The sequence below is a fragment of the Lemur catta genome, chromosome 6 (genome assembly GCF_020740605.2).
Source record: "Lemur catta isolate mLemCat1 chromosome 6, mLemCat1.pri, whole genome shotgun sequence".
NCBI lineage: Eukaryota > Metazoa > Chordata > Mammalia > Primates > Lemuridae > Lemur > Lemur catta.
In genome coordinates, this window is record NC_059133.1 from 59,255,327 (window position 1) to 59,389,598 (window position 134,272).

Below are 134,272 nucleotides of genomic sequence, written 5' to 3' on the forward strand. Positions count from 1 at the left end.
GAACAATCATTTCCATACCCTTTAGTCAATCAACCAGCCAATATTTGTTAAATACCTACTTTTTGTGAGATTTAGTGGCTGCCTTCCATGGGTGAAAAAGTAAAAGACAGGTCTTTGCCTTCCAATTGATTACAATTTAGGTGGAGAAACAATATGTACATAACTATACTGTAAGCCAAATGTATTAATAGTAAATAACCTAAAGGTGGTGCTGATAATAAAAACCACAAAAATTGAAAGGAGGAAAAGGGTGTTTTGTGGCATCTTCAGCCTTTAAAAAAATCCCATTCCTTGCCCAGTCTTGTTTGTAAACCACACAGAGTTCCATGGGGTTCTTACTACCTTTTAGGGAAATCTTGTGCTAGACTAGGTCAGGGAGTAGAACAGAGGTTCTTAGGGTCAGCACATTTGCGTACAGGTTTACCCAGTTCTGTAAGGTACTATTATAATCTAGTTCCTTGTGATTATAAAAGGTGGTGTTCATTAATCACTGATCTCCTTGAAATCTGCTTTTTAGTATTGGGAAGGCCCCAGAGAAAGCTTAACCCTAAGGACAGGTGTGCTTAAGTGATACTGTGTAATGCCGAACACTTTTTTGTTTCAGGCAGTTTGGAGCATGTGAACACACTCTGAGCCTTGATGAGTTCCAGTATGTGGTATATTATGCAGAGCATTCAGAGCAAATACTCTCTCTCAGAGCGCTTAATCCGAACGATTGCTGCCATCCGTTCCTTCCCACATGATAACGTAGAGGACCTTATCAGAGGGGTGAGTGTGTTATTATCGACGCAAAAGTCCTTTGGGAGGGGAATAGGGGGACATCCTAATGGACTACAGATTTGCAGCTTTAACTTAGCACAGGATCACAAGGAGTTTTTACAATCTCGTTAAATGTGTTAACTTGATCCTTAAAATATATTTTCTCCTATGTTTTTCTTTGCTTCCCTTCTCCTTTTCACTTTGTATATCTGATATTTTTCTTCACAAAATATGTTCTAGATAACCCTAGTTTCATGTTCTTTGTAAAATTTCTGTCTGGACATGGTGCATATGGAATCCATCGAGCTCAAAGTGTTCTATACATGTTTTGCTAAGGGGGAAGGAGGTGAGCAAAGCAGAGGTGGTTTTCAAATCCTTGTGAGCCTTTCTTCATACCTGGGTTATAATAATTACATGGAGAGATTTTGTTTGCTTTCTATCTTAACAACAGCTACCATTTCCAGTTCTGTGGAGGATGTCAACCCCTAAACTGTATGGTAATTATAGTTTAGGCAAACACCCTATCTGATATCTAACCACTGCTCTTCAGTAACTGTGTTATATGATTAGTATCCCAGAAGGTCTTTGCTACCCTATTCTGTATATTATTCCTGTTGAAGAGAAATTACAGAATAATTTTTTGATCACTAGAAGTGCATCCAGGTGGTTACTTTTGTACATTCTTTTTGAAGACTTTCAGATTCCCATTTACAGCCTGGAGCTGCTTCAGAATTATGTGGCACACTGGAGAAGGAAAAGCCATACAGTGTTAGTTTGTTCTCAGCAAAAGTGGTGTCAGAAGACTCAGCAGTAGAAACTTTGTCATGTTCTAATTCTAGCTCTGCTGCTGAGTCATTCAGTGACTTTAGTGTGACTGGTATCTCCATCTCCTTTACCAGATTTTGAATAGGAGCATCAGCAGGCGCTGGGCATCAGAGAATACTGATACTAAGAGGCTACTTTGAAGATGTTATAAAAAAACAAAAATAACATTAAGATGACCCTATTATTAGTGATGGTCATTTGTTGAATGGCAAAAGGAGCATGCCAATTCTGGCCTCAGTCTGATAGACTTACTTTCCTACTCTTTCAGAGTGTGGGGACCATAGAAAGTGGACTGCTGGTCCAGCTTTCCTGCCTGAGGATAAGGTTCCCACTGCTTCTGCATATAAGGTTATGTCCTCAATGATGTCCAGATGACCATCTGGCAAGCTACCTCGTGCAGAAACTTAATAACTTGATCTAAGGAATTAACAGTTTCTTTCCTTCATCTTCAGTGTATTCCCTTGGTTTGGACATTGGCATCATAATATTATAGATTTAATTAATAGAAGCGGAAACTAGGAACCAGTAGTATATTTACGGTATAGTCAGGGTTAGAACTCTCTACCCCCAGACGCAGTTCTTGTCCTGCTAGGCAGGCTAGAGCTGAACACACTGACTAAAGTTTGCTTCTCCCCTCAGGGAGCAGATGTGAACTGCACCCATGGCACGCTGAAGCCCTTGCACTGTGCCTGTATGGTGTCAGATGCTGACTGTGTGGAGCTACTCCTGGAAAAAGGAGCTGAGGTAATGTTAACACTTTCACATTAATCATTCACTAAAACTTGAGCTTTACGTTTTCTTAGAATTTCTCCCTGTCTCTCCTCCATCTCTTCCCACCTCCAGTCTGGTCTTCCTAACTCGTGGTAACATTGGTATAGCCAATGTTAAAGAAAAATGTAATGATACATATATAAAATGATCCTAAGGATTTCATTCCTTTGCCTTTCTTTCTTCTCCTTAATTTAAACTGTCCTTCACTTCAGAAAGGAGTGGCTAGGATTAACATTTTGAGCTTCTCTGTATAGTTAAAGAACATAGCAAAGCTGTATGGGCAGAGCTTTGAGCTCATCATTTTTCAGTCTGGTTGTCATTAGCCACAGGATACAGAAAGAGTCAGGATAAGTAAAATAATCCCAAACTCTTACTCTAACTGTATATTCAAGTAGCTCTCCAGTAAATATCTTTCAGAGCAGTTACAAGCACTTAGACTTCATCTTTTTCTGCTTTACCCCTTATGCTACGGTAGAGATTCTAATAAATAGTGAACATGGCAGCAAAAACCTCAATGATGCAGGCCATCCAGTCAGTGCACATAATAGAGCGTTGATTGTTTTGGGACAGTTCTTTTCCTTTTTGCACCTAAGCTCCCATCATATCTTCATCTGTATCGCCAAGACTCCCTGAGAATTGCATGTTGACACTCTTGTTCAGAGCACTGCATAGCAAAGGTTGTGAGTAAATACATGAAGCTTCTTTGTTGTCTTATCTTCCTCCCAGTAGTCTGTCTACTGTGATATAGTTCCTCCCTTTCTTACAGGTGAATGCCCTGGATGGTTACAACCGAACAGCCCTCCACTATGCAGCAGAGAAAGATGAGGCTTGTGTGGAGGTCCTCCTGGAGTACGGTGCAAACCCCAATGCCCTGGATGGCAACAGAGATACCCCACTTCACTGGGCAGCCTTCAAGAACAATGCTGAGTGTGTGCGGGCTCTCCTAGAGAGTGGGGCCTCTGTCAATGCTCTGGATTACAACAATGATACACCACTCAGCTGGGCGGCCATGAAGGGAAATCTTGAGAGTGTCAGCATCCTTCTTGATTATGGTGCAGAGGTCAGGGTCATCAACCTAAAAGGCCAGACACCCATCTCCCGCCTGGTGGCTCTCTTAGTCAGGGGACTTGGAACAGAGAAAGAGGACTCTTGCTTTGAGCTCCTCCACAGAGCTGTCGGACACTTTGAATTGAGAAAAAATGGTACCATGCCACGAGAGGTGGCCAGAGACCAGCAGCTATGTGAAAAACTGACTGTTCTGTGCTCAGCCCCAGGAACTCTAAAAACACTGTCTCGCTATGCTGTGCGCCGTAGCCTGGGACTCCAGTATCTGCCAGATGCAGTGAAGGGCCTTCCATTGCCAGCTTCTTTGAAGGAATACCTGTTACTTGTAGAATAGCCTGGAGGAGACCATCGTGCACCATCATGCAGGCCACTATGGGTGAGGTTTTTCTCTGCAGTACTGTCTCTTTGTCATGGAAAACAGAAAAGCAGTTGTTCCTGTTGTATGGTTTATAGATTTCGAGGCAACATGTCACAACAGTAACCTCCACACCACCTCCCCACCCCAAACCAAGCAACCAAACAAGAAAAAAAATCCCTCACTTTTTTCTGTTTATTGCTTACTTGGCTTTTTACATTGCACCCTGCAAAAGAGGTCTCCCCCCACGCTTTGCTTAGAGAAGCAGTCAACAGTGCCTGCTAAATTTCTCTAGGAAGATGGAAAGTATTTAAAGAATGTGTGTGTGGTTTTCCTTTGGGAACGTGGTTAATGTTTCAGAAGAGTCCCTTCTAGAAAGCATTTTAATTGATCTGTGAAGAAGTTTAAGAAAAATCACAATTTCAGCTAATAACAATTACATCTCAAAAATGAAGATAATGCAACTTCAAATGGTGTGCAGATTCAGAATTGGGCTGGATGATATCCCTAGAGTGCCAGGTAGTGGGGCATTCAGAAGGGACTGGCCCCCTTTCCCCTCATCAAAGGAAACAGGAAAAAAAAGTCTGCTTCTTGTCCATGGGTGTGCCCAAGGGTTACAGTAGTTCAGCAGTGTTATTTTAGAAAGATTAACTTGCTGCTTTCCACATAGAAGACACAGCAGGTTCTAAGCAGTCCTAAGAACTCCTCAAAGTCCTGAGAACTTTTCTTCCTGAAAGCTCTTTCTCTTCCTGGAAGCCCGTTTGCTCTAATGGGCTTAATAGGCAGTTCCTGCACCTTTGACTAAGGTGTTCAGCGTAGCAGGGATGAGTTATTTTTCTTTCAGTTGTTTTGGAACTTTTGCTTTTCATTGATCTGTACAAGACATTGGTGGTGGGGTGGGGGTGTGGAGTTGGGAAGGGTGTGGGGAAAGAGCATATAAGAGCTTCTTTTGAGATGGCCCACCTACCCAAAAAAGATCTGTTTTAATGAACAATTCTTAGTCAACGATTCTCTTTTCATGTTTCTAAACTAGATCAAGTTGTTATTGATCTTAGATGACCTGGATGCAAATTTAAAAAACCCTTTTTTTAAAAGCTGATTGGGAACTAGAACCAGAATGAATGGGATCTGCTGACACCGCTCATTTGAAAAAGAATGTCTGCTTTGTCCTTTTGCTGTTGGTGTTTTTTGCCCATTTAAAAAAAGAAGAAGAAATAAATAGTTCTAAAAGCAAGTTTGGCAATTTCTACTGTTCCTACTTTTCTCTGCTTTGTGCCCCCCCTGCCATTTGGGAAAAATTCTTCCTTTATTGCCTGGCTCTTCAATGTATCTTTCCATCTCAGCCTTTCTCCCATTAGCAACAGTGATTCTGGACACTGGTGGAGTGAATGGGAGGGAGGGCTTGGGCAGAGTATTTGAAGATCTTCCCCTTCCTTCATTGCTTCCTTAACCCCAAATTTGGAATTACTGCTTTTATGTTCTCAAGCCCAGCTGCACATTAAATCACCAAGGAAGCTTTTTAAAAACACTGATGCCAAGATTTCACCCCATGCCAAATGTTTAGAATTTCCAGGGGTGGAGCTTGGGGCATCAGTAGGTTTTTAAGACTCTTCAAATGCTTCTAATGTATAGCCAGGAATGAAGATCCACTGCTTTCCCTAGGGGAATTTTTAAAAATGCTAAGGCCCAGGCTCCACCCCCAGAGTCTGATTTAATTGGTCCAAAGTGGGCCTGGGCATCAGTATTTTTAAAGGCAACCTCCTGCCCCATCCCCAGGTGATTATAATATTCAGGCTAGATTTATGAACCACTGCTTTAGATGTTACTTCATTTCTCATCATAGACAAAGTTAATATTCTGGAAAGGGAAAATATAATTTGTCCATGTAGAAAAAGATGTTACTCTTTTCCCAGTTACTTCATAATCATTCACGAAGTTGGTGGCTAATAAATTCTTCTTCCCCTCCATTTAGAGTTTAAACACAATTTCACTTATCGTTTTAGCTCTGGGGAAATGGCATGTACCTTCACAGGTTTTGTTTTTGTTTTTAAGTGGTCTTCACTATGCTTTTTTCCCCCTGATCATACTATGATCCTAAATGTTTTACTCTTTACAAAGTGATAGTTTTCCTCTGTGATTAGCTTCCCACCCAGCCATCCCTTTCCTCTTCACCATTTCCTCAAAGAAACAGCTCTAGGATTAACGATAGGAAAGAACCTATAAATTAATAGCAGTTAGCACTTAAAATGTTCTGAATGAATGCTTGGGCTTTCCCTTTCACTTCATTTTCATAGCACTTATGATTTGGAGGATTTGATGTAGCCTGGTAAGGAAGATAAGGCACAGGGAATGAGGACGGCCTTTGAAGTCAGAACTGAGCTTGAGTTCTGGTTGAATAATGTTGAAGGAGACATTATTTAATCCCCCTGAGCCCCAGTGTCCTCATCTCTGAAGTGGGGCTATCACCAGCCCCCTCAAAAAACTATTTTGAAAATTCAATGATAACCTGTAAAATGCCTACCACAGCACTTGGTATTTATTGTTAATTTCTCTTCTACTTAAAGGGCCATGCAGAGAGCATTTGGCTGCTTTAATTCCTGACTCTGACAACATGCTTTTTCAGATACTGTTTAGAACTGATTTACAGAGTTTGGCAGTAATGCTTTGGACAGCCAGCAAAAGTGGTATGCTAGAGATAATCCTCTCCTCCACCCCTTTTGACACCTTGAATGTCTTTTCTGCTTCATCAGGCAAGTGAGAAAACTTTGTGGGTTGGGAGGAATGTGTGTGCCTGTGCTGGGAGCCAGGAACTGGTTATTGGAGGCTAATGTTAAACCTGGCATTAAAAAACAGGGCACTATCCTGTCAGTTTGGGGCATAGTCGATAGTTCTAATCCCGAGGGCCAACAATATTACATGGGTGCTTAGGTAATGAGGAAGAAGAACCAGCTTTTGTGAAACAAGACAAATTGCATCTGAATAAGAACTGACATCTTTCCAAAGCAGTATTCCAACAAACCCACCAAACCAGGTCCAGGATTAGATGTCTCCATTTTCCAAACTTCCAAAATGTACATGTGTTCCCCATAAAGGTTCTGTCCAATGGAGTCTAGCTTTCATCCAGGAAGGAGTACAGGGGAAAAATTGAGAAGGAAGAACACTGGATTGTTAGTGGAGCAAAGATTGTGGGGTGGCTGTAGAAAAGCAACTCTGGGTAATGGGCTTATGATCAAGAGGTGAAACACAACTCCATGCCTAAGCGAGACAGGAGTGTGACTGTGGCTGTAGACGATGCAGGAGGGACTAGGACCAGCGTCAGTGTAGTCAGCGTACTGTGTCTGGGACCCTGTGTACAGAGCCAAGAATCCTGCAGAAGAATCATCCCAGGGCTAAAGAGAAGTTCACGGGATGATCACGTGGGCTGTTTTCCTGGGTGGTCTGCCTGGGCAGGTCTGGTACACGGGGCTGATAGTATTACATTCCACTTGTGAAGATGGTAACAGGAGAACTGAAAGTGCAGTGACCAGTTGGCATTTATTAGTGTAGTTACAATTTGTCACTGTAGGAAAAGTAGTAGAGGGACCTATACTCTTTGTTACCACAAAGAAATAAATAAAGCTTATTTTTAGGAAAATTCTACTGAGTAAGTGAAATTTAGCAGTAGCACTAGAGGAGCCCAGCCTTGTGTGACAGATGAAGCTGGGATAGAAGTTGTGATAAATTCTACCTAAATGGAGCTTGCATTCACCACCCTCTCCTCCAGCTCCTGGCCAGAGCTGATCATGGTACAGAATAAAAGGAAACCTAATGAAAAGAGAACTAAAACACTGAGAAAACGTGGACTTAGATCTATCAGGGGGAGAGCTGACCATGATCAGATAATCTGTTCCCCTCACTCCACAGAGGTTTAGACACCAGCTTCCCCAGACCGCTTCCGAGTGATGTGCTCCAGGTGGGCATGTTCTGAGGTGTCCAAGTCAATCTCGTACTTGGCCAGGATTTTGAGGATGGGCCTCAGCTTCAGCCACCACTGTTCCTTGGGGATTCGATGCCTACGGAGGAATGAGGTAGATGATGACATAATCTTTTAGCACCCCAATCAACTCCTACTAAAGGCTTATTGGAAGAAGTTGGGCAGAAGAGGCTGGCTTCGGAACATAGGCAACAGATCTGAAATGGGTAAGACTAAAAGAAAAGGAATGAAGACGTGAAGAGGTTGAAGAGAGAAGACCTTGAAACTACGAGGGAGCAAACCACCCCAGAAAAGAGATGTACTCACTCAAAATCGGTCTGGTCCTTCAGCTCAGTCACTGGCTGGAAGACCAGGGCCCTCTTACGCATCCCCAGAACACAGCCCGAGTCTGGACTATTGGCAAAGATCCGCCCTGCAATATAAGGCTTGTCAATCAGCTTCCGTACTGGGGAACCAGCCTCTAGAGGGGGGCTCCCCATCTCACCCCACCTACCATTACGGTAACTCTCTTTGATTTTCCCAGACATCCAGTTCATAGCTTTGGCACCCATCTTAGTGGCAAAATTCCTGTCAAATGGAGTTGGGCTCCCACCCTGGAAAAAGAATCATAAAAATTACGAGGGAAGGACTCTAATGAAGTGGCAGAGATATCCAGATACACAGAGAAAGAGGAAAGACAGGCCCCGGGCTTACAGCCAGAAACAGGAATCCAGAAGTCTAACTATGAAAGGATTCAGCCATTTATCAGATATAAGAGTAACTAATGAAAAGAGATGATTGGTCTCACAACTCCCTTTTTAGCTATGTAGCTGCCAGATCCAGTTTTAGTTTTATTGGCTACTGGGTCAATTCTCTACCGCTCCTCAGCCTAGCAGCTTTTGTCAGTCACCATCACCAATGACATGGTGTTCTTTGTGACCCAATCTGGCTGCCATTGGTGGCGCCTCAGAATAACAGAAAACATCATACAGATTTTCTTTGAACTAAAAGAAAGTAGGTGGGAAAGTGGGCATGTTTGGAGACTTCTGTTACAATTGGGGATGAGAGGGAGGTGCTACTGGTGTCTAGTGGGTAGAGACCAGGGATGCTGCTGCACTGCCCTTCAACGCATAGGACAGCCACCCACAACTAATGGTAAAGGTGCTGAGATTGAAGAACCCTGCCCGACATGAAGAGGATGGACCACATAATCTGTAAGGTCATTTCTAGGACAAAGATGTTTTGATTTTATGACTGTAGGAGATTGTAGGCTTATCCTCTATAGTGGCACCGACAACCTCTGCAGACTAGAGAGGGCCGGTGGGAGCCTCCGTGACTGCTGGGAGTCATGGCTGTCTGGCGAAGGGCATGACTGGGGTGTCTCCCCTACCTGCTGCATGTGACCGAGCACATTCTTCCTGCTGTCGAAGATGCCCTTCCCCTCTTCAGAGTACAGGTTGAAAATGAAGTCAGTGGTATAGTTCTCATTGCACTTTTCATTCCTGCCAGGTAGAGACCAAAAGCCTGTGACTCTGGTTGTCTCCCCATTCCCTCTTTCTGCCTTCATAGGCTTTGTTCTTGCCTTTTCTATCTCGTCCCAGGGTTCAGGGGATAGGTTGCCCCCCTCCCTTGTATCTACAGGTTCCTCAGGGTATCCCAACCATAGATCTATTTCTGTGGGTTAGGCTCAAAGCCTAGTTTTTTTCTTCACTTAGGAACAAACCATGGATGACGTACCTTAACACCAAGCCCCTTTTCACAGTTGTTTTCATCTTTTGCACCAGATGTTCAACATTTGCCTGAAAATGAAACAGTAAATCCTAAGCCCAGTTGGGAGTGGAGAAGGTTGGGCAGTGTATAAATCTCTTTTCCTCCACACCAGGCCTCTCCAAGAAGGAAGAGGGACACGGAAGAGAGTTGTTTACAATCCTGGGCCTGAACTGTGCCTAATTCCTTTAAACAGCTTAGTGTGGACTGAAATTTAAACAAAGACTCCAATGCGACTGGCAGAACTGGAAGAGGGAGCGTTAGAGACAGCTGCAGTAACTGTCCGTTTTCAGCCCCTCGCCCTCTCCACTCCCCCTTTCCAGGGGTTTCCTCAGAGGGCTGGCTCTGCTCGGTGTCAGTCTTTAGAGAGATGGCTTGTATGGAATCAGCGATTCATCTGCAAGGAGAATGTTCTTTCTTTTGCGGTTTGAGTTGGGTGTGAAGGAGCGGACTACTACCCTCCACTCCTGGTGGGGGTTGGCTGGGATCTCGGATCAGGGAGTTTCCTCCTCCTGCTGCTAAATGTCCACTTTGCGGCTCTTTTCTCCTCCACTGAACTAGGCTCTAGGAAAATAAGGATCATATGGTCCCTCTGTGAAACAGGAATCAGAGCCCTACCCTGGAGGTGAAAGAGTATCTCCCTCCAAAACAGAAAGCTAGCAAGGGAGATGCAGAAGGGGTGCTGTTGTGAAGATCACTGACTTTCTCAATTAGTTAAACCACCTACTCACTTATGAGTTTAGAAACTTTGTTTTAACCTCTCTAAACCTTTCTCATCTGTAATGCAAAGAAAATATCTTCCTTGCATGTCTATTGTGAAGATGAAATGCAAAAATGGACATAAAGGGTTTGGCAACATGCCACCTGACTCAAAATGAGTGTCCCAACACGGCAGCCACGGCCCTGTGTGTGAGTCTGCACTGGAGGACACCTGCATGGTGCTCCTTCCAGTCCTCACAGGATTCACAGAGCAATCCGCCCCGTCAGCGACCTGAGCTCTCACAGCTCAGGTCACTGTGGGGACAGTCAGGACAGACTGGGGCAGGGCAGAGCTACCTAGCAGGCTCTGGACGGCTGTGTACCTGCAGGTCTCGAATGGTGAACGGCTCCTCAAAAATGTAGGCAGCATCGGCCCCAGCTGCCAGTCCTGCCATGGTGGCCAGGTAGCCACAGTAGCCACCCATAGTCTCGATGATAAACACCCGACGCTTGGTGCCAGCTGCTGACTGCTTGATGCGGTCGCAGGTCTGCAAAGACAATGGGCCACAGTTAGAAAGATGTGGTCAGGGTCTGATTCCTGTCACTCTCTGGCCTTTGCCATTAACTCAGCTCTGGAACTGTATCCTCCCGGGGCTGGCAGGGCCCCTCCTAGACCTCATCAAGTTCCCCTGTTTAGGGATGACAAGCACATTCGCCAACCACACTGCGGAACTTCTATTCTGGGAAGGAAGCTGTATCTGTCCTTTCTGTTGCTCAGAATAGGAAAATTAGATGACCTCAGAAAGGAAAACAGCATTTGGTATGCAGAGTATTGATGTGCTTCTAGGTGAGGAGAATGAACACCATCCAAGTATGTAAATGCCTGGGCTTGGGGAAGCATTTTTCAAACGCAGCCCCTTGTTTGGTACAAAAACCGTCGCTCACTTTGCAGGCCCACACTCTGTCCAGAGATTGTAATCCTGGCCCAAAGGGATGGGACGTGGAGGTGGGCCCTCACCGTGCAGATAGTATTCAGTGCTGTGTCGGCCCCGACACTGAAGTCTGAGCCAGGGACGTTGTTGGAGACCGTGGCAGGAATGACCACAAACGGGATGCAGAGCTCATCAAACTGCTTCCTGCCCTCCATCAGTTCCAGGCCCCCTGTGTAAGCCTGAGGAGGAGAGAGCAGCAGGGGCAGGAATGGGGAGAGTGGAGAGGGAGGGCCAGGGGAGGGAGGGAGGAAGGAATGGTGGGGCACTCACTTCAAAGCCCCCGATGATGACAAGGCCTTGGATGTTAAACTTAGTTATGTTGGCACTGATCTGTTCAAAGCTCTTCTTGGGTAGAGTTCTAGTTTGGACCAGTGATGGAGGGCAAGCAGAATTGGAATTTGGGGAAGAGACAGCAAAATTGAAGAAGAGAAAAACTAGAATTAGAAGGCACTTTATTGAAAATTTCTTGAGTTATGCTGCCCTCCCTACTCCACCCTCTCACCCCTATCCAAGGACGCACGCTGTGGTTCTAAATGGCCCGAGCTGCTAAAAGATGCTTGGATGGACATGTCTGCCCTCACTGCAGCGACTGTGAGCTTGGGGCAGAGGGCCCAGACAACAGGGTGGTCGAAGCAGACCCTGTCTAATGAACTGATGCCAACATCCAAGGGACGCCATTAAGGGGTGACTGGGAGGAAGTGCTCCTACAGTGCCACTTACCTTTTAGTCCCAAGTTTGGAACCACCTTGGCCAGTCCAGCCCCCAACATAGCTCCAGCCAGCTTCCTCAATCTGCAGGGAAAGGCCACACAGTGCTGCTCGGCAGCTAGAGCACCGGGAGGCCTGTGTGGGACTGATGCCACTTCTTGAGTCCCAAACCCACCCCTCGGCTCTCCCTTGGCCGGAAGAGGAACACCGAGTATTCCCCACACACTGTACTTCTTCCACCCCGACTGCTCATTCACAAATACTAAGCACCTACTTAAGCTAGGCACTGCGCTGAGCTTTGGGACAGAGAATTAAATAAGATGCGTTGTTTGCAAAGGTTCATTCCAGTGGCTCCTACCTGTTCCTACTGCCCTCAAATTAAATGTCTACTTCTGCCTGAACCCTGAGAGGGGAGAAAGAGGTCGTGAGGGATGGGGGAAGCAAAGAGAATGGACAGGTCATCCCCTGCTACACTTATCTTCCCTGTGACTATTCCTGGGCCCCAGAACATGCACCCTCCTTCCTTTTAGTCCCCATACCTGACCCTTGGCCAGGCCCTCGAAGCCGTCATGTACAACCAGCACTCGGTTGCCCTGGATGAGGCCAATCCTCACAGTGGAGCGAACAGCGGCATTCATGCCTGCAGCCGGGGCCCCCACGTTCATCACGGCCACTGTGTGGGAGACAGTCTGTGCAGGAGCAAGCAGGGAAAGAGCAGGTCAGAAACCCCAGCAGGCAGAGGGGGCACAAGGTCAGTAAGGGAGGCAGAATGTGGAGCCCTTTTTGCCCTGGGATCAGGATGTCTGACTGTGACAACACATACCCCTCTCCCAGGGAATGCCAGGACAGCTTGTCACCTTATACTATGGAAGCAAAATCCTTTACCACAAATCAATAAATAAAGCTGCCATCCCTGGTCCGAGTCACTATTATGATATAATGAATAAGAGACCTCCCAGAGCAGCTTTTCTCAGTGATCCTTGGACCACCCGCATTAGCATCCACCTGTGGAACTTGTCAAACCCGCATATTCCTGGCCTCTACCTGAGACGTGAATCCCCTTTGAAGGGCCCAAGCATCCACATGCTTAATAAGCAACCCAGATAATTCTGATATACACTAAATATTGGGAACCACTATTCCAATGGAAGAGGTGGCTTAGATACACTTAGATGGAATCAATCCCAGAGGAAAAATACATAAGCCCTCTTTCCCATTCTTTGCATGCTATCTTGCTAATCCTGGATTGGGCACGGGTCTCATGTTAGAGATATCCAGAACACACTAAGAACAAGCAGCTGGTGTCTGGGGTGGTTAAGAGGAAATCACCATAGTAGGGCCAGGCACCCAGCACCGAACATTAGCGGTGGGCAGAGAAGTTGGCAAGACTTAGGTTGCACACACTGGGGATAGCAAGTCACCGAGAGACGAGGGGAGAGCGGTAAGGGGAGAGGGTAAGTTGCCAGTACCTTAGATACTGGGGGTCTGACATGAGCTAGAAGCTTGTACACCTCCCAGTTGTTCATGAAGCTCCTGTAAAGAGTACAGACAGCAGTGTCTTCAGGCCACTGCCCCTGGCCAGCAGCCATGGGGATCCTGCTCTGAAGTTTTGCTCCCAGAGGGAAGTTCCATAGGGCAAACCTCTGGGGACATCACCAGGGCAGAGCAGGGGTTGCACAGGGGCTGCACAGGGGCTACCACCTCATCAGAACTCCCTGAGCACTCTCCTCCCAGACACGGCTCAGCACCACAAGAAACGGTTCTTGCTAAGAGAAACTGCTAATCCAGCTGAGGTCCATGTACAGAAATAACAGGTTATAAAAGGCTGATCCCAGGAAGAGCATCCCTGAGGTGAACTGAACCTCCTGGTCACCTCACAACTAATTTCTTTGGGGAGGAAACTGTTGTAGAGACAAGAGGAAGAAGGAGAAGCAGACGCTCATATTTTGGGTCTGGACCCATACAGATTCTGACATCTGATTTCTGCAGCTAGTGAGCTTCCGGTCAGTCATGTCCTCACCGGCCTCTCAGCTTCATGGCTTCATCAAATTTCTTCTCCTCCATGGCCTTGGTCACGTCTTTGGTCTGAGGGAGGAGCACAGCAACAGTTACCCAGGGCAGGACCCTGCACAGCTGGGCTCCCATCCCACCGTCACACTGCCCTTCTCTGGCTCGTGACAGGTCCTGCCCGCCCCACCCCACAACTTCTCAATGCCCCCCACACTTTCGCAAAATGAGAAATATTTCTGCTTTTCCTTAATTTTCTGAGTAATGAGCAGCAAAAGAAAAGGGCTGACTTAATGCTCTATTTATTAGAAGTATGGGCAGAGTGGAAGAGTGCTCACACATAAATAGCATCTGCCTCCCTTCCACACCCAGGTCCCCAGCCTCGAGGTGGCCTCTAGACTAATGAGTAAATGAAGATCTTCTATGTAACCCAGGTAGGAAGAAAGACTGATCCCTGCCATGGGCTTCTCAACCACTGATTTCCACTCTGAGAGTCAGTGCTCTAGCTTTTGAGCTTTTCTAGTTCCAAGCACGGCTGCAAGTGTTCAGGACTCTGAAGTCTCAGAGAAAAGCAGGCCAGATGGGGAGCATTCAGACCAGCCCTGACACCAGACCAGACACCCTAGCTCCCAGCCAGTGTTCGCTTTGTGGTGTCAAAGGAGTGATTCCTCTACAGTAAAAGCCACCATGTTCTGAGCACTCAACATTTTCAAGGTATTGCATCAGATCACTTACATACGTTCTCTCCAGCCCTTACAATAACTCTCAATGTGAGTATTAATTAGTAACATCACGTTGATTCAGAGAAACATTTTCAAGGGTGAAATCATAGAGAGACAAAAGCTACCCAGCCATAACTTAACATTCTACTGCTTTTAATAAAGTTAGGTGGGATATTGCATTTCTCCTCCAATAAAGACATGAAAAGAAGCCTTGAGGTTGGATATTATGAGATGTTGGGTCTCATTGCTATCGAGGATGTAGAATCCCCCAACTTTCGTAGGAACATTTTATAGATAGGGAAACTGAGGCTTAGTTAGAGAGGTTCCAGCTCCTATGCAAAGCCCACTGTGCTCTTTCCCCTTGTCTCTTACTACACCATCCTGCCTTTCCATCTGTCCTGTACCAGTGGCCTTAGAAGTTGGTCTCATGCCCCATGAGCTCCAAGGCAGGGGCTTGGGATTGTTAAGGGGGGGTTTGGATCAGTACTTACCACCTGGACACACTCCATGAGGGGCAGGCGCACAGCCTGGTTGCCAGAGAGGCTCACCACACAGGCTGGGGTATCCGGGGTCCCCTCCAAAAGCGCCATCACTGCTTCCACACCCATCCTGCTGCCCTGCAGGAGCACAGGGAGTAAAGATAGTGTGGCTCAGGCCTCCCCATCTTGGCTCTGCCTAGAGAACCAGGGCACTCGAGGCCTTTCCAAATCACAGGGTTGAGTCCCACATCTAGGGACAGCAGCCAAGAACTTACTGGGCTTTACCTCCCTACCCAGAGTTCAGTGAAAGCTTGATGACTCTTTGCCACCAGAACCCCAAGGATTCTACCTGGTCCCAGAGAAACATGTCCACTCTAGTTATCAGTAGGGTTATGGGGGCTTAATATATTCGCTTTTTATTGATAAAATAAGGAAAGAGACTGCCACTGTCTTCCAGTGAAAGTAGGATAAGAGTGTTCAAAGGTTAGACTTCAGTAACTTCACTGATGCTCGGAGCTCTAAGACATTGGTCCTCACCATCAGGGAAGCATATCATCTCCCATCATTTTTGTAAAGAGAACTGTCGTGTGTAGGGGAATGAGTCAAAGGCCACTGTAGTCTAGAGACCGGTGGGGGGCGCATGACCAGTGATGTAAGCCCCTGCCTGGTGGAGCGTGGCCCTGCGGGGGCAGGACTGCAAGGCTGAGGGTTCTAAGGCCTGAGGGCCGCAGAGCCCATGACTTACCAGGATTCGGTCAAAGGCTGATGGTGTCCCACCCCGCTGCACATGCCCCAAGACAGTGACCCGGGTGTCATATCCCAGACGCTTTACCACCAGCTGAAAGGACCAAGAGAGGGACAGAGAGAGGGTTACACAGAGTCAAGGGGAGAAAACAAGCAGGGACTGGGGTGAGCCATGGATGGTTTGGCCTCCTGTCCTGCAGCGGTTGCTGGTGGCGGCAGAGCAGGGCCGGCACCTGGGGAGAGATGTGCGGGAGGACGCGGGGAGAGGGAGAAACCACTAGGGGATGCGCGATGGTGTCCAAGGCCTCTGTGGTTTCACCCACACGTACATTTTTGATGTTTTCTGAGGTGATTGGTTTCCCATGCTTGTCAATCGCACCCTCGGCCACAATGATGATGTTGAGACGAGAACCACGGGTCCTTGTCTGGTCAAGAATAAAGGGAACAACAGTCAGTGGAATAAAACTAACGGATGAAAAATGGATCATAAGTGGTATAGGGTGAGGGATATTTTCATGGCAAAATAAAGTGCCAGTACCTCACTGAGTCGGCGACAAAGGTGTTCCTCCCAGTCATCATCTGGTGGACATTCAGGAATAAAAACCCAGTCGGCCCCACAGGAGAGAGAGGTGACAAGGGCCAGGTACCTGAGGTGAGAGTCAAAAGCACCATGCCGGGAGCTGCACTCCATAACAGCCTCCCCACACCCAGCAAGTGCTCCCACCCCCCTCGGCGGGTGGAAGGTCTGGGATCCTCTGTCGCATTTTTGAGGCAAGGGTAAGAGCACCAGGGCCCCTCAGTGAGATTCTGTCCCTAAAGAACACCTGTTCATGTGCTCCTGCCATGGCAGCTTCCAATCTCAGAGCACTGCCCATGCTTTTATCCCAAGTGTGTGCCTCAGCATGTACACACACGCATACGCAGGGATGTGAGGGAGGTGGGGTGGAGGCAGGACAGGGGACCACGCCACAGGGAGCCCGCACACCTCCAGATCTGGAAGAGGGAAGAGCTACTGCTGGGTCCACGGAATAAATGGGTCAGGATGGGGATCTTACCCACAGTGGCGGCCCATCACTTCCAACACAAATGTCCTCTGGTGACTGCAAGAGAGAGACATAGGACTTACACAGTCTAAGTGTCCCTAAGGCCAGGATCAAGCCACCACCCGCACTGAGGCCAATTAACCTCTCTGGGAGATGAATTTATGCAGTTAGGCCTTCCCGCAGGTTTCCTGAGAGACCAGGAAGACCTACGGGAAATGCTTTAGCCACAAGGTGTCCTTCCTAGGCCTGAGAGAACACAGCAGTAAAAGCAGCAGTGCCCAGGCGCTGTTCCAGGGAGGGACAGGTTCAGGGAAAGGAAGGAGAGAAAGGGAAAAGAAGTGAAGAGAGGACTAGCCTGGAGTCCTTAGGATTACCCTGGGTAAAGTGTTCCCGTTCTCTCCTCCCATCCCCGCCATGGCCTCCCCAAGCCCCCCACTCTCTGAGCAGTGGTGGTCACGGCAGCTGCACTCTCTAGGATACAGTTGGAAGGGGGAGGTCAAGTTTAGGCTCCCGGATTTGTCTCAGTCTGGAGACTAACCATTTAGGGGACCCCACAGGTGTGAAAGACCTCAGAGCTGTAGGTGTGGACAGCATGCTGCACGGCGGCAAAAGGCAAATCTTAGAGCATTTAGGGAGCAGCGCCATTCCAGTGCTCTAGGAATCATTTTTAGTTAAAAATAGTGTTCCAGCCTCAGAAGACTGGTCATTATAGTCACCATAGTTGGAACACTGTCATTTTCACTAGCCTCTAGCCCTTTAGTGTGTCCCAGCTGCCACCCTCCTATACTGCTACCCCCCAAGCCCCCTTCCTTACCTCTGGGCAGTGGTGGTGATGGCATCTACAATTTCTATGATCCGGTGCAGTGCAGAGTCGGTGCCAATGGTCATATCAGTGCCGCAGAAGTCATTGTCAATTGAGCCGACCAGACCCACGATGTTCAGGAAGCTGGACTTTGTAGCCTCCTCTCCTGTGATCTTACCTGACAACGAGAAGCAAACCAGGAGCCACTGGGTGAGGTACCTGGCATGCCTGAAGAAGAGATTTCCAGGGAGAAGAATCTACAGCCAAAGGGAATTGTTAGCAATGGCAGAAAAAGGAGACCAAAGACTGCCTAGAAAAATGGGTAACATTTTTCTCCAATGGGAGGCAAGGGAAGTGTGTGTGTGCACTTGCACAGATAAGCAATACTGATGTGAACAAAGTCTTACCCACTTTCTTTCATCAGGATAGCCCACCACAAAACAAATCAACAAAAAAACAATGTTTTACCCGCTTTCTGGAGGTCACTCAGCAAGTCACTCCACTCAGAACGGAAGGTGTCAGCCCCAGTGAGGCTGCCATCACCCCCGATGACACACAGATTGGTGATCCCACGCTTCACCAGGTTGTAGGCAGCTCGGAGTCGTCCTTCTCGGTCCCGAAAGTCCTTACACCGGGCACTTCCAATCACCGTGCCTCCCTTGGGGAAGAGGTAGGCGTCAGCTCCCCAGATGACAAAGCCATATTTGGGCCCAATATGTTATGATTTCCCCTATTCCAACACTGTGATGGGCCAACATAACCATGTGACTCCCTAGGAAGTTCCCTGACACCCTTGAGAGTCATTTGGCCCTTCTAAAGGAAACGGAAATTATGCTAGCTGAGACATCATAGGGTCATTCCCATGATCTGCTGCATATCTTAGAACAGTGGTCCCCAACCTTTTTGGCACCAGGGACCAGTTTCGTGGAAGACAATTTTTCCATGGATGGATGGATGGGGTGGGAGGGAGCTTTGCAGCCCCGTCCCTAACAGAAGACTGCTAAGAACCCATTTCATTGAAGCCTTTATTATCAAAGTGACTATCCTCAAAGAGAACAAGTGAATACATTCGTGTCTGTTAACTTCTGGAATAATCATCTTTCACATCTTCTTAGAAGCATAACAAGAAGCAGTGACTTGAGTCTTTGGCAATTCTCCTTAGTGGCCTGGCATTATTGGACTGTGTCCAAACTGTTTTTTGGAGTTCACCCCAATGTGCTTTGTAGTATTTTTCTTCTCTAACACACTGAGACTTCTAACCATACCTAGGCACTGGCAATCCTCTCCCCTTGGCTCCTTGGGGGATCTATGGTGCTAGTGGCAAGAGCCACAATACCCAGCTATTCACAGGAGAAACAGCTCTGGGTACAGAAAGCCTTAAATTCCCAGGGATTTACAGATACCAAGAGAGGTAAGTACACTTGGTTTTCACACATCATATAAGCTCCTAGGCATCCATGACTTTGGGATACTGGTGGAGAATTCTGCCTCATTTAAGGCCACTTTATGGCAAGCACGATTGCCTATGTAAAGCTTTCACTAGGCACTGCACATTAAATTTCCTCCCATGAATTTTTAGGAGATTGAAGTAAAGAATGTGGACAGAAATGTCATTTGCAAACTTTTCAGTAAATCAGCAAAGGATTATATTTTTACCGGGCTAGCCCACGGTGGGTACATCTTAGAAGGAGCCTAGAATGACATAAGTAGCATCAAGGGCTATGGATATGATCAGGATATTCTTAAGAACTGTCTCAGTTTCTTCTTCCCTTAAATAGCCTGGTTGCAAGTCACTTCATCTCCATCACATGAGGACTGGCAGATTTCAGCTCTGCTTCTGGCTCTGGCTCCAATCTTCTGGTAAGCTTATTTTCAGGGCCAGACCTTCCCCGTGACCCCAGAGTGGGACCTGCTTACGTGCCAGTTCCCAAAGTCTTCCCTGTGACCTTTCCATAAAAAGCAAACCATCCTGTGATCACTCCCTCACCCCTGCCCCACCCTCCAGGAAACCAGGGTGATATTTTCAAATGCAAAGAGTAAAGGGCAAATACAGCCCCTCTCTTGTCACTGAATTCCTTCACATTAAACCACGTGGCAGGGATTTTGGGAGACCGTGAGCCCAAACCAGAGTGGGATGACACAAGGACAGGACAAATATGGGACAGGAGTTCTCTGGAACATACCAGCTGAAGCATCATCGAAACGCTCTCCCAGGTGGCTTCCCTGATGTGATCTCCACCATCCACCAGGCCTTGATAACCCTGTGGGACACAGTATGCCCTTCAGCCTCTGCTGGGCTTCCCCCTAAATCCCAGGATTAACCCCTAGGAAGAGGTTCTCTGAGCATCAGGTCACCTCATCCCATTAGTGATTCTTGGATGCTCATGGACTGTCATATTTAACACAGTCCAAAGAAGGAGATAGTAACTTTATCAATACGCTCTTCTAATTTCTCCCATTTTTGAAACATCAGGATGTTCTTCTTAATATTTAATCTTAATTCCTCTTATTTTGGGCTCATCCTATCTCCTCTAACCTGCTTCCCTGGGGACCACATAACAACAGATGGTTTTGACAACAATGGGGAAATGGAGAAGGGGATGTTGGAGGGAGGGAAGGAAAGGTAACTTGACAAGAGACTATAAAATTTGAGAGAAGAAAGGCAGACAGACCTTACAGAAAGAAGAGTGGGTGAAGCATGACAGGGAACTGAGAGAAGGGGGCCAAAGAGGGGTCAGAACCTCAGAAAGTTAAGCAAAATATAGAAATACAGCAAGACTCTTCCCTCCTGGGACTCTACCCCCAGATATACTAAATTTGCTGTAAATGCTACCCACTTTGGTGGAAGTGAAGGCAGATCAAGAGTTACTTCTTCCTTTAAACTGAACAGGCAAATGAAAACCCAGTTTGCAGATCCCTGGGTCCCAGCATCACCACTGGAGCCAAGAGTGGGAAGGAGTGACTCACGGGGACAGGAGAGCCAGGGAAAAGCAAACACAGCAATGGAACTGGGAGGTGAGGAAACAGAAAGTGGGAAGGGAGTGGGAGGCACACAAAGCAGAGAACAGAGAAAGAATGAGGAAGAACACAGTAAAGAACCAACCTCATGAACAAAGAAGACACGGGCACCAGTAAAGATACCAACTCGAACCACAGCCCGGACAGCAGCATTCATTCCTGCAAGGAGGGAGAAAGAGTCAGGGAGAGGCTACTCCTAAGAAAAGAAGTTATACCTGGCTAAAGATATGGGTCAGTCCTTTTCCTACCCTTTTCTCTGAATCGAGAATAATTCTCTCATCAAAGTCTTCTGGGCTCCCCACTCCCAATCACTACATTCAATGTTAATGGAGCCCCCATTCATTACCCCCCCCCACCCCAAAATATCCTGCCTTTCCCACGACCTTTCCTTGACAGGATAATCTTGGAAATAACGATGACAGGAACAAGCAAGCACTTTCCTGAAGTACTGTGCGTCAGACGCCTCTCAGACATCATCTCACTTAATCCTGTCCACAACCCTGGAGTTGCCTCCATTTTACAGATGTGGAAACTGCAGCTCAAAAAGGTCAAGGTCACAGAGCTAATACTCTAAGAAAGTTCAGATTTTAATTCAAGTTCTAAAATACCTAACTCAACACTATTGACCTCGATGCCTTGCCCTGCGAATCTCAATGGCTGTACTAGGTTTTTCCTTGCTTTCTGTACTGAATCTAGACATTAGCTTCGGTAGGCTTTTCAGGACAAAGACATGATCTCTGTGGTTCAGTGACCTGATGAGTCACAGTCTGTTCACGAGCATGCCTGTTGCTGGGTGGCTGATTCTCCCAGTCTATGCACATGCAAGCACACAACTTTTTTGTGTCATTTGTGTTGGTATATGTTCCAATGTGTGCCGCACAGTTGTGATTTGCTAGCTTCCACACTGCCAGGAGAGGTTGTGACCAAGTGTGCAGGAAGAATTTGTGGGGACTCTATTCTCTCACTGCCTTCTCCTGGAATTCACTCAATTAGTCAACACAATACTTACTGACCTCCTCCTGTGGCCCTGTATATAAGATGTGTATGGGGAACTTAAAAATTATGCTATAAATTATTCTCCCTCTGCTTCCACTGGGAGAAAAAAATTAGGACTAAAACAGAGAGGGGAGCCTTTCCCCTTTTTCACAGATGAGTATTATCCCTCTCCCAGTGGCTGCTCAATGACAAGTACTCTTGCAGGGGCACTTACGGAACACAGCAGGTGCTCCACAAGTGTGTTTCATATTAGGAACAATGCTACTAATACCGCGCTAAGTGTGGCTTTATGGTGACAGGCGGTAATGCAAAAGGAATAGCAGCCATGAGAGATCAACTTCTCACGCACCGTTTTGGCCACCTATATACCATGTGAACAAGTCTGGCTTTTATCCTGTAAGCTAGGGTTTAACTGGGGATCCATAGATGACAGGTTTCAGGGAATCCGTGTACCCCATAAAACTGTGTGAACAGTTTTGTGGGCAAGGACATTTCCTTTGGGAGAAGGTCCATAGCTTTCATTTGATTCTTAAAAGGGTCTGTGATTCCTGCCCCCAACTCCTCCAACAAAAAAAAGTTACAGAAAATGACGACTCCCTGAAGAGCAGAGGGACACGATGAGATCTACATATTAGAAAGGTAATTCTGGCAGCAGCATGGGAGATAGCTCGAGAGAGGTGACACTAGGATTAGGAGGCTACCTGGCATCCTAGACAAGAAATGTGGAGGGCCTGGACTGGAAGAGTAGCATTTGGGACAAAACAAATACTGGACAGAAGACATCTAGGAAAAAGAAGCAACAAGACTTATATCTAATCAGCAGTGTGACTACATTTCAAGGTTTTGGAGAAGAAGAAGGAAATACCCCATGATTGACTTATGCAAAGGGCAAAACTGTGGTGCCATTAACTGAGCAGGGCAAATTTTGGTTTGGGAAGGTTGGGGTGAGGATGCCACATTCATATTTGGATATGTGGAGTTTGCAGTTCTTGTGGGGCATCTATGTGGACTTGGAAGAGACTGTTTCAAGAGAACATATAGAATCAGAAGGGGAAAAGGGCAAGGAATGGAACCCTGAGGAAAACCAACGATGAAACAATGGGCAGGGGAAGGGGCTCCATGAAGGAAACCACTAAGGAGCAGCGAGAAAGACAAAAGAAGAAACAGGGATTAGCAATGTCTTGGTAGCCAAAAGGGGACAGTTTCAAGAAGTGGGAACAGTGCCAAAAGCTTCTGACAATTGATCTAAGATAAGGACTGGAAGGTTGGGCTTGTCAATAAGAGGGCATTGCTGAGCAGGGAGACAAAGCTTACTTAGGATGTTATTAAGACAAAGCCTCATGAAGTCTAGAAGTTCACACCCTTAAGTTGAAGGGATCAAAACCAAAAAGTCTGTGAAGGGAAGGGGCTTCTTAAGAAGCTTCAGGAAAAGCCTGTGTGTGTGAAAGGAACAAGATCAGAGTCAACACAAAGCCATCAATGCCATAGGAAAGATGAACAAAGTCAGCTCAATAAGATCAGAACAGACAGGAAACTGGAGTTTGTTTTCCAGTCTGTCACAAGGCCTAGGAGATTCTCTTCTGGATACCTGGAGTTTTGGAGTATGAATTTGTAATCTTAGAAAATAATGGAAAAAATTATTCTGAAATGTATAGGTTGGAACATTGTTTCCTGCTTCCAAGCTGAATAAGTTGGGTGGGGAGATTTAAGATAAACAAATGACTTAAAAGGTTTTCAGTGCAAAGCAAACAATAGGCAGTAGGCAGGGAATACACAAATCTGTTGGGCAAAAGAAAAATTCTACAATAAGGAAGATTCTTTCTCTTCTCCCTCTGGAAAGGATCTCAGCTATACACCCAGACTGGGGTATTTGGTTTATACTACAGAGTCCCAGTAATCCTTTGGGCTCTCCTATCCAAACTCGCTGGCCTACACTGGCCCCACGCCAGTCCTGGCCAGAGTCTCCTTGGCTGTTCCATGTTGCCCTAAATAACACTCGATGAGCAGCCACCTGACTTATTAGAAGCAAGACGAAGGATAAGATTACAGGCACCACCTGTATTCTGGGTGCTGTCAGAGGGTGGGGGTGTTCTGCAGAACATCATAAGCACATAGTTTAGAGTCTCCAATTATAGCCTATTGGGCTAATGGGAAGAGGCTTTGGGAAGAATAATGTGGCTGATGGGTCTCCATGAGACTAAACAGAAAAAAACTAATAAATGACTCAATCACAACTTTTTTGAAAGCTGATACTAAAAAGTTTCTTTCCACCTTATCTTGGAACAAGATACAAAAATTTATGATTTATGACCTAAACGTTTGTTAGGTGTGAATTATACTTTCTAGTGGATATATAACTAAAGATTATAAACCTGAGAATAGCTATCCACAGTGGTATAAGAATCCCTGTTCCTATCAACCTTTAAAAATAGAATAAACCAGGCACAGTGACATAAACCTGTACTCCCAGCTACTCAGGAGGCTCACTTGAGCCCAGGAGTTCAAGTCCAGCCTGGGCAATATAGCAAGACCCCATCTCTAAAAAAATAAAATAAAATAGGCTAAACGTGCATTTGCAATGACTGCCTGTTTGGAGACAGAGGGCTAGAGCAGATGACTGAGGTCCTTTCCAGAGGTAGAAGACAACAATTTCATAAGGCTAACTGTAGCACGGTTTTGGCAGGCTGAGGCCATTCCTGGGCTGGAAAGGGAATTAAGATTTGGTATTTAATCTGCTCAGCATCTCAGAGTCCTTGACTTTTGAGCTCAGGATGTCTGATTCCCGGCCATTTTTCCACCTCAAGAGATTATCACTTTGATGATAATCAGGAAGGGCAGAGCTGTAGCTCCTGTGGAGTTTACAGAGCTCGACCTCTTTCCCATGTGGCCCATATCCCCTAGGGAAAAAAACATTTCTGTGTTTTCTTCCTGGGAGAACCAGGGCCCATCAAACTTATCTCTGGGAAGCCCACTTCTGAATTTGAGCTACTCCTTCAGCTGGGACCTCTCAGCTCTATTTTGAGTTTTCTGTTTTGCCTCCCGAGAATTTCATTTTCTACCACTCTCAGTCCCTACCGACATGTGCCTGTGAGGTTACATGGATTCACAGGTGGGATATTTCCCAGGATACACTGTGCCCACAGACCTTGGCCTAGCTGGGCCCTTCAGAAGTTAGCTTATCTTTAGAGCTCCTGCCTCCATGAAAGATGATCCTTCTCTTATAGCAGGCAGGTTACAGTCATCCCTATAGCAAGAGGGTCTCACTGCTCAGGATCAGAAGCTGGAAGGGCTCTGCTCCTCTCAGACCCAAGTTAAATTCTAGGCATTTTTTTCCCCTCTGTCCCTCTCCCAAGGGCCCTTCTCCATTATTTCATAACTCTGTGTCTCACTTGGATATTTTAGTAGGCTCTCTCTTCCCCTAACTTGACAATCTAAGTCCACAGGACATTCTACCAAGGCTTCAGGATCAACACTCAAGAGCGTATGTTGAAGAACTCAGTGTCGGCAAGGGATTCCGCCAGGAGAGATGACAGAAGTCATAAAAGCCAGGTCCACAGTCTCTACAACCTCAGTTAGGGCACTGCATTCCTAACCTAGTCACTCTGCCCAAATTCTGACCTCTGTGCCCTCCTTCCTGAGTTTCTTCATTCTAGCACTTTCTGATTCATAACATATATCACAATTACAATTAAATAACATTATTTAAAAAGATAAAGTCTAGCTTTACTAATACACTAATAAGAAGTATCATAAGGGCAAAGATTGTGTCTGACTTCACTGATGAATCCTTAGCGACTATCATCCTACTTGACACAGGGTAGATGCTCATTAAGTTTTAATTAATTAATAATATGGCCATTATTTACTATGTGCCAGCTACTCTTCTAAGAACCTTACTTGAATAAAGAGTTCAGTTTCTTGAAATCTATATTCTCCATGAAGTCTTTCCTAATTAACCCAACCAGGGCCTACCATTTCATTATATAAGTGGATTCTACTTGGTTAATGCACACTTGGTTATTTTTATTTATGTGCCTCATGTAAAAATTCTAGTGATATATGATACTTTCTGCATTAAACTGTAAGTTCCCAAAGAAAATCAACTTCTTCACAGCACACAAGACAGGGCTCTACACAAAGTGAGTCCTTGGCACAAAGTCTAGGGAAGCCTAGGGACAGTGGTGCAGAGGTAGGCAGGCTAGCTGGGACAGCTTTCCTTCTCTCTTTTTTTCATCATAGTCTCCATGTCCTGGCCTCCCTTTCAGAGATTCTGCCCCTCTTCAATGTATTATAAACTAGAATGTACAAGAAGATAAAAACAGAAAAAAGTTTTAAAGAACCAAAATCACACATCCCCTCTCTCCCACTTCATTTTTCCTATATACCCAATTTTCATGACTCCCAGGTTTCTTAGACTCAACCCAGAGGGGGGTTCTCTCTGGCTCTGTTTTCTGCCCCTCCACCCTCAATGGATCTGCACTGATTAACTGCCGCTGTTCATATTTGTCCAGGGGTTACAAGAATGGAAGGGGAGAAAAGGCCAGAGAAAACAGAGAGTGCCTAGCTGACCCTGGTCAGTGCAGGAACTCTCCAGACATCAGAGGTAATACCTGAAGATCTAGTTGGGGTCTGCTAAATACCAATTCTGGGTCTCTTCCCTTTCCCACCATTTCCAAAGTATGTGGAGCGAATCTACCTACCATCTTCTCAACAATTTTATCTCTTTAGTCTCCTTCTAATGTTGCTTGAGAAAACATCACTCTTTTAGATACCAGAGGACCAAAATGGCCCCAAATCTTCGGAGAAACTTGGAAAGAAGTTTTATGATGATGGGGGTAAATAAAAGTAGAGTAAATAAAATCCAAGTGAACCTGGGGACTCAGACCTAACAAAGATTTTTTAGGAAAGTCCAGGATTCCAGTGAACCTGCAGAAGGATAGTCCTATTCTGTAGGCTAAAGGAGTCAGGAAACTCCAAGGGACATACCAACCATGTTTTTTGTCCCCTTCTCCTTACCTTGGGCATCTCCACCGGAGGTTAACACGGCGATGGCTTTGCCGATCCCCAGAGTTTTGGCTGCATGGTGCTCTTCATGAGTCATGATCCACTCTAGAATTTAAGACAACAGTCAGTTAAAATGCAGCCGGATCAATGTGCTACTAGCTCAAGAAATGGCTCTGTTAGACTGGCTAGAGCCACTTCAGTCAGGCTCTCCCACTACACTAAGTCTGGACTTCGCAGCCTGGGAGCTTTGGACTTCTTCCAGAGGAGAGCCACACCCTCGCAGACTGACAAGCTGAAATGTCACTGTAATCAAGCCCAAGACTGCAGAAGTCCTGGTTAATCCCTCCCACCCCAAGTGGAACCTATCTGAGGAATAAGCTAAGGTCAGGGAGAAGAGCAGTTGACTCAACAGCGGTGAGAAAGCAAGAAGAAAGTTAAGTTAACCTTGAAGATTCCTCCCTTTTAATGAAGGGAAGGGTTATTGCAGAGGGTAGGAATCAGATGAGGTTTAAGGCATTCACTGAGAACTAGCAAAGTATTAACAGAAGTAGAAAAACAAGGGTAGCTTGGGTTATGGTTAAGATTTAGGGTTGGGTGTTAGGGAATTGAGTAGGGTTAGGTGACACAGAGTTGAAACTAGAGGTTTCAGGTTATAAAGGCACATGAGAGCTTGGGCAAGTTAATGGTGTCCATCTCAGGGACAGTTAGGGACTTTCTTTGGCTCTTCCCATCCCTCTCAGGCTGTCAGCCTCCTGCACATCTCTTGATCCTTTGTCTTTGGGCCTTGTCCCTCACACTACATACTATCAAATGGGAAGGGTAACACAAAATCACTGCCATGTATACATAGATATGTACACATGACATGGGAACCCCTTCATATTTTTGTCTTTAGAGATTATCTCTCTCAAACGAACACATAAGACATACTTTTGTATCCATAAAATGCCAATGGAATCATCATTCTCCTAATTTTCCAGGCTAAAACCTGTTATTTTAAAATTTATCTCCTCCATTTCAGAATCAAAACAGTAACCAAATTCTATTATTCTCCCTCCTTATTATCTTCCTTCATCTATCCCCTCCTTTCTATCCTCATTGCCTCTTTCCGCCCGAATTGCTTACTACAATAGCTGGTCTCTCTCTGCTTGTGTTCCCTTCTTCACTCTATTAAACACACAAAATAAACCTTCATGGGAAGGTCAGAGGTCCCTGAGGCTTCAGTAGAGAAAGGATTCATTCACATGAACAGGAGTTTTAAGGGCAGCTCCTGTTTGTGCCCTGCATCTGGGGAAATCAGGGTATCTGCCTATAGAGACATAGGTCAGGCAAACACACAAATCACCCACGCCAATAAAATAAATGCAATGAAACACATATGAAGACATCCACATGAACATATAGTATTATTAAGAGACACAGATTAATAAACATACTACATATAATCAGTACTGACAGATAAAGTCCAAACTTCTTGGGTTGGAATTCAAAGCTTCCACAGTCTAACCCTTGCCTATGGCTTCAACCTTTGCTTCCATGAATTCTCTGTTGCATTGTCCCCTGAACTTTACTTTGCTGTCCCCAGGCACTTTTGTGCCCAGGCACACAACATCCCCTGTCCAGATGGCTACCCTGGCCCTTTCCACAGATCCATACCCTACTCCATTATTTAAGAACGGTCCGTGTCTACCATTATTAAACCTGTTAAACTTTCACTGATTACCACAGGTCAAGGAAGTCTTCTTTTTGGACCTCGTCTAATCATATATTGTCTGGAACTGGATCATTCATTTAGCACTTAAATACTACTTTATGTGGCATTTTAATTGCTTCTTATGCACTGAAAAAAGGGTTGGGCTAGATCAGGGGTCAGCAAACTACAGCCCACAGGCCAAATCCAGCCCTTCTCATGGTTTTGAATGGCAGCAAACTATGGAAGGTTTTTACATTTTTAAATGGTTGCAAAAAGTATTTCATGACATGTGGGAAATATTAATATTTGAAATTCCAATTACAGTGTCTATACTATCCTCATTCATTCACCTATTATCTATGGCTGCTTTTGTGCTCCAACAGTGGAGTAGATATTGTGACAGAGACCCACTAGCCTGCAAAGCCTAAAATATTTACTATCTGGTCTTTTATAGAAAAAGTGTGCAGGCCACTGGACTAGATGACCGCTAAAGTCACTTTTCCTAACTAGACTGAAAACTCCTCCAGAGCAGGGGTCATGTTCCTGTTTTGAAAACTCTCACACAGCCTGCCAAAGCGTGATGAGTCCATGCATGTAACAGGAACTCAATAAATACTTGGTGAAAGTATTAATGAACAATTGAACAACATGAAATACAAATATATGAGAATTTCAAGATAGGCTTGGATACAGATATGCCTCTATATTCTCTCTACTTCTAACAACATATTTAAGACTTAAGAAATCATATAGTGACAAACAGTGAAAGGGACATAAACACCTGAATAGAGGCATTCTCTTATTTAACTAGAATGTAATGTCCAAATTCCTGCTGTTTTCGAAAAAGAAAAAGTGGCTGGAACAAGTAGGAAAGCAAAAATTTGTAAAGGAAAGAACAAGACATCAGAGTATGCTGATCCCTTTTTCCCTGAATTTTTTCTTTTCATTCATTCTTGCAACTCATCACTGTGTAGAAAGAAGCCCATACAGGGATTGTCTACCCCTGGAGGCTTCGGTGAGGAAGAAAATTCACCCTAACCAGGGGAAGGTTAGGAGTGCTGACCTGTGAGGAAAAAAAAAAACCAAAAAAACCACCAGCTCATATTCTTCTCCTGAGTCTCTAAGGCAGTTACAGAGGCACAAGCCACAGAAATACATGCAGACTCATATACAGGCATCCTTTACAGACCCACCGCGACACGCACGCAGAGATAAGCAGACACAGATACTAAAACATATCTGTAAAATCACATGTGCGTGTATATAAGCACGCGGGAGGGAGAAATTCGGAGAGGCAGCATCATAGGCACACAGATTTGAACTGGATGAGCGCCAGGGTAGGGTCAGCCTGCCAAGGGCAACACTGTCCGCCACCGCCGCCCATCCCCGACTCCCAGGGAACGGAGCGAGCGCGCAGCGGAGGGAGGGGGGCCGAGGGGCTAGATTCCTCACCACTGCCCTGCCCATCCCCCCTCGGCTCCGGATTCTGGTGCCGCATAGCCTCTTCTTTTCCCTTCTGCTCCCTTCAGTTCTCCCCCAACCTCCTCCCAGTCCGCACACTCCCGCCTCCCTCCCAGCTTTCCCCTTGCTCTTCGCCCATAGCCCCTCTTGCCTTTTAGTCTCAGCTCTCCTCCGCCTCAGCTTTCTTGCAGATCGTCCTTGGGGAAGGGGGAGGGGAGCTTGGCGAACACGGGGAGGAGCCAGGTGGAGGCAACCAGGGAGGGGGGAGGAGGGAAGGGTTCCCAACCTCCACTAACAGATGCTGACAAAAAGGCTCCGCCTCCTCCTGCTCGCCTTTCTCCTCCTCTTCCTCCTCCCACCGAAGAAAGCTCAGATACGACTGCGGCTTAGTTTTCAGTCCCCGGAGGGTCCTGGGCCCTCATAACTATCTCGGGAGCCCTCAGCTCCGGAACGTTGTGGGAATCAGAAATTATTTAGTTGCTTCTCTTGCTTTCAACAGCAACTTTTTCCTAGTTTGAGCCTAGACATCCTGCATTCCAACATTTTCAGCAACTGATAATAAAACGTCACTCTTAACAAACATTTATTGGGAGTCTGTGTGCCAGATTTTGTATTAGATGCTGAGAGATGAAAAGATAAACGAAATAGAGTCCCTGATTTCGAGGAACACTGAACAGTGATGTTTAAACAATGAACATTTCTATAGAATATCTTCAAAGAACGCCTTTTACGTTACCTTTCTCAGAAAATACAGAAAAGCTACCTATTTGGAATGGAAGAACCCTGAGGCAAGACCGCGGCTGTGAAAGCCCCTTCTCAAGCCTGCAGCAGGAGGCAGGTGCAGGATTCTGGTGGTGAAGCAAGAGTATCACTTGGCCTTCACAACAAACAGGATGATCCACCTGGGAACATGGGTTAGCAGCCCCCAGAGCAAGAGGTGCATTCTTGCTTTCTCCTTCCCTTGCTTCACCTACACCTTTGCTCCATAGTCGTGTCTCTTCTTGTGGCTTTTCCTACTGCCCTTTCTCCTGCTTACTTTTGTTTCTGCCCGAGCACATTCTGGTCACAAACAATTAAGAAGTGTCTAGGTTTTATTTCTAAGTGACTAAGAGATAAAACCATTTGAATATACCAAAAACAAAACAAAACAAACAAAAAAAACTTGTAGTCCAAATGATATTGCAAGTCAGTAATAAAAAGACAATAACTCAATTAAAAGTGGGCAAAACATACGAACATACATCTCACCAAAGAGATATACAGGTGGCAAATAAACGTATGAAAAGACATTAACATCATATGTCATTAGGGAACTGAAAATTTAAAAAATGAGATACCATCACACACTTATTAGAATGACTAAAATTTTAAAAAACCTGATGATACCAAATGCTGATGAGAATGTGGAGCCACAGAAACTCTCACTCATTGTTGGTAGGAATGCACAATGGTACAGTCACTTTAAAAGGCAGTTTGATAGTTTCTTACAAAGCTATACATAGTCTTACCATATAATCCAGCAATATGAGTTGGAAATCACATCCACAGAAAAACCCGCACATGAATGTTTATGGCAGCTTTATTCACAATTGCCAAAAACTGGGAGCAACCAAGATGTCTCTCAAAAGGTGAATTGATAAACCATGGTACATCTAAACAATTGAATAATATTCAACAATAAAAAGAAATCTATCAAGCCATGAAAAGACATTGCTTAGCAAAACAAGCCAGTCTGAAAAGTCTACATACTGTATGATTCTAACTATATGACATTCTGGAGGAGGCAAAACTGTAGAGACAGTAAAAAGATCAGTGGTTAACTGGGGCTTGGGATAAAGAGGGAAAGATGAATAGGTGGATTTGGGGGGCACTGAAATTATTCTATAGGATGCTGTAGTGGTGGACACGTGACATTATGCATTTGTCAAAACTCAGAACCATAAAATACAAAGAATGAACCCTAATGTAAACTATGGCATTTAGTTAATAATAATGTATCAATATTTGTTCATCAGTTGTAACAAATGTACCATACCAATGCAAGATGTTAATAAATACAGGAAACTGAGCAGGGGAGAGATAGGGCATGTGAAAACTTTCTGCTCTATATGCTCAATTTTCTGTAAATCTAAACTGCTCTCAAAAATAAAGTTTATTAATTTAAAAATATATATTCTGTTCAATGAAATATCAAATAAAATTGTGCTATTAAAAAATTTAAAAAGGTTTGAATAGACATTTCTCTGAAGAAGATATACAATGACCAGTAAGCACAAGAAAAGATGCTCAACATCAATAGCCATCAGGGAAATGCAGACCAAAAACACTTCACTTCATTGGAAGTGAAAATATAATGTCATACATATTAGAATGGCTACTATCAAAAGGAAAAAAGAAAGAGAGAGAAAGGAGAAAGAGAGAAGAAGAAAAGGAAGGAAGGAAGGAAGAAGAAAGGAAGGAAAGATGGAAGGGCTGGGCACGGTGGCTCACGCCTGTAATCCTAGCACTCTGGGAGGCCGAGGCAGGTGGATTCTTTGAGCTCAGGAGTTCAAGACCAGCCTGAGCAAGAGCAAGACCCTGTCTCTACTAAAAATAGAAAGAAATTAGCTGGACAGCTAAAAATATATATAGAAAAAATTAGCCGGGCATGGTGGCACATGCCTGTAGTCCCAGCTACTTGGGAGGCTGAGGCAGAAGGAAGGATTGCTTGAGCCCAGGAGTTTGAGGTTGCTGTGAGCTAGGCTGATACCACGGCACTCTAGCCCAGGCAACAGAGTGAGACTCTGTCTTAAAAAAAAAAAAAGAAAGAAAAAAGAAAGAGAGAAAAATGTTAGTGATGATGTGAATAAATTAGAATCTTTGCGCATTGCTGGTAGGAATGTAAAATGGTGTAGCTGCTGTGGAAATTTGGCATTTCCTCAAAAAGTTAAACATAGAGTTATCATATGACCCAGTAATTCTACTCCTAGGTATATAACCAAGACAAATGAAAATATATGTACACACAAAACCTTATACTCCAATTGTTCATAGCAGCATTATTCATAATAGGCAGAACATGGAAACAGCCCAAACATTCATTAACTGATGAATGGATAAATAAAATGTGGCATATTCATACAATAAAATATTATTCAGCATTAAAAAGGAAATACTGATACATGCTGCAACATGGATGAAACTTGAAAACATTATGCTAATTAGATGCCATTTACAAAAGACCACATGTCATATGATTCCATTTATATGAAATGTCCAGAACAGGCAAATCTATAGAGACAGAAAGTAGATTAGCAGTTGTCTAGGAGTGGGGGGAAATGGGGAATGACTGCTAATGGGTACAGGACTTCTTTGGGGGATGATGAAAATGTAGTAAACTTGGAGTGGTTGCAAAACTCTGTGAATACACTAAAAACCACTGAACTGTACAATTTAAATGGGTGAATTTTATGATAATGAATCATATCTCAATAAAGACATTAAAATATTGGGTGAAAAAGCCTGAAAGCTCCTGTGGGAAACCAAAATACACCACCCCAAATTATATTCTTTGGCATATTTTGAGATGGCTATTCAGAGGGGCTGCAGACATGGGAATAGCTCTGAAAAGCCATTCTTTGTGGGGGAGATTTCCATCTGTAGAGGAAATCCACATTAGTGAAATAAAAAAGGCTTTCTCTGAGGCCCTGTTATCTGTCCCATCCAGATCTAGGAAAGATTAAGTCAGAGGAAAAAGAGACTAAAGTCTGATACTTTTAAAGATCAGAGAAACTTTTACTGCAGGCTCCTGTCTATTCTTTCCAAGGGTAGTTCTAAGATTACCTGGAGTTTTTATCTGCATAAGAAGACAGCCTTTGCTCACCATGCCTTTCCTCCCCTCACTCTCCCATGACCTATGTTGCCACCTCCCCTTGAGAAGCCACAAATTCCTATTCTTTTCTGTAGACTCAGGATGGTTAAAAACTTCAGTCATCTGGCTCTTTTGGAATCTCATATTTTGTGTGGTTGCCATACACACATGTGCACATGATAAATATGTATACCTTTTCTCCTATTAATCTACTGTTGGTTTGTTTTACAGACTCAAATTATCAAACCTTCAGAAGGGTAGAGGGAAAATTCCCTTCACCCCTACACTCCTTGCACATTCTGAGGTTTCTAATTCCAACTAAGGCTGAAGGCTGAAATTTGAGAGGCAATCCAGCCCTTCCTCCCTCTATCCACTACCAACTCCTATGTCTCCATTAAAAGTGCTCTTAATGAATTATTGCACTAATAAGTCTACCTTAATTAGATGAAGGCAAGGAAATGTCACTCAGTTACTAATACCCTTACCCCAAGACATGTGATCCCTTAGGTCACTTTTTCTGTCCAGAATGTTAAAGAAGAAAGTATTCAATGATACTTGTTAAATCAGTGAGGCAGGCTTTATTCAGGACCATTGTGATGGGCAAAGGGACCATGGCAATGGGATTCTGCAGTCAGGGAGAAGGACTGGGCTCAACTCCAAATGCAGCATGGACAAGTGGAAATTTATAGCCAAGAGCGGGGGTCAGTGAATGAAAATTCTAAGAGGAAACGTCAGGGATAAGGCAGATTCTGGCTAAACCAATCTAACAGGATTCTTGCTGAAGACAGACCAAGGTGATCAGACATCACCTGGGGGATAGTGGAGGAAGAAAAACTTGATCAGATATCGAGAATGATCATATACCAAGGATGGGTAGTTCTTGCTAAACTGACTTAGCAGGGTTCTTTGCTAAAACTGTATTTTACAAGGAAGTGCACAGATGGGCCTAGAAGAAGGTTCATGAGCCTGACTAAAGTTTGGCCAAGCAAAGAATCTTTGTCAAGGGGTCAATCATCCTCTGGGGTTCTTGGAAAACTCAATGAGTGCAAATTAAGGAAACATCATCTCATAGGATACTCAGGGAACATTCAGGTCAGTTGGCGTTGGGGTCCTACAAAAGGAGAATTTGCTCAGAAGTACTGAGGCCTTGCCTATGGTCATCTCAGTACAATCCCTAAACCTTAAGACATTACTTCCTGAGAGTTAAACTGGTAAAAACCAACATAAAATACAGTAGCCAATAGAAGAACTACTTCATATTAAGAAATGGTTGTAAATGTCTTCCTGATAAGAATGTTGAGAAGCCCCTATTCATTATTAATTCATTCATATTCATACATTCAACAAATACTTATTGAGGACTCATTATGTGCCAGCCACTGAGACAGATAATGAGCTATATAATAAGCCCCATAGAGTTTATAATCTAGAGGGACTATCAAGAGTTCATAGGAAGTTTACATTTCACTGGACCTAAAATATAATTGAAAAAAATCAATAACCTCATTAACATCTGTAATGTAATGTATTAATGTATTAGTTGAGCGTAAATGGAGTGAAAAAAATGGGACCTGGATAGTAAGGATTTGGCAGTGTTTATTCAGTACTGTTTAAGGGAAAGATACCAGTGGACACAAATATTTTAGCATCAGTGATGGAAGATATGATGAAACAAGGACAGCTCCTTGAAAATGGGTTTTCTTTCCTTTTAATCCTAAACTCCAGGATCATACATTTCCCCTTTTCTGAATTTTCTGTTCATCAGACAACTTTTAAATTTCAAATATAGTTTACCAGGAAGCTTAACAATTTGGAAGGGGCACTTTTGCTAGCTAATGTTGACTTATTAATCAAAATTTGGATCCATAATTTAATGACAGTAGACTGATGATGGGAGAGAATGTCGGAGATCTGGGCAGTTCTAGAAAATACGGTATATGTCCAATCCCCATTCCTCTACGGCAGAGGCTGAGAAACATTCCTCAGGGCAGAGTGTTGGTGCATGAAGCCTACAGGTGAATACAATGTGGTGACTAAGGAAGAGTGGGCTTAAGAAATGGTCTAAACGTTATCATAGAAGCTAGGGTGCCTAAGGAAAGTGTCAGGAGTAAAATGCAGAGCTCAGCAGAGTTAGAGGACCACAGATCACAAGAACAAAGCAACAAGTTACATAGTCAAACAAGAGATGATGCCAACAAGTTCTTGCAACTAAACTAAGCCAGTAGCTGGATTTGTACTCATTCCAAGATTTTCATTGCTGTTATGGTTTAAAGGGGTGGGAAAAGTACACCCTGGACCCTTCTTCCAGAGTAGAAAGATGAAACATCCTGGGTTTGTGCTAGAGAAGAACCTGGGGCCCTCTGATAGGCCTCTCAAGAGGGCTTATGTCTATTCCAATGATTGAAGTATAGGAATTAGCCATGATACTACTGGAAATCGAGAATGTTGTCCAAAATATACCCACCTTTCTTCAGTTGTTGAGGCTGGTAGCTAGAATTCAATCTTTGGGGTAGTTGGACATAGTAGCAATGGGGGAGTAGGGGAGTAGGATTGAATGCATAAGAAGAAGGTCAGTTGGAGCCAGAAGACTGTGAGATTAAAGTCCACAATTCCTTCTACCTTCAATTACCTGGTGGTGGTCTTCCTATTCTCAGCATACGAGGGAAAGCTAATGTGCTTAGAGGAAAGCCAAATGGTAATCTCAGCTTACATGTCATACCCTGGTATCCAGCAATGAAAGGCATATTCTTTATACCTATCCTCAGTGTACAGGAAAATATTTAGAAGATTGTCTTACACTTCCCAGAGTTCTCCAAGTATCAGCCAGCTAACTGGGGTACTGGCGTGAAGTCCAGGCAAACAGTAGGGGCAAAAAATATAATTATTATGAAAGAAGTCATTATGAGGGAGAGAAGTAGAAGATGTTTAAAGAGAATTCTCCAACAGCTATATAGCTAGAGCCCTTCTATCTGAGATATTCTAAAACAGCTGATTCATATACTCTGACCATTAACTCCGTATGTTGTGGATAGGTAAATGAATATACAGAGAGCTTTGGGCAAGGCCCCTGCAAACTAGGATAAAACTAAATATTACTTCCAGGTAGCTGAGTAGTTCATGTAGATAGAAGATCTCTTTGACAATAATTATCAGAGGCTGACACAGATGAGGGAGCAATAAAGATGATGTTGTATGCCATACCAATGAGTCCGTTTACCACCATTAGGATGGTATCATGACTACGGAATGGGTACAGATATTAAGGACACTCTGATGAGAAGATGAAGATGATGATGCCAGTGGTGTACCAGGACATTTAGAATGCAAAGTAGGTATGGCAGGCACCCAGGTGTGACTCTAAGCCAGGAGAAAAGCAAACAGCATATAACAGGTTTAATGTATCCATTCAACAAATACTGAGCACCTAGTACATGTTAGGCACTGTTCTAGGCTCAAGGGGATTCCATATTGGTAAAACAAAACAAAACAAAAACCACTGTCTGTCTTCATGGAGCTTATATGCTAGTTAGCAAAGCACATAATAAATTAGTCAAGTAGCAATAAGTGCTATGAAGAAAAATACAGCAGGGCAGAGAAGCAGGGTGACAAGGGTGCCATCTTGAGTAGGATAGACCAGAAAAACTTCACTGAGATGACATTTAAGAAAAGGTCTGGCCAGGTGTGGTGGCTCATGCCTGTAATCCCAGTGCTTTGGGAGGCGAAGGTGGGAGGATTGCTTGAGGCCAGGAGTTTGAGACCAGCCTGGGCTACACAGTGAGACCCCCATCTCTACAAAAAGTTTTTAAAAATTTAGCCAGGCATGATGGCACACACCTGTAGTCCTAGCTGCTCAGGAGGCTGAGGCAGGAGGGTTGCTTGAGCCTAAGACTTCAAGACTGCAGTAAGCTATGATCGCACTGCACTCTAGCCTGGGCGACAGAAAGAGACCCTGTCTCTTAAGAAAAAAAGGCAAGGTCTGAGTGAGACAGGGACAAGTTAGGATTGTCATATCAGAGGACCACCAAGACTTCCTCTGGACTGGAATCAGAACTGTAAATGGACTACAGTGACTCGGTGGGTTGATGTTGTGAAACACTTGCAGCCATTAGCTATGGGCCTCTCTCTGGGTTGAAACAAATATCTATCTGGCCTTCTCTCTTCTACACAAACTCTGGATCTTATCTAGTCATTACCTGACTAATATACGGGTCATTACCTGCTTTGCTTTCCCCCACTAGAATGTAAACTCCATGAGGACAGACCTAGGCACAGGCATGAAGCCACTGTCTGCACTGGAGAGTCATTTTTAGCTCTAGCTGGGTTAGGGTGACCCCTGGAGACAGAGTAGCCTCCAGCAGTCACTAATATTAAGGTTTATGACACTGGGTACCTGTCTTGCTATTCCACCCCACCTGGCATAGACAGGCTGAGTTTCTCCATGTACCCTAGTTGGCTTAAGACAATGGTTCTGGGTTCTAGTCTAACGGAATAAGCATCATCTGGAAACTGGTTAGAAATGCAAATTCTTGGGTCCCACCTGGGACCAAATGAATCAGAAACTGTGGGGGTGGAGCACGGCAATGTGTTGTAACAAGCTATCCAGGTGATTCTGACACAAGCTAAAGTTCTAAGCTGTGGAGATCCAAGAAGATCATCACTTCAAGAATGAATCTGTAAGCCTCAAAGGCCTGGACGACTCCTAGGAGGTCACTTACACCAACTAGGATCAACCTCCTGAGAAAGATGGCTTAGGGAAGAGGTCACAGGTGACAAGATGACTCCCATTGTAGGCTGAAGGCACTACTTTCAAGTCTTGATTATGGCAGAGGTGAACAAACTCTTCAGCTGAGGTATGTAGTCTCAACCTTGGGCCAGATAAACTTTTTCTTTCCTTAAAGAAGTAAGCTTTTCAGGATAGCAGAGCAGAGAAGACAAACAATTATTGTACAGACAATCCTGGGAGCCTTCCTCTTCAGATTTGCTAACCTCTCATCAAATGTAATGTGGAAGCCTTAGCTATTTAGTAAGTACACAGTTGAAGGCATATACCTCCTAGGCCCTTAAATACATTTCCCTGGGTAACTTAGAGGTAGTTTGATATGGGAACACCCAGAATAGGGTGGCCCAAGAAAATATCTATCTATCTATCTATAATCTCTATTAATCAATGGAAGGTTAAAGAAGTATTACACAGGTCTACTAGTATCTTTGAATATTTGACTGAAAGAAGAGCATTTGTAAGGCTATTTTTCCCACTCAATGACCTCCCCAATTCAGTTGATGTTATAAGACCCCTGAGAGTTTTAGTTCCATGAAGACTCAAGTTCTGTGGAACTGATCCTGGAAGTCTGGGATCAGGAAGTCAATGTTGAATCGTGACTATGTTGAGATTAAGGCAATCTTGATAGAGGCAGAACTCCCACTGAGTTTTCTTCAGCAATAGTACAGGTTCTTAGATTGCTACAACATAGCATATATATGGAAAATCTGGTCTCTGATGCAGAAAGCAAGTATAACTGCTTGGGAGGAACTTAGGCCATAGACAGCAGTCATAATCTCTACCTATCAGTAGCACTCACAATGCTAGTTGGAGCAACTTTTCATCCTGGTCTGCATAACCCACCTGGGTTTGAGTGTACAGAACACCCAGGTGCAGAGAAACAGAAGGGCAGCAGGGGGCATGGGCAATGCTAGTAACAGATGGCCTAGGTGAAATGAAGACTATGGGTAATTGTCTCTCACTCTCACCTATCTTGGCATGCTAGCTACCTTTCTTTATAAAGCTTAGGGGCCCAGGAACATAGGGGTAAAGGGTGAGACCTAGGTGACTCACTCTTGCTGTGCCCTAGTGCAAAACCAAATGGCTTCCTTATGTTAGGAGTTGATCCTCCGTGGGCCAGAAACACACATACATAGACAGCCTGCCTCATCATTGTAAAGGCAGAGCTGTTTATACTGATGGGCAAGGAATTGGAAAAAACAACAGCTTCAATGGCTTCCCTACCAGGTGTGAAACAAGAAACAAATGTATTCCATTTTTCTCGAGGACTAGCACCGAGCATCTCTCTACAGAACTGCACTTAGAGGAAGGAGAACACCCTGGAGAGAAGGAGGGAAGCATGCAGGAATTTTCCAGGCTGGCAGAAGCAGTAGAGGAACATCAGGCTAGGGGGTTTGCATGTTTTGGCATCAGTAGTGCTGTGCCCACCTCTGCTATTTGACGACATGAGTTCCTCACTGGTGCCCTATAATGATATGTTACCTAGATGCAAGGAATGGAGCAAGACAGTGGCATCTACCTTATCAGACCAGGTAACCACTGCTGTCCTCCTCCAATCCATCCTCTACCCAGGAGCCAGAAAGATATTTTTAAAATACAAATATGATCCTGTCACTTTTCAGTGATTTCTCACAGCTCAAAAGTATTAACAAGAACCTTGAAGGTACTGCATGATCCAGATCTCATACTGCCTTTATAGTTCACTCACCAGCTATGCTTCCCATCACTCAAGTCATACTGGCCCACTCCACTCTTCCAATGAGCCAAACTCCTTCCTGTTTCAGAGCCTTTTCCTGTCTCCCTTGGCCTGGCTAATGTATACTTATCCCTCAGGCCTTCCTGAGAAAGATTTATCTGACTTCTCAGGCTAGATTAGGTCCCTTGTTTTAGACTCTTATTATGTGGTGTTATTTTCTAATTATATAACCAGAATCTGTGTGATTCTGTGATTACTATCTTACTCCCACAAGACTACAAACTTCACGAGGGCAGGTAATGTACCTGTTTTGTTTACCACTTTATTCCTAGTGCCAAGTACAGTGCCTGACATAGTATGTGCTCAATAATTTTTCTTGGAAGGAGAAGAAGGTGGAAAAGGAAGGAGGGATGGAAGGAGGAATGAAGGAAAAAAGGGGGGAAGGAAGGAGGGAAGCAGCCAGGAAAGGAGGAATGGAGGCCCCACTGGAGCTGGGAAGATATTTTATTCCCCTTCTCTAGTTAGAAAGCTGGAAGAGTTAAGAGTGGCTCTTACCTGAGGTCCCAATGTTTAAAGGGAGAAGTTAAACATCAGAATTTTGTCCAGGGATAATGCTGAGTTCAAACCACAGAAGCAGGTCCAAATGGGTCATCAAAGCAAAGGGGGTCTGAGGTGAGTTTAGGTACGGAGCGAAATGAGAATGGGAAAAGGAGGAAAGATGAGGGAAAATAAAAAATAATCTGTACAAATTCAAGACACAGTAGGGCAAAGCCACCAACTGGGTTTATTTCTTGTTCCTAGATGCTTTCTATGCATAAATAAAACAAGTCTGATTAAAGGGACATAGACCACACATAGTTGCCATATATAGATAGATAGATAGATATTGCCCCAATATATGAATAAATTGGTACTCTTGTACATAAACCATTTTCTTGTGAGTGTGTTTAACTCTGGGAATACTAACAAGAGTGCATTAAGTTAGAATTTATGCAGAACCTTGGGACCTTCCTCCATGCTGGAGCTCAGTGAAGCTCTGCCTAAACACTTATTTGGTTCCTCCCTCTCCTACATCTCGATGGCATCATTTGTTAAAATTCAACATTTTGGACTAAAGTTATCAAGCTCTTAACTTACACATTATCTCTTAATTCCCCTCCTTGATCATCAGCTCCTGGGGAACAGGGAAGGTAGGTGTCTAGTTCATTTTCTCATTTTCTACTGAGTCCAGCACATTCACTTCAAATAGTAAGTGCTCAAAAAATTAGGAATAAATACTGCAATATATTTCACAGGTGGTAGGAGTGATTATTTAAATGAAATTGTTAACTTCTTGAGTAAATCTTTTTGGTCTTGAATTCCTGCTGAAAACATAAGGAATCTCTAAGGCATTTTCAAACTGTAAACTATAGGGACAATGACAAAACTATGTCCTATACATATGTTTTACAACATCTATATCATTTGTAGTATATTATTGGGCACATAGTGGGAACTCAATAAATGTTTGCAGTGAACTGACTCCAATATAGATGTATTGAGTTGAGAAGAAATGCATAGATGTGTTTCTGAAGGTTCATATAAATTGTTTGTGAATTGAACATTATTTAAAATATACAAGAGAAATTTGTTACTAAATGGATTCCTAAGGTGAATTTTTGACAACATTTAGAATCATTTTGTAATATAGTAACTCCTTATTTAGTTAATTTTTTAAAGTTCCACATTTTTATATACCAAGGATGCTGACAACAGGATAAGCCAGATTAGTAGCTTACAGTTATAAGAGTGCCAATTGATTTAATATTGACTAAATTATGTTATTGTTCATAGAGAGAAGTGTCCCTCTCTCTAGTTTTCCAGATGCTTGCTCGCTCTCTCTCTCTCACACACACACACACACACACACACACTCTTTTTCCCTTGTGTCTTAAAAACTCATATTTCAGCTTTGGTAAGTCTACCCTGATTTATAATACCATGCATACACTTTTCATGTTGCTACACTCCTTTCCACATTCCTCCCTCTTGTTTACCCACATGCCTCACCAGTTTTCATAATAGGTATGTCTCCCACGGTGTCTGGATTATCCATAGTATCTAGACTCTTCAGGTCATCTGTCTTTCTTGGTGGCTTTGGTATGAGCATGCTGGAAGTTGAAGCTTCCCCAGCTGAAAAGCAATAGCTCTAGGTTACCCTCAAGGTGGGATTCAGGGGAGTGCCCCTTATTCTCTTTCATTTTCCATATGACTCTTAGCTGTCCAGGGCTTTCTTTCCAAAAATCTGGTGAAAAATTACAGAAGAGGTAACTTCTCAACAACTATCTTACCTCAAAAAGATTCTATTCCTTTGACATAAATGGGGGAAAAGCAGAATATATAACTAGATATTTTGAGGCTGGGGTGGAAGAGAAGGCCATTTTTCTTTGGGGATTGATGTATTTTATGGGTTCTAGAGTGTCAATTACAATGGCAACAAGCACTCCCACAGATGAACCCAGATAGGTTGAAGTAATTCACAAAGGACATAGAAATCAAAGACCACCTCATGAGCTACAAATCTTATTCCCCCTCAACTCCCAAGTTCTCCTTGTCTGCCTGGGGCCTATCCCTACAAACTAGGCTAATATCTTACCTATACAAGAAAAAACACTATTCAATGACAAATATTTTACCATAGTGAGAATGGAATAAACAAGGTATGTTAACCCCTAAAGTACGTATTTTACACTACAAAGTCTCACATTCTATATTGAGACTCCCTGTGAGAGAACCCATTCTCTGTCACTAGAGTATGATTAGGAGACAGTGGTACCTGTTCTCTGAGGAGTCCTGACTAACTGGCGAGATTGAATCACACACATGAAAAATTTCAGACGAAATTCCTCTTTATGCATGGTTGTCTCCTAGAAATAGAGACAGAATTTAATTCAAATGAATAGGTCTACGGAATGATTAAGATGTCAATGACTGACATAGACCAGGTATATTCAATACTACTAGGCCTTGGCACTTGAAAATATAAAAATATCAGTATATGAGGTGATACAAATAATCTACTTTTAAACATTTGACAGGGCAGGATCCCCTCAACTCAGCAAGCTGCTGAGAGTATCAAAAAGGCTGGGGGGGGGTGTCTCCAGAAGCTTCATTTCTTTAAGTCTTGAGCTCAGACTGTGGCTGACATCTGGATCTAGAAGGCCTATTCAGAGCATTTCTCCAAGACTTCCAGACAGGGTCTGGGTTCAGAGGTCTGCCACGTTGAGGGGCTTGGTAAACAGTCTGAATGAGCAAAATATTTCTTCCCATTATTTTCTCTTAGAATGCATGGCACAGATTACAAGTTAATCAATGTGGTCCCAGGATCAAGATCAAGGCCCTTCAGAGATCAGACTCCTGGGTCCTTTCCTACCTCTACCCCCCAAAAATAGATCTCTGATGGGCCCACAATAGCTTTCCTCACATCTCTGCCCGTGTTTCAAACTTCTCCAGAGTGCTGGAAGATTCTACGTTGCCAGAGTCTAACTTAAGCCGTCCCCAAGTTGTCTTTTTTCCTTTTTGTTTTCGTTTTTTTTTTTTTTAGTTGCAGAATGGTCAAGCATGCTGTAGTGCAAACAGGATAGGAATGCAAGTTAAGAAACTTGTTTCCTAGTCCTAGATCTGCCATGCACTTTAAAATAGAAAATCACTTCGCTTTTCTGAACTTGTTCGACTAAAATAATCTCTACAAGCACTAACGTTCTGTGATCCTCAATAAAACACGATATAGCCTGAGATCGATTTAGATCTCAGGTCTCCATCTGTTGGGGAAGCCACAGGTTCCCGCAGATCTAGGGCCACAGCGAAAAGCTGCCATGGAAACCGAAGCATAAGCAAAAATCGCCGTGCGGAACCAGAAGGCGGTGGGTAAAGGAGGCGAGGGAACAGAGAAAAGCAAGGACGAAGGGCACACTAACAGTATTCCAAGTACGAGAAAGAGAAAAAACCCAGACTGAAAGGTTAACTGGCAAATTATGACTACAGTCTGCTCCCTTGGCTTCTCAGGCCTCGCCACACCGCGCAGGCGTTCCACTGGTCCTTTACTTTGCTCTTTGACCTCCTGCTCCACCCCCCCCTCCTCCGCAGCCACCGAGCGGCTCTTCCGGTGTTGTAAAGGCGGTTCCGGTTCGCGGCGGTTCCCGGGTTTTGCGTTCCGCGCCCGGCCGGAAACCCCTTCGCTTGGCAGCCGGTTCCGGTTCGGTGAGTGGCGGCGGGAAGCTGGGGGAGGGGTGAGGATGGAGGGAGCCTGTGCCGGGAGGCTGTGTCGGACTGGGCCAACTGGCCTGGACTGGGCTGAGCGGAAGCGGGGACTGCTGTGGGGCCGGTGCCTTTTCGTCTGCCCCGCCCCCTGGGACCACCTCCCCTTCCCCCTGCTGTCCGGCGGCCGCGGTCTGGCCAGTGGCCGTTAGTAAGGCTACCTGAGGCCGTTCTTTAAGGCCCCCTTTTATCCTTGGCCGCGGAAAGGCCGCCTCTCTGCCGTGACGGCAGGCCCCATCTCAGCGCCTAGCCCTGCTTGTGGGGAAAAGGCCGGTTGGGATTCCGGGGCTTTCCCGCCAGAGCAGTCTCCTCTCTAGGGAGAGCTGTTTTGACCTGGAAGCTCAGCTTTCTATCACCACCTGCTTCACCTCCCGCCTTCTTTGAGACCTGAATGATATTTCTCGACTACTTCTGCGTCTCACGTAAACATTTCTCCAACTCTTTTACTCTGTGGTATCTCCCTGAGATGCGATATCGCTAGTGCCACCACCAGAAAGAAACGTCTGGACCCTCCTGCCCAGGTTATGAAAATCCCCTTAACTGCCGCAGCTTGCTTACCTGGCTCATCACCTCCTGGTAATTCCTTTGAACAGTCTCTTTCTTGGTGCACCCTAACGCGATCTTTCTGGATCTATGGCCAGTTTCTCTTTTCTTGAGCTTGGTGATTTCTGTTTATCGGTGCGTCTGCAGTATTTCCACTATCTTGTTGGCAATAACTTGCACCTTTATCACTTTCAAGTCAGCCTTGTTAGTCATTTCACTTCATGTTTGGTACACTTACTATATTTGGGGTGGTGGTGATTCTTATAAAATTTACAGAAAGCCTATTATAGGCTACCAACTATTTGATTTAGGGTCTTTATTGTAATTGGTTATTCTGGATGGAGTAGGTCACATCATCTCCTAAATCTTTATTCTTCATAAAGATAATTTGTGTTAAGGACTTGTGTTGAAATTTAGATTACACTGACTTTGAAATTACAGTTACAGTGAAACCTTAAGCATATCCCTTAACTACCTTCCAATATAGAGATTCCCTTCTTTTTTTTCCTCTTTAGTCCCTTTTAGGATGCCTCATTTATTTTTGTCTTAAGAAGGCTCATTCACTTTTACCTGATTTCAATACTATCCCAATTACAAAGATGATTTTCATATCACCCATCTGATGAGTTAATTCTAGAAGGAGTGGATGGATACAAAAACAGGTTCTGCTACTTCTGGCTAAGGTGATGTAACTCTTAACTACTGCTTTGGAAGTCCTTCCTTTTCTTCCCCTTCTCCTTCCATTTGCACCAGCTTTACTCTCTTGCTGTATCTGTTTATGAATCTGGCTTTCCCCATTAGACCTTGAGCTTCTCAATGGGAGGGACCAGTTCTTACTCATTTTTGTATCCCCAGTACCCTGCACAAGTAGTTGTTGCACAGTAAATGTAGATGTATGAAAGAAGGTGAATACTGAAATGTTTAAGGCATTAGAGTGTTAAGGTGTTAGCGCCTAATTGGGAGACATTACATGTAAAAATAGAAGGGGGGAAAAAACCCCAAACACATGATGATGGCAGTACAAACTGTATCATATACATAATGAGCAGAGTTCAGGGTAGGGTGATTCACATGATCACTTCCGCACCCTTCTCATGTCATAAATTCTTCTAATCACACACTGGTCCTGGATAAAGCCAACTCAATATATATTTCATCATAGCCCTAAACATTGTCTTTTGTCATCACCTTTTTGCCTGTATGTAAGCTTATGTTTTACCAGACTTTGTACATTCTGTTACAGTCAAGACTATCTTTTTTTTCTTTCAGATTTCCTATTACTTTGTTTTCAGTTATTAAGCTGACTTCACTTGAATAACTGTAACTGCTTGTTTTTTCATTAAATTAAATGACCAGTGTGTACTGGGAAATGAATTATTAGAATGATTTTCTTAAAAGAAAAAAATTCTTACACTTGCAAGAATTTGGTGGCATCAAAGTTTCCAGGTCCAGCATTTCATGGAGAACCTCGGGGTAAAATATCCCTTCTCCCAATATGATTGGAAAGTGGCTAAAAGAAAATACCATAAACACAGCAAAGAAACCAGATGTATTTGTATTAAAATGTAAATGTAGGGCTTTATTTAACATTACAAGTTAGTGTGGATTCTCCAGGGTTAGCTAGAGATTACTTTTACATTGCCAGTGTGAATGAATCTTTGAATGAGGTTGTGTTAAAAGATTTGAAGTTGTATGATGTTGGAAATGAGCATTTGTCCTGAAGTCAGGATATCTGAATTCTTATATTCCCTTTGCCCCATCTGTGTGATTTCAGGCAAATCACTTAACCTCTCTGGACTTAATCTGGAATATTCTTTGACTTTCTAGCTTGCTTCACATCTGTCTTAGCAAAATGCAAAGGAAATTGACATGGGATTGTTCCACTGGGCGCCAGGCTTTTAAAAAGAGGCTAGGTAGGATGACAGTTATGAAATCACCTGAAAGAGTGAAATGTGAAAAAAGCACTTCTAATTATTGGTTGATAGGATTTTTTTCCCCTTAATCTGGAACCTAGAGAATTCTACTCTATTAAAGAAGAGAGAAGGGAAGCCTGGAGAATTTCCAGATTTTGTTAAGTTGAACATTTGGAAATATATTTGAAGCCTAAATTTAATGGTAAGACTATGTAATCAGATAATTACTCTGCTTAGTCTATAGCTGTGCCAAGAAAAACTCAAGCAGCCTTCATTTGTGTGCACCTCGTTATTGTGACCATAAAAAATGCCCATTATCATCCAATCTCCTGAATATATTTAAGCCCTAGTTATTGCTATGTAGTTGATGAAGTGCTCAATCTTTTTTTTTTTTTTTTTTGAGACAGAGTCTCGCTTTGTTGCCTGGGCTAGAGTGAGTGCCGTGGTGTCAGCCTAGCTCACAGCAACCTCAAACTCCTGGCTTAAGCGATCCTACTGCCTCAAGCCTCCCCAGTAGCTGGGACTACAGGCATGCGCCACCATGCCTGGCTAATTTTTATATATATATATTTTTAGTTGGCCAGATAATTTCTTTCTATTTTTAGTAGAGACGGGGTCTCGCTCTTGCTCAGGCACTCCTGACCTCGAGCAATCCACCTGCCTCGGCCTCCCAGAGTGCTAGGATTACAGGCGTGAGCCACCGCGCCCGGCCAAAGTGCTCAATCTTTTAAAAAAAATATGGTGATAAAATTGTAAATATATATAGGTTTGACTATTACCATTTCTAGTCTCCTCTTAGAAATCTGCCAATAGTGTCTGTGCCAAGGGTATGTTTATTAGCCTTGTTCTAAGCAGTTAGGCTTTTGACTTCCTTTTTTCCTGGGAAAAGTGGATACATTAAAGAAAGTAATTTTTATATAGACAAAGGTGGTTTGATTTGTAGCAGTTTAGTTGAAGATGTTGTGGGGGGGAGTACTTTGTACAACTGTGAAGTAGTCCTTGATTGTCCTCAGAATATTAGTAGCTTTATATTTGGTCACTGAGTAAGACATAGAAGAGAAGTCTTAATATGACGATCACAAGGTCTGTTATTTTTTTATAAAATAATTTAGCATGAGGAAATGGAGCAATGGATTAGGAAGAATTTCTAGATTGTGATTTTGGTATGGTCACTAACTTTATTACCTTATGCAAATCATTCAGTCTCCTAAGGGTTGGCTCTCCCAGTTTGCTTCTTGCTTTAATATTGTGTGATTCTGGGGATAGTCTCTAATTACTGTAGCACAGGTTGCAGAAAAGTTTGGAAGTACCTTGGGCTAGTTTTAGTTTCTACTCTTCCCATCAGGTCAACTCCTTATGACCTTAGATTTTTCTCCACTAAGAACACAAACAAATGTCACTTCTGAGTGGGTGCCTGTTCTATAATTATATGAAGTAGCTTTTTCATTATGTAATGTTTCTGTTTTGTGTTTTCTTTTATAGGACTTTGTATCTTTGCTAAAGTCAGTGATGTGAAAAGACTTGACATGGGTAAGACTAACCAGTTTAATCTTTTTAGCTACTCTGGTTGGAGTGAAAGCTAGAGTAAAAGAATAGATTTTCCTAACATTTTTAATAATTGTATCTTTGTGCTTAAGAATTTTAAGAGAGATTTTAATCCCAATTGTGTAATATTATATATGAAACATAATGTTCTTTTGGTTAGAACATTGTTTACAAAGTCATTTAGGAACATTTTCTCATTCATTGTATTGAAAAAGCCAAATATACACTAGCAAACATTTACTATGTGCCAGTCCCTGTTCTAAGTATCTAAAATGTATTAATCCATTTAATCCTTACAGTCACCTTACAAGGGTACCTAATAGTACCTACAAAGTAGGTACTGTCATTATCTCTACTATATTAACGCAGTTAATATAATAACTTCTGAGACACAGAAGTTAAGAAACTTGCCCAGGGTCGTATACTGTAACTGGCAGAGCCAGGATTTAAACCTAGGCACTCTGGTTCCAGGGTTCTTGTTCTCTTTTTTTTTTTGTAAGTATATTTTATTTACTTATTTACTTTTATTTCAGCATATTATGGGGGTACAAAAGTTTAGGTTACATATATTGCCCTTGTCCCCCCCATCCCCCTAATCAGAGCTTCAAGCATGTCCATCCCCTAGACGGTGTGCATTGCACTCATTGTGTATGTATTCACCTATCCCCTTCCCCCCCACATCTGCCCAAAACCCGATTAATGTTATTCCTAAACGTGCTCTTAGGTGATGATCAGTGAAACCAATTTGATGGTGACAGGGTTCTTGTTCTTTAGTACTGTGTTATATTGCCTTCTATATGATAAATAATTTGATTAAGGTAAATATTTTATTTCATTTAGCTAGTGAATTGAGAATTAATTGTGATTAATTGGAACACTTTCACTGTTTCATTCATAGTACTTTATGTCTGTAAAGAGGATCAATATAAAATCAGGACTAGTAGCCAATTTAGGAATAAGGTGAAAAATCCATGCAGTTAGGTCTTGTAATATCCCATATGCTCCTTTTAAATTTACATTAGCCTTCTTTCTACTTTCTGTTTTTTCCTCTTGCTTATTCTACCTTCTCCTTCCCTTGGTCATTTGTTTCCATTTTCTCTCATTGCAAATGTCAGTGTAAGTCATTGAGTTCCCTTATTCTCATTTGTTCCTATTCTATCTGTTTTATAGTAACAAAAGTCTCAAAAATGGTTCTAGAGTAAGATTATGTCACAATATTACAGAAATTGAGCTGATATCTGTTAAGAGCCATATGAATAAGGTATGCTTTTTCAAGAAAAAAATTTTCTGGTGGATTAATTTTTAAATCACCTTTTTAAGTTAAAATAGGAAACCAGTGTTAACAGTGTTTGTTTCTGAATGGTGAAATTTTCCCCCATTTTTTAATATTTAAATTTTTTTTACAGTTATAACATTTGAAAAATTTGGGAAAATTTTATTATGTTTAAAACTTTAAATTACATTGTTTTTATACATGTACAAATTTTGAACTATTTGATAGATGATCTCAGTCAGTTCCAAATGAGCCAATTTCTGCACAATCTTCTGACACTGATGTTTTGAGATTTCTTGCCAATGGTTAGCTATGAAGAAGGGATTTCATTTGGCTATAGAGTTGTTCTTTGGGAATCATTTTTATTAGGTGAGAAGATTGGTTCATAAGAAAAAAGTTATTGAAGAAGTATGTGACTTGAACTAATCCAGATTCTTTCTCCAGATGATATTGCTGATAGGATGAGGATGGATGCTGGAGAAGTAACTTTAGTGAACCACAACTCCATATTCAAAACTCACCTCCTGCCACAAACAGGTTTTCCAGAGGACCAGCTATCACTTTCTGACCAGCAGGTTAGGAATAATTTTCTTCCCTTAATTAATTATTTTGGATCATCATAAGTTTTTATCTGATGTAGTTTAAATGCCACACTCAAAAATACAAGTATATATATAAATTTCTTAGAATCAATAGTTTCAGCATTTAGAATTCTGTTTGATATATTAAGATGAGAAGGTTAAGACCAACCAGGCTATGTATTAGTTCCTTGAGAACAGTACCTTTTAGAAAACTCTTCATTGTTCCTCTGAATATTATAATTACCAATACATAGATCAGTGTTCTTTTAAACTAGTGTCTTAAAATTATTCAGCATTGAATGGTGAGTGGGAATGTGAAAATATACAGCAGCTCTGAGATTTGACTGTGCTATAAAACTTAGTTTCTCAAGGGCTGGTCTAGAACCAGCAGCATCAGCATCACTGGTGAGCTTGTTAGGAATGCGGAATCTCAGGCTTCACCACATACTATGGAATAAGAGTCTATATTTTAAAAACACTATTAATAAAGCAGTCTTTCTCAGTAGGAAAGCCATTGGTAATTTGGAAGAGAGAGTTCTTTTCTGTGTATACTAAGCATAAGAGGATGTTTAGCATCCTTTGCCCTTAGGAACTAAACACCTATACCATCTATCTCCTCATAATCATTTTGATAGTGACTATATATCCACACATTTCCAGATTTGTACTAGGGGTGCAGCACTACCCCTGACTAAGAACTGTCTCTGAAAAGTTATCAGAAGAATCAAAACCAGGTTGATTTTTCTCAGCCTTTTCCCCCTACGCCAGAGACAGGGTCTTGCTCTGTTGCCTGGGCTAGAGTGCAGTGGTGTTGTCATAGCTCACTGCAACCTCAACTCCTGGGCTCAAGTGATCCTCGTGCCTCAGCCTCCTGAGTAGCTGGGACTACAGGTATGCATCACCACGCCCAGTTAATTTTTTCTATTTTTAGTAGAGATGGGGGTCTCGCTTTTGCTCAGGCTGGTCTTGAACTGAGCTCAAGCAGTCCTCCTGCCTTGGTCTCCCAAAATGCTAGGATTACAGGCATGAGCCACCATGCCTGTTCTCAGCCTTTTTAATATATGTTATACAGGATATACTAAATATATATTTACTTTCTAATGAGCATTCTTTAAGTTGTATAACAGATATTTTGCCCATTTTTGCCCTTGAAGCCTGAATCATTTCATCAGATTGTCTATGTGTTTTTTCCTTATTAGTATGCAATATTAATATTTATAGTATATAAATGTAATTACTTACGAGTTCTAAATATGCCATAGTCTTGTTTAATGATACATTTTTGCTAGTATAAATTTTTACTGTATTGTATTGTCAAAAATGTGAATTAAGAAAAATCTTTTGCTTTGTTTAGATTTTACCTTCCAGGCAAGGAAATGTGGACCGATCTTTTACATGTTCCACAAGAAGTGCAGCTTATAATCCAAATTACTACTCAGGTATGACATATTACATGGAGTCAAAGCACTTAAACCTTTCAGATTTCTTCTTAGCAAATACTTTGCTTTTATCATCTCTAAAAGTAAAAACAAAATGGTATTTTCTCCATTTTTGTCATTTCTATCATTTTGATAGCTTTTTGTGTGTATGTATGTGGTTGCTACAATACTGATCTAGTCTCAAGTAAATATTAGTTTTTTAGTAGAAATGTGTATTTGGAATCAATTCTACTTGTCCATTTGCCATTGCAAATAGCAATATGCTTTTTTTTTGTTTTGTTTTTGTCTTTGACTTTTTTGGGAATATGTGTATGTGATGTAAAGGATATTTGTTTTGCATTAATTTAAACCACAGAGCAAGTTTATTTCTATTCTGCTTGAAACCATGAAACCTGAAAATTTATTTCTACCCAAGCTTGTCCCTCTCTCAGGGCAGGAAATGTTAACTACATGTTTCTGTTTAGCACCTGCCACAGCCATATGCTTGCATATTCAAGGGCTTGCCTATTCAGTTTGTGATCCATGACAGAAGTCAGCATTCTCTAGTCTAGGCTATTCCTGTCCCATGGCCTGCCCGACTTATCATCTGCCCCCTTTCTAAGGTTTGGACTTCCAGCCATCTTCTCCTTCTGCCTTGGGAAACTCAGAGTTTTGTTGGTTAGCCTTTTGGCAGTAGGACTCAGGAAAATTATAGTGGTCTTGCCAAGTCTTTTCACTCTTCATGCTTCAATCTCCTCACCTACCACAAATATGGGAAAACCTGTAATACCATTGAACCTGCCTCAATGAGATTTTTATAAGGATAAATTGGGATGATAAATATGAAATGCAAATAATAATTATTCTTATTTGGCTTCCTCAGGATTCTTTGTCAGCAAGATGAGATCTCCTCCCCTAAAAAGACGTTAGTATGATGCTCTTTTAGATTTATATTATATTTAAATGTGATTTAGGTGGGTGGTACTTTACCCTGGGCACTGGATTTCCTGTCTTGGAGTTGGCAGTGGTTTCCACATAGTATGTGCATAATTTGTATAGAAAAATGAATTAATTTTCTCAGAAAGTAACTCTACTATCATTATTATTGAAAAGGCCTTATTGATGAACAGAGAGCCTAAAATCTGGTTTGATAGCTCATTATTAATCCTGTAGGAAGAACAGCTGAGTGATTAATGAAATCAAATCATTAGTATTTCCATTAGAACTCAGGCTTGTAATTTCATATGATGATTTACCATTGTATAGAATCTTTGCTTTAAGTTTAAAATAATTACTTAATAGAAAACAATTATATGGAAGATTATACTCAAAGTCCCCTGATCATAACTCAACTCTTATCTAACTCACCTTTCTGGCCTCTTCTGATTATCTGTGTGTACATGGTACACATTGTATGATTCGACACATGTAACCTTTTTTTAACTTAATATTTTGAATTTTACTTTTTTATCTGTTTATATGTTCTCCATATTTATCATTTTCTCTTAATTTGTAATCTGTGAAATTGATGTGTACATCCTCAGTCCCTTTTTTTAAAATTTTTTTTTTATTTCAGTATATTACAGGGGTACAAATGTTTAGGTTACTTATATTGCCCTTGCCCCACCCAAGTCAGAGCTTCAAGCCACATCCACAATCCCTTATGTGCAATTTCAAAATCCACAAAGCTCTAAAAACCAAAAAAAATTTTATGAATCAGTTGGTATCAAAACCTGACCTGAATTCATTCCTTGGCAAAACCTACATGAACTGACATGAAACTGTTCATATTTTGTCTTTATTTACCCATGTAAATAGAAGTATACATTTTGCTGTAGATATATCAATATGTTTGGTTACAGGGTGCTGCCCCAGCTTATACTTGAAAGTATTACCTAGTATACCAGAATATCTTTCTAAAATTCCAAAAATTTTGAATTCAGACATATAACTGGACCCAAGGGTTTATGATTTGGAAAAATGGGCTTATGCCTTCATTTGCTTCATTATTTTCCCTATGGTTTAGGTGCACTTTCACCCGTACCATTTTCAGCTATTATTAATAACATGACTTAAAAGTGTTTGTATACATAGCTTTTTTTTCTTTTAAATTCCAGTAGACCCGTGATATTCACAAAGGGTATATCTGAGATCATCTCAAATTCTCATGTAATGTTGACCGGATTCCCAGCTTTCTACTCAGTTATGTGATTGTTGAGAGTTACATTTTTCCTGTTTTTATCCACATACCACAAGGTGGTTCCCATATCAAAAATCTTACTCTAAAGTTTTATCTCTCACTAGAATACCATTTTTTAGGAAAGGAAAAACAATGGTCTCCAAGATTGCTCCTTAACAATCAGAGTTTTAAATCTCTGAATGCCAAGGGTGTATATACTTTTTTCTTATAATAAAGTCTTTAATTAAAAGCTATTTTTAAACTATATACTTTTTAAAACTTCTTTCTTTTGCTATACCCATCCTAGTTCATTGTAAATCCTGCAGAATTTTGTCTCTGCTATGTGCTTTGGATATATTCCTTTCTAATAATCCCCGCATTGATTTCTCTGGTCAGTTATCTTGAGCCTTACCTCTTGATTGGGCTAGACATGGATCCCCAGTTTACCTGCCTTAGTCTTCTGATCCTGGCTGTACTGGTATTTGTCTTCTCTCTGAGCCTGCTATCTTCTCCTCCACCAGGATGGCAATGAGCAGGAAAGCCCAAACTTTAGAGTCTAGGTTCTGGAGCTTCTCATTTATTGCTTTATTGGGTTTACCTCTCTAGATCAAGTTTTTTAAAAAAAATTTGCTTCTCAGTCTACTCAAGATCAGATGGTTAAAAATATAGATTTTGAAAAAAAATCTTTAGAAATCAAAATGCTGTGCTATTTCACTTTTATAACTTAGTGATGATCAGGCTTTAAGGCCTCGCAGTTTTATTAACAGCACAATGAGAAGAAAATCACAACATTTTTTAACCCTAAACAAAGAAAAGTAGATTAAGATGAAAAGAAATGAATTTGCTCATGCTTGGAGTCTTTGGAAAATATGTTAAATTAGGTTGCCAAACTAGCATTTAGTAAGTAAGATGATTTAAAGCATTCTGCTATCATGTTAACTAAATAAATCCTAAAGTCAGCAGGAGCAACTTGATGGTTACTTTCATAGTAAGTGGTTACCTGACACATTCTTCTTTTTTTTTTTTTTTGAGACAGAGTCTTGCTCTGTTGCCCAGGCTAGAGTGAGTGCTGTGGCGTCAGCCTAGCTCACAGCAACCTCAAACTCCTGGGCTTAAGCGATCCTACTGCCTCAGCCTCCCGAGTAGCTGGGACTACAGGCATGCGCCACCATGCCTGGCTAATTTTTTTCTATATATATTTTTAGTTGGCCAGATAATTTCTATTTTTTTTAGTAGACATGGGGTCTCACTATTGCTCAGGCTGGTCTCGAACTCCTGACCTTGAGCGATCCACCCGCCTCGGCCTCCCAGAGTGCTAGGATTACAGATGTGAGCCACCGCGCCCGCCCTACATTCTTCTTTTTTAATATAAAGTTTATTACATTCATAGAATTATTGCCTGTCCCTGCAAAAAATTTGTAGGGAAAAGTAGAAAAATACCCATCATTCTATCATTAGAACATAACCACAATTAAAGTTTAGGTGTATTTTCTTCTAGTTTTGTATGATTGTGGATGTAATAAGTAATCTTATTTGTGGCATTTGCAACTCTGATTTCTTAGTGATGACCGACTATTGGGTTAAACCCTTACTATAAAAAAGAGCATCTCTAGCCCCCTGTTTGTCCCTCTAGCTTTGCATGATCTTCTCAGCAATAGAAGACTATTCAGTGATTTTATTGAGTGGGGATGGAACCACTTTGTTCTGGTCAAACAGATTGATTTTGTGCTTTTCCCTTGTATTTCAAATATGTAGTCTCTGTCAGATGCTATGCCATTGAGAAGGCTACTCTGGCTTATCCTTGGTCTCAAATTTCACACCTGTCACAATAATTTACATTTTTTTGACAGACTTATTCCTCAAATAGATATCTCTAGTTAGATCATTCCCTAATCAAATTTTAGCAAAAAAGTGTGAGAGACAAAAATTTCTACTATATTACTTTGCATTTAGAGATAATAATTTTCGGTTTTTTACTGAGACTCATTTCTATTAGCCTCATGTCTCTGTCCTTAAAGTAATGGTAGTAGATGCTAAGCATAACTACTGATTAAAAAGGAAAAAAATTATACATGTTGAAAATAAATTTAATTTATTTTAGTTATTAGACTAAGTTCATCCACTGGTGAATTAATTAGTCCTAACACTAGCCTGACTGCTTCTTTTTTCCTATCTTATTTACCCCAAATCCTGATACCATGATTATCTTAAGAAAACATAAAATTATATTTTTGAAGGCTGCCTTGCTTTTTGGATAGAGTATCAAAAGATACATTAAATATTTTTAATAGCATAAGTGTACAATATTGTAAAAAGTTCTGTGGTATTATGCTTTTAAAGAGGATCTTCAAAATGACATCAACATTAGAAAAAAATTCAGGAAATAGAGAATTATTGTCACTCTTTTTGCAGGAGCTCTTCGAAGTTCTATAGCCTAATGTCTGAGGTTATTTTGAAGGAGCTGTTTTAAGTTGTCCAATCCTGCTGATAGGGAGAGAAGGGTATAGAAATTATTCTACCACTCCTAGCTGAAACTTCGAGAGGTTTTTGTTGCCCCAGCTTGAAATCTACAAGGTAGAAAATTTGATTAATAAGTAATTCTCAATCTGATTATAGTAGCAAGCATTAGAGTATTAATATGTCTGATGATTATGGCGTTAAGTCACCGAAGATTATCATAGCAGAACCAGATGTATATGATGGGTCATTCGTGCCATAAGCTGGCCAGAATAAGCAGCAATTAGGTTATCTCTGCTCTTGGAGGGAGGCCCTGAGTCTTGACATGGTAACTAAAAAGAAGAAAGTGACACCAGCTGCTTATTAAGCAATAACTGTTGTTCATTTGAATTACAATTCTCCTTGGCCCTCCACATGCTTTCTTACTGGTCTGGCCTACCTTCTTTCAGGCCCAGGCCTGGGAGTGCTTGCAAGATATAGTTGGGGTAAAATGTTGACTTTTGGTGGACACCACGGAGTCACATTGATGCAGATAAGGCACATGGCTGTGGCAGGATTCAGCTCCTTCATCAATTTTCAGGTTAGTATGGCTGAATCAATTATAGTTTGTAGAAGTTCCCTTACTGCAGACTTTATTGGCAGTTGAGACTGGGATCTTTCTTCCATGAGAGACATGGTGATATGCCACATTACTTTGGAATACAATGTTGGTCATGGTTGCAGTCATAAGGAGAACCAGCTGTAGTTATTTTTTTTAATTTATTCAACCTTTTATTTTTTTAGACAACCCTTCCTCAGACAGTTTTCTCGGCTCAGGCGACTTAAGAACCTTTGGTGAGAGTGCAAATGGCCAGTGGAGAAATTCCACTCCAGCATCAAGCTCAACTTTACAAAAATCAAGAAACAGCCGAAGTCTTTACCTCGAAACCCGAAAGACCTCAAGGTTGGTATTTTGACTGCTTAGTTCTTAGGCCCTTCCTCAGATATAAGAGAAAATAGCTATAAGATAGTTATTACATTGGCATTTTAAAAGAGTAACACCATTTTTGGACTTTAACTCGTAGAGATATGAACATGTCTATTTTAAGTTTTCAAGTTTTAATTTACTTTGTACTAGGTTTTGGTGATAGCCAAATCTTATCACTGGAAGAGAGAGTTTTGAGGAGAATCTTGGTGACTATGAGAATATTGGGCTCCTTCAGGATCAGTATGGTTTATTATGAATCTTAAAGTGAAAAAGCAGTCAATCTTTGCAATTTGGGTAACAAAGCACATTTTGCAGACTCTCACATGAGACCTGACTTAAACCAGAGCAGCTCTCTCTACCTCATGGCATTAGTCAACTAGACCTAAACGATCAAGCTACTTCTATTTATTAGGAAATAGAGAGTCACAGAGAACTTTATCCTGGTTATTCCAGCTTCATCAGCCCTACCAAATTCCCTCACCAAATTTTTAATGGTTATGAAAGGCAGATGAAATTTGGCTTAGAAACTTTTCCCTCAGGTGCTTTATTTCTTTTTTAAAATAGTATTTATGACTTAAATTCTGCTCTGGTGATTTATTTTAGGAATGTGGGATCATTTTTCTATTTAGCTAAGCTTTCTGGTGTTGATGGCTTTTATTTTACCTTACTATTATTATTAGCACATAGACTCTGGGAACATACATATGTCAGTGCTCCCAGTGATCATCTTCCCCATTTTTAACGTTTTAAAAACTATACAAGAATTCATTAATATACTCACATTGTAAAAATCAAAACATTATCAATAAAGCTAAAGATCCCTTGACCACTACCCATAATCTCAGTTCCCTCTCCTTGGTGTGTTTCCTTCCAAACCTTTTCCTATGATTGTTTCTCTCACTGTTTTTCACTAATATATAGCATGTGTATGCTATGTATAAAATGAAATGTATGATATTATTTTGTCTTCATTAAAGATTTTCTGTGTGCATCATTTAGCAAGTTGCTTTTTTTACTCAATGCCATTTGTTATTTTTAAAAATAACATCGTTACAGGAACAGTACATGTGATTTATAAAAAATCAGAAAATACAAATCAGCAAAAATAAAAACATCCCATTCCCACCAGCTTGAGATCAATTCTGTAATATCTTAGTACATATCCTTCCAGATATTTTTCTTGCCTTTACACATATATATTTTTTCCCAAACTGAGTTCATAGTGTACATACTCTTTTGTAATCTGTGTTTTAGTCAATCACTTCTTCTTTTCCAATCAGTAAATTGTATCTCATACACTAAAGTATATTTAAATTTTCTCAGTTGACCCAAAGTGTCTTTTGTAACTAGTTTGTCCAAATCAGTATCCAATCTAGAATTGCATTGGGAGTTACTGTCCTTAAGTGTCTTGTAATCTATTATAGCTGCCCTTTATTTTTTAATTTAATGTAATTTTTTTTAGAGACAGGGTCTCACTCTGTTGCCTGAGCTGGAGTGCAGTGGTGCGATCATAGTTTACTGTAGCCTTGAACTCCTAGGCTGAAACGATTCTCCTACTCAGCCTCCCAAGTAATTGGGACTACAGGTGCATTACCACACCTGACTTTTTTTTTTTTACCTTAACCTTTTGTTTGTTTTTGTTTTTTTTTTTTTGAGACAGAGTCTCGCTCTGTTGCCCGGGCTAGAGTGCCGTGGCATCAGCCTAGTTCACAGCAACCTCAAACTCCTGGGCTCAAGCAATCCTTCTGCCTCAGCCTCCTGAGTAGCTGGGACTACAGGCATGCGCCATCATGCCTGGCTAATTTTTTCTATATATTTTTAGTTGTCCAGCTAATTTCTTTCTATTTTTTTAGTAGAGATGGGGTCTCGCTCTTGCTGAGGCTGGTTTTGAACTCCTGAGCTCAGAGGATCCTCCCGCCTCGGCCTCCCAGAGTGCTAGGATTACAGGCGTGAGCCACCGTGCCCGGTCCCGTAACCTTTTTTTTTTTTTTTTTTTTTAATGACATGACTTTTTTCTTCATAAAGTTCCACCTTTGTAATTGACAAGTTGCTTCCTCATGGTATCATTATTTTGTCAAAATTGCATGTACTAAATAAAAGATATGCTGTATTATATCACATTAGAAAACTATTTTGGTTTGGTTCTCCTATTAGTGGTGCTAGCTAGACCTCTGGATTGAGGAGATGACAGTCTGATCGTTAATTGTATAGTTAGGTTTTTCCCCTATAACTAGAATGTAATCCAGATGATGTTAGTTTGGCATTATATGAATGACTAATTTCACATCAGCCTTTCACCTAACCATTATTATTATCAATTGATAATATTTACCTGACAATTTTATTAGTGTTAATGAAATAATATTTTTCTAATTTTGTTGTTTCTCCTACACTTATTAATTGGTACTTGATTGCTTTTTTCATTAGCTGGGGCCATTTGGTTACCCTGAAATACATTTCCTATAGGAAAGGCCAGATAAATTATTAGATTTTTCTTTTTGTTGCCAGTTTTCAAAGTAAGGCTTTTTTAAAAAATAGCTACTTCACTTCATGTGGTTCAAATAATTTTTTTTCTGTTCTTTTTTGAGTGTCATTATGGATTCAATGTGTTTCAATCCACTACATTCATTCTTTTAATGCTCAGATTCTTAGAACTTTGGCCAGTGGGAGCCCCTTTATGCTTGCTTCTGTGTCTATCTGACCCAACCTCATTAGTTTTTGGTAACACCATTGCTTTCTGGCATTGCAAGATACCCTTGTACTATTTCTTTAGAAGAAGAGTTGTTTATATTAAAAACATGCACAAACACACTCTGGGAAGCACAAATACAAAAGACATTGTGGAGAATCCATTATATCTTTAACAAACAATTATACTGCCCTTGTCATCTTTTCCTAGCTGCATGCAGTCATCCCAAGAAAATAAGCCTATTCCTGAAATTCTGAGTCCTTGCTCCTTTCCCCATTTTAACACACATAGAAACCATTAGAATTTGAAGAGTTGAAAAAGTATGTGCTTTTTGATATTCTTTAGATCTATTCTGATTTTATTTGGATCCAGACCACATGTAATGATTTAGAGTCAATTTCATTAATTTCATTGAATTCAGCTTAGTCAGCTGTGTACTTCTAGTCTGGACCAAAAAAAAAAAAGGAAAATTTATCATGCTAAGATTAAGTACCTCAAACTTGCTGAGAGTGATAGACGAAAAACACATAGAAAAAACTTGAAATTATTAAGCCTTAGAGAGAGAAATGAGTTTTGAGTCCACAGTATTCTTCATGCCAACTTTTCCCATTAGATAGGGTACAAATAATATAAAGAAACAAAAAATTTTTCAGAGGGAGGAAATAAGCTAGAAGCAGAATTCACAGTGATGCAGCCTAATAGAAAGCCTTGTAGCTGTTCTTTATATAATGGTTGAGGGCCCTCTGTTGGTCTTTCAGGAAATTTTAAAATTCAGTTTAAAAGCTTAGTTGAGTGGCTTCAACTTTATTCATCTGTACATATTTAATCTTAAGGTAATTTCCTCCTGTGGGCTTGGGGTAAGGAGCTGCAGGGAGTAATTAGAAAATGTATGTGTTTGGTAGCATACCTGGAAGCCAGGTTTTCTGAAGAAGTCTAGTCTGATATGCTTTCTGTAATATTGCACAGCTATATGGTTCCTAACCAAAGGAAATTCTAGATTGTGGATCCAAGAAATATAATTTTAAGTGTTTGATAATTATGTAGTTTGACAATGTAAGACCTTTTAAGTGGCAGAACCTGATGCAGTAACCCCATATATCATTTCTTGTATATTTCCCTCAAATGGTGTATCTATGTCTATCATTATACTAGTTAAATTTTTGTTTGTTTTTGTTATTTCTGGAAAGCAAAAGTAATCACTAGATTAGATTTATCTTAACTGTTCTTTCTTATAAACTCTTTTTTTTAGTGGATTATCAAACACTTTCACGGGAAAGTCAAACCATCACTGCCATGCATCTGCATATGAAAAATCTTTTCCTATTAAGCCTATTCCAAGTCCATCTTGGAGTGGTTCATGTCGTCGAAGCCTTTTGAGCCCCAAGAAGACTCAGAGGCGACATGTTAGTACAGCAGAAGAGGTAAGGAAAACCTGCAAAAAAAGCTACTAAAAGTTAGCATCTTTTTCTGCATTGAGCCATTTGCTCCCTCTGATTGAGATGTTTATTAACCATTCTATTTAATACTTTCTGTGCCTTTTCTTTCTGAATTACTCTTTTTGAATGCTATCATCTGTTTTAAAGGGATTAAAGAAGTACTTTAACAGAACTTCAATATTTTTTTTTATTGTCTTCTATTCCTGTTGGATGGCTGACTTTACTTAATCTTCAGTGCTGCCTGAATAGATTCTCATACATCAAACTATGTCTCTTCTCTCTTTTTTAGACCCTTCTTAAAGTCTTGTTTCCTGTGGGAAAACTGTTAGCCTTGCTAAACAGTTTTTGTTTTGATAAAATTTGATTTGGTAAAATACCTGTTCTTCTCACTGGGAACAATTTTTGCTCAATATAAGAGAAAAATAAAGAAGCTAGTTAAACAGTTTACATCCTTGCATTATAAGTAAGAGCGTCTTTGAGGTCATAGACTTTCCTGAAAATAAAGAAGTTCTATTGGCACTTGGGTTGTTATATTTATTCAGTAAACCTAAAGGAAAAACTCAATTCCATGAATATAATATAGCATATAATTTGTGCAATAGGAAGTATGCTTACATCTGTTAAATTACATATTTATTATGCATCTAATCAGCTTTGGATTGGTTGCTGTGGAGATACAAATTAATAATAATTATGACCTTACATTTATATAGCATTAGAGTTTCCAGTGTACTTTCTACATGCATTGTGTTTAATCCTTCTAATCCAGTTAAATGGGTAGAGATGAGGTGATATCCATATATGTAAAGGTCATAGGTCACAACTAATAAATGGCAGGGCTAGAACCCAGATCTTCTAAGGAAGTTTAGTCTGGTATGCTTTCAGTTATACAACACAGCAACACAGGAACTCCTTTGGGTTCCTGCCCAAAGGAGCTTACTGAACATGGAGTCAAGAATATGGCATTATATGCTAAATAGTTTCATAATTTGATAAAGTTCTCTTAGGTGGCAAAACTTAATATTTGTGATGTGGTTAGTAAAAATGTGGTGCATATTTTTGGTTTTAAGTTTGTATTGAATTTAAAATTTTCAGTGGGAGGGTGGCAGAACTAGTGTATCATTTAGCAAGGCAAAAAGGTAGATAAGAAACTGGCAACATTTGCCCTTGGTAATAAGAGCTGGACAACAGGGATGAAAGGGAGATTTATTTTTCGTTATACGTTTTGTGCTATTAAATTTTGTATGATGTATATATGAGCTATTACATACATAAATGCTTTTTTTTATTATTGGAGTTGTGGGGTTTGTGATTATGTTGGAGTCTAGATAGCCTAAAGGGTACAGAAAGACTTTGTGGTGAAACAAACAGCAGCAGCGTGACAGCTGGGTACAGGGCTCCTAACCCTTCCCTGCTCCATGTGGCTACTGCTAGGATCACCAGGATCTTTTGATCTGTGTTCATTGTAAGCTTGCCATTCACCCACAAGCCCTTTGGATCACCCAGCCCCACTTCTTTTCACCTCCGCTTGGGTTGCTTAGGCAATTTTACCCTTCTAAACAACCCCTCAGGCCGCAGGCTGGGTCAGTGGAGAACGTGAAGTGGGAGTTCCCTTTCCTACTTTATTGCAAAAAAGATGTTGAGGATTGCATCTATTCTATGAAGCAAGAGATACAGGAAATTTTGCCCCAGTTTTTAGTTCTATATTCTCCTGGTATGAAAAGCAAGCCACCTGTACTACAGAATAACCCATTTAATATAAGACAAAATATTGGACCAAACTTTCAACAAAGTATTTAGATATTTAATTTTGGATATTTCAGGTAATCCATATATAATATTTTTTTTACTCTGAGACTAAATTTATTGATGAGAACTTACAAACTGGAGGAAAAGTTATTTTCCCTGGAAATGTTGGGATCCTCAAGAGAGGTACATTTGCTTATGTTAAAGAAAGAAGATTATGTATTAATCTTAATGCTGAATTTATACACCAACTTCAGGAATAGGAAGCCGTCTACAAAATTAACAATTAAGATGACGCCACCACTGCACTTTTCAGTCTTACGGTAGACATTTGATGACAACACATGGAGAAGAATTTGGAAATATACAAGTGGTGTCTGTGCAGAATTGCTGATTCAAAGGGCAGTATTAAAGAGCTGTGCTATCCAGTAGGGTAACCATTAGCCACAAGCACTGTTTAAATTAATTCAAATAAAATTAAATTGAAAGTTTAGTTTCCCAATCACACTAGCCACATTTATAGTACTCATTAGCCACATGTGGCTAGTGGCTACCATATTGGACAGCACAGATATAGAACATTTACATTATTACAGAGTTTCTGTTAGATACTGCTGTTATTTCTGCTTGGAAAAGAGAAAATACTACTGACAATAAAAATGTAAACTGTAAAAGCATAGGTAGTTTCTTTTCAGTTATATGTTGTTTCCAGACATACTTCTCTGCAGTTTACTGAGCAACATTTAAAGGTGTTGCACTTGGTAATAGATGACAGCGATGGTTTTATTTTTTTTTAAATGCTTTACAATTTTGTGATAAACCAAGCTTTTTGGACTTAACAGAAAATTATTGAATTTTGCACTTTTCATACTTAACAATTTATTTGTTATGGTATAAAGGTATTACTTTAAACAAAATGAAAATTAGGGGGATTGTGTATAATGTTACTTCTAAAAATTCATTTTGTGTTCTTTGTTAAATTTTTATAATTTGGCCGGGTGCGGTGGCTCATGCCTGTAATCCTAGCACTCTGGGAGGCCGAGGCGGGTGGATCATTTGAGCTCAGGAGTTCAAGACCAGCCTGAGCAAGAGCGAGACCCCATCTCTACTAAAAGTAGAAAGAAATTATATGGACAACTAAAAATATATATACAGAAAAAATTAGCCGGGCACAGTGGTGCATGCCTGTAGTCCCAGCTACTTGGGAGGCTGAGGCAGGAAGATTGCTTGAGCCTAGGAGTTTGAGGTTGCTGTGAGCTAGGCTGATGCCATGGCATTCTAGCCTGGGCAACAGAGTGAGACTCTGTCTCCAAAAAATAAAAAAAATAAATAGAAAATTTTTATAATTTTACAGTTGTTTTAGGGTGGAGCCTCTTACAAAAACTTCACCTAATTGCAGAAATCTGTCACTTTTTCTTAATAGAATTCAGCACTTTAATGACCCTTATACTTTCTAAAACTTTGCTTTGTCTTTTATTAGGTTTGAAAATGTAACAGTAGCCAACTTCTTTAACTTTAACGTATTATCCATTTACTTATTCCATTCCTCTTGATTTCCTAATTTTCTTACTCAGTAAAAAACTTAATAAGTAATGTATAGAGGAAGATGTTTTCTTTTATTTTATAGTACCATATACTCCAAAAAAAGATTATGTTTGAAGTTTCAAGTAACTTTCATTTTTGGTAAAGCCAAATGTTACATATGTTCTTCTGAGAAACAAAGAGGTGAAGTTGTCATTGTTTGCTAATGACATGATCTTATATATAGAAAACCCTACAGACTCTACCAAAGAACTATTAGAACTAATAAATGAATATAGTAAAGTTGAAAGATACAAAATCAGCACACAAAAATCAGTAGCATTTCTATGCACTAACAGTGAACTATCCGAAAAAGAAGTTAAGAGAATGATCCCATTTACAGTAGCTTACAAAAAGATAAAATACTTAGGAATAAATTTAACCAAGGAGATAAAAGACCTGTACACTGAAAACTATAAAACATTGATAAAAGAAATTGAAAAAGACACAAATGGAAAGCTATCCTGTGTTTATGGACTGGAGGAATTAATACTGTTAAAATTTCCATACTGGCCGGGCGCGGTGGGTCACGCCTGTAATCCTAGCACTCTGGGAGGCCGAGCCGGGTGGATCGCTTGACGTCAGGATTTCGCGACCAACCTGAGCAATAGTGAGACCCCGTCTCTACTAAAAATAGCAAGAAAATTATATGGACAACTAAAAATATATACAGAAAAAATTAGCTGGGCATGGTGGCGTATGCCTGTAGTCCCAGCTACTCGGGAGGCTGAGGCAATAGGATCGCTTAAGCCCAGGAGTTTGAGGTTGCTGTGAGCTAGGCTGACGCCATGGCTCTCACTCTAGCCCGGGCAACAGAGCGAGACTCTGTCTCAAAAAAAAAAAAAAATGTCCATACTACTCCATACTACCCTAAGCAATCTACAGATTCAGTGCAATCTGTATCAAAATTTCAGTGTCATTTTTTCATAAAAATAGAAAAAACAATCCTAAAATTCATGTAGAATCACAGAAAACCCTGACTAGTTAAGGTAATCATGAGCCAAAAGGACAAAGCTGGAAGTATCATGCTACCTTATTTCGAACTATACCGTAAAGCTGTAGTATTTAAAACAGCATAGTATTGGCAAAAAAATAAGACACATTGACCAATGGAACAAAATAGAGAACCCAGAAATGAACTTATGCATGTAGGGTCAACTGATTTTCTTTTTTTTTTTTTGAAGACAGAGTCTCACTCTGTTGCCCAGGCTAGAGTGCTGTTGCATCAGCCTAGCTCACAGCAACCTCAAACTCCTGGGCTCAAGCAATCCTACTGCCTCAGCCTCCCGAGTAGCTGGGACTACAGGCACATGCCGCCATTCCCAGCTAATTTTTTCTATATATTTTTAGTTGTCCAGCTAATTTCTTTTCTATTTTTAGTAGAGACAGGGTCTTGCTCTTGCTCAGGCTGGTCTTGAACTTCTGAACTCAAACGATCCTCCCACTTCGGCCTCCCAGAGTGCTAGGATTACAGGTGTGAACTACCGTGCCCAGCCAGTCAACTGAGTTTTGACAAAGGTCCTATGAATACTCAAAGGAAAAAGGGCAATCTCTTTAATAAATGGTGTTAGGAAAATTGGATTTCTGTATGCAGAGAGACATTGGATCCTTATCTCATACCATATACAAAAATCAACTCAATGGATTAAAAATACTTAAATGTAAGACTAGAAACTCTAAAACTACTAGAAGAAAACAGGAAAAAGTATACAACATTGGTCTGGACATTGATTTTTTTGGATTTGAACCTAAAAGCACAGGCAAAAAAACCCAAAAATAAGCAGAGTGTGGTGGCGTGTACCTATAGTCCCAGCCACTTGGGAGGCTGAAGCAAGAGGATTGCTTGAGCCCAGGAGTTTGAGCTATGATGATGCCACTGCTCTCCAGCCTGGGTGACAGCAAGACCCTGTTAAAAAAAAAAACAAAGAAAAACAAAAATAGACAAATGGGATTACTAAAAACTTCTGTACAGCAAAGGAAACTGTACAGAGACAACCTATGGTTTGGGAGAAAATATTCGCAAGCCATACATTCTATGAGGGATTAAGATCCAATATTGTAAGGAGCTCAAGCAACTCAATAGCAAGAGAACAAAAACCCAGTTGAAAATGGGCAAGGGACCTGAATAGACATTTCTCAAAAGAAGACATACAAATGGCTAACACATATATGAAAAAATACTCATTGCTAATCATTAGAAATGCAAATTAAACCACCATGAGATATCGTGTCATACCTGTTAGAATGGCTTTTATCAAAAAGATGAAAGATAACTAGTGTTGGTGAGGATGTGGAGAAAAGGGAACTATTGAGTCTACTGGTGGGAATGTAAATTAGTACAGCCATTATGGAAAACAGTATGGAAGTTCCTCAAAAAATTAAAAATAGAATTACCACACAATTCAGTAATTCCACTTCTGGATATTTACCTAAAAGATTTGTAATCAGTTTGTCAAAGAGATGTCTGTACCCCCATGTTCATTGAAGCACTATTCACAATAGCCAAGTTAGGACATCAACTTAAGTGTCCATCAACAGATGAATGTATAAAGGAAATGTGGAATAGCTTCACAATGGAATTCTATTCAGCCTTTAAAAAGAAGGAAATTCTGTTATTTGCAACAACATGGATGGAATTGAAGAGCATTATGCTAAGTGAAATAAGTCGGCACAGAAAGACAAATATTGCATGTTCTCACTTATATATGGAATCTAAAATAATTGAACTCATAGAAGCAGAGAGTAGAATGGTGGTTACAAAGTCTGGAGTGCAGTAATGGGAAGATGATGATTAAAAAGTACAAAATCTCAAGCAGATAGAGTATGCGGTTTTTTAGTTCTCTCTCACAGGGTGGTAAATATAGTTAGTAGAGTATTGTACATTTTTAAGTTGCTAAGACAATAAATTTCAAATGTTATCGTATAAAATGTTAAATATTTGACATAAGGGGTGTATTAACTAGCTTGATTTCATTATTCCACATTGTATTCATAAATTATAACATTGCTTTATATCCCATAAATTTATATAATTATAAATTGTGAATTTATAATTTTCAAAGAGTTAAACCATTTTTTGTCTGAAGTGGTTTTAAATGGAATAGAACATACCCAATGTTTTTTTTGTTTTTAATGAAACACAAAAAAGAAAAGTACTGTCCATTATTAAAAAAAAAAAACCTTGTGATCTCCAACTTAGCCTGTATATCAGTGAAAAGTTCTTAACTGTACCTTCTAAAACCATAAATTAGTTTAAACTGAAAACATGAGGCTTAAAAAGACCTCAGAAAATTATCTGGAATGTGGATAACTTATTCCTGTTCATTTTATGTTGTCTAATGACTACGTGAGGTTGTTTGGGCTCAGAAGCTTTTCTTTGAAAATATGTTTATTGGGGAAAATTATTCGTGGGGGACTTTTGTGTGTTAAATTAGCTTTTAAGTTCTTTGCATTGCATTAATCTAGATTTTTCATAATTTGCATTAGCGAAGTCATTTTATGGCTTCTTGGTTCTTGTCTTATTTGTAAGTATAAAAGTTTATTTAAGAAAACATTTTGCTGTGTGATGTGAGGGAGGAGAGAAGTGTTTTTAATGTGTTGTGGTTGATATCTTTAGTAAAGCACAAAGACTCTTACTATCTCACTTTTCTCAGCATTCTCTTGAGGTCTTTATGTGATGGGAATGCTTTTTTTTTTTTTTTTCTCAACATTCCCTTAGTACAAAGAGGTACTATGCAAAGTAACCTCTCATACCAGTTTATCTGCTTTACTTTGCTCTCTATGATGTAAAAATATAGTCAAAGCTTTTTTTTAAAATCCAGTTTGGTGGGACAATAAAAATGAAGTAAAATGCTTTTTAATTAAGAGTTAATTTCCATGACCCAGGTGGTCTGATTTCTCTTTCCTTCTGTCATCTTTCCACCCTGAAAATCACCCATTAATTCTATTGTATTGTGATTAGGTTATTTGGTGTAGTAGAAAAATGGAGTCAAGATTTGCATTGGAAGGTATGCAAAAATTCTGGTCAGTAAAGTGCCAGATAACACATGGATTTTTTGTGTGTAGATCACTATGAAGTTGGTTGACAAATCTCTTACAATCCAATAATCTGTAATGATACTTCATTCTGCTGTCTACTTAATCTTTGTAATGGCAATTTTAGATTTTAATAAGGAGGCATTTATTTTAATTTTGGTTTTTAAATTTATTTCTCAAGTACTCATATCCTCTCCAGTAGGATAGCCAATAATACTATCAATACCGATTTGGTTATTGATAGTAATTTATACCTGGTAATTGTCTTTTTCTAACCATTATTTTTGTACTGTCACTGAGGTGCCTTCCCAATACTGTGGATAGTCTCTTTCACAAGTACTAGAAAAGGAGCCCACCATAATCTTGAGTACAATATTAATGTCTGAGGGAGAAAATAATGGGGGTTATTTTTTTTTCACACAGTCCATTGCAAGTTTGTTTTTCTTTTGAGTCCATTCTTCTACCAAATGCTCAACTAGTTCTTCCTTGTCTTATCACTGAATTTATTTAAGTTTAAGGATCGCTCTTTCTCATGGAGAATTGTCATTCCTCACAGTTCAGGTGTATTCCAGTAGATCAGTAACATACTGACGATATAATTATAGTTTACTATGTAGCAAAAAAAAAAAAAGGTTCAAGAAGAAAAAACTTAGTGTCTGTTTACCTTTGTATAGTTAATTGCTTAATTCATTCTGCTTTTAACAAACATTTGTAGTTGAATAAATTGCTTATGCACATATTGAAATGCAGCAAGATGCTGCTATCCCTGATACAATGTTTAAAATTATTTTGTGAAGATTGGTGGTTTAAACAATATATAAGATTTAAAAAAATTACTGGGGCATATTACTTAGTGAACACAGCCCATTGCATCAGGGGATCTATATAGAGTAGATGTTTTGCCAGGGTTTCAAGTTCTTATGTTATCTGGTTCTCTACTAAGTGACCTCATTTCTTCCTATTCTCATTCATGTAGACCTTACTATTTTTTGAAAACATTAAGCATATTCTTGTCTCAGGGTTTTGCATTTGTTGTTCCTCTATCTGGAATACTCTTTTATATATTTCTATCACTTACTTCCTCCTTTGGTTTAAGTTCCTGCTGAAATAGTACCTTTTTAGAGAAATATTACCTGTTCCCGCTATTCCCCCTCCATCACTTTCTATTTCCTTACTCTTTAATTTTGTTCCGGACTTCCAAATTTTTTGTCTGTTCCTTTAACTGTAATGTAAACTCCACAAGTACAGGAACTGTATTTTATTCAGTGCAATATCTTTAGTGATTGGAGCATAGCAGGTGTTCAAGGCAAGGAATGAATGTTAGGGAGTATGTGGTTTTCCCTAAATTTAGAATTGGGACTTACAGGGGAAAAAGTTGGAGATGAAAACCATCTCTGGAAAATACTCGTACTTAGCCAGAATAGGAAACTGTTGGCAAGATATTTCTCTCTAACTGATCTTGACTGTTCTGGTTACTCCTTTGTGATTTTTCTAACAGGTATCAGGAATCAGGGGATTTGTTGGAATCCTAATTTAGAGGTCCTCAAATATTTTATTTCTAGGACTCTTTATCATTTCACTCAAAAGTGATTGCTTACTGGCCTTCTGGTTTCGTATCCTGTAGCTTCTCTGCACTATTATACACATATATTTTCCAAAATGTACTATCTGGTATTTACTCAGCTCCTCTTATGCACACTTGATAATTTTCTAGAATATCCTTAATGTACTGTAATTCTTAATTATCTTCAGGACTCTGCATGAGCTTTGGGCAGAGCTTCTGGAATCCCGTCTAGATGCTACTTTGAGAAATGCATGCCTTATTGGTTATGTTTAAATTTTTTTTTCCTCTTATAGACAGTTCAAGAAGAAGAGAGGGAGATTTACAGACAACTGCTACAGATGGTCACAGGGAAACAGTTTTCTGTAGCCAAACCTACCACACATTTTCCTTTACACCTGTAAGTCATAGACACATATTTCAGATGAATTTAATTCTACAATTTGTTATTTGATATTGAAACTATATTCTTCTCTTGCTAGGTCTCGATGTCTTAGTTCCAGTAAGAATACTTTGAACGACTCCTTGTTTAAAAATGGAAATTCTTGTGCATCTCAAATCATTGGCTCTGATACTTCGTCATCTGGATCTGCCAGCATTTTAACTGCCCAGGAACAGCTATCCCGCAGTGTATACTCCCTATCATCTTATGCCCCAGATGTTGCATTTGGATCCAAAGAGTCTGATCTTCTCCACCAACCCCACCATCACCACTCTCTTCCCCATCAGCCAGATAACTTATCAGCTTCAAATACACAATCCGAAGGTAAAAATGGTATCGTATAACTATATTTTTAATCCTAGTAGCTAGTTGTTTATTGGCTCCATTACAGGTAACATTATAATATACATGTAAATTAACATATATGAGTTGAACATCCAAATCCAAAATCTAAAATGTTCCAAAATGCAAAACTTTTTGAGTGCCAACATGATGTTCTGTGGAAATGCTCATTGGAGCATTTCAGATTTTGGATGTTCACATTTGGGATGCTCAACTGCTATAATGCAGATATTCCAAAATCTGAAAAAATTTGAAATTTTAAACACTTCTGGTCCCAGCCACTTCAGATGAGGCATACCCAATTGTAAGATACTTTACAAGTAATCAGTTAAGCATGCCATGAGTAAACTAAACCTACAAATAAGGTACTCTTTTTTCATCTATCAAGATGCAAATGATTTGATATAATATTTTATTTAAACGATTAACTTCCTGGGTAGAGTCTATTATTCAACCTAATTGCTTCATCTCTTTCTCGTTTCTATTACTTTACAGCGATAGTTAAGAACTCTGAAGTTCTAGGTGTTTTGAAATATCAAATAAATATTAAAGTATATAAACTTAATTACCATGTAATACTTACTAAACCTATATAGTAGGTTTATGCACTTTAGAATGGTTGTCAGCAAGTTTTGGAAACAAAAGGAATTTTCCACCTAACTTTCAGCTAAAATATTCAGTCTCTTAGCATTCCAGTTAATTAAGATTTTGCTATAATAGATTTCTTTGTTTCTTAGTCTATCCCTTCTTTAGGTGTATATTATATATATATTTATGCTATGTACTTAGGTATGTAACTTAAAGCAAGTTTTAGGTTAAGTGGTTAGACGTTAGGAAACATTTGATAGGTGGAGCATCAGCCTTTACGGCTCTCCCCTCCTTCCTCAAGTCATTTGATTTTTTTTTTTTTTTAAATCTACTCATCACTTTCTGAAAATTCTCACTTGGGGATTAAAATTTTTGGTGGCATCATTATATAGCTATATATATTCATGAACACATATTAATGTATTACATTTTTTAAGGTGATTTATTGAGAACTGTCATTTTTTTAAAAAAGTAAAAAGAGCCCTTTAACCTCAAAAAAATACATTGTGTGGTAGATATTAGATACAACTAAACAAGAAAATATGCTACGTTGCACTATTTAATTATTTGTGTCATTTAATAAATACTCTAATCATAACACTTCAGAAGTACATGATTCCTGCCATTCAGGAGTATTCAATAGAGAAAATAAATAATAGAATGAAAAAATTTAGAAAAAATTGAAAAAATTTAGAAAAAATTGAAAAAATTTACTTTTTAGACTCCTATAGTTCTTTTTCTCTCCCTGTCCCCCTCCTCTCCACCTTAACTGTTCCTTTCTCCTCTTCCCCTTTCTACCGTTCTTTTTCTCCTGCCCCTTCCCTTTCCTTCGCTCACTTAATTCAGTCTCATTGTAGATCATGAACTACCATAGTCTCCCCCGTATCCATGGTGGATGTATTCTGAGACTCCCAGTGGGTGCCTGAAACCATGGATAGTACACTATATACACTATGTTTTTCCTACACATGCATACCTATGATAAAGTTTAATTTATAAATTAGGCACAGTAAGAGATTAACAACAATAATAACTAATAAGAAAATAGAATAATTATAACAATATACTGTAAAAAAGGTTTTTTTCTCTTATTAAGTGGAGAACTTTCTCCTTTGCATTTAAAGGAAGTATGTTTTACAGCTTCTCTTTGGCATATCTCAGTTGCTAGCATCTACTTTTGCACTTCAAGGATATTATTAAGTAAAATAAGGTTTACTTGAACACAAGTATTCCTGTACTGAGACAGTTGATCTGGTAACCGAGATGGCTAATGGGCAGGTGTTACATACAGTGTGGATACGCTGTACAAAGGGATGATTCACGCCTGGGATAAAGCTGGACAGTGTGAGATTTTATCATACTACTCAGAATGGTGCACAGTTTAAAACTAATTGTTTCTTTTTGGAATTTTCCATGTAATATTTTTGGACCATAGTTGACCATGAGTAACTGAAAGCGCACAAAGCAAAACCCCACGGATAATGGGGGACTACTGTAAAGGCTTTTAAGAAATCCTGGCATGTCTTGTTCCCCTGAAACAGAAGCAGCACAGAAGTAGATGCTGAAGGGCAAATATGCTTGTGTTTCTGAGCAACTCTGTGAATCAAGCAATTCCCTAAGACCTATTTCTGGTCTTGATGAAAATGGACTTGCCTCTCTTTCTCTTCCATCTTACCTTTGTCCTTATGCTATGTTATTTTTGTGGAAATAGAATATAACAAAGTATAGGAACATAAGCTAAGACATCTAGAAAGTATAACTGTGTGGCATTTTATTAATAATGAAATGCTCTGTGTTTCTTCATTTAGGATCAGATTCTGTGATTTTACTGAAAGTGAAAGATTCCCAGACTCCAACTCCCAGGTAAACTTTGGAGAAAGGTCATTCTTAACATATTATTTTCCCTTTCTTTAATCACAATTTCTTCACTAAAAGTTATGTATTATAAAAGTAAAAGTGCCTCAATTCAGACATCTCTAATGTATTATTTGAATTATTTCAATGACTTTTGAGTTGTTCTTCTTTCCTTCAGCCTCCATTTTGTTCTTCATTCCATTTTCCACCATACCATGTTCTCTAATCCATTCTTCTGCTTTGTTCTTTAGTCTCTCTTCCATGCTGCAATCAGAGTGATCTTTCTAAAATTCATATCTGATCATTCTTTAAAGGAGTTTTATGATCATTTATTAAATTCCTTCAAGGGTGGCTTATCAGACATAGAATTAAGCTCAGGTTCCTTAATATGGTATACAAAGCACTTCCTTCATAAGCCTCACTTTTCTATTGTATATTCTTTCTCCTTTAGCAATCATTTATTGAGAGGCTAGTGTGTGCCAGGTACTAAGTATATACATTGGGGATAATAGCAGTGAACAGGATGAAGTCTCTATTCTCAAGGAGCTTGCATTGTAGTTGAGGGGAAAGGTGGAGGACAGATAGTGAACAATAAGCGAATAAACATATGCCTGGTGGTGATAAATACTGTGAAGAAAACTGAAGTAGGATGATATGTAGACTAGGGTTGAGGGGACACTATTTATCTAGGGTGTTCAGTGCAAGTCTCTGATAAAGTGACATTTAAGTATAGACATGATGGAGGTGAGAGACGGAGCCATATGGAAATATGGGACTCTTCTGTGTGTTTTTGTATGCTGGACTATTTTCAGTTTGTAAATGTGATATGCATTTTCTTGCCTTCAAGTTCATTGTTCCTTCTGCCTAGAATGTCCTCCCTACCTCAACTTGTCTGTCATTAGTCTCTTTCTTATCTTTTAAGTCTCAATTCAAACATGATCTTTTGGTCTCGAACTCATGGCTTCCAGTGATCCTCCCACCTCGGCCTCCCAGAGTGCTAGGACTACAGGTGTGAGCCACCGTGCTTGGTCAAATATGATCTTCTATGTGAAACTTCTCTGTGAGGCATCAAATAGTTCTTCCTCTAGAATCCAATAGGTTCCTAAAGGTTACTATGATGCTATGTCTTTGCCTTATATGGCCTTGGTAATTCACTTGCTAGGATGATGATAATATCAGTTTCCTTTGAGAAGATTAGGGATAATGAAATGTGCTTTCTTATCTCAGTTCCCCTACTTCTTTGCAGCTCTCCTATATGTTCCAAGCATTAGATTATTTCTTAAAATTCTCTATTTGTTAAGTCTGTCAGGGAGATGTCACAGTTTGGATTCTTTATTTCTTCTGTTTTCTTGGAGTCAAACCTGGCTTCTGATCTTGGCTTTTCCAGGAATCATGTAACTTTGGACTAGTTACTCCTCTGAATCTCAAGTTTCCTTATCAATAAAATGCCAGTATTAATATGTTACTTTTGAATTGTGAAGATTAACTTGCAGATTAAGCACTTATTTTTATAAGTGTTTCACCTGAAGCACTTAAAGTGGGTATTCTTTTTTGGGAAGAAGTTGATCTCAGGTTAAGAGGGGTCTCATTCTCTTAATGGTTCTTTCCTAAGTCTGCCTTTCCTTTACAGAGGATTTCTCATAAGTGATGACTGAAGAATGAGATGGAAGGAGAAATGGTGTGTTGGGTTAGGCTGTTTGAGTGATGCTGTTTGTTGATGTTGGCACCTACTCTGCCAAGGCTCGATTGATTGCCTCTCTATTCTTAATTTTCTACCACTGCCTCTCAGTTAAGTTCCAGTAATGAAGATCTGCCCTTATTTCCCAGAATATGCCATGCTGTTTCATACCTCTGTTCCTTCATGTATTCTGATCCCTCTTCTGCCTAGAATTCCGTTTCTCTCCTTGTCCACTTAGTAAACTCTTTGTTTTGCTTTTCAAAATTTAATGAGGTGTTATTTTTTTTCTCAGAAGGTTTCTCTGACTTCTCCAGATAATATTAGCTTTTCCCTGCATACCTCTACCTTTTTGTTACTAATACCTTTGCACTTATTACCCAGTGCTGATCAAAGTGCCTGGCATCCGATGAGTGCTTAATAAATGAATCTGTACTAAATAAATGAATTTCCTACAGAAATTCTCTTTTGAGTAGCCCAAGTACTCATTTTTTCCCTTTTTGTTTAATGCTTTGGTCTGTTGAAAGGCATTTTAACACTAGTAAAAAGAATATAGTCTTTGGAATTGGACAGATAAGATTTCTAATGCTGGCTCTTCCAAGAGAAATTATCCTTCTGAAACTCATTTTCCTTTTCTGTACAGTATGAGTAGTAATTCCTTGTTAGATACTATGTTGAGGTTTAAATAATATGGGGATTATCATGAGGCTTAACTAATGTAAAACACTGAGTAGAGTTTTACATGTAGAACACTAGGTGCTCAAAAAATAGTTGCAGTGATTATTACTGTATGCCTCAATTATATGAGAAATAACACATAATCTCTTTGGAAAAGCACACTTCTGTTTTGCTTTCCTGAGCCAGTGGATACCTGAGTCCATTGAAGAAAAGTGCTTGCCCCTACATTATGTGTTTATTCAACAAATACTGAGTGCCCACCATGTGCCAGGCATTATTCTAGTTGCAGAGGATAGAGTAGTATACAAAAAACCCCAAATATTCCTGTCCTCGTTAAGTTTATATTTTAATAAGAGAAACAGATTTGAGTAGCATGATCCATTACTATGGAATTCTAGGTGATTCTTGTCCCATCTTTATATTGTGTAATAAGTATGTTCTCATGTTTATTTTCAGTATCACAAACTAAATAGCCTTTCACAGTGCTACCACTGTTTCTATGGCTTTCTATCTTGATATATCCATTGTTCACTGTACCAAGGAGATAGGCCTTCATTGACCTCAATGACAACGGGGAGGCAATAGAACAGCATTTTCATTGCTAAATCCCAAACTAAGGATGATTGGGAATACTAATCTCAAAAATTAGGCTAAGGAGCAAGGGATACCTTCTGAGCCTTTGTTCATGGCCTCACTAGGACATATTGTAGAGATTTAAGAACTGAAAAGAACTCTACCCACTATATTTTACAAATCCAAAAGCCAGGGCCCGTAGAAGTGAAGTGACTTGCTCAAAGTCATAAAGCTAATCAGGGACACCTCCAGGAGATTTAGGTCTCTTAAATCCCAATTTGATGCTCTGTGTACCTGTTCTGTATATTTAAAAGTTTTCTTTGGAAAAGTGTTCATTCTTATTCCATTTGTTTCTGTGATAGATCCCTTAGTTAGGGGTTTACAAGGACATGAGGAAGTTTGAGAAAAATGAGAGGCCCTAGAACAATTAATGACCTGTGACTCTGCTAAGCATTATTCACTTGGATTGTGTCAGCAAGAGCCACATGGACTAGAATTGGCCCCTCATCTTTGGCGTAGAGTTGTGTTGCTAATTCTTTGCTTTGGCTTATTGACTTGTTAGCCATTTGATGTGTATTATTTTGTGGGTAGGGATTTCTAGTAAATCTGTCTGTCTGAACCATTTGGGAGGAGTAATGTTCCAGGTTAATATACTATCTTGAGAAATGATGTACTCTTTCACATAATGTTGGTTTCATGCAAGTAAGGAGCCATACTAAACTTAATTTTTCTTCTGAACTTTGGGTCTTTTAAAGTAATAGATATGCAATTGACTCATATTTGTGTTCCTTTAATTCCCAGTTACAATTATTTTATGTCATTTAGGTAGCTTTTACTTATTCTATACTTACAGAGCGCTCTTATAAACTATTTAAATGATTGCTTTTGTTGGTGAAAATATTTGAATTTTCTTATAAGCCTTCTTGCTCATTTGTCATATTTTTCTTTTCCTACATACAGTCCTACTTTCTTCCAGGCAGAGCTATGGATCAAAGAATTGTAAGTTATTTATTTTTGGTACCATTTTTCCTTCTCAATCACTTTATTTTCAATTAGAAGAAATCAAACAATTAGCTGATCACCTTGCTTATTTTTAGTCAATAAGAATTACCTATTTATACTCTTCTAAGTTGTTGGGCTTTTAAAATTTTGTTGGAGTTGGAACATTTCTGTACTTGTGTTTATTAACTCTATAACAATTATTGAAGCCAAATTGAATTGGCAAAATATTTCAAGGTTAGTTATTATATAGAAAGGAAAATAAATGCCCTTATTTTGACATTAGTAAAACTAATTTGTGGAATAATTCATATTTCTGGAGCTTGCAAAATCACTGGAAGCATTTAGTCTCCAGTTTTAGGAACTCATTTTAAGTTATCCAAATGCCCTGGTCTTGATAATTTTTTTAAAAAAATAAACCATCAAAAATACAATATTTGAATTAAACCTCAGTTATATCTTGTATGATTTACTTCTTTGGAGTTCAATCCCATTTTTGGATTTCAACAATAATCTTAGAAGCATGTTATGAGAACTACATATTTATAAAAATTCACAAAAGTTATCTGTTCACATTTAGCAGCACCAATATTTTTAATCATTTCAGTAGAAATGGTAGAATAATTTGAGTCACACCATGTGGTTTCGCTCTATGTCTTAAAATGTAAGTGTGGTAATAAGTTAGTGTAAGGATTTTAGACCCTCTTTGTGAGGGTTCTGTATTTAATACTCGCTGTGCATCAACAATGTGTTTGATGCTAAGAGGGTGGTCCACGGTTGTGTCACTTTCCTTTTCATTTCCTAGAACTAGTGTTTATGATTCTCGAGCACGGGAAAGATGGCGCCAGATTGAAGAGCAGAAAGCACTGGCATTACAGCTTCAAAACCAGGTAAAAAAATTGGGATAATATTATAAATAAATAGCACATCTGAGTTGAAATTATTTTGGAAGATTATCCAGATTTGAATAATTGCTGTTGTAATTGCAAGATTGTATAGTAGAATAGCATTTTATGATAAGTGGTATATGCTCTTGGTCTGTCCAGTCAGTACTACTCAGTATACAGAAGACAAATACAGATGGTCCCTGACGTCATAATAGTTCGACTTATACTTTTCTACTTTACGATGGTGTGAAAGCTATAAGCATTTCAGTATACTCCTTGACTTAGAATGGGTTCATCAGGATGTAGCCCCATCATAAGTTGAGGAGCATCTGTAATATTTTTGTGATTTTTTTTTTTAATCACAGCTATTTATTCCATTTATTCTACTTATTCTGAAGTTCTGTCTTTCAAAGATTACAAGAACAGAAACATAAAGTACATGATTCACTTATTCTGAAGTTCTGTCTTTCAGAGATTGCAAGAACAGGAACATTCAGTACGTGATTCAGTAGAACTGCATCTTCGTGTACCTCTTGAAAAGGAGATCCCTGTTACGATTGCCCAAGAAACAGAAAAAAAAGATCATAAATTAACTGATAGTGAAGATGAATTTCCTGAAATTACAGAGGTAAATTGCATACTATAAATTTCTGCGCTAGTAAGGATTATATTTAGAAAGAATGCTTTGACAAATTTCGAACATAAAAGCAATAGGACACTTGGTATTTAAGTTTTATTGCATACTTCTGCTTTTATTTGCATTGCATATCAATCTTCGCTTTATTTTTTAAGTATTATTTTTTTTTTTTTTTTTTGAGACAGAGTCTTGCTCTGTTGCCCGGGCTAGAGTGAGTGCCGTGGCATCAGCCTAGCTCACGGCAACCTCAAACTCCTGGGCTTAAGCGATCCTACTGCCTCAGCCTCCCCAGTAGCTGGGACTACAGGCATGTACCACCATGCCCGGCTAATTTTTTTCTATATATATATTTTAGTTGGCCAGATAATTTCTTTCTATTTTTAGTAGAGACGGGGTCTCACTCTTGCTCAGGCTGGTCTTGAACTCCTGACCTCGAGCGATCCACCCGCCTCGGCCTCCCAGAGTGCTAGGATTACAGGCGTGAGCCACCGCGCCCGGCCTTAAGTATTATTGAAAATTGTTAAAAGAATGTTGAGTGACTTATAGCAACTTGAGTGAAAACATTTAATAAATTTTTATTTAATGCACATGTACAGTAATTTGACATTAAATTGTAAGCTGAGATTTACTATTTTTTAATTAACAAAACCCATTACAGAAAATTTTGAAAATACATAGAAGTTTATGTACATTTTTTTTTTTTTTTTTTGCACTCTGTTGCCCAGGCTAGAGTGAGTGCCGTGGCGTCAGCCTAGCTCACAGCAACCTCAAACTCCTGGGCTTAAGCGATCCTACTGCCTCAGCCTCCCGAGTAGCTGGGACTACAGGCATGCGCCACCATGCCCGGCTAATTTTTTTTCTATATGTATATTTTTAGTTGGCCAGATAATTTCTTTCTATTTTTAGTAGAGACGGGGTCTCGCTCTTGCTCAGGCTGGTCTTGAACTCCTGACCTTGAGCGATCCACCCGCCTCGGCCTCCCAGAGTGCTAGAATTACAGGCGTGAGCCACCGCGCCCGGCCTTATGTACATTTTTAAATAATCTATTCCTTTATTCATACTTGTCTTTGAAAAACTACCACACAGTTTGCTGGTGAGCATAACACAGTTATTATAGTTGTACTAGATTTCACATTTTACATCTAAAAAATTTTTTTCTGGGAAAATAGTATCTAAAAGACACCACATTTACTCCCTTACTACCTTTTATGAAAAATTCTGTTTGTCAGGAAATCATTTGGATCAGTGATATAAAATGTAGTTAGGTCTTCTGATGGGCTTAGCAAATTTGTTAGCCCAAGGTTATTCTAGACTTTAGAAATTTATATGAAACAAGGGTCTAACTAAATGTGCAGAAACAGAGAAGGGAGAACTAGATGAAATGGAAAGAAGTAATCAGGGAGATTACCGGGAAGGAAGAGAAACCAAAACGTTAGATAGAAGTGAATTGATTAATAGTAAATTGATAAATAGTTGATTAGAGTCTAGGGCTTAAATGGGGCTTGGTGAGAAATCTGATTTGAGTCGTGTGTATTTGATCTCTAACACCTTTTGGTTCCCTAGGAAATGGAGAAAGAAATAAAGAATGTATTTCGTAATGGGAACCAGGATGAAGTTCTTAGTGAAGCATTCCGTTTGACCATTACGCGCAAAGATATTCAAACTCTAAACCATCTGAATTGGCTCAATGATGAGGTAATCTTGCACCTATTTTTATATACAAATAGTAAGTGAACGTTAAATGGAAATTAAATCAAGGCATTATCTCACTATTTCTCAAAGTGTGGTCCTTGGATGACCTGCATTAGAATCACCTTTCACAGGCCTCTGCATTCTCCTGACTAAGTATGAGGGAGTGTGGTGAAGATACGCATTTTTAACAAGCATTTCAGGTGGTTTTTATGTATTTTAAAATAAAGTCTGAGAACTGCCGAATTTACCTTTTTTTGTATTGAAGAGTTGAACACTGAAGAAAAGGACATTCATTCACTGGTATTCTCACACCCCACACTGCAGTTCACATCTTCTGAGCGAGTATTTAATAGCTGACCATGTTGCAGCATGAAGGAATACTTTGAGATTTCTATATAGGAATCCAGTTCTACTTCCCTTTCTACCTCTCTACCTCTAAAATAGCCTCCAATTACGTATGATATTTTTTAAAATGACATTGAAAAGTTATATTATTATTAAATATTTGATATATTGGGCAAAAACAAAGTTATGGCCTTCACCTCCCAATTATAATTATTTTATGTATATTAATTACACTACAATCTTTAAACTGATCTATCCTATTTCTAAGCCTGTAGGTGCCTTTTTTATCTTAGAAGGATATTTTCACAGCAAAAGGAGAGAACTGGGTTGGGTGACTTTTCCTAAGTACCTCCTTTTCTTGGCCCACTAGGAGCATCCATCCCTGCCTCATCCTCAGGGTGCACTCAAGCTTTACAGCTGTGGAGGATTTTTAGATTCTCAGTATAGTAAGGACTAAATATTCTAGATACCCATATCCTGTTTTGTATGCTTAGGACTTTCCAAATAATAATGGCTAACATCTATTGAGCATTCACCTCATGTTAGGCACTATTCTAAGTGTCTTGTGTGTTCTGCTCATGTAATAGTCATCATGTCCTTGGAGGTAGACATTATAGCTTTATCATCTCTATTTATAGATTAAGAAACAAGGCATAGAAAGATTAAGAAATTTTCAGGTTGTGTAGATAATAAATAGTAGAGCCAAGATTCAGATCCAAGCATTGGGTCTTAACTACTATATCATCCTGCTTCAGAATCTTAAATTAGATTCTGTTTTAGGATCAGGCATATAGAACTTAGGAACCATATGTCATGCCCAGGATGTTGATTTTCTTTCGGGTCAGCTGGACTAGCATCATTCTTTTTGCTACTGGTCAGTTTACAAGATAAAAGTTTCATCCCTGAAAATTATCTGTGACCCAGAAGAGTAAGGAAGGTATGGTTTTATACTGTCTTTCTTTCAGGGAAACTCCCTTTGCTGGCTCTGGCTCAGATATTGGAACATTGGATCAAATAATAGAAAAAAAGAGCTCACCAAATCAAAGAGGGAAATGAAAATCAAGGATAGTCAAAAGTATCCACTAATAAGTTGTTTTAGATATGTGGTCTTTTGCCATTTTTTGCCTGCTATTGCTGGAGAGGAGGATTCAGTTATTCTAGCCTGTTGTAAATTATGCAAAACCTTCTAGGGGGCAGCAGTGAGTAGGATATGAACTGAGTTCTTGCTGTTTACTGTGGTAGTTACCTCAGTGAGATCCCTTACAGAGACAGCATTCATCAGGACATATTTTCCATTCCCTAGGCCCATCAGAGGCTGGATTTTTAGCAAGCAAAGTTAATGGAAATTATATTATTTAGAGGAGATGAGGGGAAGGAATGATTCCTTGTCTACTTTATCCCTACCACACCTACTCATAACTTTTGTAGGGAGTACTTCTGAGTTCAGAGTAATGTTAACCTTGAAAGTAGGTGCCAATTCACATGTCCATAATGATTAGAACTATTTTTAAAGGCACTGTTTTCAAAGTACCATAGTTCTTGGGCTTTCAAAGTTATTGCCCTTGAAAAGCTAACATTCTGATGGAGTATTACTAGATATCCTTAAGTATTGATACTCACATAAGAATACTTGTTTCTCAGTCATAAACTATTAGTCTTCTTTTGGAAGTAATTTACCCTCTCATCAATCCTGTTCTCCTTCCCTCAAATATTTTCATTAATAACCATATTTCTTCTTTTTGTATTTCTTATCAGTTTCATAGGATGTATACTTTTCTTCAAAATACTTTTCTTCAAAATAAAGTGACTGATACATTAGTCTTACCATTTTATAGACAAGAAATATAAGAGCCAGGAAGTGAAAGGAATCAGATTCAGTTTATAAGAAAAATAAAATCCAGAAATCCTATATTTGGGATATGAACAGAAAGCCATTAGGCTACCTTTCCCTGTCTCTTTCCTAAAAGAAGACTAGAGTGCCTGTACATGGAATAAGCTTTCAAAAGTTTTTTCATGAATGGATTTATATAGGTGAATTTGGTTAAATTCTGTATAGCTGCAAAGGACTAATGATTGATGGATTCACATTTTACCTCAATATAAAAAATTGAAACCTCTCAAAAATGTAATATGGGAACTGGCTACCTGTAAAGAATACAAAAGGAGGCAGGAAGACTGATAAAATCCCAGACATTGTAGATGAGGATTTCTATACTGGATGAGATTGGTTATTAATAGAAATAGGGGAGGAGGCTAGGGTTTAAAGAGGGGAGAAATTAGTTGCAAAAGTAGGTTGGCAGTCACAATTAAGAAACAGAAGGAAATATTTTCAAATGAGTGTCAATGCTAGAAATTATTTATTAATTCCTGAGGATTGAATTGGATGACTTTTGGAATCCCTTCCAACTTTAAGATTCTAAGTTAATGATCCTGAGAAGAGGACTGCTTTGGGGTTTGTGTTTCTCTTGATAGCTAAATGGTTTTGCTTCTGTAAGGAACTACGGATTGTTTTATAGAGGTACATGGAAATGATTTAGTTATACAAGTAAATAGAACTGACTTTTGCTTCTGGTCATGATAGAGTAAAAGGAACAAGATTTACCATTTCAACTTAACTAGAAAACTAGACAAAACATATGAAACAATAAGTTTTAAACATTGGATAACAGTACAGGACAGTGATCCGTCGGAGAAGGACAATAAAAGCTCTAATTTCTCCACTTATTGGGTGATGTATGTGTGTTGTGGGGAGGGGCTGGCAGAGCCTATGTAGAGGGGCTCCCCTCAAGTCTTTGGCTGAGTACTAATCTGTGCATGTATGAGAAGAAGCTACCAGAGGCTAGGGAAAGAGCCACCAGAAAGAAGGCATCAGCACAATCTTAGAGTCAACACAGGAGCCAATAGTTTGTGTTGCAGCCAGTTAGAGTGGAAAAGCCTAAGTCACAAGGCATGGAGTAAAATCATCGGAATGGTATTGCCTCAGGAGTGGAACCAAACTGACTGTAGCATAAAGGCTGCTTTAGATCCACTGTAACAAAGCTTAAAAACAAGTCTCAAAACTTGAAACTGATCCAAGTAAGTTAATTATGTCACAGAAAAAATCCCAACAATATTTAAAGTAGTACAACAAACCTCAGCAATAACAAAACCCAACAACATAAAATTTACAATGTCCAACATCCGGTCAAAAATTACCAGGAATACAAAGAAGAAGGAAAATGTAATTTATGATGAGGTAGAAAACCATTCACTAAAAACATCCAGGAATGACTAAAATGATAAAATTAGCAGGCAAGGGTATTAAAACAAGTATTTATAAATATATTCCATATATTCAGGAGGGTAGAGGAAAATGGACATTGTGGGGAGAAAAATGGAAGATATTTTTTAAAAGACCCAAATTGAACTTCTAGAGATAAAAAAATATATCTGAAATAAAAAACACATAAGGTGGTATTAATAGTAGATTAGAAACTTCAGAAGAAAAAAGTTGTGAACTTAAAGATATAGCAATAGAAGCTGTCTAAAATGAGATCCAGAAAAGAGGCCAAGAAAGATGGCAAGACCATCAGTGAGCTATGGGAAAATATCAAGCATTCTAAGCATGTAATTAGAATCCCAGAGGAAAGGTGGGGGCATAGGTGGTATTAGAAAAAGTATTTGAAGAAATAATGGTAGATGATTTTTCCAAACTTGAAAACTAAACTGACAAATTCAAGAAATTCATCCTACCCAAGTAGAAGAAACTCCATCCTAAAATGTATAATAGTCAAATAGATGAAAACAGATGGAAATTTCAGTCTATACAAAGGAATGAAGAGCAATAGAAATGCTCTCATTTTTTAATAACTCTAAAAGTTGATTAAAGTAGAACTAAAACAACATACTGTGGAATTTACAACATGTAGAAATAAAATGTATGACAATCATGGCACAAAGAAGGGGACAAAAATGGAAGTACATACTATTATAAGACTCTTATGCTGTGCATGAAGTGGTATGATGTTATATGAAGATAGACTTTGATAAGTTAAAGACACAATGTAAATCCTAGAGCAACTACTAAAAAAACAAAAAAAAAGGGTATATTTAATAAGCCAATAAGATACAATGGAATTTTAAAAATCCAAAGAGGCGGGAAAAGAAGAAAAAGATACAAAGAACAAATGGGACAAATTTAAAAAAAGAACAAGATGATAGATTTAAGCCCAACCATATCAATAATAAATGTAAATGATCTAGACCAACACTGTCCAATAGAAATATAATGTGAGCCATGTATTTTAAATCGTCTAGTAGTCACATTAAAAAAGTAAAAAGAAATAGGTGAAATTAATTTTAATAATATTTTTATATAACCCAGTATGTCCAAAATATGTCATTTCAGCATGTAATCAATATTAAAATTTTATTAATGAGATATTTTACTTTCTCTTTGAAATGCGGCATGCAATTTATACTTACAGCACATCTCAGTTTGGATTAGTCATATTTCAAGTGCTCAATAGTCACATTTGGCTAGTGGCTACCATAGTAGACAATATAAGTTAAACATCCAATTAACAGGCAGAGATTGTCAGATTGGATAAAAAGATGTGTACAAGCAATCATTTTAAATGTAAAGACACAGATTTACAAACGTAAAAGGATGGAAAAAATATACAATGCAAACACTAATCAAAAAAAAGTCAAGTGGCAGTATTACACAAAGTAAATTTTAGAACAAGAATATTACCGGTGATAGAGGTATTTCATAAAGGGGTCAGTTCATCAAGAAGGTTTAACCACCTAAATATGTACACACCTAACAACAGAACTTCAAAATATGTGAAGCATAAACTGATAGAACTGAAAGGAGTAATAGACAAATCTATAATTACTGTTGGAGATTTCAGTGCCTCTCAGTAATTGATAGAATAACTAGACAGAAAATCAGTAAGAATGTGGAGGACTGGAACAGGTAGATGGATCCCATGCACCCAAATGTTTGCTTGCCAGAAACACTTTTTTCTTTACTCAGCCCTGTATGCCCTGTCCCACGTGGAGAAGTGAGATGGCTGCAGCATTTCCTGTCTCGTTATTTTCCCTCCAGGACCCTGTTCTCCCTGTCATTCCTTACTACTAATTTACGTGGATGAATTGGAAAAATAGCAAGCAGATATGTCTCTTTTTTTTGGTTCTACTCTGCAAGCCCATACTAATTATTACCAGTTGTTTGCAACTGGAAAACAACTGTAGGAATACTGTATTTTGTATTTCTAAGCTCATCAGTGGCTAGTGAAAGGCCACGAGGAAGAAACTCATAGTAAATATGGGGGACAGGAGGATGGTGAAGGAGGAATAAGATAGAATCTACATAGCCGACTGTAACTACACTGAAGCCACAGTTAACCAAACAGACTAATGACCTGTTTTGTAAGCCTAGTCTTTGAAAGGAAAGAGATGTCTTTCTATTTAGTGTCACAGTATCCTGGTGTATAGAGAAAGTATTCTTGATTAGTAGTGGGAAAATAAGAAGTAAGACTTCACAAGGAAGTACTAAGGTCACCTGATTTTTATTGCAGAATCAGGATCCAGAACCGGAGCACATACTTTTTTGTCTAGCATTCTAACTTTCTAACGCAAATCTTTGATGGAAATGGGGAATTGGTAGTGGTCATAGCTTGATAATTATTTCCAAGGAGTAGTTAAATCTGAGTTATGCTCAGTAAGAGAGGAAACAGCTTGCAAAACAGTAAGTTCTATTAGACAAACCTAGCACTGGGAATAGATTTTCCTTAGGGAGTAAAAGCTGACTGCATAGGAAGGGAAAAAACTAGGCAAAATGAAATAGTTAAGTGAATATGATAGATCTACCATGTGCTATATACTCTTATGTGTGGAATGAAATCATCGGAATTAAAGTTTTGGTGTTTCTAACATGACTCATTGGCTTCCACATTGTTATAGTTTACCTCTTTGAAGTATTTCTTAATGGAACTAGCCCTGATAAACCAAAGATTGTTGTGGGGTCACACAGACAGTAGTAATAATTCTCCATGAATAACTCCATAAACATAGGTGTTGCTTGCTTGTCTTTCTCTAAAACTTTAGCAGTAATTCTAATAACTTGTTACTTGAATATTTGCATGTGAGAAAAATCCCATGTGCATGTTCACAGTGAGGGAAGACTGCCTTCTTGGTTTCTGACCTAATGTTATTAGGTCAGATGCTATGAATGAATGACCTTCTGAACCATAATATTCAGTGCTGCCATTTGGTTAGTCTTTGAGGCTTTGTGGTTAACAAGGGTAAATTTAATTTAAAAATCAGAATGGGAAGGCCAAGATGAAACTCTAGAGAGGTAAAATTGGAAAAATGGCTTTTGTCCCTTTAAAAGTTGTCTTGGTCTCTGCTCAGGAGCATTGTCATGCCCAGGACTTTTAGAACATTTTTTCCCAAGCCAATTAGAAGGGTTCAAAGTGTAAACACGGGAAAGGTTAAAAATCAAGACTTTACTGTTAGTGAAATGTTTTATTCCTAAATGCATGAGAAAACAATAGTTTGGCTTGTTTGATGTGTAAGAAGGAAGATACAAATAGCAATGGTCATTTATGTCATTGTGGTAACATACAGGAAAAGGATTGAATCCTTAGTTTGAAAACATTGTAGGCTTTTCTTTTAAAGGGAAGCTTTTTTCAGCTTCAGCCTGGCAGCTCTTCAAATAAAATCACAAAGGAATAAGACACTATAAACAACTCTCCCATCCCTAAACAGGACTGCATAGACAAGCAGACGCTCATGGCCAAGGCTGTGAAGGCAGCAGGAAGGGCAGCTCCTTAGGCACCAAGAGCCACAGCGGGCAAACAGAGGCAAGTGTGGGCCGCAGAAAGGGTGACAAGTGGACCACATTGGCAGTATTCCTTAGATGGTAGTATACTGGCAAGACAAACAGTAGGCAGGGGGCTGATCTACTTTTAGCCCCCAATTTCAAAGGGAATTTAGGATCTGCTAGAGCTAAGAGAGTCTTATGTGCAGAAAAGGCTCTTGCTAGGGGGCGGGGAGACCCTTGTCTTCATAAAATATAAGCAAATGCTGTGACCATCACTGTTTCTCTTTCATCTTGAACACTGTGATCCCTTCTCTCATTTCTTTTTCCTTCATCTTCAGCCCTCCTCTGTGAGATGATATGTAGAATTCTTTTTGTTCTCTAACTCCTAGCTTTTTGGGGGATATGATTATGTCTTGGCTGAACTATGGCAATTTTCTTCATTTGGATAGAATAATAGCTAAAAGACTGAGGGGAGAGACTTGGGTCCAGATTCTGCCTCAGATGTCAGATTACACATTCTCAGCTAATGGGAGGGAACATTGAGGCCACCAGATTCCTTCCTACTGGGATACAGGGGAAATGAAAAAGAACCCAGATCACTCCTTAGAGCTAGTTAACTAGTTGACTTTGGAGGAGGCCATTTCTCAGTGGAAAAACCTTGGTTGGAGGTAGTAATGGAAGAGCGATTCTCGAAGGAAACAGATACTATGGTATCTGATCTCTAGTTCTCTGTTCTTGTTAAGCTGTGTTGGTGTTTAGCTTTCTAGTGCACCCTCTCAAGGCAGAAAAAAACAAAAACAAACCAAAAGAAAACTCAGGCTAAGTCCAGCTAAACTTCCTTGGTTTCTGGAACTCTTTCCTCCTGAATGAGAGAATAGTCATGTGTATCATTACACTCGTTTATGTCACCCTTTTTTTTACTTCAGGCTAATGATTCCAGAGGTAATACCTCTGTGATAGGCCCCTAGGGGAGATATATCTCCATGGTTTTCATGTGCTTCACTGTCCTTATCTCTCTGCCTGATCGCTTTTGCTTCCCCCTGTAGTCCTTATTGCCTGTTATGATATATAAGCTGTCTGCCCCTGTGGAAGGTTTGGCTTGCAACAACTGGCAGGTCATCTGCCTATTCACTTTACCCCTTGGATTGAAGGGTTTAACCTTATAACATGGCTAACATGGGATGGGTAGAAGGCCAGAGGAATCAATCAATCCATTCTTCCTGATTTTCTCTCATTAGAGAACATAGTTTGCAGCCTAAAAATCCGTGCTTGGTGGGCAGATCCTACTGCATTTGTGGCTCCCTTCAAACCTAGAGGCATCCTCTAGCACTATTATCCTCAGGTGCAAAGTTAGACTGAAAACCTAGATTTGAGAAATATACGATTCTAATTGTCTTATCATCATTATTTAAAACAACTCTGAACTCTGAGCTCCAGTTATCTGTTGGGCAGCACACTAGGCAGAGAATTAGCCACAAACCTACATCTCCTGGGCCTGCTGTTCAGTCATAGGAACTGCAGGCAGAACAGTGTCTTTCTTCAGTCCTGGCCTCCTCTGCCTCAGAGCTCTGCCTCATGGCGAGTGCGGTTTCCCAGCCACTGCCTAGGCATCCTCATCTATAGGCCCTTTCTCTGGTCTAGACCATGCTCCGGTGTGTTCCTGGCAGTGCTCCCTGTTGCCTATCCAGTATGTAGTTGCCTACTTTTGGACAGTAGCTCACTGCTCTGGCATGCTGATGTGTAAATATTTGTCAAAGAATGGGGGCATTTTCCCATTCCCCAAAAAGCATTCTGAAAAATGTGCCTGTTTTTTTAGTCATATTTCCAAGCTGTGAATCAGTTAGCCCATTCATTCCTTGCAGTTGACAGACACTGGCCTGGCCTCAGCTGGCCACATAAAGTAAGTATGCAGTAACTTCCGGCACAATAACTTTCAAGTTTTAGTACCAAGGAGTCCTGGACCTAATGGAACCTTAGACAACATAGTCACTATTAGAGAAGACATTGTTTCATTAACAGAAATAATCACACATCTCCCCTCCCAGGCATTTTAATTTCTTTTGCTCATGCTTGATATTGAAGACATAAATGAAATCAAGAAAGATGAGAAAGCTAACCATATAGATTGTGAGGGAGAACTTTACTCTTCATGTTTGTGACTTTAATTTTAGGTCTCATACAAAGTAGGTAGATGTTTATACTACATTCATGTCTGCCTCTGTAAAGGTGACATTGCTGAGCTACTATCGGTTTATAGGTATTTTTCTAGTACAAATGGTCGTTTGTCCTATCATTTAGTTCTACTTGAGACCAAAACAGTTTGCCTCTGCAAGATGGCTTGTTAGACTGAAAAGGCAATCTTTAACCACGGAGCAGAGTTTTCTATCTTTGTGAAAAACCAGGTGACCGTCACATAAGGTTTGAACTCTTGATCTTAGCTTGGTTAACACTGGGCTCTAACTGAGCTCAGGATCTATTTAAATTGCTCATACAGCTCCAATAGATTAAAATAACTAATGTGCCTTATTAAACCACTTGCACACCTTCCTTTCCTTTTCTGTAAGCCTCACCTTCTAACACTACTTTCTCCTCAGTCTTCTACGAGCCTGGCCAGCATCTGCCCATTTGTATCCCTGACCCCAGAATACATATACACCAGCTTTCTCTTTTCACTGTTTACAACCACCTCAACCTTCTCCCTTCTAGTCAGAATTTGATATAGGGACATGAGGCTGTTGGACGTTAAAATCTTAATTGAACTGATTAGGAAACAGTAACATATGCTATTCAATACAGCAACTGCTTTTTCCTTATATAACACAACTGTTTTGAAAGGCCTCAGTGTCTATTCTAATATGTAAAATTTCTTCCCACAGATCATCAATTTCTACATGAATATGCTGATGGAGCGAAGTAAGGAGAAGGGATTACCAAGCGTACACGCATTTAATACCTTTTTCTTCACTAAGTTAAAAACGGCTGGTTATCAGGCAGTGAAACGTTGGACAAAGAAAGTGGATGTATTTTCTGTTGACATTCTTTTGGTACCCATTCACCTGGGAGTGCACTGGTGTCTAGCTGTGAGTACCTCTTTTATTTTTGACACAATTTAAAAGAAATATATGTATTATAGAACACACAGAGGGTGATGAGTAGTAGTTCTACACCTTCACTTGATTAATGAGAAAGAGTAGTGTTTGAGTAATAGGTTCACTAAAAATCAGATGGATCGATGAACTTTCTATCAAGAGTGGGAGATACTTAGAGTTTGAAGAAAGCTATGGAATTTCCTTTTCTGGAAATATTTAAAAGGGAGTTATAGGGTATCTAAGCAGCCTCAAGGCAAGGCATGGGGAGAAAAAGTGACTGCTTAATGGTGCTGCCAACACAGATTCTGTGACTATTATTTTTAGTCTAATCATGGCTTGCCTTGCATTCTTGGTAATTTAATATTTTTTATGGCTCTCTGAGAGCATGGATGCATTAGCTTAATGTGTTAATAAAAGTTTAAAAGTTATTTCACAAGTCTGTTTTGAATTACATTTGAAAAGCATAAAGCCAACAGGAAATTCTGAAAGTACAGAAACAAAACCTAGGATCTTTTCACCATCTCTCTGAAACCGTATGGAAATAACCTCGAGCCACTCGACTTACATTCTCTGAAGAGCATGTTGTTTCTTCACCGTTGCCCACCTTGCAGAGGGAGAACCTAAACATTAGAAAAAGGTTTTAGGGCAATAATGGAGCCTCCAATTGATTAGCCCCCATCATAGTTCTATGTAAATAACCCCTCATTCTTCTTTCCTGTACAGATTAAGCATAATGTAATGCAAAGTATCAGTCAGACTTGTGACAGTTTCGCAGGAAGTCTGGAAAAGGTTCCAAGGGCCAGGGGAGGGGAAAGCTAAGAAACCAATTTTCTTCACTTTATAAACACAGACTTTTTTCTTATTCCCAGGTTGTGGACTTTAGAAAGAAGAATATTATCTATTATGACTCTATGGGTGGGATAAACAATGAAGCCTGCAGGATCCTCTTGTAAGTATGGAGTTGAGGACAGAAGAGTTTGGTGTTGGGTATACACTGTGTTTTTCCAGCAACTGAATTCAGTTGTTTGATACCTTCAATGGAGTGATTAATAAAGAAAATCTTTATATTAAATAGGAGTGGATATTTTACATCTAAGTAAGTAAAGTTTAAAAATATTTAGTATAATAATATCAAAATATGTCCTAATGGAGGCAGTTACTGTCCTAGTGCACTAAAACATAGAGTGGCTATATAGAGATAAACTACTTAGAAATCATTTAATACAGCCTCCTGATTTTTCAGATGAAGAAACCAAGGCCCACAGAGGTGACTTTGATTTGCCCAGGTCCTACTATTTAGTGGCTTAGCTGGGAACTAGAATGCAAATCTCTTTATATCCCACCTGTTTCTCTTTCCAAAACACCTATTCTGTACCACTCTTATGGCCAGGGTGAGGTAGGTTCTGGAATGGTGAACAGTGTGCACTTAAAGAGTGCTCTATAGGAGTATGCATTCAATAAATTGTTGATTTGGATTGAATTTTCACACAGGAGAACCAAGCCTAACAATAGTAAATAAATACCTTGATACTGCTACAGAAACTTTTTTCATCCATTAGATTGAGTTCTAAAGGACCATGTAAACCAAGGAAACGAATTAAAAATTGTTCCTCAGGAGGAACAGCAGGTAGAAGGAGCTTGAGTATTAGGGGCAGAGGTCATGTTCCTCTTGGGTTGACAGAGTGGGCATTAATTGTGGGAGCTGGGAGAGGCAAGCGCAGCTCTGGAGGAAGCGTAGCAGTCCAAGGATTCCCCGCCCAGTATTATATAGTGTTTTTCTCAGAGGAGAAGAGCAGACAAAACTCTTCCTAAGGATTGTCAGCCCCATTCTTAGGGAGGGCAGCTGTCTTCAGTGTTCCCCACCACTCATCTCATTCTCTCCTACTACCTTTAGGCAATACCTAAAGCAAGAAAGCATTGACAAGAAAAGGAAAGAGTTTGACATCAATGGCTGGCAGCTCTTCAGCAAGAAAAGCCAGGTACATTTCATCTTGATGAGATGGAAATCCCAAGAGTGGGGTTTTGGGGAGGAAAGGATTTGCTTGTTTCCTAGGGACCTTCTTCTTAGTATCTAGCCTAACTTCAGCTTGGTTGTTTGATTCCGCAAGGAAGATAGATTAAGCTACTTGTGAGAAAACAGTAATGTGTTTCTTATGCAAAACTAGGTTTTCTAAATGCCCAGATATTTTGCTAAGCTTTTTACTCCTGTGGGAAACATTCAGTGATTATTTGGCCCATGGGGAAGGGACCAGTTGTACACCCTAAGGTGCCATGGAAGTCTAAGAGATTCTCCTGTGTGATCAATATGAAGTACACAGGCCTGACTGAAATGCTATATTATTTTTCTTTGAGCCTCTGTTGTCCTGAGTGGACCAAGGTCATCTGTTCAAAATTCAGGGAAACCTGTGAAAATTTATATTGTTTGGTTTTTATTTTTAATCTAAGAAGGAAAGAAGCTTAGAAAGATATTGCCTTTTTGTTGCTGTTGTTGCTTTTTCAGGAAATTCCACAACAAATGAATGGAAGTGACTGTGGGATGTTTGCCTGCAAATATGCTGACTGTATAACCAAAGACAGACCAATCAACTTCACACAGGTGAGCTGAGCTTTCAGGAGGGAGCTCTAAGATCACCTTGTTGCGAAGTTGCCCCTATAAATGTTTTTCTCTCCATTTACTCTCCTTAGGGGCTTCTGCCCTGACCTGTAGTATGTATCAGCCTATGACTCATAACACTGGTGGTTACTGCTTGAGCCACATCACAAAGGAAAGAAAGATAATGATAGGCCCCATCCTGGGATACAGTACATCACTTATTGTAGCAAAGGAATCCTGGTCAAGAGCAGAACCTTCTCTACTCATGTCCCCCACCTACCTCAAATCCTAGAAGAAACAGAAAACTGGGATCAGAGCAAGTTTTTTTCCGGTTCCTTGCATTTAGTTAGCAGTCAGGTTTTGGGGCAGGCCATACCTTGATCTCCTAGTGTAGTTGTTATGCTGCCCCCTCCCCTGCCCTGTCACTTGATACAGCTGGTCAGTCTTCTCTTAGTGTATGATTGGACATTTCTGGCAATGTGGTCCTTCAGGGACTGAGGTGGATTGAGACTGAGTAGATAGCTAGATGATGGCTTATTCTGATATGTTCGCCACTTAACTCCTTTTTTTTTGTTTTTTTAAGAGATAGGGTCTCGCTCTGTTGCCCAGGCTAGAGTGCAGTGGTGTGATTGTAGCTCACTGTAACCTCCCGAGCTCAAGTCATCTTCCCACCTCAGCCTCCTGAGTAGCTAGGACCATAAGCATATGCCATCCTGCCTGGCTAATTTTTTACGGAGATGGAGTCTTGCTATGTTATCCAGGCTGATCTTGAACTCCTGGCCTCAAGTGATCCTCCTGCCTCTGCCTCCCAAAGCACTGGAATTACAGGCATGAGCCACTATACCCGGCCTCCATTTAACTCTTTACTTCTGTTTGAATCAATGGCTTTACCAGATTTTTCCATCATAGCCTTTTTTCTAGACCAGACTGAGCTGACTCTTGAAGTTCCCTTAACTATTCCCTAAAAAGTGAGTTTTTATTTTTAGGCCTCAGTTTCATATCCTCCTAAAAGTTCAACATAAGAGGACTTGATAGACACCATTCTCAAAACTCTTGGAGACATTTGAGCATAGCCTTGGGACTCCTGGAGATGGCCAATATACATTCTAAGGCTACAGCAATGGAAAATAGCAATAGAAATAGCAGTAGAAAAAGCAATGGAAGGAAAAGTACCACATGTAATCAAGAATGAACAATTTGAAAGACCAGGAATGCAACTGAGACTGTTAGTTGAAGACCTTGAGAAGGAAAGGAGTATGGAGAAAGGAATATGGAAAAAGAAGTATTAGGTCTAGATAAAAGAGATGAAAATTAAGGGTGTCTCTGTCCCTACAGCAACACATGCCATACTTCCGGAAGCGGATGGTCTGGGAGATCCTCCACCGAAAGCTCTTGTGAAGACTGTCTCAGTTAGCAGACCCTGACTTTGTGGGGGACCAGCTCTTTGTTGTCTACAGCCAGAGACCTTGGAAACAGCTGCTCCCAACCCTCTGTTGTTGTAAAGCCCTTGATCCTGGACCAGGCCCTGGCGAGATGCATTCACAAGCACATCTGCCTTTCCTTTTGTATGTCAGATACTATTTTTGCAAAGAAACTTTGGTGCTGTGAAAGGGGTGAGGGACATCCCTAAGCTGAAGAGAGAGACTGCTTTTCACTTCTTCAGTTCTGCCATCTTGTTTTCAAAGGGCTCCAGCCTCACTCAGTCCCTAATTAGGGGACTGAGAAAAGCTTGGAAAGAGTCTTGGTTTCATGTAAACTCTTGTTAGGCCTTACTAAGAAGTAGGAAAGGGCGTGGGCAAAAGGTAGGGATAAAAACCACCAGCATATATGTGCACATTTACATACACACACGATTTTCAAGATGTGTAGTCAGGAATGTGACTGTAAACTGGACTTTGGGGCACATGCATAAGTCCTGCCTCTAGGACTTTTCCTATTTATATGTCCCTATATGAAATCCATCTGCTTCTGTACAAGGCTGTTTATCATCTGTAGCTTCATCTCATCCTGAGGCACAGCACATGAGCCCTGGATGGACCCCAAAGTCCCAAGCAGTCCTTTCTTAAGAGCAGGGGTTTGCAAGTGCTAACAGCACATGTCATGGGACAGACCCACCCAGGGAGCGGTCCAGTGGAGCGGTCCAGTCTAGCGACAGAGCACCACTTTTACTGCCACCTACTTCTGACCAAGAAGAAGGACCTCAGTCTTTAGCATAGAATTCCAGCGTTGGAGGAATGCAGGTCTAGTTTGGTCTGTGGCTAGTTAGTTTAAATATGTTTCTAACCACAGAAAACTTCATACACACACACACACACACACACACACACACACACACACACACACACACACACACACACATATTTCACAGGGATATGCTTTTTTTTAAAAAGACTGAATGTGTTCACCATTTAGCCTGTAGATTTATTTCCATTTTCCAGATTCCAGCACACACAGATCCCAGCCCCTGTGTGTAGGGTGTTTGTGGACTTCCTAATGGAATATTTTGAGGCCTGGATGAACTTTGGCTTAGGGATAGAGGTTACAGAGGGAGGTGAGATTTTCAGCTGAAAAACGGGTGGAGTTTGGACTGATCAACTTGAGATTTAAAAACTGCTATTCCTTTTGTTCTTTCTAGCATCTCCCCCCACCCTCTGAGGGCTCCTCAGGCTTAGATAGTGAAACGATCCAATGCCAGTGTCATTTTGTACTTAAGTTCCAGAATAGGAACATTTTATACTTTTTTCTGTATTGTTATAGGTAGTTTTGTATGAAATCTTTTTCTCCTCTCCCCTTGTACCCCATTCTTTCCAGCATTGTGCTTTTCCTTGGGCTTATTTGAAAATTTTACTCTGTTTTATACCAACCTTGTTTAGTACATTTTTCTATGTTTTACCACAGTTACAATTTGAAAAGAAAACTATTTTTTTTAAATATTCCATTGTTAACTGAATGTTACTGTTTCCACTCCAGCAACTAGATGTCCTGCCTTTTTCATAACTGCCTGCCTTTTGGGGGAAGACAACCTTTTGTGTGTTTTTCTTCCTTTCCCTCCCTCCCTCCCTCCCTCCCTCTCTCCCTCCCTTCCTTCCTCTCTCTCTCTCTCTTTCTTTTCTTCTTTCTTTCCTTCTTTCTTTCTTTCTTTTTCTTTCTTTCTTTCTTTCTCTCTTTTTCTTTTTCTTTCTCTTTCTCTCTTTCTCTATTTTTTTGATATTTTCTGTAGGAAATAAATAGATTTCTATATATGGGTTGCTGGGGACTTTCACATTCTCTGTTAGAAAGCTATAGCATGCAGACTCATTGCAGGACTCCTGGAGTATTGTCTAATTCTTGGTACTGTCTGTATTTAAGTGACAACTTGAGAGGTGGCAATATGGTGTATATTTGGACTATGAATCAGAGGACCTGAGTTTTTCAGGTTCTTTCACCATTGTCTGGGGGACTCAGAACAAGACAGTTCTCTGTATTTATTGTTTTTCCATTTAGATAACACCTGTCTTTCCTTCCTCATAGACTTTTTGTACAGACCAAAGCAACAAATATTTATTGCCATGTATAGCAGAAAATGAAACATGCAACAAAAGCACTTTGAAAAATATATAAGGAATTGTTGAGCCTGTCTGAACTTGGCCCCCCTTTCTGACCAGTGCAGAAGGTAGAAGTTAGTGATCCTGAGACCACCCTACCACCCCAGACCTGGTAGGAGTGGGCCAAGCTGAGACATAGGTTGTGTCCCAGGGTGGGGCTTGATGGGAACCACATATAGACTTATTTAGTGGGCCATTATTTCCGGAGAGCTAGCCGACAAGAACAGGACTAGTATCTAGAAACTTTTATCTTCATTTAGGGGTAGGCTTTGATGACCAGGAAAGAAAAAAGATGTTTCTGCATTTCATGGCCCAAGAGCATGTTACCAATATCTTATTTAACCTGCTTAAAACTGAATAAGTCGATTGCTTTCCTTTTCTCCCATCTTCCCCTTTCCCCTTTGTTCAGTGCTCATAATAACCTACCTCCCCTAAAAAAGGAATACTTGAGGGATTATAAACACCAGATGCCAGATATAGAAACTAGAACAGAAACCACAGTACCAACAATCACTCCTGGACCCTGTAAGAGATGTCAGATGGATTGTGCCCATTTGAGAACGTGGTCTGAGGCACAGAGGCTGATTACATCCCATTTATCCCCTGGGATCCACTGTTGTTCCCAGGAGTCCTTTTCAGGGTTGAATGTACGAGGACTTTCTCCTCATCCAGCCCAGAGACTGTAAATGGACTCCTTTCCATTTGGGGTGCTTCATACTTCGACTTCTCTCGTTTTTAGCCACTATACTCATACTAGCATCTTCTGCACACTGCCCCCAGCAGTGTTAACCCACATGTTAGTGGTCTTGGGGTAGAAACAGATAACTTGGAAAATCACTTCCACCAGTTCCATCCTATAGCCTGTCCGTTGCTGCCAGGTTTTACATGGCCCATAAAAGGCTCTAGTGAGTAGAGAGGGGGAGTGTTCATTTACAAGCCCCAATGTTTCTAATGTTTTAGTCTCTGATCCTCCTGTGCCATCCCCCTAGCTCTTAAATTTGTCTTGCCATAGTAAGAGAGACTGACACTTGTGGTTTGTCTTTTCCTTTGTTCCACCTGGATGGGCAACAGGAGGTGGAATATGATGCTTTTATCCTGAAAGTTCACATACCCAAGAGAGTCAGAAAAAGAGGCTGTTAGACCCTGTGGTTAAACAGGCTACATGCTGAGCTCCTGAGAAAGGTGCCGTACTTCCCTGCCCAGGAGCAGTGTATCCACAGCTGCACACTCATCCTGACATCTGGGAGGAGACAAGTAAGGCTCAGCCCAGCATCCTTCCTTATAGTCTAGGGCCTCATTTCACCTGTGCTGAATCCTGAGCTCTGTCTATTAAGAACACATAACTACCATTCCCAGCTTTGGAGGTGGAGAGGGAGATAGGGGTAGACGGTCATGCTGGTCACCCATTAAAATAAGGGAGAACTTACACGTGTCCCTTGTGGGAGAGAAAAGAGTAACTAGGAGACTTTGAGCTGAAAGATAAACCTTGAGGAAATGTTAGTGCATGCTGTCTCTCTGTCCTGTTGGGGAGTTGGTAGGGATAATTCCAATTGTGTGAATGATTGGACTGGATGTCTGGGGTCTTGTTAAACTCTAAGATTCTGGGATGTTATCAAAGGCCATATGCTGCTGGGATTAGGAATCAGTCAAGGCAGTGATTCACAGTTAAAGTTTAAGGCCAGTGTTAACACTGGCTTGGTTTTAGAGTTAAGGCCTACGTCAGAGTTTTGTCCAAATGCAACACACCCTTGCTGCAGACTTTTCTCCATTCTAAACTGAGGAGTAGCCATCAGTTAACTTCTGGAGATTGTCCCAGCCTGCGCAGAACACAAGTGCTAGCAAGGAAAGGAAAGAGCGTGAGAGTGGCTTACCAGGAGTCCAGAGTCCAATCTGCTGGGTACTCCTCATTCAGTTTACTGTAATTTTGTTCCTCTCACAAATATCTACTGAGCATGCACACCCAAATCCCATGTCTTTGAAGCCGTCTCTGATCACATTATCTTAAAATCTCTTATCTGGACATCTGTAGCCCTTATAGTCAGAAAATAATATCATTCCAGATGGCATCTGTATTGTAATCTGCCTCTTACATCAGGAATGGACTGAGACATGTAGCCACTGAAGGCAGGTGAACGATTTAGTGCTTTTTTTCAAACCAGGAGCACAAGCTGTTTCTTTCTGGCCTGCCAAGGATGAGGTAGGGGTAAGAACTCTATTAAACATTTATTTAGAAAGACAACATGCAGAGGTAGGAGGAAGGAAGACTGCTTGTGGCAGCCTGCAATCACCTTTGTGGTCCCAAACAGTTCACCTCTGGCCCCAAACCTAATGCCCCACCCTGCCCTTAACAAAAACACCTTCCTCAGCAGTTCAGCGTGCCCTTTGGGGAATGTCGGTCTCTGTCTCACGGGGCTTGTCAAAGTATTTAACCACACATCTTTCTATTAAATACAGTTACCTCCATCCTTTTTCTTTCCAGTGATACTTACATCCCTCACAGCTTGAGGCTCTGGGTCTCTTACTTCTAGGGAGCCCCTTATGCTGGGTATTTAATAAGCATGTGTTTAAGCACTGGGCGTGGGGGCCCTGAAGGGTGGAGTGAAGAGATGGTTTGACCAAGGAAATAAAAGCCACCTTGTCCTCAGGGTCTTATAGTCCTTAGACATTATAGTTAACTAATTTGGGAGGCTAAGCAGACACCAAGCGGTGTAGCTTATCAAGAAGGCAGACTCGTAGGGCACGTGGTTCCAAATGAAGCTGCAAGTGGAGGATGGAGGGGCAGAGGTGGAGATAAGTCAGGGATAATGTTGCCTTTATCTGCCTATCTATGTGTGACTCTCCCTCCCTAGTTTTTTAAAAGTTGATTTATTTAAAATAAACTCTGGATTTTGCTTCCTTGCTTTGATTGGAAACTCCCTGGTAAAAAGGACTTGATGGTGTTTGTCTCTCTAAGACTGTCTCCCTGTCTCTGTAACTGTTTGTTCTGTCTCTGTCTGTGTCTGTGTCTCCTGATCCAAGCTGGACCAGTGATTGGATCCTCAGTGTGGTCTGGATTTCTGAATCCACCTCTAACCCAGGAGTCTGAATACTGTTCATTCATTTATTTCATTCCACATACCTGGAAGTGAAGCCTGGAACGCAAATAACATGCAAATCTGTGGCTCTCTGGCACTTCTAAAAACCAAACCTGTCTGTGAAGCCTGCCAGAGGACCCTCCTGAGGCCAAACACGCCAGTCAGGACTCCAGCCTACCCTGCTAACTACAGCCCTTGTCTCCCTGCCCCTCTCCTGCAGCCCTCTCTCCTCCAGCAGAACCTCAAAGTGGTGCTTCCCATGGCTCTGCCTGTAAAACTCACTCTGCAGGGTGAAAGATGAGAAAGTACCAACTTCTCAAAAATCTGCTATTTTGGAGAAATGCTTTTATCTATGTTGGGTTAGGAGACCCCTGTAGTCCCCAGGATGTTCTCGAGTTATAAGGGTTTTTTGGGCATGGTTAAGATTTTTAGCCATTTGAAAATGGTTGGAGTGAGGAAGGAAGCCTTCAAGTCACCGTCTTTTTTCTGATTCCTGAATGTGGTTAAAGATAGCTGATAACTGCCTGGATCTGCACCATCTATCACCAAATGGAAAAGAGTGTCCCTCAAAGTGGGGACCTGGACCCAACCGTGAGTCACAGCCCACCTCTATCCCCAGTCACTCCCTGGTCTTGGGCTCTGCAGAAAGTTACAGAGGGAAGGGGGTGAGGTGCTTGTTCCTTTAGAAATGCTCTCCAGATCCTCTTTTTTCCCCCCTTAATAAATCCTTCATTGGAGAGACACTCTTCTTGAACCTGCCAGTGCTCCATCTCCCACCAGCCCGTCATCTCTGCCTGGAATGGCCTACGAGGCCTCGCACAGCCCACCTACCATTCTCTAGCAGCACCCTGACCACTCTCCTGCTCCCTCTGCCTCGGCCACACTGGCCTCTGGTTTGTCCAAGTTTGCTCTCACCTTGAGCCATCCTACTCACTGCTTGTCCCTGGGCTCTGGTGGAATGTCCTCCCACACCCCAGTGCTCATACTCTGTAGCTTTCTTACCATCATTTTTTTTTTTGAGACAGAGTCTTGCTCTGTTGCCCGGACTAGAGTGAGTGCCGTGGCGTCAGCCTCGCTCACAGCAACCTCAAACTCCTGGGCACAAGCGATCCTACTGCCTCAGCCTCCCGAGTAGCTGGGACTACAGGCATGCGCCACCACGCCCAGCTAATTTTTTCTATATATTTTTAGTTGGCCAGATAATTTGTTTCTATTTTTTAGTAGAGACGGGGTCTCGCTCTTGCTCAGGCCGGTCTCGAACTCCTGACCTCGAGCGATCCACCCGCCTTGGCCTCCCAGAGTGCTAGGATTACAGGCGTGAGCCACCACGCCCGGCCCTTACCATCATTTTTTCTCCGTAGTACTTAGTAACAGCTGACTCTATCACAAGTTGAGTATCCCTTATCTGAAATGCTTGGGACCAGAAGTGTTTTGGATTTGGGATTTTTTTCAGATTTTGGAATATTTGCGTTATACTTAGTGGTTGAGCATCCAAAATCTGAAACCCGAAACCCAAAATGCTTCAGAGAGCATTTGCTTTGAGCCTAATGTCAGCACACAAAGAGTTTCAGATTTTGAAGCATTTTGGATTTCGTGTTTGGGATGCTTAACCTGTATTTACATATTTGTTCTATCCATCTCACTAAAATGTCTGTTCTGTTCATTTTGTATCCTAGAGGCCTAGAACAGTTGAAGGAGAAGATAGTTGAAGGAATGAATTGCTGTCATTTAGCATCTTTGAGCTGTGCCTCACTTCTATCATGATAGCCTCCATCCTCTTCCAAGTTCTCACCTCCTTATGTCTGGTTCACAGTGCCTCCTACCGAGGACCTCTGGCTTTCAGTTCATTGTCTATGTAGCAGTTAGTGCTGTCTTCTTCCAATAGTATTAATAATATTAGTTACCACACTGGGCCCTGACTTAGGTGCCAAACACTTTACATGCAGTACTTCATCTAATCCTCCTGAGTCTGTGATGTAGGTCCCATTATTATCCCCCTTTCTCAGATGAGAAAATGAGGACATGGAGATTGAATAACTTGCCTCAAGTCTCACAGATTGTCAGTGATGGAAACAGGGACTCCAAGCCAAGAGCATATGACTCCATAGCCCTTAAAAGCACGAGGATCCGCTGCTTCCACGTGGCCAACACCGTTTCATCTCAACAGGGAAAACTAAAGTGAGACCAAAGAAGAGAAGCTTCATTTAGGTCCCCAAAGTCATCCTGCCTCTTTTCTCTCATGAGCAGGATTGAGGTCCTTATTTGTCTTTTCACCTGAGTTTGGAGGGTTAAGGGGAATGATAGGGTCCCTCTGCCTTTGGGTTCATTTTCTCTTGGCTTCTCCAGACAGCGAGTGACAAAGAATTTCCATCCCCCTCCCATGACAACTCTTTCCCTATCTATCCTTTTTCTTTCCACCTCCCACTTTCATCCTCTCTTGGCTGCCCACATTACCAAAACTCTTTTCTCAGGAGGTCTCTGGTCTTAACCTAAGGAGAAACCTAAGGATTGAGGGTGGTGGGATAGGGAGACACCAAGATCCAGCTCTTCCCCACAGAGGGTCTCAGGAGTCAAGTGGGCAAGTGGGTGACCTTCTGTAGGGATTCATCTTGTCACCTCTGTCTATGTTTCACACCCTGTGTCCTCAGTATGGAGTTTCCTCTGCTATTGCGACTGGTTTGAGAATCTCAGGAATGCAGAGCCCTGTGCCCACCCTCTCCTCCACCTCCCACCCCCATGTACTGAGCCCCTTGGGCCTGTGGAAGCAGAACTTAGTTCAGCTACAGGCTGGTGGGGGGAGGGGTCCTGCACTCTTACTGGAGAAGAAAGACAGCACACACTCTCAACCCTTCCTCCCACCCTCTCCCCTCGTTTTTCCCCAAAATCAGTCTGCCACTTTCATCTTCCTTCTAAAGGGATGGCCTTTCCCACCCTCACCCCTCACTGGAGGCCTCTTTTGATGGTAATTACTCCTAATTGTTTTCCCTTGGCTCAGGAAGCCTTTCCTTGCCTGCCCTGAGCCAACAGCTCTCCTGTGTCTGCTCAGAAAATGGCTGGACTCATGCTGAAAGAGAGGCAGGCCTCTTAGGGCCTCAAAACCCTGGCTCTCTAGATCTTATTCAGAGGGAAGTCTCCCAGTTGGACTCTCCGAAGGCACATTGCAACAGACAATAGTGATCAAACCCCAGCAGCAAGGGCCCCTGAGGAGCTCTGAGCATTTCCCCCAAGATCTGAGGCTCCAGAGAAGATCTTTTGGGCCTGACTGGGGGAGGGAACGGCATGGCTCCTGAATGGGGGTCTCCACACCCCACAGGTGTGGCCTTGGTGGTGTGGAGATGCCTGTCTCTCATCAGCCAAACCCCTCTCCCCAGCAGAGAACCAACCTCCATCCCCCACATCCAACAGTCCCATGTAGCATCCTACACCCCAGCCAGTAAGGTGAGGAGGCCTTTTCCTAGAGCTTGAGACCATCACACACTCACTCATGTACACACAGGGTAGCTGTGGGTGGCTCCCTCCCAGTGCCCCCAGCTTCTGGGTCAACACAACAGTCAGTCAGTCAGTCTAGTGGTAGGCAGGGGAGGGAGGGGCAGGGGGAGGGAGGGGACTCTGGGTGGCAGGGCAGTGAGGAGAGCTTGGGATGGCGTACACATTGTCCCTTCCTCCTTCAGCGGGGCTACTGACCTTGATTCATTCTACCCCTGGAGGAGGGTCCCTAGTGATCCAGAGCTCCCTAGAAAAGGATTTTGGGGTGTCAGCCAGAGAGAAGAGGACATAGAAATGTTTTATTCATTCATGCATTCAGTAAATAATGAGTGCCTCCTATATGCCAGGCCCCTGTGTTAGGTGCTGGACACTTTCTCCATCCCCTGGTCCAAGCACGTAACTCTTTAGCCCCAGCCTAAAATATCTTATTCCAGAGCCCAGTTCTGTGGCACCTGGCACCCCTGGCAGCTGGAAGCACATCTCCTCCCACCCACCGCCACCGGGACTCATGGCTGCCTTGCCCAGCGCAGGGCGCATATTCTAGTGGGCAAGACAGCCTCTGCGAGAAGAAGCCTGAGAGGTAGACATGAGAATGGAGGAAAAGGCAGTATCACCGAAGCCCAGACCTCCAAGGAGTCTCAAAGACATCCCATAAAGGGCCTAGGCTGAGAGAGTTCCTTTAGATTCAGGGATAGGATGGTTGTACCTTCTAGAGGTGGGTCTCTTCTTCCTTCTTGCCCACATTTAGGCCAAGGAAATTAGACTTTTATCAGAATGCCCGCACGAATCTTTAAGAGTCTTCACTTATTTATTTACTCATCTAGCCATCCATGCATCCATCTCAACCATTTACTCATTCTTCTAGGACCTGCCCTGCACCAGGCGCTGGGGCTAGAGGGAGGAATATGCTATGGTTGCTGCTCTCTGTGGGCCAATCTTTGGTCCCCAGGGATCTCTCTCAGCCTTGGTTACTTCTTCAGTACCCAGATCTCCCTTCTCCCCTTATGTAAAGGACCAGACTCCAACCCAGGAGGCCTCCCAGTGGGTAACTAGAAGTCCTGAACCAGAGACCATCGGTAGCCGGGGCCAGCCAGGGGAATGGAGGCCGGGCTAGTGGTGGGAGTAATGAGGGAGGAGCCCAGCCAGGCCACTGACCCCATCACTGTGGTTTGGCTCCTCTGGTGAAAAAAATAACAAGCTTGGACAACTGTCTCCCTGTGTCCTGAGCTCTGGGTTGCCCCAGACAGGAGTCACTCTATTAAACCCCAGCCAAGGGCAACAGGGGCCAAGCCCAGAGAACCGGGAGTGGGAACGGAGGGGCCAGGGCAGGACTTGAGCCAAGGCTGTCCATCATAGGCTGGTGGCCCATGCCCGGCCGGCCATGTCTGGATGGAGGCAGGAGCCGCAGGTGAGGTGGTGGGGGGGGTGGGCAGCCACACCCAGCCTCTGACTCGTACAAGGCAGGCACTCCCACTGCAAGACTGAGACAGCCACAAAGCAAATAGGGTCAGCTTTCTAGAATCTGTTTTAGGACACTGGCTGAAGATTCTTCCCCCAAAAGTGCCCAGCTGGGTAACAGGAGGTTGACAATAGGATTGAGAAGAGAAGGTTATGACAGGGCACTAGAGGGGTGTGTGTGCATGTGCTGACTATGCTATGTGTGAGTTTGGGTCTGTGTCATTTCTTTCTTCTGTGTCTGCTACTTCAGTCTAAAACCAGAAGGACTCTGAGTGGTTTGGGCTCCTCCAGGCCTCCTCCTCCCTTTTCCACATGTGGCTAAGGGTGAGTTAATGAGACCTGCACACACAGGCTCACACAGCCTTGGACACAGAGGCCCATTCATACCAGGGGTGTGCGGCCCCTCTCTCCCAGGCTGGCCCGCACAAGCGAGGGACGTGCACCCTTGCACATGCTGCCCTGCTCGCAGGCACACACACAGCCACACACATGCTTCCCAACCACGTCAGGTGGCTCTCGGCTCTTAGCTTGGATTTTGGCTTTGCCTTTCAGTCCCTTTCACCCAACCCTGGACCCACCTGAGTTAACTCTTCAACAACCTCCTCAGGACCCCAGGCGGCCCACCTTGGTGGCACTTGGCGAGTTTCCCAGTGCCTGGGAAGGGAAGTAAACACAACCTCAGCTGAAGCATAGCATGGAGACATTACCTTCCAGTGAAGGAAAGGAGAGGATGATTAAAGTCTGGCTTCAAGTCACAGCTGTGCCACTAGCAAGCTGCAGAACCTCAGGCAAGTTATTAATATTTAACCCCTCTGGACTCGCTCTCTGAACTGTGAGATTAGGGAGAAGAGCTCAAGTTGGGGTAGACCTAAGAGCCACAGAGGAGCCCAATGAAATGATATGCAAAACATGTAGAAGTCTACATTTTGTGGGAAAGAAGTTCATGTTTCCTAAATTTAGTTCACTTCTTATAGGTCCCTTGAACCCCCTCAAAACTTAAAAACCAGTGAACTTCTTGAACATTCCAGGACTCTGCACGGGTCAAGTTCTTTGTAAGTGAGGCAAGCATGGCCATTATCGTTCACTCAGTCGTCCAAGGTCAGGGCCAGCCTCCCTGCCCCAGTCCCTAAAGTTCCCCAGATGACCTGTACTCCTGCCCCAGGCCATGAAACCAACCCCGTCACATCCAGGAAGAGCTCAGCTCAGGGCCAGACTGATGCTCTCTCATCTGGTAGACATTCTTGCTGGATTTGATCAAGTCCAGCAGGGGCCAGGGAGCAAGACGAAATGAAAGATGGGTGGATATTAGGAATAATAACCATGATACTGATGTCCCTTGTGTGCTTAATATGTGCCAGGCATTGTGTAACCAATGAAGTGAATATTCCAATTATTCCCATCTCACAGATGAGGAAACTGACGCTTGGGGAGATCGACAGTTGCTCAGGATCACTCTACCAGTAAGTGGTAGAACTAGCACTGAAAGTAGGTCTGTCTGACCCCAAAGTCTTTACTCTGGCAAGAGAAGGAACGAGAGGACTTTGAGGGGAATGACCCCATCCCTGGTGAATTTCAGCTGAATTGGGCAACTGCAGCATTTGGGGCACAATGCTGCATGAGGAATCCCCTTTGGGGGAAGGAGGCCAGAGCCAGCAACCTGCCTGAGCCAGTCCCAGGGCTGTGAGGGCAGCCGAGAGGCCGAAGGCACTGGCTCTCCAGGGCTGTCGCCAAGGCCTGGTTCAAAGGCCTCTTTGTTCACTGCTCCAACTTCCACAAGGAACTCTCCATCCCTAGATCCTCAGGGACCTCAGGCTGCTCCACCAGCTTCCGGGGGTCTCCAGTCCTTCCCACCCTCATGCCACAGGATTTCTGAAAGGGCAGGGGCTTGGGGACAAGGGGCAGGACTGCCAGGGAGATGGGGTGGGCAGCAGGGACTGCGTAGGAAGAATCAGAGTATAGGGCCTGCAAGCCGGCTGCTCCCCAAACGCACACATTTTACTTCTTTCAGAGGCAGAGAATGAAAGACTTATTTATTAACTGTTTGTTTTTGTATTAGTTAAAAGAGTTTTGCAAATTCTTATGAATTTGCAATTATTAATTATTAAAGGACTCAGAATTCTCCCAACTACTTGCCGATACTGTTTCTGTATCCTGTTCTTCCTATGATTCTTCTGTGGTGTCAGAAAGAGCAGGGGAGACTGGAAATATGCCAGTTGAATTCCAACCCTCTTCACCCCCAGAGTGGAGTCTAGAAGGAACCAGAATATGCATGAAGGAGCCCCTGGCCCTAAGGAGTTCTGGTGGGTGTAGCTGACTCCACTAGGGAGCAGGGAACCAGGGAGTCTCCAACTCCTTCCCCAGTCCTCCTGCTGGACACTCCTAAGATGTCATTCTTCTCCCCCTTTTTGCCTGGGTCCTTCTGGGTTCGGAGTCTATCTCCTTCCCGAGGGTAAGGCTGGTCATCATCATTGCATTTTCCAAGCCTGGGAAGAGTATGATTCACAGCTCTGTGGGAGCCTCAATTTCTGTGGCCTCATTTCCTTGCCCGCCTTTGCAAGGGAGAACATTAGGCTGTTCCCAGCCAGGCTTGGTTCCTCCTGCTTCATGGCCCCACTCCTGGAACCCCTCTCTCAGGTGGCCCTGCTCTCCCCTCCGCGGTCACCTCCTGCTCCAGCCAGGCTGTCATCCTACCCTGGGGCCTGTACAGTGGGGAGTGCTCAGGCCTGGAAGGTCCAAAGGTGGACTAGAAGCTACTTAAGATGCCAGGAAGGCAGGGGCTCTATGTAAAACATTGTTTGATTTGTTTAAAGCATCAATGTCATCATCATGGTGAAAGTTAGAACTTCTTTGGGCTTCTTTATACTTAGTTTGTCATTAGATTTGCTTTTATTTTGAATACTCATCTTTTCAAAGCATGGCACTTGTAAAGGTATGAATCCAGCTCTGACAGCTCTGCATTGTCCCTAAACTAGAAGAAAAGCAGCCTGGAAAAGTCAGCCCTCTCTGGCCCCAAAGGTGGGGTGAAGGTATGGCAGCATGCTAGAGAGAAAGAGACCAGAACGTGGGGCCAATAGGCTCGTGGTCAAGCTTCAGAGCCATCGTTTGCTAACCAAGGGGCTTAGGCTTACCTCTCTCAATCTCCATTTTCTCCTCTTTAAGATGCGCATAACATTAGCCAGTTATGTTAGTGGATTGTAATGAAGGTCAACTGGAATTGAAGATGTGAAAGCACATTAAAATAGTCACTACATCAACATTAGTCATCATTAGAGCAAAAGGTGGAGGGAATGTCCCAGAGTGGCTATTAGAAGCTTCATAATGGGGCATCTTGTCCACCTCCCGGCCAACAATCCAACCCAAAGATATCCAGGGAGGAGACTCCAGTCCTTCTCACTCTAATTCTGGGCTCATAACTCTGTGAGTGTGGTCTTTATATTCCTGAAAACACCTTCGGTTGCACGAACAATGATGGTTTAAGTTTAATTCAAGGCAGATTTCTACTCTCTTTGGTTTACAAACACAACCCAACCAGGCCTGCAAGGGAAGTGGAACCATTTTAAGGAGCCCCCACCATGGAGGGCTGCTTGGTCCCCATGGTGTCAATGAGGATGTCACCCGCAAGATCCTCGTCTTCCCTCTGGCTGTGGCAGAATGAAGCGCAGTGCACCGCTCCTGTTACATGGGCACACTGTCGCAGCCTACGGGTTGAAAAGTGGCTCTCTTTGGACAGCCCTCAAGCACTGCATGTTTTTCAGTGGCTCTCACCAGACCCACAGACGAATTTATCTTCTCTGCGTGTGCCGTTTGGCTGTTTCTGTTTCAGAGAACCACAAGCTCAATAAGCTCCACTGTTCTACAAGCTGGCCAAACAGCCGTGTCTCTGTTCTTTCAGCCAGACCCTGGGACCTGGAGTCCTGCCTCCAGGAATTTCAGAATTCCAGAATGTGAGAGCTGAATGGGACTTCAGCCCTCACCTAGACCTGCTCCAACCACTGTACAGATCGGGAAACTGAGGTCTAGAAAGGAGAAGACTTAAGGAGGATAGGATGTCAGGCTTTCATTTATTAAGCTCAGTATCCACCTCCTACAGGCACCAGTGGTCTCTGCAGCCCTGGGCTGCTGGCCTCTCAGCCACAAAGAGCTCAGACTCGAAGGCAGCTCGCCCTACTGCTGGAATAACAGGAATGTTCTTCCTAATATTGGGCTAAAATCAGCCTCCCACGTCCCTTGAATGCTCACCTCTTGGCAAAGTCTCCGTGGAGAGATAGGACTGACCAGCATTGAACAACTGGAAATCAACTCATCCTCAAAGGGTGTGGAGCAGACTGTCCCAGGTCATTCTTGGGCAGCCTATGCCCATCAGATTGGAGAGAAGGCCCAGCATTCTGGGGCTTATATAGACTGAACATAGAGACCTGGATTCAAATCCTGCTCTACTGCCTAAGAGCTCTGTAATGACAAGCATGTTACTTTACCAGTTTAAGCCTCAGCTCCCTCATCTACAGAGATAATAGCAGTTTCTACCTCCAAAGGCTATTGTGAAGATACAGTAAGATAACATGAAAAATGATTAAGCATAGCGTATATGAGCAGTATGCAACCAATGCTGGTTTTGTTGATACTGTCATAAGAGCATGGGTTCTGGGGATTCATGTTGCCTTGATCTGAATCCCAGCTCCATCACTTACTATATACTTGACCTTAGACAAGTTATTTAACTTCCCTGGGCCTTGTATTCTGCATCAATTTGGGGACTTTCAATGGCAAGTTACCCAAAAAAGTCCAACTCACCTATCTTAAACAAAAATGGACTTTATTAATTCACAAAGCTGAACATCTGAAGGTCATGGGGGTTTCAGGAATGGTTTGATCAGGGCTTCAGCTTGTTCTCTGTGATTCTCTTGGCATTGCCTTCCTGATATGTTGGTTCATTCTCAGTATGGCTCACCTGTGATGCTAAGATGGCTATCATCAATTCCAGGCCTCACATCTGCACAGACTAGTCTAGCACAAGATGGAAAGAGGGGTCTTTTCTTCCATCATCATTAAACCAAGTTTTGCCCTCCACTTCGTTTGGACAAACCTGAGGGGATTTCTCTGGCAGGGGTGATGGGATTAGTATGATTGACCCAGATCAACCAGGGCCTACCCTTGGAGCTGGGATTAGAGTCAGCCCTACCCAAATTGCAAGTTTGCTGCACAACGGGGGTGGAGTGTAACAGATGCTGGGGAAGGTGGTCACAATGTCATCTGCAGAGGACATTCACAGGGCCGAATGGATGATGCATGCAAAGTGTTTAGAGCCATGCCTGACACACAGTGCTACCATTTTTATGAACTATTAGTAGTAGTATCCTAAGCACACACCATGAACCAGTTTTCAAATGCATGGCTGAGGGCCATCTGGGGTACAGTCCCAGCCTCTCCGAGCTTACTGCTATTTCATAGCAGCCATGCCTTGCAGCCCTCTCCCTGTTTCTTTCTCTCTTGGGCCTCTTCTCAGCCTCAGGCTGCTCTGAGTCCTGTAGGCCCTTCAATGCCAATAGCCTGCTTTTGCTCATGGCTTCTGCAGCTCCCCTGCCCTCTCCCCACTTCAGCAGACAGCTGTGCTGCCTGTGTATGCATCCTCAAAGCAAAGCTCCTTCTATAGTCTCTCAACATTTTGATTTCTGCCTCCCAAAGTTGCCTTGAGGCATCCTAGACCCCAGTTCTATTCTCCCCTTTGATTGTTGTCACTCAAACAACACTAGCTCCAAGGCCAAGGGAGATAACATGCCATCCTCTGCTGGCCCACTATCCCAGGGGGCATAAACCTTCTCTCCTAGACAGAAGTCTCAAGGGCATCTTCACCGGCACATGCCCTACCAACCTCTGATTCTATATGGATCAATCCCAACGTTTAGGATGAAAAACTATGGGAGATTTCACCTACTTGGTTAATGTTGGAACCTAGCCCTCCCCAAATGGTGATTCTCGGGGCTTCTCTTTGATCTCCTTGCTGCAGCAGAGAGAGACTGCCCTGCAGCCTGCTGGCGGCAGGGGCAGCGCTGGTCACCAAGACCCTGATGACTTCTAGGTCAGCACCAGCCCACAGCCAGCGCCCAGCGCAATGTGTCTGAAGGAACCGTCGCTCCCTCGTCTCGCTGGCCCTGCGCAATGTAGAGAGCCCGTTCAGATACTCTTCCATGATCTGCTCAACAGCCCCAGGCAGTAGACAGGGGGGTTCATTATTTATGGTTTACGGATAAGAGAATCAGGCTGGAAGACTCTAAGTGGTTTGTACAAGACCACCCAGCTAAAGAGTGGGAGAACTAGGGCTGGAATCCAGGCCTCCTGCATCCAGGGCCAGTGCAGCTTCCCTCCTTGCCCTCGGGCCTGGCTCCTGGGAAGGAATATCTCGAGAAGCCCGAGTGGGGCCTGGCCACGGTGGGTGCTTGGGAACCTTTGTCTTTCCTGCCACAGCCTGAGCCAGAGCGGGCGCTGGGCGGTGCAGCAGCGCAGGAACCTGGTGAGTGGCTGGCCCATCCTGCCCCTGCCCTGCCCTCTCTCTTGTGATGGGGACACAGCAGGGGTCCCAGGAATTGGGCCACATCCTTAGCTACATCCACAAACATGGCTACAGTCTCTCTGACCCCTCCAGCTCCACGTCTCTCCGAGTGCACGTCTCTTGGTTTTCTTTCCCCTTTGACTTCAGTCTCCTTCCGCCCTCCCGCCTCTCTGCCGAACTTCTTCCTCTGTCCCCTGGCACATCCGGTGTAGCTGCGTTTTTACCTCTCGTTAATTTCCTCTTCTCTCCCTCAGTCCCTCCTTTGGATCTTCCCGGGTTGAGCGGGCAAGTGAGAGGCCTCTGCCGTGCCCAGGGAGAGGGGCTGCTGAGCTGCCCTCCCCGCCCCGCGCCTCCCTGCACCCTCTCACTTGGGCCCTGGCCCCTCGTCACCTTAGCTGGCTCCTCCTTGCTGCATGGGCTGAGGCGAAGGTACAGGGAGGCCGTTGGAGCGGCTTCCCTGGATACAAAAGCTTCTTTCTCCCCCTCAGAGATGAGGTTTCCAGGCAGGTTATTTTTATAGCAGGGCTCAGGCAGGATCCTTCAGAGAAAATAAACAAAGTCACACACACCAGTACTTCACACCCCTCAGCCCCCTCCCTGGAGAGGGGCCCAGCCTAGCCATGCCGACACAGGGACGCCCACCGCCCCAGAGGGGCCGCGGGGGCTGCTGCCCGGACATGAAGAGGCCCAGCCACCCGAGTTGGGGGAGGGGGCACCTGGGAGGGAGACTGACAGAGGTCCTCTGAAGCCCCTGTCAGGCCGGGAGGGGACTGGTGGAACCCTGGGACCCCCGCTTCACAGTCCGGGCCAGGGATTGTGCATTGGTAGGGGAGTGTCAGATTCAAATACAGGTATAACCCGCCTTTTCACAACGCCCACCGAGGGGCAGGCACTGTGTTTGCAGCTTGCAAACACATTTTACTGATTTCTCATCACCGAACTCAGTAGAATTCAGTTCTACAGTTTGCCATTTGGTACCCACTTCTATGTGCATGCTGTCGGGTGCTCGAGAGACAATAAACAAGACACAGGGAGACTGTCCTCAGAGAGCTTTCCGACTGGTGGAGAAGGCACTGAGTAAATACCTTTTGCAGAAGAGAAAACAGACTCAGTGAGGTCAGGTGACTTGTCCAAGGAAGCTTGGACCTTTGAAGGCAGGGGCCTCAGCGGTCAGAGACTCAGCGATCTCTCAGGGCGGTTTCTCAGGGGTAGAAATTTCGGCTAAGAGGGTGTGGAAGGCAAGAAGACTGAGAAGGGATGGGGGAACAAGGCACAAATCCACGTGCAATTTTCCTGGGGTCTCTGGCCATTCCAGACCTCGGGTGGGGCACACACGGCTCCTTATTTTGAGGGCAGCAGTCAGCTTTGCCTTGTCTGACAGATCTGCAGAAAGGAAGGCCTTTCATAACGGGATTTGCTGCAGTCTTCTCAAAGCTCCTTTATGAGGAAGCCTCAGGTTTAAAAAAACTTCATAAATCATGTGCATTCCCTGTTGGGCATGACAAAAATACATGGCCCTGTGGGGCTCTGCCCAGCGAAGGCAAACAGAGCTCATGGAGCAATGCTGGGAGGCCACACAGGCCAGCCACTGTCCTCTCCTCACCGCCACAGAGCCTGTCCCCGACTCGGGCAGCCCCCCTTGCTCTCGGCAGGACCGGGAAGTCCAGACGGTCACACTAATTACCCTTCAGGAGGAGGGAGTTTCAATGTGCTGCCTCAGCCCCAACACGCATTCAGCCTTTTTATGACTAATTGTGGAATGAAGGAATGTGTCCCTGATTCAGAAGTTCCAAGCATCCGTAGGTTGAGTTCCAGTGAATTCTCAAAGAGTCTGAGGAGTCCCAAAATAACGCATTCTGGTATATATGTTTCCTTATCTTTAAAAGGGGCTAATAATACATCATTGAGATACTAGGAGCGTACAGATAGTGCCTAGCAGAGCACCTAATGCATAGTGAGTGCTCAACCAGTCTGAGATATTGCTGGCCCTCCTCCCCGCAGGCTAGGCGAAATCTTCATTCCTTCGTCAAGTGTTTGTTGAGTTCCTGCGTGGTGCTGAACGTGTCCTGGGGCCCAGCCCCCTCCTCTCGGAGTGTACATAGTGGAGGCTGCTCGGGCCTTGCCCCCAGGACTCCCAGAGCCAGGCAAGAGAAGTTGATGGCCCTTCCCAGACCCAGGGCCTTCCCTTCCAGGCCTGAGCAGGGAGCAACCTCCCTCCCCTCTTAACTCCCCAGTTGCCTTCCCACCTCTCTCCCAGGTCTCAGTTTATTATTTTTCATTCTCCTGGGAGCTGACCTTAGTTACGGTTTAATGGACTTTTTCTCCTGCGGCCCCTCTTAACTGACACCTGGAATGCCTCTCTGAGCTGCCTCTCGCCTTTCTGTCTCTGCTAATGAGGTTTCTAACAAAGCCATGTGTCACTGGGAGTCTGCTCACAGAGGGACTGCTGGACTGCAGCCTGGGGGACCCAGCTCTGCAGGAGAAAGGGGATGTGGCAAGGGGGCAGGGCCAAGGGAACACAACATCTCTTTCAGAAAAGGCTGAGGCCTGGGGGGAGGGAATGCGGCTGGGACCTGCTCACTCCAGGCAGCACCAGGGTGGCCACAGGCTGCTAGCTGGAGGATTCAGCCCCAGCCCCAGGCTCGGGAGCTGTCTCTGTAGCCACCTGTGCAAGGGCTGAAGCAGCCAGGACCAAGGGGCAGGGCCTGGACCTTGCAGGGCGCTCCTAGCCTGGTGCCAGGCACAAGGAGACGCACGGTAAGCGTGTGCTAGTGGCCTCTGACTAGTCTGTCCACAAAGGCAGGCTTCAGAGCAGATGGCCTTATGTGTCCCCAGGCACTGTCCTCTGTCCTCCACCCATCTGTGCTGGGGAAGGTCCGTGTGCATCCACTAGCCGTGGCCGCTCCTGGGCAGACTCTAGCTACTAGGCCAAACTTGACAGAAGAAAAGCCCCCCAGAGAGCCCTGGAGACCAAACCTAACTGTGCCCAGAGAAGGGAAGGCTGTGACATGGCCCAGGAATAGATGCTCTTCAAGTCTCCACAGGGTTGCTAGACCCAGGGAAAAATTGCTCTCAGTCTCCATGGAGCCTCTGATGAAAAGGATGTATGTAGAAAACACACCACGGTACACCCACAATCAATCAGCAAATAGTTATCAAGCACCTGCTTCCCGGAAAATGAGTGCCAAAGGCTGCTCTTGGCAAGAACTGAACTCCAAGTTTAAGGAAGGCACAGCCACCGCAGTGTACTTGCTGCTACTGTGCATCTGGTCCCCTCATCTCGTTCAGTTCCCCCAAAAAACCGGGAGGAGGTAGGTGTTGCTGTCATGACCCTCCATTACAGATGAGACACTGAGTAACAGAGAGGGTAAGTAATTGGCTCAAGGACACACAGCTGGTGAGCAGTAGTACTGAGATGAGAACTCAAAGCCTGACCTTGAGCATGGTGCTGTACTAGCTGTCCTACCTGCAGGGAGGAGGTTTGGGGGCCTGGGAGAAGGTTGAGGAGGAGCAGGAACAGGCTGGAAGCTGGTGTGCAATTCACATCAGCAGAGCAGTCTGAGCAGAGGGGAGACCAAAGGGAGGCATCACTGGGGCTGGTGGAGAGGCTGCCCCAGGCACAGAAGGGAAAGGTGGATAAGAAGGGCTTGAGTACCCGTCTGAGGAGCTGCCCTCTCCTGCAGACAGTGGGAGCTGCAGAGGGCTTTGGAGCAGTCAGAGACAGGACAGGAGCAGTGTGTTAGGAGAACCAGTCTGGCTGGGTGCAGATGGGAGGGGGCAGGCAGCACCATGATGGAGAGAGCTGGGACGAGTCACCGGAGCTCTCTGGACATGGAGCACGCCCTCTCTCTGGCCAGCCCAGGGCAGGACCGCCCTATCCATATCAGAACTGAATCCATCAGACTGCCACGTGCAGGCAGCCTTAGGTGAGGTTGAGATCATGTGCACGGTGCTCCTGGGTCTATCTGCCAGGCCTGAGGACCTCCTAGGCGCTTACTGATTTGATAGTTTCCTTCCCTCAACTTTCCCATTCTCTTTTATTATACTTTACTAAAGTTTACTTGAAATGAAAACTCTATATCATAAGATTGATATTCTACCTTTTCCTCCAATACTTATTAAAATAAATACATTAAATATTTATAACTATTAAAATGAAAAACTGGCATCCATGTTTCCCCTAAAATCACCCAGGGACCTCTGCACTTAGGAAATACCGCCTTGTGTCCCACCTTTGCTCTCCAGCTTCAGTGGCCTCATTTAAAGATTTTACATTTGGAAAAGGCAGGTCAGAAAATCACTCAGAGCCAGGGGAGGGAAGGAGGCCAGGCCTGGCCCCAGTGGGGGACCCTGTTGGGCTGGAGAGGGAGGGCCTGGGGGCAGCCCAGGGCACTGCCTGGGGAAGTAAACGAGGCCTCTATGAGAGCCAGAGCTCGGCGGTGTGCAGAGACTGTGCTGCAAACGTAAAGTTTCCAACGACTTTTATGGACGGTTTCTTAACAAACATCTGAGCAGTGTGTCTGGACTGAGAGCTGTGTTGTCGCAGGCTACCGGAGACGCAGCAGGGTGAGGGGCTGCTGTCTCCCACCCCCTCCCACGGCGCCACCCCCCCACACCTCCCCCTTCATCCTCCTCAGTCTTTCTACCATAATTAGGAGAGCTTCCACTTGCTGAGTGCTGACTGCACTAAGTTCTTCCTATATTTTGTCACGCTTAGGCCTTGCAAGCACTGTGTAAGGTAGGTGCTAGTATTGTGCACTTTTGCATGTCAGGAAACATGTAAACGAACACATCAGGTTGCACAGCAATTGAAGGGAAGAGCCTGGCTAGCTCTTCGGGCCCAGACCTGTGTGCCTCCTGTCTCTGCTCAGAGCCAGCCTCAGCTAGTGCCTCTCCCCTCAGAAACACCTCCAGGAAACACCGCCTCCCAGGTGACCCCTGCCAGAACCAGCCCCACCCCCGGATACGGCAGGCTGGACCGCAGTTCGGTTGACTTTTCTGTGATGGGACTGATTAGTCTAACGCTGAGAAAGCTTTGTAGCCATTGAAAGACATTTGGATTGTTGGCCCTGGCTTCAGACAAACAGGATAAATAAACCTCAGCAAAGAAGGCAATCATTTCCGGGGTCTTTCTCAGAATTTGGTACATCAAAGCGAAGCTCTCACTGGAAGGCTAAACTTCTCACAGGCACCTTCTGATGGTGTCCCTTACTTTGCTTAGTTGGCTAATCACAAAGGCTGTATGAATTGATAATACATTTCTTAAAAAGTGTAGATGCTCAATGGCCTTGTTGGGCCTGTCTGAAGATGGACTGTTACAGGAAAGGAAAACTCAAGAAGACAGGTTTTCAGATGTCAAGAGACAGAAACGGTGGCTTGAAGTGTCCTATCTATGGCCGGAGTAAACACAGCATAGCTCACAGCGAATCAATTGGCATGTTATTAATATATTAGCCCCATTAGAACTGGCCACACTGACTTCATGGGCCTCTATTTCTTGGGTTTGGAGCCTTTTGTAGGGTTTCACTGGTCTGCAAATATATAATTTGCAAACTCCCCGGCTAGAAGCAATCATCTGGTAGCTACAACCTGTGAGCAGGAGGCTCTCGGATTCTCTGTCCACTGAGGTTGTTGAGAACCCTGGATCACCAATGCATGTCACTTGGACATTGTCTTCTGTCCTCTCTTCTGTTGAGTTTGCCTGCAGATTATAAGCTCTGCGAAGGCAGAGACCATAGACCAGGGATGTCCTTCCAGGATGGAGACCAGTGCAGAGCAGGCCACCGAAGGCCTCGGGCTCCATGGGGTGCCACGTCCACACTTCTGATCTGGCATCTGGCTTGCAGTGTGGCTGGGCCACTGGGGTTGCAGCGCCCTGGTTTGTTCCACTCTGACACAATCAAGAAAGATAATAGATAGAGGAAACGTTAGCTAGGGAATCTCAGCAGCTGATGAGCCCAAGCACCAGCCATTCATTGGATGGGGACCAAGACCTGGCCAGGAGTCAGGCCCAAGAATTGCTCCAGCTCCCCACTTTCCTCGTCTGTGAAGCCTGCTCAGGGGGAAGCGGGGACCCAGGCTCTCGAAGGCTTCACTGAAGGACAGAGAGCGTTTGTTACAGGCAGTTCCTTCAGGGTTGAAATTCCACCTCAGGTCTCAGCACCTAAAGTCATTTTTCTTTCTTATTTATGTTTCCTGTGGAAAGTCTGAAGAAAAATCCATGGAGCATCTTTGGAGTTTGGATTTGGAAGGGAGAAAATATGCTCCTTCTCTGCTGGGCAAACACTGCAAACATTGGTGCTTTCACAACCCAAACACAAGCCGGTTTTCAAAGCCTTGGGCTTGGCGGCCCAGGGCGCCGGGTGGAGGGGAGGAGAGGGATGCAGCCACCTGGGCCAGGAGATTTGCTTTGGGAACAGAGCTTGGAATTTGTGCATTTCTACTCCAAGAACATCTAAATGGTGCAGCCCCAGCCCCTTTCTGCACAAGCTCCATCAGGCAATTGGGGGGGACGGGGCAGAGTGGGGGGTCCATCTGCCTGGGGTGGGGGTGGAGCACCAAGGGCCTCCATGGCCACCTCCCTGCCCTGACGCAGCCTGCGGTGGAGATGAAGGAGGGTAGCCCAGAGGGTGCAGGTGAATGAAGAGGGCCTGGGACTCTGGTCCCTCTGTCTGGGTAATGCTGAGGGTGGAGGGTGGGGTGGGAGTGAGGAGGATGTGCCTCTGCACTCACACATTTTCCAGGCTTTGCAACACTAATCAGGGAAATCACTGGACAGTTGCTGTTCCCACAGAGCTAGAGCTAGAGAATGGCAGATATGCACCGTGGGCTGTCTGGTTCTTTCAGTGTAGTCTGCAGCAAAGTTTCCCTCCCTCCTTCACTTCTTTCATGAGAGAATCCTATAAAAAATAAACTCCCAAGCACCCATCACTGACTTTAACAATGATCAACTCATGGCCAATCTTGTTTAATCGATAACTGCACCCACCTCACTTGCTCCCTGCCCTCCAACTGGAATGTTTTGAAGCAAATCCTAGACATCATGTTGTTTTATCCATAGATATCTAGTTTAATTTTTTTTTTAATATTGAACTCTGATGAACACCAAGGAATCACCTTTCCCACCTCTTAGAAAAAAATGCCTCCTGTAGGCCTACGCATAAATTTCGCAAATCATCGCAGGGGTTCAGGGAACCTCCAAAGCTCATATAAATTTTAATTTGACCAAATTTAAAACCTCTGATATGAACCCATTATATTAAGTGGTGTATCCAAAGAATGGAAAAACAAGCATCACATGTACTCACCAGAAAATTGGTTTCCCTGATCATCACCTAAATGCACATCGGGGAAGGGTACCAATTATATATCAGATTGAGATGGGGGGTGGGGGGAGGGGGTGGGTGTATGCCTACATGATGAGTGCATTGCGCACAGTCTGGAGAATGGTCATGCCTGAGGGTGCTGACTCGGGGAGGTGGGGGGTGGGGGGAGGGGATGGAGGTATGAATACATGGTGAGTGCCAGGCACACTGTCTGGTGAATGGACACACTTGAGGCTCTGACTCGGGGGGATGGGCAGGACATGGACATTGTATGGGCTGAAATTAAAAAAAAAAAAAAAAAAACCTCTGATATATAGGGTAATCACTAACTCCAGGAAAACATTCCTTCTGATAGTCTGGAGCTATTAGCTGTTCCTTCCAAAGAGTTGACTCTCTTGTTTTGTATTTGCAATAGGTGTGTATTGAGCATGCTGAGTTATTGTGGGGAAAGTGAGAGCAGGCAGGCAGGGCAGGCCCTTATAGTCCAGTCCAGCCTGGGGAGCAGCCTGCGGGCTGAGGGAGCAGGAACTCAAGGGTCACCCTCAGGGGCCCCAGGGAGGAACCTCTTCTGCATAAGCTCTCCTGGGGGGTTATTTATTGGCTGAAGTTAGTTAGGTCTCTCAGTGGCTGTTAATGTGTTTGTTTAGGGTCGGGTGTAATGTCTTTAAGATAAAGACCAATTTACAGGCGACCCGTCAAGTACTCGGCTTGGAGCCCAGGGAGCCTGTGAGGGACGCATTTCCACCAGGGCCATCAAAGGCCCCTTCCAGGCCATCCGGGCTCCTGCACCCACAGGGAAGGCACTCGGGAGAGGAGCGCAGAGTGCACAGCGTTGGAGGACAGGGGTCCCTGGAGGCTGGACAAATGTCAGATTTCTAAATGAGGAAACAAACTTCTTTGTTCTCTTTTTGTTTTTCTTTTGAGAGGAGGTATGGGAGCAAAGCCATTTTAGATGAGAAGGGTTCTTTGGAGAGAGCTAGACACTTTCTGACCTTAACATCCAAACCTTTTGCTGTTGCCCTCCTACCTCAATCTGCAAATTTCAGTGTCTGCAACCCAGGGACCTGCAGTCAAGTCCATCTGGTGCCTAAAGAAAAAGAAAGACCATGGGGCTGGTGCCTGAACCCCCGGCATGGAGGAAGTACTGCGATGGGCACGAACTCTGGAGTGTATACTAGAGCGAAGGTGGCATTTCAGCCAGCGAGGACAGACAGACTTTCCAATAAATGTCCTGGAACAACTGGGTAGACATTCTGGGAAAAAATAAATTCAGATTCATACCTCATACTTTAAAATTGTATGTGGATCAAAAGTTTAAATAAAAATTAAACCCTAAAGGAACTCAAAGGAACCACGAGAAATTTTTTTTTGAAAAATCTAAGAATTAAACCAGAAACCATAAAATAAGATAATGATAAATGACAAAATTGGTTAAATAAATTATGGTATAGTCATACAATAAACTCCTAAGCAGCTGTTAAAATAATGAGGACTTTGAAAATGTGTGGTTGTGGATCAGTGTGGGGGGTACCTCGCCATTCGTGATGCGGGCGGGAGTGATTTGTACAGAGTTGCTGGTGATGCTTGCTGCCTCTCTGGAAGGACACCTGAGAACTAGTAATCTCCGTGCCCTCTGGGGAGAGGGGTAGGTGGGAGGCGGAGGAGACTTCATCCTTTGTACCTTTGGAATTTTCAATCATATGAATGTATTATCTACTGAAAAGATAATATTGACATTATGATTTTTCTTTTTTTTTTTTAAAAAAAAAAAGAGATGAGAAAAGGAGGGGGAATGGCAGAATTAAGGAAGAGGAGAAAGACCAAGTGTACTTTCCTGCCTGTGCAGCCGAGCAGAGCTGACCCCACTGAGTTCTCGGAGGCAGTGGAGCCGCAGCTGCTCTCCCTTCTTATGAGACTCGCAGCAGCCACACTCACAGAGGCTTTTAGGGAATGAGTTTTCTGCAAAAGCTCCCCACCAAACCATGATTTCTATAAGTTTGGGTTTCTAAGCCTTTGCTCTAAGTGGAGCATGGTCGTCCCTAGAGATACAGGGACATGAATGGCAAAGAGCAGTGATGCTGGGCAGGGAACATGTGCTCTCTGAGAAAACTGTGGCGATTACATGACTCTGCAGTGGAGAACCCAGGAGAAAAGCAGGCCAAAAAGCCAGGGGGAGAGAGAAAGAGAGAACAAAAAGATGCAACTGAAAGTCCATCGGTAGGTGATGGGTACACCACGCTACATCCACACGGGGAAGACCACGTCCTGAAGCCTTTGCAAAGAAAAGGGAGAGTGCTCGCTGCTCAGCTGTCCAACACGGCTCACCCTCCACGTGCCTACGGCTGTGCTCTGGGCCATGAGCACTGGTGAGTGGAAGAAGCACAAGTGTGGTGAAGCCCGATCAAAGAAACCAAACTCTTTGGAAGGATATCAGCTGGGTTTGGAAGGAATGGAAGGGGCTTCCTCGCTTCCAAAGCAGTGCAGGTGAGAGAGGGCTGGGCTGGGGGACTGGTCCACATGTTGGCCTGTGTCCCTAGATCTCTTGTTATTGCAGTACCAAAATTTTGATACTGTCATCAACAATGCCTTATTTAGGAAATAAATTTGCAGCTTCTTGAATTTTCAAATATAGTCACTTCCGTGGCTGGGCAACAACCATATAAAAGTGCTGTTATTCCACAAGTTCACCACCCCGCCTGCCAGATCTCTACTTATTTGTAGAAACAGGATTTTGCACTTGAAGCTAACAGACAAGGAGGAAGTGGACAAGCTGGAAGACTCAAGCTTTCCTTTTATCACTGATCCAAGCTAGTGCCACCTTGGGCAAGTCACCACCCTCCCTGCCAGGGCTGGCCCCAGGGTGCACCAAAGTTGCAGGGGCACCAAAAAACTCATGAATTGAGATCAAGAGTATTTTAATGCAATATTTAAAAAATGAAAACTAAAAATCCATGATGAACAAAATACTGAAATTTTAAATAAAGACAAGATCAGTATTACTGATTTTTCCTTTTGCCTTGGGCTCTTTTGTGGCTGGACAGCATTGCCCTTTAGGCCTCATTTTCTGCAACTCTAAGTCAAGAGGGCTGGCCCATTTGACCACCAAGGAGCCTGCTGGGCTCTGTTGTTTTATGGCTCGGTAATGAAGTGCCATTGAAGAATGAGGGAACATTTAACAGAGTGCTAATTGTACAGCCCAGACAATAGAGCGGGTGTGGTGACTGGGAATCTTCATGGAGACAAGGGATGGCCATAGAGTGAGAGAGCTGGTGGAGACAACAGCTCTTGGCCAGCATTCTCTTCGTTTCCACTGGGCACAGGCTCACCTGCCAGGGACAGAGGGAGACAATCCTCCCCTGCCTCTTTCTAGGGTCTTCCCTGGGCTCATACCTAGTCAGGGCACAGAGAGCCTCATTCAGATGTGGGTGGTCCGGGGTCCTGCTGCCTCACGGAGATTTTAAGGATGTCTGAAAGAAGCTTGGAACCCCGCAGATGGAGGGGAGGAAACAGCTTGCTCTGGTGTCCTGGTACACAACTAGTCTCGCCCTCTCTCTTCCTTCCCTCTCTGTCCTCCTCCTAAGATGGGCAGAGCATCAGGACTTGCTTTCTTGTAACCTTCCTGAGGGCAATGTTGTTTTGACTGAGTCCTCCAAGGTCACATGGAATGAATGCATGAGAACAGCTGTGAGTACAAAGCTTAAGAAATTCTATGGACATGTCAAGACAAATGAGCTAATAATCATAGAGTCAGGGAATCCCAGTTCCAAAGTGAATCACCTGCACCTCTGCGTCACCCAAGTCAAGGGTGACATTTCTCAGTGAGACTCTGCAAATTGCTGCTCCACACCAGAGCCGCATTGGCACCCCTGGGGACAGCCTTGCTGCTTGTGGGGCTCAACTTCCTCAGAGCCTGACTTCAGACTGCTTTTTCCAACCTTCACCAGCTCAGAGATGAAGACTCATCTCTGCAAATGTCAAGCATCACTAGAAAGAGGCTGGGGCCGCTGAGGTCCTGTTCAGATCAACAGAACGAGAGACTCTGGCTCTTCAGGAAAACCCACCTCTTCTCTTTGGCCCCAGTGGCCCTCGGATGCTTGCTGAGCTGCAGGAGGGGCAGCTGGACACAAGTGGCATTGGAAAAACCAGTGGCCTCCACCCTGGGCGGGAAGAATGGCTCCCTTCATCAGGACTGCTCTGGGATGCCAGGGTTACCCAGGTCCGAGTGAGGAAGTGAATCAACCCTTCCCCGCCTGCAGCCATCCAGGCCAGTTCTGTACCCTTTGGTGGTGTGGTATTTGGACATGTTTTGTCAAAAACTAATGAACATCTCACTTCGATGCTGGAAACAAACATAAGCCCTGGCCAGTTCTTACACTTGCTGAGGATGAATAAGTCCCTTTGGATTCCTAGTCAGCTGGGGCCAACAAGTGAATTTAAGAGGCTGAGAAGTGAGTCGTTGGCCCTCACATGGACTCATCCATCTGAGTGTGACCCTAGCTGGCTGCGTAGCCTGAGAGCAGCGGTTCTTAATCTTGGGCTCTCATTGGAATCACCTGGGGGGCTTAAAAACACTGATTCCTGGTTTCCTCTCCAAAAAATTCTGATTTAGTTGTTCTGGGGTGCAGTCACAGCATTGGGATTTTTAAAAGCTCCCCAACTGATTCTAATATGCAGTCAAGTCTGGGAACCACTGCCCAGATCGGTGCTTCACACACCTTAATGTGCAAACAAATGACCTCACGATCTTGTTAAAATGATTCAGAGGTCTGGGGTGGGACCTGAATGTCTGAACAACTCCCAGGGGATGTGATGCTGCTGATCTGCAGTCCACACATTAAGAACATGCTGCATGGACCAATATGGTAGTTACTAGCCACCCATGGCTATTTAATTCAAATTAAAATTAAATAAACTTTAAAAATGCGTTTCCTTAATTGCATTAGCCACATTTCAGGTACTCAATCACTACATGTGGCTAGTGGCTACCATATTGGATGGCACAGACAGAGAATCTATCCGTCATCAGAGAAAGCTCTATTGGGTAGCACGTCTCCTTATCTCTGAACTCCTGTTCAAATTGCCATCTCTTGAATTGTGGATTGAAGCTTTCCTGGTGGCAGGGCCTGTGAAACAGTTCCTTTGCACTCTCCACATAGTGCCTGTGCACTAGCCATGTAGTAGGTGCTCAGTTACTGCTTGCTCAGGTTAAAGTACTCATGCTTTTGTCCAAAGACTACTACCATATAAACACTGGATGATTAACTGATGTCTGCTTGGATGTTGGTTAGCTTTCTTATGTCCAGCACAGTTTAGTGGGAATGTCAGCTTGGCATAGGTCAATGATCAGGTGGCAATGGGAATATCTCCCCTATTCTGGGCTGGCCCATGGCTCAGGCAAGAAAAAGCAGGGTTCCAGGTGGTCTCTTCCAGCAGAGCATCTCCCTGCCATCGGTCACTGGAAGATGGCCCAAGATGCCCAGGTGCAGCTAATGGGACACTTCATCTTCCAAGCCCAGTTCAGAGGAGATGAATCTGGATATGTTCTCTCTCTTCAGGCTTTTTTCCTGGGCCTTGGGGAAAGGAAAGTGGCTAGAGATTGCCTGCTTCCTATTCCTAGGTAACTGCTCTGTCTCTCCTCAGGCAACTGCCACAGACACAGGAGACAGGTAAAGCTGTAGAGTTGGAAGTTTTTGGAACACTAAGTTCCAAAAACAGAGGGAGGGCTGGCTGCAGTGGCCCACACTTGTAATCCCAGCACTTTGGGAACTAAGGCAGGAGGATCATTTGAGGCCAGGAGTTCAAGACCAGCCCAGCCTGGGCAATAGCAAGACCTTGTCTCTACAAAAAATTTTAAAAATAAGCCGGGCATGGTGGCGTGCACCTGTAGTCCCAGCTACTCAGGAGACTGATGCAGGAGGATGGCTTGAGCCCAGGAGTTGGAAGCAGCAGTGAGCTATGATGACGCCACTGCACTCCAGTCTGGGCAACAGAGCAAGATCCCATCTCTTCAAACAAACAAATAAAAACAAACCAGAAAGAAACAGAGGCAGTTTCCTTGTGCCTTAGCCATACCAGGTGGGAAAGTTAAACCTTCACCCAGATGATCTCTTGTTTTAGCTTCACAGTGATTGATTTTCAGATTTAATTGATAGTTCATTGATAGTAAAACTAAATTCTGCTAGGATTAAAGTGGTAGTGGAAAAGAAACTGCACCTTGTGCCTCTCCTCACAGAACCACATGCAGCCACCTATTTTAGAGATGAAGCATGTGAGGTCCACAGAGTAAAGTGATTTGATCAAGGTCACACAACAAATTAGATGCATGATTAGGTATGATAAAACTTAGGTTTCCTGACTCCCAAGCCGGTGTTCTTTCCACTGCTCCATGTCCAAGAGATTTGTAAGAATGTATAAGCCATACACACAGAATAGAAATAGAATATTACATAAATATGTATCTCTGGTACAATATACAATGTAGGTGTTCTTTAAATGTATTCTGGAAAGGATGATAATGAAATTGCTTTTTTCCTGTCTTCTCACTTTCACGCATCACATCCTACTGCTGGATCCACTCTGTACACTCCTGGGACAACTAAACCTCCCTGCACCTATCTCAGCAATAAAGCAACATCTTTGATGTGTAGCTTGCCTCGAGTAAAGAAAGGTGAAGCTATAAGCACCATAACCACAGGAAATGTTTCCAAGCTGGAAAAGAAGGGAGTGGTAGCTTTTTTTGTGGGTCTACAGACACCACCCGGGACATCTGCAAGCCATGCACCCCAAGACACCAAAGTGGTGGTCAGTTGGCTCTGAACCAACAAACGAACTTACATTAGCTAACATTTCTCCAAATTTCCTTACTGCTTCCCAGCCCAGTACTGATCATGTTACTTACTTGATCTCAGGCTAGAAAACCATCCAGTGTTATCATCGTTGAATGTTTTCTCCCTTGAGAGTCTGTGCTAGACAAAGGTCACCCTGCCCTTTAGTTTAATGCCAAAGACAAACACACCAAGGTTTGCACTTACAAGGGATTAATATTAGGGGAATCTAACATTTCCTAAGTGCTCCCATTTAATAACATCAGTAGGTATAATCTCACCAAAAGTAAAAAATATTAACTAAGTTCACAAGTATGGAGCTAAGTATTTACAGTACTTGCAGAAAAGGAGAATAATGTGACATTTGCTGTCAGGTTGCACTTGTCAATCGGCACACCTCAGGCCTTTTGCTCCTGGGCGCTTTGCCTGCAATTGCGACCCTCTGCCACCAGGTGGACGCTCTGTCTTACCTATGGACTCAGTCTGGATCACCTGGCCCACCCAGTTTCCTGTTTAAATACATCTTCCCTACAAACTAGAAACACTATTGAAACGACTAAGTATAAAGATCACAGAGAATCAGGATAAATAATTTATAAATAAAGTTACACAATTCCAAGCAAGATTTAAAGAAACAGAAAAACCTAGATACAATCAGGTATCTTTTCACTCACTTTCCACCGTTTTCTGACTGTGAAATACAGTGTTGGCACTATCCAGACCCAAGAAGAACCACCTTCCATCCTCTCATTTCTTTGAATTTGATCCTTTAGAGCTTCTTATCAAACCAAATTTAAAAGGCCTTGTAGGTAGTTTTCCCCCAAATATTGATCTTTCTGCAGTTTTATCAAACTTGTCTTTTTGTATCAGCTGGCAGCTAATGAGAAGGTCAATAGCTGTCCTTGTTGTCCTTAGAAGTAAACTTAGAAGTTCCTGTTCTCCTTCTCAGGGAAAACTTGTGCCAAAGTATTGGGTACATTTATTCCCAGGGCCAAGTTTCCTTTTCAAGTAATATCGAAAGTTTGTGAAAACAGAGTTTGTGTTACTAATTGATTTTAAAAGAATTAAACATCTTCAAATCTGTATCTGAAATTCCAGAATATTCACCAGTCAACCTAGATCCTATCAGTCATAATCCGAACTCGTGCAAATATAACTATTAAGACATAAATTTTAATAAGACCCAACTTAATTAACAACAGAGAAAGGAGATTGTCTCTCTACGGTATGGCAGGTGTGGGCAGGAAGGGTAAATAAACAGGGTGGCGACCAAATTAAGTATCAGTAGTACCAGTGATAATAAACATGTACTCCGAGCCCCCGTGGAAAGCACTCTGCCGAGGCTTCCCATGTGTGACTCCGTTTACTGCTCACAATAAGCCCACGGGTAAATTGCTATTGTCGCTGTTTTACAGATGATACTCAGAGGACGAAGTAACTCGCCCAAGAGGGCAGAGCCAGGATGTGCAGTTGTCGTGTCCAACCTGGGGAAGCTGAAGTGCAACCCTCATTTCTTTTTATGTTTACCCAGGAAAGCATTAAGAATGTGATGAGTTTCTAGGCACCTTTAAGATGAAAATAGGCCTCTTGTCAAGCTGGCGTAGGAGGGAGCTGGGGTGCATATGGATTCTTTCCTCTTATCCCCATGAGAATAAGGCCCATCTTCAACTGGCTGAGGATTCCAGGGTAGGGTCTTCCTGCGACAAGGGACAAAAGCCATTGTGGAGGCCTCTCTGGTAGCCCAGTTAAGCTGCCAGAGGAAGCAACTGACAATTGGGGGTGCAATGACAATTGTGGAGGAAGGCGAGTTTCTGCAGATCCTAAAGATTAGTTACACCATGGGACAGATGTGGCCAAGCTGCCTTCCCTGCCCAAGTCTGGGTCAAGAAGAGCTATTTTCAGTTAAAAGCCAGAACAGAGTGCTTCTATATATGACATTGCATCGTGCTACAGCACATCGTGGTATATTAAAACTTGTTTACCTCGTGGTTTGGCTTCTTATGTGAATCTCTCCCTTCCCCTGAGAGGTGGTAATCTCCTTTTGGGCAAGAGTCACATCCCCCACACTACCTAGCAAGCACCTGGTGCATAGCTGTCGCTCAACACAGTGGAGCTGAAGGAATGCTAGCTGTGGAATGAGGGGGGAGGTGACAGGAAGGGGGACAGAGGGAAGGAGGTCAGTCAAACAGGACCCCAAGGTTTTCAGCCCAGGGGTCTCAGAGGGGGGTGTTGAGGGCAGTGGGTGGGCTGCCAGCAGAGGAGCTGGCCCGGAGGCTGGAGTGGGGTGGGACAGACAGGGTACAGTGGGGCCCTGGCTGCCCCTGGCCAGGTGCGGCAGGGCAGGGGTGCGGCCAGAGGAGGTGCCCTCACGGAGTGTGCAGTGCGGGGAAGGGCGGCAAGCACTGTCCTGCTCCCTCCTGAGGTTGTTTTTGGCAGAGGAGCCCACTAGAAACTTACCACATGTTCCCTTGAGCTTTTCAGGGACTTCCTGGAGGGCAGGCCCACCCCACCCACCGGGGCAGGATAAACTTGGTTTTCAGGAACCTGTCTTTCTCTGAAGTGGCCCCCACCCTGCTAGTCCCGGAGACACCCCCGTCAACTCCTTGCTTGCCATGATACAAGAGGTCAGGAGTCCCCAAGGAGCAGGCGCTACAGTGGGAAGGAGGGTCAGGCGGCAGAATCCACCCCTGCCAGCTCTGCCCTGACACTCTCTCCATGGAATCCAGGACTCAGATTCTAACCACAGGTCAGTCTCTTCCTTGCCCTGATCCCATTTCCTACTGGAGAAATGGAATGTGAGAAAAGTGACCGCCCACCTGCTTTAGAAGGAGACGATGTTATGAGAGTTAACACACTTGCACCCCCAGCAGCCGGCTTTTCAAAGTCGTGCACCCGTCACCTCCTGTAGGGTCCTCTCTCCATTCCTCTCTTCAACTCACTGCTCCTTTCTGCCGCCTTTAACTCAGGCCCCCTCCATGCCATGCCTGCATCTAGTGCACGTATGAGCCCAGTCGCCCGTGGCTGCGACCACATAGACCACACCCCTCTATTAGCCAGGGCCACAGGGAACTGTCCATTGACCAATATTCAGAGCACTTTGCCAGCCTTCACGGGCATATGAGTTATCTGGAGAGACAATTCTGATTGAGTAGGTTCTGCTTTTCCAACAAACTCCCAAACAAGTAGGTTGATGCTGCTGGTCTGTAGACCACACTTGCCAGATAGGCCTTGTGGGGAAAAAGTGAAGTGCATAAGTTTTGGGCCCTGGGCCCTGCTCTCAAGGAAGCATGTGAATAGACTCATGGAATTGTTCTACATTTTTGAGGGCTAGCTGGAGGGATAGATGGATGGATGACTAAAGGTACACCTCCATGGTACTGCTTGTACACAGATGCAGTAAGAGTTCAAGGAAGGGTGAGAGGGAGAGAGACTTTCACATGTCTTGCGGGTTGTTGAACCATTAACGGGTATTCCCTGGAACCACCATGCTGTGCCATTGCTTCAAAAGTGCCAGGAGCAAACATTCCGTGGCTCTTGGAACCGACTGTGGCCTGATGTAGAACCAATTGCTTCATGTTGAACTTCTGCTGGGAGGGCTCGAACATCTCTGCATTGAGGCATTTGTGTTCTTCCTGCATCCCAGAAGTAGCAGCAGCTGATCAGAGAGACACATGTTCCTTAAAGCCAGAAAGCTACCCACTTCAAGAAAATGCAAGAGTTTGCATGAAAGATTTTATAAAAAAAAAAAAAAAAAGAAAGAAAAGAAAAGAAAAAGAAAAGGAAATGGGAAGATAATTTCTCAGTAAAAATACAGCTATTTCTTCAAAAAAATAATCCTTAAAAAATCCCAGACATCTTTATCTTTTCCCCAAAGGCCTAGCTAGTAGGAGGTAAGTAGAAGAGGGGAAAATGAGAAGAAAGGCAGGTCTGAGCCTGACTCAGTGACAACTAGTGGCATTGGAGGAGTCTTCTGTATCTGGCTTTAATGTCCTCCCACTGCCATGTCTTACTCCCGGTGGCCCAGGGCTGGCCCCACACTGTTCTGGAACCCCTACCCTGTCTTCTGGTGCATCTGCCCTTTTTTGCTTTCTACCCCCCTGCCCTCTCATTGCCTCTGCATTTCAAAACCCCACCCACCCTGGAGACACGCTTCTCCTAGGAAACTTCCCAGGTTACTCTACAGCTTCCAGAATGCAATTCTTTCTTTTCTGTTTTTTTCTTTTTTTCTGTCTTTTTTTTTTTTTTTTGATGAGGGGAGTTGGGTACTTTTCTTGTAGCATTTTTTAAAACCTTTTTTTTCTCTTGTTTCCTCTACATATGCAGAGGCGGTATCTGAATGCTCTCTGTATCCCCATTTCATACAGAAGGAGGTGTGTAGTACAAGTGCTAAGCTGAATTTGTGTGGCACTGCGACAGGACCGAGGAGACTGGGTGGGATTCTTAATGCTGTTTGCATCTGAGAATACAGAGTAACACATTTAGGCTCCTATGGAATGGAATGTACACCATAAATCTGGAAAAACCCTACCTTGGACAGTCCCGATCCTGTTACTCTGCCCCAAAAATGCCAAAGGAAAACATAAACACATCTTGAAAGACTGTCTGAACTGAGCCCAACCAACAGAAGCCGAGTGTCACTGAGTGAGCCGGGCCCCCTCTCCCCTCGCCGTGGCTGCCTGTGTGAAGTGTGCATTCACCACCTGCCATATTTGGGGTGGGCTTACCTCTTTGGAATGTGAATCCTTCCTCACTTTATCACTATTTTTAAATGGGATTTGTGTAGAGGAAGAGAAAGAGATCTTTTCTTGACAGCCTACCTTCAAATATCTTTCCCAATAAGGCTGTGTCTACATAAGTCTAAATTTAATACCCCATAAAAGAGAGAAAAATAGTGAAATGGTTATTTTGTCTATATGACTCAATATTACTGATTTAATCCATCTGTTTCACTGAGTTGGTCTGATTTGGGGTAGATACACTGATTGTGCCTGTTTAATTTCTAACTGTTCTGCCTCCTGTTACATATGTTGTACTTAAAGGTGTAAGTGAATGACAGTGGCCACGTGGGACTCTCATCCCCAGCCGTGGATGTCCTTCCTATAGCAAGTGGGGAAAACAGAACCTTTTTGTTTCCAGTTCAGTAGCTCCAGAAATTGGAGCATTTCCTCATTCATCTGACACTGCTATGACATAAGGCTTTTCACATTAAATGAATGGACATTTATTTTCGTTATGTTAATAGAGACCTTTCTAAAATAGAGTACATACTTGCCTGTCTCCTCAATGAGACCACATTAAACCTAAACTAACAGTTTATTGGACATTTAAGTTCATCATTATGAACTTTAGAGACTGCAGTAGATGCTGTAAATCAGGATACTCCTGGAACCATTGAGAACTGTAGGGCTGTTGACACCTACCCTCGTGACCCTCGGTTCTCACATTTTGTAATCATTGTGTCAACTTCATATTGCTTTTCTTTTCTTTTTTTTCATATTGCTTTTCTCTCTCTTCTCTTACTGTTCCTTCTTGCTGTCTCATTGTGCTTTCATCAACAACTGCTCTTTGATCATACCTCTATTTTTCTGCAACTAATTGGTCAGGTCAGATGATACTATCTGTTAATACAATATCTAAACTATGAGTTAATAGACGCAGAATAAGAGGGACTCTATTCTGCACAAAATGCATAAGCTTTAGGATATAACATAAATTCTGGCTACTCAGACATTTATTTTGTTTCTTAGCCATGTTCTGGATGGTAAGATTGCTGGATAAGTAATCTCTAAATCAGTGATTGGACTGTGAGGGTTTTTTGTTTTGTTTTGTTTTGTTTTTTTGTATGTTTTTGCCACATATAGGTCCAATTTCAGTTTGGGTCACAAATTAGAGGTTTTAAAAATTATTTGAGTTCAGAGATGGGCAAAATATTAATATTGGTGTTCAGTTGTCTTTAGAATTTAAATAATTTTCATAGTTTATTTTGGCTCTGTCAATTTAAATTTTAAATTTCAGTTTGATTTTTTCAATGCCTATCTCTGGTGAAAAACATCTTTTTCCACGGGGAGTGGAGAACTAAGCCTTGTATTCACAGATGGCCCTTGATTACTGGAACTAATCCAGAACTCTTACATACAGATACAGTCTATTGGCAAAGATGAATCACAGAGTTAGAGGATGAAATTAAGAGCAAGTTAGCAATGAGAGTCTGCACCACTCTGCTGCTCACTGAACTAGATCATTATGAAATAGTTAAATATATTTTAGTGTTTTCTCCCAAACTCTTTTGTTTTCCTATTGAATTTTTAAGGCCATTTGTATTTGAGGTCAATTATGTGAATGCCTAGTTTTATAGTTGCCTGTGTATTGCTTGTATCATAAAATAAATCATATTATGTATTAATATCTAATCATTAGTCTACAAGGGCTTTCCTAAATCTTCCTATGTGTTGAAATTGTGCCAGGCACAGTTCTTGTCCCAACCTCATTGATGCTATAAAGACCAATGAAATACAAGGGGGAAAAAATGAAAACTACACAAAAACATATTAGCTTAGGCTATAAAAGCCAGAGAGATCAGAAAGGCAGGGAGACCTTGCATTCCAGAGATATCAGGGACGGCTTCTCAGAGGGGCTTTAACCTAGGGGTCTTGAGAAATGGTGGGATTTGGCCATTCTACCTTCTAGGTGGATAAGATAGGACCCGTGGCCCCGAGGAGAACATCGGACACTGTGGGCAGGAGACGAGCTTTCCTAACAGAGGCTGGGGCTGGGGAAGAGCCCAGAACTTAATACAAGGCCTCAAATAGGAGGGTGGGAAAACAGGCAAGGAAGGCCCACGGAAGGCCCTGCACCATCCCCACCTAGACTGCACAAAGCATGGAGGCATTTCTTTAAACAATGAGCTCTTTCCCTTTCCAGCTAGCACACTTGCACAAAAGTTAAGTTCTGCACACTTGGAACTCCAGTCTCTACCTGGACAAGCTTCGAAGCATGAGGTAGTAGGAGTTGGGGGTTGGGGGGAGCCCAGAGCCCCTCATGGAAGCCTGAAGCTTGGGAGATAGAAGTAGCTTCTAGGAAGAACGCTCCAGAGAAATCAAACTGCCGGAGAGGGGAAGTTCCGGCTAAGTCAGACCCCAAATTCTGAGTTTCATTTTGCCTGAAGTTCTTTGAGGGACCATCTCGTTCAAGAGCCGTTTCGGGACTTTTCCTCCCTGGTATCAAAGGAGGAACCAGTGACCAAGAAAGCAGCCCAGCTGGGCCCGGGGAGAAGGCACTCTGGGCTAAGGTGCGGCGGGGCGCTCACCGGGGAAGGTGAGGTGAGGCGGGAAGCGGAGGGCCAGGGCCAACTAGGAAATTCTGGCGCTTCTTCCCCGGCTCACAGAACTCGGTCCAGCTGGAGCAGCCTCCTCGCTCCCTGGCCAGGGCCGCAGCAGTGACCAACTGTCCCTGGCTAGAGCTGCTCTACCCCAGCCGGCAGCGCCCACTCCCCCGGGGACTCCCGGACCCCGGCCAGGAAGAGCAGACACCACGTCTGAGCCTGGAACTAGACAGTCCCCCATAGCCGGCAGCGTGCACGGTTTAGTCTCGGCTCCCTCTGTTCTCTGTGGCTCCTTCAGTCCCCTTCCCAGGGCCTGCCCCGCCCCCCACACCTCCACACAGGTCTCCTTCTGTGCTGTAGCACCGGCCCCCTTCCTGGCCGTCGGCTAAGGCCAACGTCTGCCGGCTCCAGAGGAGGCTCTTTCATCGCCTAGCTGGATGGGGAGAAGTTGGGGGGCTGACTCTGAACGTCCAGGTGGGAGTCCAGGGGCCAGGTACTCCGGAAAGGGGCTAGATTAGAAGATAGGTCGGGGCAACCCCTCAAACCTGGCTCAGCCAGCCGGTCTCCAGGATTTAGGAGTCGGGATAGCTTCGTGGGCTCCTCCCTGTCCCCCTCCCAAGCGCCCAACACGGTGCCCCTTCTCTCCCCCCGCTGCTCTTTTCTACCACTTTCCCTCCTCCCTCCCATGTCTTTTCCGTCCTCGGTCTAGGGCTCGCGGCCTGCGCCTCTGCAAACACCCCTCCCCTCCAAGCCCGGCAGAACTCCGAGGGGAGGGGCCGGAGGCCCCCCTTCCCGCCTGTGGTCGGAGGGGGCTGCGCCGCTGCCCCGAGTGTGGGGAGTCCGGGCCATCTCTGCGCCCCGCCCGATCAGGCCACTCGGCACACTAGGGTTGGGGGGCGGGAAGCGGGACTCACGGAGAGGGGGGTCCGGCCCGGGCAGGTGCGGGCTCTGGCAGGGCCTGGGCGGGCTCCGGGGCGGGGTCTCAGGTTACAGCCCAGCGGGGGGCCGGGGGCGGCCCGCGGTTTGGGCGAGTTCGCCAGC

At 42.7% G+C, this 134,272-nt stretch overlaps 3 protein-coding genes across 8 annotated transcripts in view; 2 read left to right on the forward strand and 1 right to left on the reverse strand.

Annotated features, from left to right (window-relative positions):
• Positions 1–5,018, forward strand: part of ASB8 (ankyrin repeat and SOCS box containing 8) — a 6,789-nt gene extending 1,771 nt beyond the window's left edge. Inside the window, exons 2-4 of one of the 2 annotated variants that reach the window (XM_045555078.1) lie at positions 605–768; positions 2,224–2,328; positions 3,122–5,018. In XM_045555078.1, coding sequence (XP_045411034.1) covers positions 640–768; positions 2,224–2,328; positions 3,122–3,754 — 867 coding nt within the window. In that variant the 5' untranslated portion in view covers positions 605–639 and the 3' untranslated portion in view covers positions 3,755–5,018. The remainder of the gene's footprint in view (positions 1–604; positions 769–2,223; positions 2,329–3,121) is intronic. The other variant, XM_045555079.1, reaches the window with a different exon arrangement.
• A 2,272-nt stretch (positions 5,019–7,290) lies between these two features.
• On the reverse strand, positions 7,291–43,087 carry PFKM (phosphofructokinase, muscle). Of its 2 annotated transcripts, XM_045555073.1 has the most exons (24): positions 43,003–43,087; positions 42,237–42,359; positions 26,720–26,812; positions 20,793–20,866; positions 19,873–19,950; positions 18,158–18,347; positions 17,702–17,867; positions 16,900–16,944; positions 16,383–16,491; positions 16,174–16,269; positions 15,846–15,938; positions 15,113–15,238; positions 13,913–13,977; positions 13,362–13,425; positions 12,432–12,581; positions 11,906–11,976; positions 11,456–11,543; positions 11,212–11,364; positions 10,577–10,741; positions 9,465–9,526; positions 9,118–9,229; positions 8,242–8,341; positions 8,055–8,160; positions 7,291–7,827 (listed from the first exon to the last, which is right to left on the reverse strand). In XM_045555073.1, exons 1-24 carry the CDS (start codon positions 43,082–43,084, stop codon positions 7,683–7,685), a joined length of 2,556 nt encoding a protein of 851 aa, XP_045411029.1. In that variant the 5' UTR covers positions 43,085–43,087; the 3' UTR covers positions 7,291–7,682. The 2 variants fall into 2 exon arrangements, with proteins under 2 accessions (XP_045411029.1, XP_045411028.1); XM_045555072.1 differs by lacking the exons at positions 42,237–42,359; positions 43,003–43,087 and adding an exon at positions 30,013–30,105.
• Positions 43,088–44,146: 1,059 nt separating this feature from the next.
• Positions 44,147–120,432, forward strand: SENP1 (SUMO specific peptidase 1). Of its 4 annotated transcripts, XM_045555077.1 has the most exons (19): positions 44,454–45,059; positions 48,422–48,469; positions 50,202–50,332; positions 51,693–51,777; positions 52,640–52,681; positions 57,176–57,335; positions 61,298–61,469; positions 70,704–70,807; positions 70,890–71,173; positions 73,588–73,642; positions 77,520–77,558; positions 78,364–78,448; positions 78,918–79,073; positions 80,646–80,777; positions 90,807–91,010; positions 91,889–91,968; positions 92,914–92,998; positions 93,520–93,615; positions 94,948–95,274. In XM_045555077.1, the coding sequence occupies exons 1-19, from the start codon at positions 45,008–45,010 to the stop codon at positions 95,008–95,010; spliced, it is 2,073 nt and encodes a 690-aa protein (XP_045411033.1). In that variant the 5' UTR covers positions 44,454–45,007; the 3' UTR covers positions 95,011–95,274. The 4 variants fall into 4 exon arrangements, with proteins under 4 accessions (XP_045411031.1, XP_045411032.1, XP_045411030.1 ...); XM_045555075.1 differs by lacking the exons at positions 44,454–45,059; positions 52,640–52,681; positions 94,948–95,274 and adding exons at positions 44,147–44,426; positions 120,133–120,432; XM_045555076.1 differs by lacking the exons at positions 44,454–45,059; positions 52,640–52,681; positions 94,948–95,274 and adding exons at positions 44,147–44,426; positions 102,277–102,456.
• Positions 120,433–134,272: the final 13,840 nt, after the last annotated feature.

Coding starts and splice junctions, on each gene's coding strand:
- PFKM (XM_045555073.1), bottom strand. CDS start 43,084: ATGCATAAAGAGGAATTTCGTCTGAAATTTTTCATGTGTGTGATTCAA. Junction 16,945..17,701: donor ATCACCACCACTGCCCAGAG/GTAAGGAAGGGG, acceptor TCTCTCTTGCAG/TCACCAGAGGACATTTGTGT. Junction 11,544..11,905: donor TCCAAACTTGGGACTAAAAG/GTAAGTGGCACT, acceptor GGTCCAAACTAG/AACTCTACCCAAGAAGAGCT.
- SENP1 (XM_045555074.1), top strand. CDS start 44,201: ATGACTACAGTCTGCTCCCTTGGCTTCTCAGGCCTCGCCACACCGCGC. Junction 44,427..48,421: donor TGGCAGCCGGTTCCGGTTCG/GTGAGTGGCGGC, acceptor TTTCTTTTATAG/GACTTTGTATCTTTGCTAAA. Junction 61,470..70,703: donor ATGTTAGTACAGCAGAAGAG/GTAAGGAAAACC, acceptor TTCCTCTTATAG/ACAGTTCAAGAAGAAGAGAG.